At 34.6% G+C, this 121,896-nt stretch overlaps 2 protein-coding genes across 4 annotated transcripts in view; both read left to right on the top strand.

Moving 5' to 3' along the window:
• The first annotated feature begins 2,802 nt into the window (after positions 1 to 2,802).
• Positions 2,803 to 110,257, top strand: LOC110372564 (leucine-rich repeat neuronal protein 2). Of its 3 annotated transcripts, XM_064036216.1 has the most exons (12): positions 2,803 to 3,000; positions 48,731 to 48,778; positions 96,343 to 96,449; positions 101,026 to 101,209; positions 102,342 to 102,510; positions 102,800 to 102,909; positions 103,151 to 103,263; positions 104,059 to 104,195; positions 104,469 to 104,621; positions 104,820 to 105,000; positions 106,346 to 106,485; positions 106,810 to 110,257. In XM_064036216.1, exons 4-12 carry the CDS (start codon positions 101,036 to 101,038, stop codon positions 107,076 to 107,078), a joined length of 1,446 nt encoding a protein of 481 aa, XP_063892286.1. In that variant the 5' UTR covers positions 2,803 to 3,000; positions 48,731 to 48,778; positions 96,343 to 96,449; positions 101,026 to 101,035; the 3' UTR covers positions 107,079 to 110,257. The 3 variants fall into 3 exon arrangements, with proteins under 3 accessions (XP_063892286.1, XP_021185035.3, XP_063892285.1); XM_021329360.3 differs by lacking the exons at positions 2,803 to 3,000; positions 48,731 to 48,778 and adding an exon at positions 84,335 to 84,742; XM_064036215.1 differs by lacking the exons at positions 2,803 to 3,000; positions 48,731 to 48,778 and adding an exon at positions 89,223 to 89,362.
• Positions 110,258 to 121,577: 11,320 nt separating this feature from the next.
• The window catches only part of LOC110372611 (uncharacterized), a 5,165-nt gene continuing 4,846 nt past the window's right edge, over positions 121,578 to 121,896 (top strand). The window contains exon 1 of the mRNA XM_021329450.3: positions 121,578 to 121,681. Within this exon, the coding sequence (XP_021185125.3) occupies positions 121,611 to 121,681 (71 nt within the window). The 5' untranslated portion in view covers positions 121,578 to 121,610. The remainder of the gene's footprint in view (positions 121,682 to 121,896) is intronic.

Genomic DNA, 121,896 nt, shown 5'->3' with positions numbered 1-121,896 from the left:
CATACGAGAGTTTCAGCTACATTTTTATCGTAAAGACTTTACAGACTAGATAACTTTCGCCTTGTACTGAGTCTTCTTGACTGCCTAGATAACCATGGCTACACGTTTGTAATACAAAGAAGTGCTTAGTGGCCTTAAGCTATCAAATACTACACATTTTCGCGTATGCTCAGATTACGCGAAAGTTTCAAGGCTTTAGAGTACCTTCAGAAATAAATTGGATACAAAATAAAATTTTATGAATCATAAATAGTTTTGTATAGGTAGTTCATAACAGAAATGAATAACATCGTATAGTCTTATATTGTACCCACTTATTTGTTTCATAAAGTAATAGCAAAATACATAAATAATCAGATGTAAACTCATTTGCCAAACCGATAAAAATGAACAACATCATACTAAAAGTACAAGCTATAAAACGAAAGTAAGCTTGTAAACGAAGCTCTAAAAAGCTCCATAAAGCTCCAGTAGATAACCAGAACTACCCAGTGTCCTATTGGAGGAGACAACTTTAATTATATTGCACTTTTCATTATGAAGATCATGGCTAATCTTTAAACTATAATAGTATTTGTATACTTATTTTAAAAGCTTTTTTGTTAAGTCTTTTGTTTCGGTCGTGCCACAATTTACTTTGACATTTTTTATTGTTTTAAAATTAATTTTAATCGAAGTAATTAAATTCTTAATCAAAAACAATATAAGATTCATTTTTAATTTATTTTTAGTGTCCCTTTTATGAATATGAAGTTTTTTTTTGTAGATTTGAAATTTTTCGTCTGCTAAAAATGTTCCAACACTACGCCATTCCAAGATATATTTTCTTTTGTTTACATTAAATGTGTAAAATTAAACTAGTATTTTAAAGAAGGTTGTACTAGAAGCTATGAAATGATAAGCTCAGTTGCATGCTAAGTCTAGCCTCGATCTAAATACATGTAATTTTGTAACAAGGGCGCGTTCACTGGTATCCAATATCCTTGAATATTATCCAACTGTTTTGAATTTTATGTACTTACCACTAGTGTCGATCTTATTCCTACATAATATCATTTTTTAACCGACTTCCCAAAAAGGAGAAGGTTCTCAATTCGGTTCGATTTAAGCTCTTGTTACAAATATTATAAATGTGAAATTTTGTTTCTTTGTGCCTGAAGAAAATGAGCTTTTTGGTTCGCATATACATAGATTGCAATCCAATTTACCTAAAGGACTTTTTGTCTGACTTGTGACTTAGTTTCCTCGTAAAGCGGGTGAAACCACGGACGGAAGCCTGTTAAACATATATCAGGAATCTTATGTTCTCAGAAAGGGTTAGGGCAGAGATGTACCATATATTAACCCTCATTTCGTCAATAATATAACAGGGTGTGCCCTTATGGTGCACATAGGGATGGTCACTGAGAAATCAAATTTGGGGCTTTACAATTTTATACGCCTTTCACAAAATTAAAAAGAAATACATAGCAACTATGGATTTTAAAACTGAATCCTTTACAAAGACTTCTTTAAACGCCAAGTCAGAACTTAGAACAATTCTTTATTTCCTAACTTAACCCATAATTCATGTCAGACGGTTGGCAGAACTTGAGATTGCGTCAAACGTTCATTCAAACTTATAGTCTTGATACGAAGAAACGTCTGAGCGCTCGTAAACTTTCATAGACATTTACGAATTTACGGACCTTGTCAGACCGGGAAGATTGAGGAATTTGCTCCCGTTTAATGACGAAGGACTAATAATTAAGTTAAGATTAATTATTTACTGACCTAGTTCCCCTTGTATTGACTCAGTCACGGTGTTCCTTTATTTTGAATGAATGGCGGATGACTGTTACATGTCGTGTTAACTAAACGCTTTTGATATTAGTATTTAGAGTAATTGAATATTATTTTTGATAAGAGGACCTTCACTGTCAAAATCCTGCCTTTCAAATACCATTTATGGGACACTTTTTTTATATAAATTACAGTAAATATTTATATTTATGTAGAACGTATCTGAAAGTCTTTGTAAGATTACCAGATTTAACCTGTAGGAATTCTTTCCTTTCTTACCTAAAAGACTTCTGTCTTTCGTCTAAAAATAGCCCCAAAACTGAATCAAAGGTAAACTTAGTCCGAAGAAGTAGAAAGACAAGTAAAGTAAAAAACAAAAGTAAAGCCACTTTCCACCCAATCCGATTGCCAGCACATAGTTTATCAAGTCGGTATATCCTAGCAATTCGATACCGATGGATGTCGGAAGACATCGTTTTCTAGTAAGTGCTATAAGTTGAACTTTGAAAAGGTTCGTTTGTGCACAATGGTTTTAAGTGTCACAAAGGGCGCGAATACTAAACGAATGGAGGCTTCACGGCTTCGGCAGCCGCGGGGCGGGAGGGGCGCGGTGAGGGACGCGCGCCGCCCAATGGGGATGCCAGGGCGGAAATTTTGGTACAATTTGTAATATTTGGGGAAAGCTTGGGCTGTTTTTTTATTTCTTGAAATCTTAATAAAACTTAGGTCCAGGTTAGTTGTCATTTTCATTCAGACGCATATTATATCTTAGAATCTTTAATTTTTGTTTATGTAAAAATTACGAAAATATATAAATGTTTAAATATAAAATTATATTAAAATAAATAACATGTAGAAGCAGGCGCATTTTAAAATTGCAAAACAACTGAGGCAAAACGGTTACATTAAATGTATGATCGACAAATTCATTAAAAAAAATACCGCTCAACTAAATAATTTCCACTAAAAAACCAACAATTTCCACAAAAAACCGCTTCCCATACATGGCAACCCCACCGGTAGGGCAGACTCGAGCGCGCGATAGCGGCGGCCGAACGCCGCGTCAGCCTCCGCGAGCCGCGCGCCTTAACACAAAACAACTGAACAGTGATATCTTGTGTGAAAATATGCCTATTCATTAGTTCTGTGGACCTCACCTAGCCTGTTGCACGAACTCACGAATCTTCCCGGGCCTTGAGCACCTGCGGGATTTTTTTCGTAAGTACATCTTTCTTTTGTTGTAACAAGTTCCGTTAAGTAGCTTTAAAATGCTATTTTGTTTGGCGCTTTGTGTTTTAAGGGGAGATTTGGGTAGAATATGCTTGGGTGGTTTTTTAAATTAACGCTCGCGTCGCTTGGCGCCTATTGCTAACTGATTTAACGTGCCTAGATGAGGGTAAGCTTTTAAAGATAGAAAGCTGTTTTTATGACATAGAGGGGCAGAAAAAATAATAATTTTACAAAAATAACAATTTATTGAAGCATTTTTTAACACTATTTCAGTTATTTTTTACCTGTAAGAGTTATATTTTTATTATCTCAAATTACATAATTAATTGCCGGATCCTAAATAATGAATCGGTCTTTAACAAAGTCATCAATATACCCTCTTTATATACAATTCTTTGTCTCCAAAATTTCGAAGTCTTCCATTCACTCAATAATTATAATAAAGGTCTAATTTTCACATGAATGGGTCTAAAATTGTCCGGTATATTGAATGAACATGAAATAACTCCGGTATTAGGAAGCGGTCTGCCATGAAAGTTTCACACAGTTTCCGCTGCCCGTCCGGCTGTTTCCATGTATGACACATTGGTTTCCTGAGAGAACATAATTTTGAAATTGTATTAGTTTTAATGGATTTCGTTAGGGGGACATTTTGAGGTGACACTTTTTGTGGAGAATATTCTAGTTATTGTTAGGCTGTACTAATGGATTGTTCTCTGGTATAATATTTGAATCGATTTAATTTTCTTTAAACCTCGATTTTAGTATGAATCTGATGTCTCAAATTTTTGAGCAAAAGATTCACATAGAAACCTGTCATTAAGTCCGGATTCAAAATGAATTCCAATTTTAAAGCATACCTTAATGCTCCATCTTCAAAACAGACTTATACTAGTAAACCATGACCACTGTCCTTCATCTCGTTAAAACTTTGTAACACACACACACACACACACACACAAACCAAATAAACCAGGGAACAAAGAACATTCCTGCAAAGGGATAATTTATTCTAATGGCACGTCAGAACCCGTAATCTGGCAGGAGATAAGCAGATATTCGGAAAACCCGAAACATTCCCGATGTATTGAACATACAGACGGACTAATGACCGTGTATGATGGTGTCCGGTTTCTCAATTAGACCTCTTTGGTATTTCGTGTGGCGGCCATGTTGGACTTGCAGAAATTGTTGTTACTACTTCCAGATTAGGTGTTCCAGACCTTAGGAAAAATACTGTAACTGAGTAGGTACTGCTTGGAGTACATAACAATATACATTTAAATTACAATACCTACATACATTCAAAAATGCTTCTTCACATTTTTATTAATGAATGTAGAACAAGTATTTTTCATGGTGTAGCATTTTTGCAGTTCAAATAACCTGTAAATCAAATTCATGAAAAAGAAATAGTTTTTTAATAAAAACATATTATTGAGTTAAGTACTTACTCATATTCTGTAATGGTGTGATCGTTTATTTTGCTTCCCGACTGTATACATTTCTGTCAGTAGATTAAGTTTCACAATTAATAACAAATAACTATTTTATGGGTTCATGGGAAATGTGGCTTAAATCTATCGGTAAACGGATTTTCTTTGGACAGTTGACATGGCTAATATATACTGAATAAAGTGTTGAATACTTTTTAAACCTAAAATCACCTGAAAATGTTAATTCAAATAAAATTTGTAACAAGACTATAAGGACATAGCTCACTTTAGGCTTTTTTTCACATTACTCTTCTACTACACAAGTGCAAGTATTATGTTGCACAAAGTGATACTATTCAAATAGGGGCTTTGAAGTTTTGCTCTTTAAAAAATTTCTATATCAGCGTTATGGTACTCTGGCAGCAGTAACTTCGCTGATAGTGAGCTGTGTACCTACTAATTTAGGCTACAAATGTTAAGTATATCTAAATAACAATATAATTATACTTACAGCCCATATTTGAATTATATTGTTTTTGGCCTTAACCACCAATTTTTGCAACTCATGAATTCACGATTTATTTTATCTGCTGACATTAATAAAAACAAATGAATATTAAATTGAGCTCTATTTGTTCATTATTCGAATTTAGTTCAAACAACTAGTCCATCAAATAAATACCTTTTTGCGGTTAGGTAAGCGTACCGGACGCAGAGAGCAAATTAATATATTAAAATTGTAAATGTGAATTAATAAATGCAATTTTTTGAGAGAGTTAATATTAATTTTGCGGCTTGCTGCACGAAAAATTAAAATCCAAATTCAGTGGTTATTTTAAATAGCGTGTTGATAATTAACTGTGCTTTTTGGCCTTTTAAATCCTGAAAGTGGTTCATAGCATTTTAATAACTGACTTCATGTTATCTTTTCGACAAGTTAATTTAAAATGTTTCGTTCACGGTTTCTGAAATGAAATAATTATTTATTTCAATAGTACTTTTCGAAATAAGTAAATAGTTTTGACATCAAAAATTTTAATTACAAGCACAAAAATATTTCTCTTTCATTAATATATTTGTCTTCATTAAATGTATTATGAAAAAACATAAATATGCTTGGAAAATAAATCTGACATGAAAAACCACGGGAAAACACCTTATATTTTCCTCGAAGGTTTTTGTTTTTTTTCCTTAAGTAATAGGATAAAGACTACGTTTATGTAAAAGGCTCTTTTGAGTTATATTAATTAATTACTGCCTTTATTACGAAGGTATGTGCAAAGGTATCAATGGAGACCCTACCATACATATATCAGTACTAATAATAAAATGTGAAAGTAACTCTGTCTGTCTGTTACGCTTTCACGTCTAAACCACTGAACTCATTTTAGTAAAATTTGGTACAGAGATAGGGTTCAGTAGAACATAGGATAGTTTTTATCTCGGACTTTTGAAGAATTATCTTGGAAACGCGGTATAACCGAATTCAACGCGGGTGAAGCCTCGGGCGGAATATACATATACATACATAGCTTTTTATTTACAAGATCGAATCGTAAAAGACCAAAGGAAATAAACACAAAGCTATTCTGACTTTAACTATTAACAGTTTATGCCTACTTGGGATTATGTACAGTTTTTTTAGGAGAATAATAAAAAACCCTATTTAATGACTCATGTGAATCAAGAGTTCATTTAGTATCAGGTAGGGCGAGTGAACTATGTATACCATAGGTTGAATGAGAAATATAGTAACAGCGATACAAAAGGTTTTTAGATGTTGTTGTTTTTTTAATTAGACATTTAGTTTAATTGTCAGTAAATTCATTGGTTAAACAGATTGACCTTCTTGCCAGTTCGTCCCCATGATACCCACTATTTGAACGCGTATAAATATTAATATTATATACGAGCTTTTTCAAATACATATGTACATTGTTTGACTTTGCCTAAGTTGTAAGAGTACTGACGTCTATGAGATCAGGTTACACTCCATATGAACTTTAATCTCCTCTTCAGAAATAGAATTACATTTCTATTGAAAACTCTTCAAACGTTAATCCATGCAATGCTGCACACTTTAACCATTTGTCGCAAGATGCAAGCAGTCGTCAATCCATCGCAAATTGACGCATAGCATGCAAGACAAGACACAGAACCTTAATGACCGACTAACGTGCTTCTACGTCACTCTGCTCAGTCAGCGGTTGTCGTCACTGTTCAGTTATCGTTATTCAATTTTCATTAATGGATCATTAATGACTGTAGGTGCGGTGACCCTTTTAATCACTTTGTTCAATTAATGATCAATTACTTTAGCGTAACTGGTAGGCTGGAGGGCTAGACTGTAGTTGTTAGGCTGTTAGGCTTAAGGTGAGCTTCTTGAAGAAGGAATTTGTTTTTGAAGGTCAGGAGGTATTGTTCTCTGACTATGCGATGTAAAAATTCTTGATTTGTATCGTTCAGATTCCTCACTAATTTAGGAATCTAAAAAGATTTAAAGTAAATTATTCAAACGCATGTTATTTATGTTAGGTAGCTATACATTTATCTCAATATTTAGAGCAAGATGGTGCGTTGATAGGCAATTTGTCTTCGAAACTAGGACTAGTGATTTTTTAGTGAAGCTGTTGCGTCACAAGCCTAACTATTACAATATATTATGTACATGCTCCTACGTGACACCTAATCGACACGTACCTAAAAGCATATCAAATTCGAGCAAATTTAGCCGTAACAGCACCTAGTCTTACACAGCTGCCCGTTGGCTAATTGGCAGTAGAAAGTACATTGTTGTTTTACTGAATAATGTTTACATTCTACGTGAGGAGCGCAGCCCAGTGGAGCGTGAAATAGGTAATTTCCCTCGACCATTAAGGGTAAGAGTACCAACGTACCTTTCAGCATAACACGTTCGAACGTAAAAAGTCAATTTTTTAACTGAAACGATTGCGCTGTGTCGTTGCAGTAAAGCGAGTTATGTCATCGCTGAGTTTTTATTGGATCACGTTTGTCTGCAGTCCGTGTGTTATTCTGTTTTTAAATATGTTTGTGGAAATGAAAACATATGTAGGAATGAGAGAATGAATAAGCGTAGCTCGTTGGTCCAGTCGCAATAGAGCTTATGTACTGAATAAATTAAACGTGCTTATGTAATTCTATATGTAGATATATTCGCAGCAGCTAATTATAGAATCACCTTTACATGCTTAACTTAAACAACATCTAAGTAAATGTAGTCCAGGACTTTGCAAACTTAGTGTAGAACACCCTCTGGCAAGACAGAGTGATGGTCTACCATCTACCAAAAGCTTCAGGCAAAATTCAGTAGGTAGGTACGTGAAAACGTGAAATGTCTATATGTTATAAGTATGTATGTATAAGGCGCAATGATATTGAAAATTAAAAATATTTTTGACACGTGGATGCATATACGATCACTCATTAATTATGGGAATAATTATTTATGTGTGCAAAGAAAATAAATGTAATATTTAATTAAAAACATAAATACAAAGGTAAATGACTACAGTACATTAGTTGTTTATACCTACGTGGGTGGTAGAATGGATTGGACAGATGTGCTCCAATTGACATTTATCAGGTTAGGCGGTAACGAATGTCCCTGCCCACTGCCAGTGTGCCAAATATTCGGACCGTGGTAGAAAATAACCTTTTAATTGTATTATACCGAGTTTGAATGTATGTACAACTGATTTTGTTGTATTTCACTGGTAACATAACAATTATGAGCTTTGTTTCCGTGCGCATTTTTCGTAAAATAAAAATACTGACCTAGGTAATAAATTCCTTAGTACATATATAGAAAAATATTAAATAAAAATTAGCAGTATCTTTGTTCTATTTTATGTTATTTCTTTTTCTTCTACCATGTGATTACTGTGAACATAAATCTGTTAAATTGTATTCATTGGCATAATTTTGTAAAAAAACTCTCCATAACAAAGCTTTTTCTAATTTTAATCCGTTTCCCAGAACTATACAGAATACCAATCAGAATATTCTTAATGCAATTCAAACACGAGGTGAAAAAAAAGTCCCATTACTAATTGTAATGGGACTTTTTTTTCACCTCGTGTCCAGCATTAGACTGAGTAAATTACTGACCTCTGTCCATATTAAGTATTCCAGTCAGTTTTGTGTGGAACCGACAGTAAATTAGCTATTTCCCGTCTCTCTGATATCCTAGTTAATCAAGCAGTGAATAAATTATTTTTACGTACCCACGGGTATGAGGGCGTTTAGTTTGGCTGTTAATGAATAATCGTACTTCTTTTGTTTTATCAAAATTCTAACCCATCCGTGTATTTAAATGCTTGATAACATTTACTTTGGATTGATTAGTTCTTAGCTGGCACACGAAAGCCACGTTGTATTTTTAAATGCTTGAAAAAGAAGAAGAAAATTATGTTACGCTGGACAAGCAGCCTTCTACGTATCTATGATGAATTGATGACAGTATTTTGTTCTGAATCAGTAGGAAATCTATTATATTAACTCCTTATTTATGTTCCACAGTTTAGTGCACTCCTTAAATTATTCCGAGAATTTACATTAAAAATAACCTCTCGATACCTAGCAACAACTTTTATTTAACCCGAATTCTAAATCCGTCCCAAAATACACATGATACCTCGTTAAAGTTAAAACAAATTATGGTTTATTTCAGGAATTTCAGGAATTATATGCTTTGTTAGAAGAGAAAACTCATTCAAATTGTGGAGCTAATTTCTGCTCGTTTATTTGGTAAGCAACAGAAAGGTTCTAGAAGTTTCGAAATAAATCAGGGCCGGGATGTTACCGTTTCAGTATGCTAATACGGTTAAGTACGCCGAGGGAACCTGAACGCGTGTTTAATGACTCGACTAGTTATGGAAATTAGAATTGTTGTTACTTCAGATCATGTAGAAAGAAGATTTACGAAAAATCTTCTTCTGTTTTTGTTAATAAGGTACATTATGGTCTGACGATTTTTTTTGGTGCAGTTTTCAATTCTGTCAGACAGTACAAAAATTGCAATTTTTTCTTGAAAATTGACAGCTGCACAAAATATTCGGTGCTTTTGGAGGTTCTAATACACTTGTGAATAAAGAAAAGGTAACCTATAATTCTCTCTTTTTTGCTGTGGAATAATTACGTTAACATTTATTAACGAACAGACATACCTCTAAATATAAAACAAAAATCGTTTGGCACAAACTTTAATTTATACCTCAAATAATTCATTCAAAACTTCCTCCAGTATTCCGTATTTAACATTTAAGAGCAACACGTAGGTACTTCGCCTTAAGCAATAAAACTACGATCGTAATATGAAGCACGAATGCTTTATCTAGGGGAGAAATCTATTTATTTATGCAAAGTGAGCATAAACCCCTCACTTTTGTATTCATCGGAAAAACTAGTTTTGTTCTGTGTCCATTGAGAATTAAATAACAACTTAAACAGTCGGCAGGGAAAGAGAAAAATAAATGAAATCTTCAGAGTTTGAATAAGATCGGAGTGCTATTGTTTTTCTTTTTCTATCACTTGTACGCATAACCAGGCATAACCATATGAGGAGGGTAGAGTCAAATCACACGTATGTTTTTTATAACTGTTGTTTTCACGAACATGCAATGTGTATGTTTGGCACAGGATTCCAAAGGGTATTCTATACCCGAGAGATTAGGCTGCGCAGGTACTTTCTATTCAGGCTCCACGTGTTGCACTCCCTGCGTGAAACCGCGTGGACAATTTCTTACCTAAAATGAATAAGATTTCGAACCATACTTAAACAGGGTAACTTTAATATTTATTACACTTGGTATTTAAAACCACAGACGAAAAATACGTTTTATCACTTTTGAAAATCCTAAATCTTAGCTCAGTTTCTTCTTACAAAAAGTTGCAAAAAAGCCGAGGCAAGTAATAATATCGTCGGTCGAGTTTTTGTTACCGAAATCTGGGTTAGACAGATGATGGATTGAATTGTATAGGAAACATTACAATTTCTACCAAAAAATACACAATTTCCCATCGTTTCTGTTTGACGTGACATATTATTACGAGATTTGACCGATGCGATATGGCAGAAGGAAAAAACTACTATAAATTTATTTATCAGGACAACGATTAAAAACTTTTTGGAGAACTTAGAATTACCTAATAAAAACTTTGTACAATTAGTTTAATGTGCTTTATGATTAAACTTCTATACAATTATAAAACTTTTCATTACAAAAGATAGCTGATAGTTCATATTTAATTATTAACGTTATGAAGGGACGAATGAAATTGCAAAACTTAATTAATTGCAACTTACAACGATAATTTTGTTTGAAATTTTAATTTATTTTTGGTGACGATGACCGCATTTCATTTGGCAGTCAGAATTATTTGTTGACGAAATTATTACGAAGCACTTGATGATTACGATTTTAGCAATTTACCAAATCGACTATTTGTTTTGTTTCCTTCACCTGGTTGAATCCGTAGACACCTAAATTACTATAGGAATTCATCTATCTATAAAGCCATGGATATACAAATACATGTAACTAACTCACATTACAATCCCCTGCCAATGCTTGATGTATATTACAACATTCTCAAACTTCTTGCACTGTCACTTGTTATCAACTTATCAGTACGAGTTTACCCGCTAAAACTTCCTAGTTACGGCCCCAGAGACACAACTTAGTAGCAACTTTGTAAAAACTCCGGTTATTCACTCCTGGCAACACTGCAGTGGCAACATTAAACTTTGGACTTGTTACAACTTCTAATCTGGAGAAGTGTTTAGGGATTAAGGTATTCCAGAGAGAAAATTTAGAGAAAATATCATAACTTTTAATGTATTTTAAACGAAAATATTGTGCGTTCTAACAAAAATGTCTGCTATCTCTTCCCCGTGTTAGAATCACAGGGATAATTTATGTAAAACATACGATATACTTGAAACATCTTGTAACGAGGAAGACGTACAAGGAAAGCTTACAATTTCAACATGTCTGATATAATATACTACGTTATCTTCTGTCATAAATCAGCGTTGTACAAAATATCACAGACGCGTCAAGCTAAATTCTGAAACCTCGGCATCTCTGTATGTGGGAACAAAAGATGGCACCAAATTCTTGCGTAAAAATGAGGGAAAACCTTGTAGAAGTCTTTATATATTTTTTCTGATTATATTTGCTTATGTTTAGAGATATTTTTTTCTTGGAGGAGTGAGGCTTTCGTTACTAGTAAAGGAGGGTAAAGTAAAATAGCTCGAGTTAGCTCCATGGTCCGGTAGTTTGGGTTCCCCGCGGGCTTATAAACTAAGCTTGCGTTATCTTCGGCTGGCCCGCCCAAATCCCTGTTTGGGGAGAACTCACCACAAAGGTTTTCATTATCAGTAGTTTCATATGTATGTGTTGAATTTCTTAGACGAAAAACTGCGTATCGTTTAATCTAATCACTACTCAGAGAGGTTCGTACGAAAGTAGGTGTTGTTTGTGTTATTTTTCCTTCAGAACGAATTTAGGTCACGGCCAGTGGCGGATTAAGAGTATCCGAGGCCCTAAGCACAGAGCCTGTGTAGACCCCCTATAACTTAAATGGAAATAGAAGGTTGAAGAAATTGACCGAGCGAAGCGAGCGTGATGCACATGTAGTTTCAAATGCGCGAGCGAAGCGAGCGCGAAATTTTTTTCGGACTCGTACGGAGGTAAAATTTATCCCAAACGTACTTAATTTTTTGTTTGTTGACAAATGCAAAAACGAAGGAACATAGTTTCTGAATACGCGAGCGAAGCGAGCGCGAAATTTTAATTATTTTTATTATAGACTCAGAACCAAAATTACGTACAATGTAGCCCAAACGTACTTAACTTTGAATTTGTTGACAAATGTAAAAACGAGGACATATAGTTTTTGAAAACGCGAGCGAAGCGAGCCGGAAGTCTTGATTATGTTTTAAGACTCAAAACTAAAATTTCGTAAAAGGGCTACATTTCAAACCTTCATTTCTTTCTGTTGGACAAGTAAGATGGATAACGTAAGATCGATAACAACGTCCGCGGACTTAACCGGTGGTCCGCAGACCACTTGGAATGCCTCCAGGCACCACCAGCCCACCACCACCAGGACCACTGATCTGAAGCATCCAAAATTTTCGGATATGTTTGTTATATTGCACTCGTAGTTACAGCGTGAGCTTCCCAACGACTGTACGATAGCGACTTCGGAACGCTATCGTTGCCTATTAATTCTTTGCCCAACGATGAGTAGAAGCCGAAAAAAAATTGTATAACAACTGCACAATTGAAAAAAAAAATCACTGCGATCGTACAACAATCAACAGCACTGCGACCAATCAAGTTTAGAGGCGGGGGTGTATGAAGGGTCACTCCCGAACTGCTCGCGCCTTGTGATTTCGGATATATTGTGGATGAATCTCGATAAAATGTAGGTATAAAATGAAACGCCAGCAGAGGATGGAGGCCCCTGGAGAACAGGGGCCCCAAGCACGTGCTTGTTGTGCTTATAGGGTTAATCCGCCACTGGTCACGGCGTTCGTTATTCGTGGATATATCTTCTGCGCAGGACACATAAATATTGAAGTGGGCAGGTGCATATTGTGAACGGGACGTAAGGAACTGTCTGCCACTCAGGATATCTTACTTCTTTTTTTTTTTAAATAAGTAGAAAAGTAAATCTTGAAGTTCAGTGAAAAACATGAGCAAACCTTTCTATACAATTCATACAGCATAAAGTTCACCTTTCCGAACGGTACTTTCCGTTTCTACTTTCAATTGAAATATTGCTTCTTTCATAACCAGTCGTTAGGTTTACTTAAAGGAATTAAAAACCTTGTAAATCGATAGTCCATTTTTCACTTTTCCCTTGTCGAACATTTCGTCGCCTTAAAAGCCTTATGATCGATAAAGTTCAGGTAATTTTGCGAAGCCCCGACCTTTCGTGATCAGGAAAGTAGATAGGTACTCGATTTAATTGATTCCTGAATTCGATTATAATAAATTGTTTTAACAGTCATTCGTTTGAACGCTGACTTTGTATTGAAAGTGAAAAAAAAAGATAAAAATAGAACTAATTGATGTTACGCCTACATCTCTCAAGGGGATAGGCAGAAGTTCAGATTAAGTTGTATTTATTTTCTTGTTATACCTACTAGTACTTTTGCTATACGAAAGTTTTCTTGGCAGTAGGGTAAAAAGCAAGCCAGGGATCTTGCAGTTTTAGATTTCGGTCCCTTCACGTATCTAATAAAAGGATTTATACATATTTAGAAAGTGAAATCTATTCACAAAATATTTATATTAATTGAAAATAAAATAAACTTATATATATATACAACTTAAAACTAATATAGGGCATCAAAAAATTGCTCCTCATCGCTGTCACTGGGTAATGTACCCAAAAGACTGGCAGCATTGCCACGTTGGATGGCAATGCTCAACCTCTGTGCGAAATAAAAGCCAGCCTTTGGGTTTTATTTCAATACAAATTTAGAAAGTTGCAGTCATGCCCCACATCGTTCAAAATACAGGTCTTTATTGAAAACCATTATTTTAAAATTATTTGGCCTGGTACACTATATAGATGCTATGTAGTGTACCAGGCCAAATAATTTTAAATCTATATTATAGATACTCGTACTAGTCGTAAAAGTTCTACTAAGAACGGATTATGTAAATAAAGACCAATAGCACTACAGAGTCAGCAAAAGCTTGCAATTGGATAATCCCTCAATTAACCATTAATTTGAATGCAAACCTTTCGATCAATACAGCCGCTGAATAATTGACTGAAAACTGTTGCTTTATTTAAATAGCGATTAATATTTTAACTGAAACATCAGTTTTTTGAGGCACTGTATGCTGTGAATTGCGTTTGTTGCAATTCGAGATGGATCGTTAAACTACCAGAGATAGAGATCATAAGAGCATCTGTGGTGGTGGCCTAGTGGGTAAAGGACCAACCTCTCAAGTATGAGGGCGCGGGCTCGATCCCAGGTCAGGCAAGTACCAATGCAACTTTTCGAAAGTTTGTATGTACTTTCTAAGTATATCTTAGACACCATTGACTGTGTTTCGGATGGCACGTTAAACTGTAGGTCCCGGCTGTCATTGAACATCCTTGGCAGTCGTTACGGGTAGTCAGAAACCAGTAAGTCTGACACCAGTCTAACCAAGGGGTATCGGGTTGCCCGGGTAACTGGGTTGAGGAGGTCAGATAGGCAGTCGCTTCTTGTAAAGCACTGGTACTCAGCTGAATCCGGTTAGACTGGAAGCCGACCCCAACATGATTGGGAAAAAGGCTCGGAGGATGTATGATTTGTAAGAGCAAAAGCTTGTGTCCATTTTCTTGCCCTAGTGGGACCACAAAAAAAGCTGATGATCACAAAGATACATGTATGAAATAGAGGTACAAATAACTCTTGTCACACAAAATATTTATCATTTTCACGGATTTCTTGATAAAGGAACTCAGAACTCGGCATAAGTCCATATGTCATGGTCTGGCTTCACCATGTCAGGACCTTATAAATTACCTTCCCTGAAATCTTCCGTGATGTAAGAAAATCCTACACGACAGAGGCAGTGATTTTGTATGATAGATTGGTTATGATTTTAAGTGAACGTAGGCATATTGTAAAATGAGTTTATTAAAATAACACTATGTAGTGTATAATGAAAAATGATATATTTTTCAGTAAACAACAAGCTACATGAGCCACTTCAGTATGAAAGAATATTAGTAGGTATTGAAATTTGAGCAAAAAAAAAAAACGTGTTACAGTTTTATTAAAAAAGTAGGTCCATCCCATTCATTCATTTTTTTTACTAAGTATATTTTACAAAACGAAAATCCGTTTTTCCCAAATAATTTTATAGTTCTCGAAAAAGTTCTATCTCAAAAAGATTGACATGTCACGTCGTATAGGTACGTAAAGCCATAACCATTTTGATGGAGAGCAATAAATAAAAGAAGGTCGGATATAAAAATAACACTAAATCCGTGTATACCGGGTATACCGGGTATTGTCAAAGCTACCCGCGGTATTTACGATAACATTCGCGGTATTCACGCTTGACCACTTCCACATATTTTGGATTGTACGAATGTTTTATGTATTTCGTTTTGATGAAAAATGCGTTTTTGCTGTCGTTAACGCTCTGTTTGAAAAGTGATTGCATAGCTATGAGTGGCGTTTTTTAGCTATACCTAGTATATGCATCGTAACATATATTGTGTACCTAAAAAAGTTAAAATACAAATTAAAAAACCCATAAAAAAATAAGTATAGCATTTCCATAAGCTCTGTAATAAGTAGGTAAGTAGCAGTTATGAAAAATTTTGCACATAAAAACAAAGTTTTTTATCCAATAAATTAATGGGACCCGACATCATGACGTTTGGTTTGGATAAGATTCAAAAAGCCATGGTGCGGATTAAGGTTATGATCCCCTTCCCTTTTTCATCCCTTAGAGGTTAACGAGTGAGCGACGCACCCCTACTTACGAGCTTTGCTTGACGGAACGAAGAATTTTAACGCATTATTAACCCACTTCAAAAAAAGGAGATCATCATTTAGACGTGCATATGACGTCGTCAGATTTGTTACCATCATTGAACTTTTCGCTATATTGTATTATTTATAGTATTCTAACTTGCGTCAGCGGATTCACCCTCTTCCTGAGAAAAATACTTCCCGTACATGGGTAAAAAGAACCGCAACATACATACAAAAAGACAGAGCTTTTGCATTGACTAGGTAGACCAGAAAAACTCACCCAAATATTTACCTATTTTTGCATTGTCTATGTACCTACCTATATTAATAAGTATTGTTTTTGAAAACTAAAACTAAAATTAGATGAAAAACACAAAAGTAATGGATATCATTACATGCTAGTTCTAGCATAGCAAACCTTTATAGCTTTTGTTTTATAGCTACCTTGAAACAAAAACAAAACCCAATGGAGTTTATTTGACTTATAGAAGCTAATAAGCTACATATTGTGTTATTCTAGTTTTGATATTGTAGACTATTTCTATGTATTGATTTTCACATGTGTACTAAGAGAATGACACTTTGCATCCCAATATCGCCTACTTTATGAAGTTAGGCTCTGAGTTGATCAACCTGTCTGTCATTCAGAGCCAATGAATACAATGATGTATTTGAAAATCTCTTGCATTTCAAAATAAACTCTACGATAGCTAGTTAAATCGAAGCGGAATTTCTTTTGGCGAAACATCGAAAAAAATCCTTTTAAAAATTTTATAACGGATAAAATTGAAAAATGGCGCAATATCTGTATACGAAAATATCTTGAAACAATACACAGATCTTTCATGAATAAATTGCATGACAGCATTTAGGTTTTCAAGTCAATTGTTATATTTGGATATAGACTCGTTTTCAAGAATTTTCTACATATATAAATTCAAATTTTTGGGTACTTAGAATCGCCAATTATTCATTGTCATTATTAGAGAATAAAAAAACTACAAAACGTGTAGTATCACCATAACTACACCACATTTTATATAAAAGCTATTTGTGAAGATGCTAAGCTATAGCTTTATCAATAAAGATTCAAGAACAAAAAGTTTACACACATACTAAAAGAGTACTTGTGCAGATAAAACTGTATTCCATAGAGAGTGAACTATAAAATTCTTGATCTTTGTTCGAAAAACTCCGAATATTTTCCCATAAATTCCCGTTTTCAACATTATGTACGTTGTTGTAAGTATTTTTTAGTTTTTGATGTTGCAATAGAATCTCAGGGAAGCAATTTTATTTTTACGGGATCTTTTACGAACTTTATTGGATTAAAATGTCTGTTCTATGTAACTTTGGACTTAACGGACAGTTTCAATTTGCTGTATGTTCTGAAAGTGGCTCCACTTTAATGATTTTGCCGTAAATATCGGGTTTATTGCTGGATAAATTGTTGGGTTACTGTAAATAATTTATAAATCAATGTTTTTTTATTAAGGAAAGTTGCTAGACCGATTATTTCAGATGTAAGATTAAATCATGTTCTGATTTTATTTTATTCAGGTATAAATAATCAACAATATGTATAAAAGGATACAAGTTGACTTATTGTCTTTAGAAATATAACATTCACCCATTATGATAAACAAAACATGACAAAACACCAATCAACACTAGATCTATTTTAAGAAGAAATAGAACCTTCGAAAAGTTTATTTTTAAAACAAAACTAGAGTGAAAGACTAGCCCAAAATACGGCCGACCTATTTCGCACGGTGGTGGGCCGATACGGAAATATTATGCAAAACAACCGTACGTAAAAGATTGACGGGGAATCCAATCGAACCTTTTGCTGATAAATTTATTTCTCCAGCCTTTATTTCGTGGATTTATTGCGGCACAATAGAGTATAGAAAAATATACAATACAGGAATTGCAATGTAAGCATTTCCTCAATAGATATTTACTGTTTCGATTTCTTATGTAGCATCTTTTTGTAATTGTAAGAAACTTCGTGGATTTTATCGCTCTGCCAGTTCATTTCATAACTTCTTTAATGAAAAATACTTTAACTAATGCTGATTGCACTTTTGATATTAACGTTAGGAGTTAAGAAGAAACGCCTTGCGTGCAGTTTTCGAATCGAAGTAATTTTCTATTTGCTCAGTGCAACAACCAATACAGATATTTGAGATTTTCTTGGAATATTATTGAAGACCCATTTTGCCCGTACCCTCCTATTAGCACTTCCCACAATATTCCCATTCGATTACATCAGCAACTACGATTACACACCATGAAGGTGACATGAATAATCGAGATTGCTTGTTAGAGGTGTGCTAAGCACCGTCGTGCTGACCCGGCCAACTGTGAAATCCTGTAAGCTTCAAACGCAGTAGGCTAATTGAATCATAATTGTGCGAATCAGAGATAAGGGCTGCTGATCTTGTCTTGTATTGATCTGTAATGGATATCGAACGTGCTAATGGTGGAAACTGATTAACCCGTTGTATGTCGGAGTGCAGATACCAGAGACCCCATCGATTTTCTATTGTTTTTATAATTAGCGACATATTAGAGGTTAAACAATGATTGTGATAAGCATTTGTTCTTCTGTTATATCGATTGGTTGCAAATAAAATGTTGCTTAGTAGATTACAGTCAGAAATACAGGCTCTTATCGATATCTATAGACACGCAGTGCACACAACACTTATATGTATGTATGTAGTTACCGTGTGTAATAGTGTCGTCAACATTTTAGGTTCATTATAAAAGTTAACGTCCAATACAAAATAATCTTTACTTTTATTAAATCCTTTTCTTTTTATAAGTTAGCCTTTGTTCTTTAATGACAAAGGAATGAACTTAAGCGCAGTGACGCGAAACATTATACTGAGTCCACAATTTTATATCTTTAGCTCGTGGATGGCAGCAGAATTTAAAACTAGCAGATGTTTAAAAGATTGTTCGTAGGAGGAAAGATTACATTGTGGATGTGCTGCAAATGTGACCCGAGTTCTGTGATGAATTATGTTGTGTGAGAGTGATAAATAATAAGGGGTGTATGTAATTTTATGTAGATAGGGGCAAAGTTGATTTTTAGCACGTAGGTTAATTTTTGATAAGGATTTTTATTTAGGTATAAGAAATAATTTTTTTTTTTAGAATTACCTATACATGAAAGCTTACGATATAAATAATGTTGAACACAAATACTATACTTTCGGTGTTATAAAAAAACTAATTTAACGAAACGAACGAATCCCCAACATTCGAGTAAAGTTAAATTGATACAAGAAATGTGTGTGTCTTGCACAATATTCTTAATTTTTCTTTGTTACATTGTCCTCATATAATCAGGGATGTGCAACACTGAAAATGTTATTAAGAAAATAAGAAAACAACGCTACATTTTAAATATTATAAAACTGTAATTCCTTTGTCCGAGATCGTGGCTAAGCTCTCCAGCAACAGCGGGGGTCGTGCAAAGTCAACGAGTTGCTCCATTTAACATTTACGAGTCGCATTCTAACTTTATATTGGAGGCAAGTGGATTGCACCGAGTTGGGTCAATTTTCGTGACAGGGCGAGAAAAATAACAACGAAGGGAAGAAAGGATGTGTTAAATGAGATTAACAATATTGAGTCTAGTTTTAGAGACTTGAAACTGGTATTTAGCTTTACTGTTACATTTGGAGCGATAAATGTAATCGACAATAATGCCGTCGACAGTAAATTTATCAAGTTTGGTTGTGATTATTCGAAAGAGTGTCAGCCGTAAGAACATGTGTAAAACCAGTACAATGTAGTTTTATATATAATGAAATATTGATTGGAAACTGTCTATGTACTACCCGTGCAACATAATTATTTCTATCAATTTTATAGCCCGGTAAAGTTGTACAGGACGTTTCACATTTTCAAGTAACTAAGTTACCGTTATCAGACCGAGCGTTCGAAGTGCATTACAACAACAGCACTAAATAACTTAGTTTCATACAGTTGACAATTACGTCATCGGCCATTGCTGCCCACTGCGGAAGCGGAAACTTAAACAATTAACCATGTTGGTCCGCTGGTTATCAAATTAGTACCCGGTCATTCAACATTTACGAAGTTAGCCATTGATTTTAACGAAACAGCAAACATTTAGAGTGCATACTGCGAAGTTTTAGTCGGCAGATGGTTTGTTCTAGCTCTTAAATTGATATGAAGATGAATGGCAAGTACGCACATTAGAAAGATATTTAGCCGGTATCAGACTGAAAACAAACTGACTGAAAACTTTGATTGAAATCAAGTTTTTTCATAAAAGAAAATATTGACAAACGTCAACATCTGTTGAGTCTGCACTGAGAGTGTACTAAAATAATGTTAAAAGTACTCTTAACGTTATTCCAAGCGGGGCTGCAAAGTTTGCCGATGTGTTCGATGCGGAATCTATTAATAGAGCGAGTACCATCAGTGTTTATGAGACGTAAATGTATGACGTAACTATTATTTATGACGCCGTAACGTTTCTATACGACGACGTCCTGACGAGCAATGATCGTGAATGGATTTCATACTGCTTCTGATAAATAACTTCACGGTCGACTTCATAATGTTATGTCTAAAGAGGTTTGGCTGTTAACAAGTTAGTTAAATATTTAGCCTTTTGTGTACACAGGCCCAGCTGGCTAACGCTGAAAGGCGGAATGGTTTGAATATTAATGTAATTTTGTCACAGATTCGCACTCCGTTGTTGCCAATTTAATTAAGTTTATGTTTTGTCTGACAGAAAATTAATTGGAAGCTCTTTTCTATTGTGATATAATAAAGTAATGTTAAGGGAGGGCCGTAAAAGCGTGGCATGGGGTCGCGTCGCTTATTAAAATTGATATCCATAAAGCGAATGATGGGAGAAGCCAGCGGACACACAATGTTATTAGGAAACTCGAACAATGTTATACTTTATGAGGAAGTTACCTATTTATTTATTTAAGGCTTTCATATACTTTCAGTAAGGGACTTCATGACTAAGCGTTTTCTTGTAATGGACAGGAATGATGACCAAACTGTAATATTTATTTGTAGCTATACCCACATTCAAACATAGAAGTTAGCTCTTTAATTAATAAATAGCACCTGAGTCTTATAAACTTTTACGTATACATAATTTTATGAGAACCAACGAAGTCAGTTCTTTCTGAAGATTGTGTGGAAATGTGGCATGGTAGGAAAAAAAAATACTTGATGAGTAACAAAATTATTAACATTATTTTTGCGTACTTCACTAGATACACAAATAGATACGTAATATCCAACTCAATTGGTATGTTCTCATTGTCTTACCTATATGATTGTGTTGACATTTCCAAGGCAATCATGTCTAGTGAGAACGGAACCAAATGTCGCACGGAATCAATTAATTAAACCAATTATTGCCTAAGATAATGTTATGCAAATCGAGTGTTGGTGCATGGTTACTGGTGTTGTATGGTATTATTGTGGATTAGAATATTGTTATCCTTGCTTAATATTTATATTATTACACCTTGCTTAATAATACAAATACGATAAAAGCGAAATTTTGTCTGTCTGTCGCTGACGTGATTTCACGTCAAAACTGACGACCAATTTGACAGATACTTGGCACAGACATAGACTAGAGTCTAAGAAAGGTCATAAGGTTTAATACTATCCGGTGGCGGGAAGTAGTTCCCTCGAGACGCGTCAAAAATAACTCAAAATGAAGCGGACAAGAGATTTTATGCGTCTTTTCAAGTAAAAGTGTCGGACGTCAAGACGAAAGAATATACTTACAAGCATATACATTCAGTTCACTAGGCACTGTATCTAATTTTATGTGGTTTGATAACTAAAACTGTGCGAATAATTTTAGTCTATAGAGTTCACAGTCCATGTTTGATTCTCATACCAGCAAATTATTTATCATCGCATCGATATCTGCACCCATACATTTATTACCAACCTATGCTGCGTTACACCGAGCAATGCCATGCATAAAACAAAATGTACTATAGAATTCAACAGGGCTGCTATTCATAGTTGTGTGATTGTCTACAGGAAAAAGAACCTTATGGTCGTTGAAACTTACGACTTTATTTTGGTTTAATCTAAGTAAACTAGTCCAGTTTATATTTCGAAACGACGTAAGCGCCAGTGATCATAAGGTTCCTTTTCTAATGGACGGTCCATTACGTAGATACTCAAAGTACGACTTGTTAGAACATAGAACATTCGAAATTCCAGTCCTCTACTGTTTGAATTCCATTTTTAAACTTGCATATTTCAGACACAGTTATGTTTTAGTCCATCCATCGAAAAATGTTCGGAATACGAGTAAAAAATAATTTCAATTCACATTCTTTTAGCTTTTTATTTTTGTTTCTGTATTCAAATTGATATTTTTATTGTTCTCTTTTTAAACGGGGTCATATTTTTGACGATATCGTGTTTTATCGTTGGCAGTAATAAAATATAATAATTTAACGTTTCATTTTACATAGTAACATTTTTATCGAAATAAAGCTACAGGTTCATTTGTTTTTGTAACTACATGTTATACGTTATTTTTTGCTTTCAGTTTTGCACTACCAAAAATTTATAATTTCCTTTTCGTAGATGACGTAAAATATTGAAATGCATGTTATTATTAAGCTGGATTTTGTACGCATATAAAATCGCACAGCCTACAATGTATTGATATGTCCAAGCCTCGTTGGTACCCAATAGGGAAATCGTGCTCAAACATCTGTCCGAGAGCATTGGAGGACATTTGTCCCCCAGAGAGTTCAAATTCAGTCAACAAATACTTTAACCTTGATCTATTGTTATTTAATGTTATTTCTACTGGGATTTCGCTGCATTGCTAGGTAATGAAAATAAAGTCTACTATGCAACTTGCATGCATGCAATTTGGAGCTGGCACCTTGAAGTTAATGTCTTTGCAAGATACCCTGATTATCTTTTCTAGGTGTTTGTTCAGTTAGACAAAAAAAAAAAACATGGAAGCAACACGTGGAAAATAACGGTGAAATAAAAACTCTCTGAGAAGAAAATCTGAGATTTTCAATCTGCCTTGAACAAGCCAAGTGATCGATGATCGCACCTTTTCTTAAAGAAAAGAGGTTCGTACCCAGCACCATAGACTAATAGGCTGCTTATATTGATGACGTAACAAAAGCTGCATAAAGTTGTCACCTAAAAACCAGCCTATTAATGAAAACTTTTATCAAAATATCGTCAGCAATACGGAATGATTTGTGGCCAAACAAAACGTCTGTTTTGGACGTGTGTACCGACAATTGTACCTGTCACACAGTTTTGCGGGAATTGTATGTATTTATTGCTGATACTGAGTTTGTCCGTATAACTTCGCAATGATCGATGGGTGTTTGTTTGCGCAAATAAGTCAGTGGTGTTAAAAAATAAGGGTTTAAATGTGGCGAAACCTGCTCAGCCTTTTCTCCACTCATGAAAATTGAAGCCTACGATTCGGACAGAAGTCAGTTTCTACAATGCCACTCTTCAAATTAGTGTAGTTTAGAAGGGAAAGAGTTTGCTTGCTTGACTACCATAGTCTCTGAAATTACTACTCGGATTTCAAAAATTATGTGGGTATTATCTAGCCCATTTATTAAGGGATGCTATAAGCTACTTTTTATGAAGAAATTTGCAATAGTTGGAAAGAAATTTAAGCTATAAATCGAGGTTAGTTTCAGTAAATGTTCAGTAAACCTTATAAAGAACCGCTGACGGACTACGATTCATTTTCATGAAGGCCACGATTCACCAAACATGTTTGTTTGTTTATGTACTATTATTAATGAGTTCTCCACAATAAGTAATTATTATAATTATATTTAAGTTATGATGGTATGTTACACGCATGACACGCAAGTTCCTATATTTTTTGACCAATTTGTCAACAGGTGACAGAGAAAAATGAAAGATTGTTTTTAATTTGATTACGGTGTTTTGTTTTCTGTAGAACTGCCTCGTTGGTCTAGTTGTCGCAAGTGTGGCTGCTGAGCACGAGGTCTCGGGTTCGATTCCCGAGTCGGGCCGAAATCGCTTTGTGGGTTTTAGAAGACTTTCACAAAGCAGCCCGGAGCCTGGAAGTTGGTGATTGATACACCCGTGCATTGGAGAGCACGTAAATGTCGGTGCTGCGCCTGATCTCTCTCCGGTCGTGTCGGATTGCCGTCCCATCGGGCTATGAGAGTGAAGGAATAGGGAGTGCACCTGTGTCTGCGCAAATGCTTGTGCACTATAATTATGTCCTGCGCAGTTGGCTAATCTCCTTACATGAGAACAGCCGCCGTAGCCGATAATCGGCTAGAAGGACATCTTTATGTAGAACTAGCTTTCGCCCGCGGTTTCACCCGCGTCCCGTAGCCGGATGGTGACAAAAACTAAAACCTTCTCCCGGGTCTAAGTTACCTCCCATCTAATTTTCAGCCAAATCGGTAAAGCCGTTTTCATGTTATGTCGTGACAACGGAAAGCGGGTTTCATTTTTATATAGGTATATACATAGATGGAAGAGAGGGCAAAATAGTACCTGTGTGTGTTCAGAAACATTATGTAGGTATATGTTCTAGCACCACTTACAGCTGTGGTCATAGTGTGACTGACCTAGGTCACAGAGTACTCTGTAACCCTATTTTTATAGCGTTTTAAGAAAATGCTAATTAGTACTTATGGTAGTAATATACAGTGGAAAATATTACTAGCACGTCAGGCAATTGTTTGTACACTAACACCTTTTAATAGGTATTAGTGTATTAAGGTCATAAATATAATTGTATATTATTAATAGTATTTTAAAGAGGCTCAGGCAAATTATACTGAAGGAAAAAAAGTATTTAGGTACTGTTAATTGGAATAAAGAGCGGAAGAGAGATCGGGCACAAGTTTCACCAAGTTTTACATTATTTTATGTCCATCATAGAGACCACGTTTATTTGACTTCCACTTCTTAAACTCCAAGCTTTACCTACACCTAACTCCATCGAACGTGCCGTTCAGTTACAGAAAAAGCCGTGTAAATTGATAAAGCAACCTTTAATCGAGGTCCACTTGGTACAGGTTAATTGTAGGGCGGGTTTATTGGGACAACCGAAGGGCGAGCGACGCTAAGTGATCAGAAATTAGGTCGGAGGGTTACTTTTGTAAAAATGTGATCGGACCCAATGCGCAGTTTTAGAGGGGTGAAAATTTTATTGATTTACAGGTAGGTATGGTACTTCTTTTCCGGTTGGTATTTACTTTTAAGGAGTGTCACAAAAGAGGGGTGTTATAAGTTTGTTCGTGCCTGTCTGTTTGTGCGATTTTGATGCGGTTTCATCTCTTTTTGGAGTTTTCACATTTCCTTGAGATAAAATTTTTTTATTGAGCGTTAGCCTTGAGAATTTACTGTATAGGTATATAACGTGTACATCCGTAGTTTTTGACATAAACAAAAATAGAGATTGAGGGCGATCAAGTTTCTGCATCAATTTATATAGAATTTCTTGTGATGCACTTCACCGTCAGTTATTCTTTCCTAACATAAGTGTATAGGTTTATGACAATCTTCAAAAACTTGAAAATTTTATATCCTTTAAGTACATGAGAAAATGTTTGTAGGTATATAATAAGTAGATGGTCTAACATTTTGTTTACGGGAAGCTATATTAAAATAGCATGATACCTCACACCGCACGTACTCACGTAGCATGCAGAGTTTTGAAGTTTAAATTGTTGTATAATTTTGAGCAAAGTTTTAACACGAAACCTGAGCCACAAAGGGAAACGGCTGAAGTAACAATTTATGATAAAAGTTTATGCGTACCGATTCTACATTCGTCATAATTACCTTCTCTGACGACTTGATAACAATTAATAACAATCTCGAAAGTTACTCGTGGGGAACGGAACGTCGTGGACGCCATGTTTTGCGTTCCTTACTTTTATAGGCTGTATTTTTGGGCCATTAGGAAAATTATGAATTATAGCTCATTATGTTAAGTGTGATAGGTACCTAGGTATTATTTAATAAACGATTTTTGTTTCGAAAGAAAGTTACGCGACTATAAAACCATGATTCTTGTAGTGTAACCATAACCAAGATAACCGAGATTTAAATTCAGAACACGACATTACAAATTCCGATTTGAATTTCGAATAAAACCTCATTTTTAAAGAAATCTTAGAAATAACCGTTCCAAACGCGAAAGATATTCCTTCTACTTATAACAACAAGAACCATCCGTGCGTTCTACTTAACATTTCAATTGTACCGAATAGTGTTGCTAAGCAACTGGTATCTGTTCCTATAGTTATTCCACCTTCACCTGGGAAACTCGGGGCCCCACGGAAACGTATACAGTTAATTGCTAGGGTCGATGCTAATTAGTTTCGCCGCGGAGCGGACGCGCCATCGGAACGGTTCCCCGTTCCGTTCACTGTTACCTCGGAACGGTGTATTTATTTTGCGGATTTCTGGAACGTTCGTGATTTGAATCTGTGGTACATGGACTGGAATGTTGGATTGGTTTAGCACGTGTTTATATTTGGGTGATTAGTGATTTTGTGATTGCAGTTTAGGGTAGAAGTTTAATGATGATTCGAAAATTGGTTAAGTAACGAGTTTGAGTGCCTTTTTACCACCAAAATGTGAAAGTATCTTGTAACAACGCAACTGGGTTTCAAGGCATAGGTACATCGAAAAGAGGAAGGAAAGAATAGATTAGCTTCTTTTGGCGAGAAGTCCTTTCATTACATTAGCCTGAAACTACTTAGACTAAAGAGACAACGATGCAACTTGTTCGTTGGAGCCTTTGCAAACTTTGTGACAGTGCTCCAAACTTACAGAATACAGATGCTTTTAAATTCATCCGGACGCCTCTACGTTTGCAAAACGAGAACAAGCGAGCAACCGAGGCGGGGGCACCTCTAATTGAGGCTCAATTTAAAAATGCTTTTTACAGGGCGCATCAGAAGGCACTGGGAAATGGCATCATTATTCTACTCTCCGGTGCAACAAACGCCGGGACGGATCTAAAAACAATCTCTCATACCTTCTTCTATTTTTTTCATATTGTAATTCTCTGGCGGCACTATAATGTGCTTAGAGTGTTGATCTGTTAAGCTTCTATTTAAAGAATAACTCTTAGATTAATCTATCATATTCCGTGAGGTAGGAGAATTACCCGAGTCTCGTGTTATTTCACACAACATGTAAACACAACATGCTGCTGAAATTAAGCTGACGAAGCACTTTACTAAAATATGCATAAGAATTTAAAGGGATTTGTCATCATGTCGCTCTCTAAGCGGTTCAAAGAATTACCTTGTTTCCCAAAACTAAAAGGTTTGAGTTCACCTTCGCAAAGAGTTCCAGTGGCCGCTGTTTTCACAAAGCTTTCTAGGAAATCCGCGACAATTTGCATTAACGACGAAAATTCATTCTAGAGAAAGGAGTTTAGCGAAACTAGACGCAAATTTGAACTGGAGCAGTGTGAATTTTGCAGTGGCTCGTTAAATGCGCCTGTGAGTGGGTGTGGATTGTAGTGTCGACGGAGAGCTGGCTGCCACTAGGGGTGACCAAAACACGGTGAGTTCCCCCGAAAATTCTTGGTCAAAGTGTTTTCCGCACTAACATACAGCCACGTAGTGATCGACACACATGGAAGGAATCAATTTGACTGTTGCTTAAAATAGAAAAAAAAAATAGTTGCGTGGCAGGTCGCCAACCCTGTTAGCGACGGGTGCGAGGTGCAGGCAGCCAGGCGTACAGGGTTGCTCCCACATCCGTCGACGTTCAATTTAGTCGTTGCCACACACCCGTCGAATCTCATGTGCTTGACAATTTTTCTCCGTCGGCTTCGATGAATGCCCAGCCGGCGAAAACTTTGTCTTTGTTATTTCGAATTGTGTGCAACATAAATATTTTAGCGTTGGACGCTTTATTCTGGCTCCGAGTGTAATTTTTCTTTCATCTGTTCTTCGCTGCAGTTTGTTTTATGAAACTGAAGTGCTATTTGTTTTAGTTAGATGAAATAGGAGACAAAGGATTAAAAGTTTCGTGCAATTTGTTTAACTTCTTTTGCTACTGTACTATGTAAGAGTTCTCCTGGTGCTTGTAAGCTTCTCTTAAGAACTTTTGCATTAAGAAGTAACAAAGATTGTGTTTGTTTATTCTTTGATGCTATTCAAATCTTGATATTTATATTGAGTTGCAATGTAGTTGCGTAACGTAAACGACAGGGTGCTTCTGAAAAAAAAAAACACTCAGTATGAATTGAATAATATGTTTTTATTGCTTTCCAGTTTTTGCAGGTAATATTATTCACAAAAAAAAAATTTCAACAGACGTAAAACACCGCCTCTAGACTAAAATACCTCCACAGCTAGTTCTCACTTTTACGGCAGATCTTACGCTGAAGTAAGCGCATTTCCCCGACTCGTACGTTAAAAGTAATAGGTAATTCCGCGCACTTCTGCCGTCTAATGAGTCGCGGTAACATGTTCTCTTGCGTTGATTACACGATTAAGGGTCTGCGCAGACCCAAGACAGTCGACTTTTTGTCGCGGTGTCTTATTCCTATCTAGGCCTAGTGAAAGATACTGGCCAAAAATTTTTTTTGTTGTTTATCAGGAATTATAAATTAAAGTAAAAATAATAATTACAGAACAGCATAAATAGCAAAAATTGTGTAATGTGGAGAAAATGTAAACATAAAGACAATGCCTCATAACCCATTTATAAGCTTTGAAACCTAATAAGAACTTTCAGTAAATATTAAACACTATCAGTATCTAAAAGCACTACAATTAAGTTGACTACGTGATCATTAAAACAACTACCACTAATTAACTTTAGCTTTTAGGAGTTTAATCGTCACATCTGTGTGAAACCTAAGCGTTTCAGTAACGATTGTCACAATTTTACGATTCGATCGTAACTTTTAGATAGAACGGTTTAGATTCTGTGTTAGTGGGTGAATAGGTATGTTGAAAGGAGTGCCTTTTTATTGGGAGATTAACATAAATTAAATGTTTTGACGTTGCATTACTATCCAAGTCGTCAGAAAGGAAGATTAAATTTTCAACTGCGCCAAATAAACAACTTCCTATGTACCTAATAAAATCAAATAATGGCTAAAAATAATGTCTTTTTTATATGCTTTAAAAAATAAACGCTTGAAAACGAGCTTTCAATCGCCATCAAATTACAATAGGAATTTAAACTTAGGCTTACTGAAAAACGCATGTGAAATATTGCAATAGCAATTTGCCCCGCTTTTAAATCAAAGATGGAATACTAAATATATATAATAATAAATACCTAAATATTACACATATAGCAACTATGTATTTTAATATGTAGAATATTCTAGAAAGCTAGAAAATTCTTCGTCACGTTGCTCTTCTATTCACGTTATATTTACTAGTTCTTTATACAGTTCGTCACAACATTCGCGGAGGACTAATGTATTAGCTTTCCCACATTATTACTTCCTTACGTCGGCCTGGCTTATGTCTTTGTTTCGCGTTATTAACTAAATGAGAATTTGGTGAGGATGAGCTGAGAACTATGTGTGTATGTCGAGTGGTTCGGCTTATTAGACTTTGTGGAAGTAGGGTTATGGTTGATGTGAGTAGGTATATGATGTTTTTTATTACCCTTATGCAAAGGTATGTGTCGAAATACTATGCCCTTTATTGTATTAGGTACTGTCATTTTTCTGTATGTTTCGTACCTGTGACTAAGATAAATAATTCTTACATTTTGGTAGAAACTTGGAACTTGAAACCAGCTTGGTAGAAACGCTCACTGTTAACATAATCAAGTTTTAGCGTTTGATGCGATCACTATTTATATTGCTATTTATACTTTGCATAAAGCAAAGACCAAAGTGTACAAGATCTGTACACTGGTTCAAGATTAAACCAACTACACCCGAGAGCCAAAAATTCTGACCACCAAAGAAAAAACACAACATAATTAAAAAGGATCCCAAAATAAATGTGCTTAATCTCATAAATTAATCTTAATTACCTCGGCTACAATTTTGTTCATGAAAATTGCAGCTTACTTAGGCCAGTTTCTAATTTTATACTCGTACTTAAGTCTGGGTTTAAGTTACGAATAGCTTAATTATTACTTACCACAACGCCTACATAATCACTTATTTTGACCATGGCGTGGTGTGTACCTCGTTTGTTACTTTCTAGGTGTACGATACAAATTACTAGCTAATTTATAGGGTGTTTCATCAATTTGTTCTGTTAGCAAATTCTTTAAGTGTGTGGACTTGTAGAATAAAATAACTTAATTATAATACCTACTGAAGCGAACATAGAAAATGGTAATTATGTAAATACATAATTTATTGCCGAAATTTTGACGAAACCATAATAGAAGCCATTTACAATTCTTTTTTCAAAAAGAGATTATATTATAAATTCATTTTTCCTTTGTTCCTAAAAAAGGTAATGTCCAGTTCTGAAAATCCTGATACCTAAACTATTCAGATGTCTTATTACGATATTTTAGTAAAAAAGGAAGAAAAAACTTAGATTGGATCAATTCAACTTACAATAGAACTCGGATTAGGGTCATGAATAACTTAAGTTAAGCGTAAAACCTTGGGTAGGTAGGATAAAAAATGTTGCCTTTTTTACCTGAAAAAATGTAAGGAAAGTAAGGATCTAAAGCTTCCGTTTGACTGAGCTTAACATCAATATCTATGTAATTCAGCGAAATCTCTTTGTACGGCCTACGTTTTTTAATTCCATTGTTTGAAACCTACTTTTATTCTTTACAGTTAGGAAAGATGAAACGACAACGAAGTATAAAACAAAAGATTTTGAGAAGATCAACGCTTGCTTGTACAAGTGCGTTATGAAATTCTTTTGTTTTTTAAAACTTAAGCATACTAAAACAGGTCAAAATCAAAACATTTGACAGTCTCTGTCGGCTTTTGTACATTCCAAATAATGTGTACAAACAACAATACATTGATAATCAAAAAGCAATCTGTAGAGGTAACTTTGTCAGTAAAATCTTATTTCTTATAAGAAAGACGAAAAGCTTCCCTAATCTTGTTTCATCATAAATCAATGTGGAAAATATATTCGTAAGATATTCACGAGTATCTACACTAGAGAAATCATAGTACCGCAATATAAGTGGAATTATGTAGGTACCTATCCATTGTTATTTTTGTCATAGCATAATAATTATTCAAGGAAAATCAGATATATATATACGAAAATAATACTGTAAGTTATTCTTAGAAATAACAAACTATGTTTTTGACATAATACCTTTTTATTTTTGCCTCAAAAATGTCATTGTCAAAATTGAAGCAGGCTGTTGTTAACATAGATGTAATATAGTTTTTAATTTGTTGTGTCAATCAAGAGAAAAGAGATCAATTGGTATTTTGATCATATTCCAAATTCAAAAGAGTATCAAAAATAGCGTACTGAAAATAAAACCTTTTTAATATTCTAGCACCGTTCCAATATTGGCAATACCTTTCGTCTTTGAAACCGATACAGCGACCACATATAGGTACTCAATATAGCTTTTATCTTGTCTCAGTCTAGACAGCCTGTGAGTGAAACTAGAACGACATTGAATACTATACTACTATTCTATTATAGTTGCAAATGTGTAAAAATCAAGATACCTCAACCTAAACGAGCATTTGAAATTCGAATTAAGAGAAGTATTCGTTTTAAAATTCATAAAAATAATGACGAAACGTTTCACTGCCCGTAGCAGTGGCAACAAAACTTTTTTGTGGACTGCAACAATATTTCTCAATTGTTAACACTTTCTTGGTAACAAAAACAAGTTGGTAACATAAAACAAATGAATCGCCTGCAATATGGTTTCCATTCCTTGCAGAAGTTCACTTAAAATTCGTTCTTTCTGGTGCAAATTCCAAGAAAACTAGAGAAGATTTGCTTTTTAAAAGAGTAAAACTTTAGTGGGATTCGAGGTGGCAAGCTAACATTTCTTGGAGTAATCTCGTGGCATTTTAGTGCAGTTTGGTGAGCTCCGTTTGTTAGTGCGGGTAATGAGTTGCCAACTCAGCAAATAATGCTTTGAAGTTTACGTCCAGCGCAGGTTCTCACGTTAATTTGTTTGCCGTGATTAATTTGAATAAGCATCCAGAAGTTTGGTTTAAGTCCTTGTAGCCTGTTTATAATAATGAAGTAACAGAGTTTCTTGAATGATGATTTTTGATGTAGAAACAATTTTGGACCCAAACTAAAACTGTGACATTTTAGAAAAACAGGAAAATATTTTCAGATACCTTACTGACATCAGTCGGTAGAAACTGCTATTTGTTTACATTCGTAGTTTGTGTGTGTTTCAGAATTTGTTAACTGGCCCAGATTCACAGCTCTCAAGTGTAAACTCACTTTTTGAAAACTGTCAAAATAATAACAATAGTTTAGAAACATCGATTTAATTTGCCCCAGGCCTGCTATTGCTTAGAGTACCAAAGGGAGTAATTTAAAATAAATCGTTAGCCATTTATTCAAATTGTGTGCCATTTATTTAACTTTTGCTTAAATAAATGGGTCACCCAATAAAGAAGAATTACGGGATACTGCGCATTTTAGCGTTTTATGTCCAAAAAGGTTTCACGTTTTCAGTTAATTTATGTGACGTCACCGTGTAGTTTTGAAAGGATATAATAATTTAGAGCATTAGCTAGAATAAGTTACGGTTTTATTTATTTAGGTACTGAAAACATTTCCGCATTGAAAATTCTATCTGAGTAGATATATTTCAAGATCTTACCCTGGCTTTAATCCATTTAATTTAGCGTTTTATTCATTAGCGCATTAAAGATTTATATAGTGTATCTATATGTCTCTTGTTTTATATGTTTTATAAAAGTAGTCGAAACGATAATGCTGCGAAAAATGTTATAGCCAATTTAATATATGGAACCTAAATAACCACCACCTAAGTTAAATCGGTTTCTCAATAACACCACCTATCCACCATTACTCTTCATAAAAGATAACTCCCATAAAAAACACCCTAATTTCCGAAAATTCATCACGAAAATTATAACACGAACCTTACTGCGCACACCTTAGCTATCATCCAAGGTCAGGTCGTTCTAACACCATAATCAGTTTACATAATCAGAAGATTAAGTAATAATGGGTCCAGTACCCTCGAAAACAGATTAGCATCAGGCCGGCACGCGAAGGTTTGAAAGCTATCGGCCATCATTTTTGTAAGGCAACTCAGCAACTTTTAGTTTTTAGGGTGACGGGGCTAGCAATCTTTTAAGGATCCACTTGGGTTATGCTGAGTAAGAAGGATACTTTGGACTATCTGTTTAAGGTATCTAAGTTTATGACATGTTCATAGGTACTTAATGCACAATTTTTACAGTTAAAGTAACTTATTATCATTATTTTTTTCCACGGTTTCATAAACATCTAATAGCAGATTATCGAACATCACAAAAGTTAACTTAGCAATAGTTAAGAAATGATTAACTAAAATAATTTTCCGTCTACATTTCAAGTCCCTTTAATAACTTTACGCTATTTTTGTAAACCATATTTCGACAAAAGTATACCTTTATTATTAACACGACTAAATGAACCATTTATGCACCCGCTTAAGCATACAAATGTCCTCGTTAACATCTGTTTAAGTATGTATAATGTTGTCGACGCAACATGTGACCGCCCAGATTGTCACAGAGCGAGAGTGATTGATCACCTGATTCCCGGAGGCTGTGTGTTACAGCCTGTAATCTCAGCCAGCTCTTTGATTGATGTGCCCCAACCTTGCAAATAGGGTCTTCATCTGAACTCATGGACGTGACTGTCTTGAAATTTGTTTTGTTTTAAAGGTCATGAGACTGCGTACGTATAGGTACTACCGACTTATATTTAGTACAGACAAAATTAAAGACTTAGGTACTTATTGAACTTTTCTTCGTATTATAATAAGTTTCGTAAAACATCTGTGAATAACAAGAGTTCATAATTTACGCTAAAATGTTATCCTATTTAAAACACGTTTTAAGCCTATCCTCCAGTATCTTTCTTCCTATCTTAAAACCTACATTTAGAAAAGAAAAAGTTCGACACAATTTATCGTCCCTACCATCTATTTTATACAGACGAAGGGATCAAGGCCCGACGTGTTTTATAGACGAATTGAAGGCTTCCGGAACGATAACCCGCGCAGAACATGTTCTAACAGAAAACAGACTAGCAAACGCCGCCGTCAAAAACCCATAAAATTCCTTGTATCCCCCAAAAAGGCTGGAGCTAAGGAACAAATTGTATTCACAAAGAATAATGTTTTTTTGGCGGATAATACGTGACTTCCCCATCCTCATATTCATCGCAAAGAAATTTTAGACGGACGCGAACTTGGAGCCCCCGTCACAGTTTGTTTAAGAATCGCTCTTTAATGCCGAACACGTTTTCCCTCGCAAAACTAATGGCTTATTACGAACTTTTTTGAGGAAATGAGAGAAAATATTTGTGTCATTTATTTTTTTATTGTTACAGAGGATTGTTTTGCGTTGGTGGGTCGTGAATTTTTATGGTGCTGGTGTCATTCTTGGCTCGTTCTAACGAAGTGTTATTCTAGATGAGATTGGTTTTGGAGAGTGGATTTTGTTCCTTTTTAAATGAAAAAATGAAACGGCGAGAGATTTACTCATTAAACATAAGTAGAGGTAATGCAATTTAGAAGTTTCCATGTCTTGTATTACCTATGTAGGACGGAACATTTTTTTCTTCTTGCTTGTATCTGTTTTCCATCATGAAGACACAAGTTTAGTAGGTATATCCTTAACATCGTGTGCTCTGCCACATAAAACGATATACCGTAACACCCTAATGTACTCAGCCAGTAAAAATACTCTTCTATAACCCACTAGAAAAGAAGCAGGTGTACCAAAGACAAAAGCTAGCACATCTAAGGAAGATCGATGTTGTTACGTCAGTTCTCCAGTACAATAATCTGGACAGTGATTCACGACAGCACGGCACTGCGACGGCTAACGAACGGTAATCTTTACGAATCGTTCCGGCTTGCTCTGCTTCCTATAAATTAAATTCTTTGGTTTTATTTCTTGGGACATACTGGTTTAGATCTCTATTGCGATGCAGCAGGATTTTTGTGATGGAGCTGGGGGTTTAATTTGGATTTTTCCTTTGTAATAAACCAGTTTTTCGTTTTAATTTCATTTTTGTTACAAAATATAAATCGATTCATCAGTTCGGGAGGTATGATGCCACAGACACACGTACAAACAGACACGTCAAACTCAAACTCCAAACACCTCATCATTTTGCATCGGGGAACCTAAAAATAAGAAAACGGTACTCTGAAGATTATCAAAAATGAATAGATAGACAACTCATAGAACAATATGTACAGTCATGGACACATAATTAAAGACACCCCCCGACTCGAAGTGAAATAAATAGTTATGGTACTGACATGAGCTTAAGCACGGTATAAACTGTAGTGTAATAATTATTAAAATAAACATTACATTGTGTTCTTTAAATTAAGGACAAAAAATATTTTCTTTTTTTAATACTTTAGATATAAAGCTCTATGGGAAATGAACACTAACTTTTGTAGCTGATACTTGGCTGGTCAGCTAATTAAAGACAGTTAAAGCCCAGTTAAGAAAAAAAACGAAAGATACAAATAGTTGCCATACTCTTTTTTAAAAGTGAGTAAAATACTTATGAAAACTCGAATTAGGTAATAATTTAGGTTTATTTCATTAAAAATTTTCATTTTAGTCCTATCAAATAAGACTAGAACAAAAATTCTGGTAAGTAAAATGTTTTAGGCTTTTTAATATTATATTTTGACATACGGATTTATTCATACCACTTGATCTATAGTAAGGACATGGTAATAAATTTATTATTAAAGATTTCTTATCAATGGCACTAAAAAGGCATGGTTTGAGAACGACTCAAAACCGACCCCAAGGAAAACTTGTCCGCAAACAGACTTTAAGGCGGTGCTATAGGCAAATAGTGAACCATTTACATGATTCGGTACTGGTTTTTTTGGGAGTCATCTGATGCTAAAAAGACGACAATTGTGTCTGCAGAACTTTGAGACTACAACCGGGTCGGGAAAAGCTGTAAGGCATGGGTATCGGAAGATGTTGCTTTTGGAAAAGCACCGCGTGTCCATACTGTAGTTGGCTATTTCTGTCAAATGTGAAAGGTGCAGTTAACAAGTGTTCAAAAATATATTTTTTTTCTCAATAACAAAGGGATACGAATAATTCTAAAATAATGTATCGAAATTAGTCGCCTCCAAAACATGAGATGGAACCAAAATACACTAAGAAAGTTCTCAAACATAGGAGGCGAAAAAGTAATAGTGTGGGGCTTCTCTCCACTACTTGGTGTGGTGATCTTTTAGAAAGATATTATTAAAAATAGGCGAATTCAAGTACTATAATATTTTAGAAATAGTGTTTTGTTATATGCTAAGCATAATTTACCGGTCCTTAGCGCTTTCCAAATTAGAAAAGTTCTGAAAAACACTGTAAGAGTAGTAAAAAGGATCTCTTTGATCGAGCAACTTATGACGGTTTTGGTTTGGCCCATCGCAAATTTAATAGAAAAAAAACTGGTGATCGGCCAGAAAACACAATGACGATAAGTCATACACGAAACATTGATCAATTTTACACAGATTTTTATGAAGCATGGAAGAAAATTCCCGTAGCGACTTAAAACAAAACTGACCGCTTGCACGCTTAGGGATGTCGTGCTGTCATTGAGGTAAAAGGAAATAAACCAAATATTAGTACTCATTAGTATGCTTAGTTACAGTGTAGGGAATGTTGTTATAGAAAAGTACCATCAATAATATTAATAATTTGCATTTCTTCCTCTGAGCAAATGGAGTGTCTTTAATTATATGGCCAGGCCACGTTATGGTTCATACCGCTCGAAATTCGGATAAAGCGAAAAAAAACTTGTCGCGAAGGATCACTGAAGATAGTCTTTAGTTTTAATATTTCACAATGCCCTCTTAAATATTTTAAAATAGAAAATAAAGTTCCAGTAGCAATCAGAAAAAAGAAATACAGATTGTCCAAAAAAGAAAAACAGTGTCTTTAATTATGTGTCCATGACTGTATCTACGAGTATGTACGAGTATGTAATATGTATGTACCTACTATCGGTATTTGATTATTCATTCATCACATTAATATCGCTTCAGAGTATTGACTTGGATATTTTTAGAATCAGAAACGCTTCGGCAAAGAAAAGCTTTTTACTTAACAAACTACATTTGACAAGTTATTTGTACAAACACGAATGTTCGGCGACTACTTTGAGATTAGATTTCAGAAAATTCTATATTGAAGTTTTCATTGGACTAAGGGCTCTTTCAGAAAAAAAATCCCTAGTACTCTTACAGGATTAAATACTGAGTAGTTATATGAAATTTGATCCTACATTTTCGTATATCTTTCTCCAGGATGTTAGCATAAAGTTAAGACCTCCTTAGTAAGTTGAAATCCAAGCTGAGTGAACTACTTGGATAACACAAAACCATAACTTAGATATTCCTTATGAAAGTTCTTATGTAAACACCCATATTTAAAGCGTATATTCTAATTTGTAAAAGGTGTGTTTACTGAAATGTTCACAAAATAACTTTAAAGGCACTCTTTGTTTGGAGTAAGTATATTTACATTTCACCTAATTACTTTTCACCAAGGACGACCGCAGCTGACACTATTAATTCCTCAAGGGGATCACAGGTGTCAACAAATAAACAACACCACTTGAGGAAAAGCCTACATACTTATTTACTGTTGCTATAGGAAAAGCAAACATTACACTTATGTACCTACGTAAAACTAGACCAGTAAAAATAATGGGTTGTTCATTTAGTGGTTTAGTGAACAAACTATGGGTTGACAAGAACTGAAACATCATAAATAAATTATTGTATTTTATTTTTATGATGTGCTTTATTCTGATAAGGTCAGCGGGGTTCTTCTAATAAAAATCGATGTTGATCTTTTAGGTTTTTTAAGACTGTAAAATCTCTGGGGCAAGATAAATATACTTTTCACTAAACACATTTCGTGTATTACGTACGAGTATTTCGTGCAGCATTCATTAAAATAGTTCCAAAAACAAAGCACCGTACTCATGTCGATCAAAACCCTTGTTTAATTCCAACAACAGCGAACATTTAGCCCCTAATGTTCCGAACAGGAATAACAAAGTTAAATCCCGTGACAGGTGTTAGCCATCCATCATGAGAGCTCCGGGGAGATCAGGTGATGTCCCGAAGATTAAACTGGCCTCACTACGACCTACTAATATGACGAATTCAACACGTGTACAGAACAACAAATAAAAGAGGAAGCTTTTGACGGTTCCGTAATTGAGAATTCTTTGAAGGAATTTTACTCATTTGAATCGTACGCTTGCCTTTCAAAACAAATTACCCACCATCGTGATTGTATGTCATTTGATACTGCAATTACAGTACACGAAGTTTTCACGATACTTTTGCGAAATATCATTATCGAAAGTAAAGAAAGCATTGCCATTACTGTTCACGACTTGAAGTCGTTTCCTGGATATAGAACAGTCCAATTTCCATCAATGGCATTGGTGTAAGTAGCCGAGACACGTTACGGCTTATTGGCTGCTAATAAAATGGTTCCGAGCGCGTCTGAAAGGCTTTCACATGCTCGCATGAACATTCCGCTTCGTGACGGCATTCAGGGAAAATATTGCTGCAGCGAATGCGTCAATTGTACGGTAGTCAGAGATTCACCCGGAACTATACCACTTGAGATTCAGTTGAGCGTCCATCTTCGTGTCGAGCGGAACGTGCCCCGGTGCGTACCAAGATGCTCTTTTAATTTCAAAGATACGATTTTAATATCATTCCAAGTTTTCTCGTCACGTTGCCGCTACAGAAGTAAAATACGGTTTGTTTATTACTCGCTGTTCATCTCAAGGGGATGATATTTCGTCTTGCAAGTTGTGCAAACTGCGATTCCACTTTGATGTACCAGCTGAGTTGGCTGCAACTTACGGTACGTGTTATGTTCGTACATTTCGCGAGGCGGCAACCGTTCTGCACCTTGCGGAGGAATACAAATGTACTGTTTACGAGTTCATGCAGTTAACTCAAAGTTTGTTACCAAGATTTGATATCGCTTTGAATTACATCCGTGGCATGTAGGAGGTTCTATTGTAAGTTATTTTTATCTAGGACGGATATAAATACGTTAGTATAAGAACAAGTTATGTGATAGTGGAAAAACCTTCACAGCGTCGCAACTTCAGTTTCTGCTCAAAGTATTATCGGAATTTACGAAGCTCCGACGAACTTAGTTTCTCGTACAATATTACATGGAAGCACCTTTTTGAATACGAACTAAAATAATCCCCTTAGTTAATCTGATCGGCCAACCGACGTTCAAAAACAAATCTCACTGTCAAGTAATTAATTAAATCGCAGAGCATCTTTCCTACGGCATAGCTCTTTGCATAATTGGATGACCCTAGAGAATAGAATATTTTCTCATTCTCGTAGACGGCCACCATTTGTTGGTTTTATGTGCGAAAAAAAGTGGAAAAAATACCTTTCTTTGATAAATTATCTAGTCAGTTCTTAGAAAATGTCGGAATAATTTGCAGTGGCCAGACTAGCAATTTAGATGTTTTTTTCAGGGAAAAGTATAAAAGTTAAAAGTTGTTCGCGTTTAAAAGCAGACTAACGACATAGGCGGTAATAAGCAGTCTTTAGCCGTTGCTTGGAAGTAGGTTAGAAGGCAGGGTAATTGGGGTGCCAACCTCCCCTACTTTATGCAAACGCAGATCCATTCGCTTATTAGTTGTAATGAGTGCTTGGCTAATGTTGTTTTAAGTACACACTATATGACCTTAAGCACTTTTATGACCTACACGACCAATATTTGTTTAGCTAAGAAAACAAAACGTTCCTATGGTATATTTTTTTCCTTTTTATTCTTTTAGATGGTTTCGTAAGATTTCCTTTTCTCTCTCAAAACAAAGGATAAAAATCTTGCAATACATAAGAAGATTAAAAAAACATCGGGCAACCAGTAATAATGTCGGGACGGGCTTTAAATTTTGAAGCAGACTTGAAAAATTCAGCAGAACAATAGAGCATTTTATCTCCTGAAATAAAAAGAACATAAATTGAACGTAAAAAGGCGACTTCTCGTTACAACAGTGAAAATAAAAAGGTTCGGCCACCTCGCGTTTTATCGTTTTATGCAAATCAGTTTTTGAGCATTCCATATTTTAGTTGATAATGTATGTTGTAACGTCACACCTGGTTATTAGTTTTTATGATGTTCATAAATAATTCGCATTATTATGGCAAGTACATTTTTTTTTGCATTTTAAATTACTGTTTTGCTTTAGATACTAATAATAATTATCCAATTTATTTCGTCAATAAACAAAACAAAGCTTGGTATCTTATCGACAATGATACGTATCCCTCTAAATCTTGGGCTCACCTCTTCAATAGAGTTTATCTGTCGATTTTAGCACGATATCGACTATCGATTGCGTCTAAATTGGCTCGTGGAGTTGGCGGGATCCGAAAGGATTACGTAAACTCAAGAAAAACACGTTGGAGTATGGAAGTGAAGGAAAATGTAGTACAGGTGACGGTAGACTTCAAATGACATGCTTTTAAGTGCTTCTGGCGGGGAACTGAAAAGTGCTACTACAGCGCCGTAATTATCTGTCTACCTAAGTTTTTTGTTTATAAAAAACTAGCTGGTGCCCGCGACTTCGTCTGCGCAGGTTTAGTATTTCGAACAATATGTTTACAAATTGTAGCCTATGTGTTATTCTGATGTATAAGCTATATTATTGCAAAGTTTCATTATACTCCATTCAGTAGTTTTTGCGTGAAAGAGTAACAAACATCCATACATCCATACATACAAACTTTCGCGTTTATAATATTAGTAGGATGTAAAGGAAAATGTTCCTCATATTTTAGTAGGTAGGTATTGCATTTCACAAAATAAAATCCTCATGTACCGACGCTCCAAAACTCATGTCCGAACACAATATTTTAAATCAAGAACAAAGGTAGATAATTATCCTTTTTCCTCAATTCAGGACCCGATACGATAATAAGTCCGCTTCAATTCGAACATAAATATTTTATTTGTATTCCACAATGAAGGTTTTAACGATCGGTATGTCTACCGTCGAAATATCAAAGGTAACATCGTTTGTCATGCCGCTGACAAAATATTTTTCTACAATCCAATTTGATTTTCTCGTATCGAGTTTTTATGTAAATTCAATAATAAAATTGATTTTGCTTTTAACATGTGAAGCGGGAAGAAGCTGAGCTTTTTATTATAGATAAAAGCTTGCTAATGGCTACTTCCTTTTCCTGTAATTTTCGTGGAATACTTAATGACTTATGCGGTGTTAGCTATTTTATGCATAATATCTAGTGTTTCTAGCAGTCTATTATTATAAGAGTAGTTTCTTACGTAATTGTTCAGTTTTCCTTGATCGCTGCTTTAAGACATAAAACTTAATATCTGAATATTCTTTTTTTCATGTCTTACTTGTTTTTGTGCAAAGTCATTTGACGTAATTTCATAGTTGAACGAAAGTACAGGTGTTCTGAGATCGTGTACACTTAAACAATTCCATCTAGAAACGCTTCGACTAGATTTCTGGATTAAATTATTCAAACAAAGAACGCTTTCTGAGGCCCAAACCAATTCTGAGATAGGAACGAATAAATCTCATCATTCAAATAGACCAGGAGTATGGCATGAGATAGGTACGCAAAAGCATTGTTTGCCAGCCCACCTGAATGTTTTATCTCGCCTACAAACAACGGGTAACTTGATCGTCCGGACCGAACAACTTGCTGCTGTGGATTTATCTCGAAAACTAATCACTAGGGCAAACATTGTTCCTCTCCCGTTGACATGATTCTCTTAAACAGATACATTTTCCGATGGACTGGTTAATGTTTTAGTTGATGTTTATTCGGTATTGTGATTGTTTGGATTTAGAGCAAAATGTTTGTGTAGGATGGTGTTTGTAGTAGATCTGCTCTTCAAAGTTTTACGCTGATTAAGGGGCTTCCTATAATATTGCGGTTACTGATAGATGATCGATGGCTGATTCTGAAATGTTCAATGTTCATATCGTTAATAAAAGTGCGACTTTGTGAAACTTGTCTGGAGCAGTAGTTGAAAAGAGTAGTGAGACCTGATGAGGTTCTTTGTGAAACTTCTTAATTGCAGCTTAATTTAGTTTAATGTACAGTTGATGGTTAAAACACGAATTTTTTAAGTTCTTCGAAATTACCGTATTTTAAAGATGGCATTTCTACCTAACCTTTTGATGAAATCAGTTGCGATGCTCTGTTGCAGATCTAGAACGTTCGACGCTGCTCGTATATAAATTGCTGACGTACAGCCGTCGCGATTCCGTTGCAATAACACGGTTCGTGGGTATTTTGATTATATAGCTACATGTAGTATAGCTACATCAATCAAGTCCTACCTGTGTATAAATATCTTCTTATATTAACATGCTCGAACTCATATTTGCTTGGTCTTGAAGTTAAATGAAATTATGCCTTTTGTGACTTGTATGTCAACGGCAGTAATTGAGATGAATTGCCAAATTGGAAGGTATTATTGACAAGCTTTTTTAGTAAATTGATAAATCTAAATTTAGCTAACACACGTGCTTTGTATAATATACCTAACTACGAAGTATGAGCCGAGCTCTAACCTAATTAGACTCATCATAAAACTTTTTGCACGTTCTGGCGCGGTGCCAAATTCCGAGGAAGATGAAACCATTCGATTTTCACTGTCATTTTGTGTGTTCACTATTATACGTATCGGTTTTGCTTTTATAATGCACAATGCAAATGCAAAAATACGTTTTTTAAAAAAGGTTCGAGTGATAGGTTCATTTTTAAAATACACACTCATTTAACTAATTACTTCAAAGAAATAGTCAGTTTTTTATTCATGTTATACTAGCTTCCGCCAGCGGCTTCGCCAACGTGATGTGTTCATAAAAAGTAGCCTATGTGTTAATCCAGGGTATCACCTATCTACATACCAAATTTAAACCAAATCGGTCCAGCCGTTTTTGTGTGAAATAATAACAAACATACATCCATACATTCTCACAAACTTTCACAATTATAATATTAATAGTAGGATTAAGCGCCCAATGTGGCTTCTCACCACAAAGCAAAGAAGAAGCATGTCACAGTCGGAATAGAATCTTTTTGCTTATCCAAAGAGGATTGCTTCTTAAGCAGTTTGAGTGTTATTCAGATAATTAAACCCAAGTCAGGTGCAAGACGTTCTTCTAGCACGAATGTTGGTTCTGTGCCAATTTCTGGTGATCAATGCTAGGATTCTGCTAGCTTGCACTGCTCTCAGATTTAAGGTCGTTAAGAAGACACTTACAGAAAAATATGGCCGCTAAGCTTTGAATTTACTTTAAGAGCTTAGAACGTTTGGGATTTAGAACCGTTTTTATTCACTGTACCTGCTCTTGTTTTAGTATTCTTGTCTGAAAACTGCCGTAACTAATGGCTTGGAATGGGTTAACACTTCTTGAAATTATCCAAGACAGCAGTATTTCTGCCACATTTGTATTTTGCTATTATTTTTTTTGAAAACTGACGCTCATCAGACTTCGAACCTCTCAAATTCATAGGTCGTTTTGCCTCCTGGGTCCAACGGAGAAGTGGGTCCACAGCAATGAAAAAGTATTTCACCTCCAGTAATTTTTGACCCTCATCATTATTCATGGCCCTATACAGAAGATACCTAGTTGCAGCCAAAAATTAAACAGCAATTGTATATAAATTGTGGATGATTTACAACAGATCAGATTTCAAAGTACTACGTTTATTCCGAACACGTATCGCTTTATCTGATCTCGACTGCAATCAGCGTCAGTTTCACCAATATCATTTTGCCGTTCAGAATAATAAATCTAGGAATGTTAAATCAGTCGAATTAACTAATTGGTCTTTATTTTTGGAAATTGTTTTTGTTTAAATTGGTGTATCTAGTCTACAATTATTTGAGCTTCACCAATCAGAATGGATTACAGGTAGTCTGATTAACAAGCTTGTTGCTCATGAAGAAGAATATGCAAATAAGGAGACAGAAGGAAGAATGTTTGTTGTCTTAGTTTCACCCGACTTTCCAAAAATAAAGGTTCTCAATTCAGTTGTTTCAGTAGACCTAAGTAACCCTTTTCACTCTGCCTTTGTATATTTTATTGTATATTTATAGGCTTTTACAATATACAAATTGTAGGTATACATACTACATATACGTACATGCCACAGTTATTTAATTGGTGTGTTTGCAAGTCATCGGGAAACGTTGATTGATTCTGCAAATGTTTGGTTTGCTTCCCTGCAATAATTTAACAATTTCCCAGAAACGTTTCAGTCAAAGCGTTTAACTGCGTTCAACACCAATTCCAAAGTTAACCAAACAATTCAATTAGCTTGAAATAAAGTTGTTAATAACGTACAGCCATAATTCCTTGATGATAGAACCGCTTTGTTTGCATAACGGAAAGTTCTTTCAATATCGTTAGTCTAAAATACTATTAGAGTAACTAGTCGGCCGATAGTTTTTTTTTTTGGCTCATTAATCAGCCTAAAGATGAATGGTACTCACAAAACAAAGATCAGGCATTTAGACTGACTGAAAACTTTGATTGGAATCAAGATTTCCATTTTTTTTATACCAAACATCGGGTCAATTGTCGTCAGACTCTTTCGTCTACAGTGTGCGGGCATTCTAGCGGAAAACTTTTAATATCGTGAGACTAATATACTATTAGAATTTAGAATGTATAGGGCAAAGGGCAAATGAACGATCATGATGGAATTTATTCAGTGAAGCGCCCTTTTTCAATAAAGGTACGCGGACAAACATTTGTAGTGCTGTGAATGGCTACAATTGGTTAGTGTGAGTGCGCTCTAGTTTGGGCGTTCCATTGTTCTTTTTACGTTGTTAGTTCATTGCCTTTTTCAATCGCAACGTAACCTATTTAAAATCGCGCTGTTTTTGTACCTAGCTTTTAAAGGAAAAACAGTTTTTACTACACTATTTTGGATGTTATTTGTCAACGCTTTTATCTTGATAAATAAAATACAAACGCTTTAATAAAATCGAATGACTTGCAGAAAATATACCAATGGATGTTCATATTAAGTCAGAACCCACTCACGACCTTGAACGTTAAAAATGAAATTTCCTTTAACAAAAAGACACAAAAAATAACCTAATTTATTACTGTACAAAACACAGGATCCAATTAATTTAGAATATCTATCCTTGCCGAAGGGATGCAAAGTTCTGTGTGAAATTACATTTGTGCCTTCAAAGTTGTATTAAAGTGAACGTTTTCTGTAAGTCCTGGCTTCGGGCACTTTGCAACTGTCCAAGTACCTTTGTATTGTACCCCACTTAATACTCCCTGTTCACAGTTTAAGGCCCTATCTTGTGTTACGTATGTTTCTCTTTTGTTCATGACTTTATGTTTTATGTTTATTGTTCCCTTATATGTATTTGAATATTATGTTCTCGCTTATTCCGAGTTCTTTTGGAATTTACAAAGATTTATGTGTGTGATGTCTTGTCATACCTCAGGACTCGAGTGAAACCATTTAAAACAAACAGTTACCATTAGAGTACCATGCTGCAGACTTTTAGATTTTTGGATATACATTTTAAAATACTTCTTTGATACGGAATGAACATATGTACTTTTTTAAAACTAATGAATACAATAATATTCATATTTAACTAAATATAATAAAACATCACATAGATTTGGTTTAGAATCAAACCCGATTTGGGTACATGTATTCCCTACGTCATTAAAAGTAAAGTCCAAGTTGGAGAGGGATTCCGATTCCCCATTGAGTGTTCAAACTTTATTCAAGTAAGTTTACGTGACAGTTCCCCTATACCTATGTTATTGTGTGCTGAGAAGTTTTATATTTCTAAAATATTTGTAGAAACATTTTATTTTGCAAACGGGATAAATTATTATTCAAGGAAAAATGTAATGCCCTGAAGCCTTTAAAGGCGTAACTTAATGTTGATAAAAAAATGGAAACAAGATGCTTCCTTGTGGCATTCCTTGAATTTTTTAAATGGTTATTATATTTTTTGCTCTTAGTTACTTTTTGCTGACTGCAGAAAATACAAATTATGTTGTATATTTAATGTTATTAATGATAATTCCTTGAGAAATATATATTTGAATATTTTGTTTTAGTATACTTGCCTTAGATACATTGTCAAAAGTCTTTAAGGAATCCAAAAGTGTATAACAATGTCGACCATAAAATAAAAATAGGTCATCTATGATATTGTAGCTCGTTAGAGCCTGGGTGTTAACTGTCGATCCAGGGTCTTTAGTATCAACCTTTAACCATTGGACTATAACCGGGAATATTAAGGTTAACTGTAATTGTCGGTCGTGTAGCTCCATCCGTGACATCGTAAAACCTTAGTGGTGGTGTCAATTTGAGTCTTCGCACCGTAACTGGGCCATATGGTCCGGCTCATGCCCCTGGGAACAAAGTATAAAGAATAAAGTTAACTTGACCATTAGTAAGAATTGTAAAGTTTTAATAACTATGTTAAAGTAACTTATTTAAAAGGAGATACGTTTGAAATATTTTGTTACCGTGGGGATTTTAGGTAAACATTGAAAAATGAGGTAGTAGAAGTAATATTGGCAAACAATACGAAATTAGATTACATCGGGTTAGTAGATTCATAATTCTTTAGCGCAATGGGAATGATAGTGTTACCATAAATCTTCATGCATTTGGTTTTATAGTACTTTCATCGCTTATTTCCCTTCCAAACATGTATCCACAAAATCCCATTTATTATGTTTCTAAGCACAAAATCTAAATATATTGCCAAAGATACCATAAATTTTCCAGCATCCATAATCCCCAACCTTCGGGTCATTATTGACTTTTATTATAATAGTCGCGTTAAGCTCGTAATTGCTATGTTAAAAAACTCCGAACATATTACCCGAGCTCGGATGAGAGCTGTAATGGGCTATTTAAAAAGTTTATTGTTTGAGGTACGTGTTGGTAATGACTTGCATGCTTTGCTGGCTCCAATTACTGGCTTGTAGCATTTGTAGCTCTCGCAATCTGAAGCTCGCCCGTTTTCGGATTTTTCATTCCGCTTTCGAATATTTCAACGGTAGCAAGTAATGTTTTTGCGTGCCCATTTACGTAAATATTACCTCATTTACATAATCCTTACTTTGGTAAGAAAGGGAATTGAACGGTTGGAAAGATGGCGGTATTACTTGTTGGGAGTAGAATTAAATGGCGACTGTTTTCAATATTTTTGGTTTGTTTGTTACCAGTTCTAACGTGACCTATTTATTATACTACATTTTTTTAATAATAATCTTGTCATTAATTCATTCGAAACGCGTCACGTGCTGGCTTAATATTAAAAGCAGTTGACTACTCAAAAACATTTTAAATTCCTTCCAAGACTCATTTTTATGCACCCCATAAAAATACCTGATGTTACGTGACTATGAATACATTTTTGGAAAGAATTTTCAAAGAAATTGACATTTTTGGAGCGCATAGGAACCACTTTCTTTTATTTTGCATTTTAAGTTGCAGGTACTTGCATTGAATAGTCTTAGCATACTCCGTCAGCTACTACGAAGAACAGCCCTTAAGTAGCGCTAAGTGTTTCACATTCATGTCGTCGGGAACAACTTGGCCTTTATTTTGAAATTCTTTCTTACTGTTTTTATCCAAGAACGGAACTCAGGCGATGAAACACAAGCGCTAGTTATGTTTCAAATGGATAGTGTTATGAGAATCGCTGGGAGTGTTAGAATATTATCGTGTATGTTACTTTAAGTATCTTATTATGTAGGTATATTACGATTTAGAAATACACCTTAGCAAAGTTGTTTAAAAATCAGTGGAAATCTAGTAAATAGGTACTTATTTTTATTTGTGAGTACGTTTGAGAACACGAAATGTTTATTGTTGTTTTAGGACATTCGTTGAATTTTTATTAACAATAGTCTCTATTGAAGACAATTGAATACCAATTCCTTATTGTTAAAATTATCAATTATCTTGCCTCTTCTACTAAAACTAGAGTGAGGAGGGGTACCAAGAGTATAAAATGATAATATTTTTGAGGTATCTCCTTTAGTTCATTGAGACGTTGGCATTAGGTGTAACGACAGGCTTTAAAGCAATTCACTTAACGTTTTTTTGGTTCACTAATAGTGTAAGTTTTTTTTCCTTGATCACTCGTAGTAATAATACCTACGTCCCTATCGTATCAACCAAACAAAAGTGTTTTCGGCGTTCGTTATAAAATTTTGATCAAATTATCGACAGTTCATTTAAACATTAAAAGGGCCAATCTAAAATATTTATACCTCTAATATTAATTACCTAATTGAGGGGACACCTATTAAACCTTTTACGTTACAATGGGCAAACCCCTGTATAATAGCCGTACGGGCTTGTCCAGTTCATTGGTTAAGTGTCGCTCAAAGGGGAAAATAAGGAACACTTTATCGCTTTATATTCTCAAAAACAATTTTTTTATTCATATCAACCTCTTTTGTTTCAGGACACGAAATAGAAACGAAAAAAGAAAAAAAATATCTGAAGATATAAGGTAAGCCGTCCAAAATTTGTGTTAAAAAATTAGTTATGTGCGTGATAAAAACTCATTTTACCAGGGTTCTGGCTGTTTAGGAAATAAATAACTTGTCTGATAATCTTTGAAGCTTATGTTTTGTTGAGCGCCGGCTCAAGTTTGACGTAATAATTTTTGATAAAGGACTTGAAATGGAGGTGTGTAATTTTGTTGCCAACCAATTATGTAATGTGTGGCGTGTGATAGGTACCAAATGAATTCATATTTAAGTGAGTAATTTGTGAATAATCAAGAAATGATACAAAAATGAAATAGTTAAGCAGCGTAAGAGCGGTCATTCAAGTAACGTACTCTGAATTTGTGTTCCAGTGATTCGACTCATTTTTTTTTCGTGATTTTTTATTTTAAATTCATTATTTTAACAAGTATAACAATGCCTCCGTTCCTGTATCGTTCATAAAAATGCAACTGTTGAAAATTTAAATAAAAAATATTTCACAAAAATATTTTTTTTTTAAAACCCAGCGCGTAAATATATAGGTATTTTATTTTACCATTTTTGGATATTTTTGTTTCTCTTGTAACGAACTTAAAGAAAATATTATGCTATATTTACTGCAAAATACCTACAACAAAATTTTACATTAACTCTTTTACCTATATCATACTCTTATTAAATCGAGTTTTACACACTTACTGCAAACTAAACGTACCCATTTTTTTCACACAGAAGTGTAGTGCACATTTTGCAGAATAATACTGCCGTCCACAGGTCGTAGTAATCATGAAAGTTCCACCCCTCGTTACCGTGTCAAGTGGAATTGTGCATGCTTTTTCATTGTGCATTAACGTACCTTTTTGTAGTCCATCTCACCGTACTTAATTGAAACACAAAGGACCAATATATGTTCAGCTTTTGTTACCTTTTCTGTTGAAGATGTACAAATGATCCTTTACATCATTCGTTGGAATTGAATGGTGGGCTAGGAAAGAGCGAACAAATGGTTTTTGTGAACGGGCTCATGGGTCTTTTGAGCGACGGAAAATTGCTCGAATGTGGATTTCAATGCCGATGTTGTGTTGATTTTTAATGGGCATAATGATGGATGCTAAATTGAGGCTTAGGTTGTAAGTCATTGCAGGAGAAATAAAGAAGACAGAATGTTTGATGTTTATAATTGGCATTAAGATGAAATAGTATATCAAACACCCCCTAATTTAATGGACCCATCAGGAATTCTTGAGTAATTCTAAGCGCATGAAGAACCCCACTTTGTATATGTACGTTACACGTGACTGATAAAACCCCGAAAAACGGCAAAGCAACGGCTTCACTTCAATGAAAGAGATCCACTATGGAACAAAGTAGATAGTAGATGATCTCAGTTCACAATAAGGATGAGATGCCTGAAAAATGAAGGGTTATCACCTGTTGCCGATCCCTGACACCACAAGAACCCTCGTTATCCGCACACTATTGCTATTTGCAACTCAGATGAATATTGATGACTTGGCTCATTGTCAAGAGTCGTTTCTACGTCATCTTACAACATCATAATGTTGTTGCTTCGTGAATGATCGGAAAACTTCGGGAAATCTCGGTTTTGTTTAGTTATTGTGTTTTGATTGGCACAAATATCAGCAGAAGTTGTCTTTATTGAACGAAATCTAAATAATCAAGATTTATTTTTTAATATTAGTTTGCTGCACTTTACATAAGATCAGCAATCAATATATGTATTCTCAAGCTGTAAGAATGAAAACTCCAATTTTTTTCCTTTAGTACATACATAAATTATATGAGCCCCACCGCATATTTACAACTATCGTTTCACAAATAGAGATATGGAGAATATTAGGTTAACGGTGATCATATACTAGACTAAACAAAGGTACCCAGTTATTTACCATAGTGGTCGTATAGCCTCAAACCGGTGCAATATTTATGCTAATACTGCAATCAATCGCAGCGTTTCATATTTACTTTCCAATGTTCGTGCATACTGTAAACCAGATATAAATTATCCTAGTTAACGATTGGAGCTGTTTGTAAATATTGGAGCGAATTGTATTGACATAATTAGTGACAATCTAAATAAGTGTACCTGCATGTTACACATTTTTAGTAGGCCGATTGTTTGGGCCCACAAATCAGTATAAGGATGAATGGTAAAACGCACGTGACAACGATTAAGTATTTGGCCGGTATAAGACCGAAAAAAGTTTTTCTTTAAAAAATATTTTTTACAACTATCGGGATAACTGTCGGCCGGCTATTTAGTCTGCATTACTTCTTTAAATGTTTGTGAATTTGACTAATTGACTCTCTGTTGTAATTTGTATTTTTTTTATTTATTTTTTGTATCGAATTTTTTTGTTATTGTTTTGTTTTGTATTTTTCTCTTTTTTTCCTTGTGTCACTCGCGTGAATAAAACGTTTTTCTTTCTTCTTTCTTTCAATTGAAAAAAATAATATTAATGTAATAATAACGAAGTACATAATATTTTTTCATTTGAATAGTAGTTACTTATTATTCATTCGATTACCATATTCATAGTAGTTGTAAGAATGAACTAAATAAGTTATCGATATTAAATAATTTATTATTTCCGAGAAGGGCTGTTTTATATTCCTACTCTTTTTCCGGGCGCTTAAATAGAATGACTTTTAGTTTTTTCTAGTGGAGTTTTCCTCTATTTTCTATGGTAAGTTGAGTGCACACTGAATATATGTATGAACCAAACTCATAATAACTCAACTACACTATGAATGGAAAATATATTAATATAATTTCATCAGACAGCACGTATTTGCTACGGAAGTTGCTGCGACAATTCTTCTTCCCAGTAAAAACACATATTAAGTGGTGAAGAGAGTGCGTTTTTGGGAGCAGTCTCATGTAATTTTACGTTTGAAAAGTGCCGTTCTTCAGCCTACTTTGAGTATACTCGTATGCTTTTGGTTTTTGATTCATTTATCTTTAAACGTAACAAAACAGCTCAACTGGTTTACATAAGCATAAGTACGAAAGCTATTTGTATAAACCAATATGAATGACATGAAAGCGCTTTTATCCCGACAACAAATTCCCCCTAGGATGCAAGTAAAGCCACTAGAATTACCTAGTTGTTTGTAATTAGGACAGTGATATTGACGGTTTCAGTGTTTATTGTATGTAAATGCGAGTTCCAGCTATAGATATGAAGGTAAACATGAATTGGGAACGTTAAATGTCAACCGATAATTATTGCGTCAATATTTTCGATACTGAATTGAAAGGCTATTAATAATACGAGATGTGGTTAGGGTCAAAACCGATAGTAGACAGATCACTTGTGTTAAAGTTTATCCCATATAACTTGATCGGTTCATTGACATTGGTTGACTTTGAGAAGACTAGGCGGCATTTGACGTTAAACGGCCCCAAGAAATCCATTTCATGAAAAAAGATGAGAAATAAAAACATCAATTATTTATTGGTCTAAAGTCTAATAAAAATTGCAAGATAAGGTTGGGATCATTAGTACGACTACTATTTTACAGTAATTTTGTGATAATCGAGCTTAAAGTACGTTATGAAATAAAGAGAGCTTTCTCACGTCCCTTGCTTACCATCATGCTAACCAGACTTTTACGCTTATAAAAAAGAGTCACTTATTTCAAAAAGTAATGCTAAAACATCTGTTTAACATAAAAACCTTCGCAACTGATGTCTCCCCATCCTATTACAGTCATTACGAGCTATTTTACATTTTATACGCGGAATATGAAATGTTGGTACATTTCGCCGTCCGTATTGTCAAATTGACGCCTCGCTTACCGGACGCGAAATGATAATAATGAACAATGCGGTTTATGGTAATACCGTAAATGTCGTACTTTAATTGCGTTTCTGTGTTGCCAGAGCGAAATATGGACAGAGTTCGACTTTATGGTCTGTGGTAGCTTAGATAATAGTGATTTGTGTGTTTTGGTTGTTTCTTTGAAATTGATTGTGAGGGTTTTTGTTTTCAAAATGTGGGAGATAATTTAAAGTATTATCAAAGTTTTAGGCAAAATTTTTGATTGTGTTATTTACAGGTGTTGTTGTAGGTTTGGATACATTTTATTCGCCCTCATATTAGAATCGTTTGAAGTTAAAATACTTAGGTCTAATAAGAACATACTTATTTCAAAATTAGAGAATTTGCAATTCTCTGACTGACTCAAAATGTGACTGCGATCAGTCCTGCGATTCTATAAAATTCGATCAACAACTCGCATTTCACTTCGATTCGTAATGTCATTTCATACTTTAGGGGAGGTAGGGGAGGGATGGGCACTTTTTCACATTTATTGCATAAAAAATTCAGATTTTACAGATAATCAACTTTTATTGTCATTTCTTATGTTTGGCTAGATAAAATCAAAGAGCTATCCTAAAAATTACAATCAGTTTCAACATTACGAGATATTTAAACGGTTTCAATAAAACCGTCGACACGTCAAAATTTTGTTTAGTCTGACATGCTTTAGTTGGTACTTACGTAGTGTTTAAAGTTACTTTTTGCTTTTTATAGGGTTTATCGTTTATAACATTTTGTCATAATAATTGCGTACTTTTTTGGGTCGGGGTTTTTTTTTAATTTATAATTTTATTTGATTTCATGGTTTTTTAAAGGAGCTCCTTAATTTTTCCTTCTTTTTATGATGGGTTCGCTATATGCGATCTCAGCCAAAGGAAGCTGTTTAACAATCCTCATGACAAACTGGCTCTGGGAGAATTGCACAGATTGAGAAACAATAAAGATGGACCTTTGTTGATCCAGGGTTATATATCATTCTAGGGTTTCATCCGCCACATCCCATTTCCAGCATTAGGTTCTCGTCAATTAGAAACATGAAGAAAACTAGTCAAGACAAATTAAACGAGCCCAAACTCGATGGGTTTACTAAAAGGCAGTTCAGGGTTACGTCTCCTATCTTCGTGTCCTAACAGCAGACCAGCTCAGTGGTTCCAGAAGACATTAGTATTTCAAATTTTAGATCCCACATATGCTTGCAAGTAAACTGAGCGTGTAACATTCCTATCACACCTAACAAACGAGCTGATGACCTTGAAGACCTGAACCGATTTCCACCAAACATAGCTAAGAACACTCCCGAATGACATTCCTTTTAAACAAAAACCGCATTACAATCGGATCATCCGTTTGGGAGCTACGATGCCACATACACACACACACACAGACACGTCAAACTTATAACACCCGTCGTTTTGCGTCGGGGTTAAAAGAATGGTTTGCGACGGGAAATTCTTAAAGATTTAATATAACGAGCAATACAAGAGGTATCAAAAGGTTAAAAAATAAAATGAACAGCTGATAAATATGGAGTCCCTAGATCAAGTTGGCAACGGTACCTGAAACAAGATTCTATAAAGGATTTTTAGCGCAGATTTATAACCTCACAAATTTTCACTGAAGAAGAAGAACAAAAATTTACAAATTATACATTACATGGTATGTCCAAGCCTCCCTACCATAGGGAGCATTGGACACTTTTGACTTAGTTTATAAAAAAAAATCGGTAAAAAAACTTAACTAAAACGGTTTTATCTTGTGTGCACTGAAAACTAGAAAATAAATAAAAAAACCCCCGACCCAAAAAAAGTATGCAGTAATTATGACAAAAGGTTAAAAACGCTAAACCCTATAAAAAGCAAAAAATAACTTTTAACACTACGTAAACTAAATTTTGTCGTGTCGGGGGACCGCTCTAATTCATTACTTTAGATACGTGTTTTTTTTTTAAAACGAATATTGTAATTAGGTAGGTATCATTTGATTTATGTAAGTATTTATGAAGGTTAAAGCGGTCCCCCGACACGTCAAAATTTAGTTTACGTAGTGTTAAAAGTTATTTTTTGCTTTTTATAGGGTTTAGCGTTTTTAACCTTTTGTCATAATTACTGCATACTTTTTTTGGGTCGGGGGTTTTTTTAAATTTATAATTTAATTTTATTTCATGCTTTTTAAAGGAGCTCCTTAATTTTTCCTTCTTTTATTTAATTTATTTTATCTTAAGATGGGGTCGCTATATGCGATCTCGGCCAAAGGAAGCTGTTTAACAATCCTCATGACAAACTGGCTCTGGGAGAATTGCACAGATTGAGAAACAGTAAAGATTAACCGTTGGACATTCTAGATTTTCAGCAAAAATATAAATCGGTTTATCCGTTTCATTCCGGCATTCCAGGGTTTCATCCGCCACATCCCATTTGCAGCATTAGGTTCTCGTCAATCAGAAACATGAAGAGAACTCGTCAAGACAAATTCAACGAGCCCAAACTCGATGGGTTTACTAAAAGGCAGTTCAGGGTTACGTCTCCTACCTTCGTGCCCTAACAGCAGACCAGCTCAGTGGTTCCAAAAGACATTAGTGTTTCAAATTTCAGATCCCACATATACTTGCAAGTAAACTGAGCGTGTAACATTCCTATGACATCTAGCAAACGAGCTGATGACCTTGAAGACCTGAACCGATTTCCACCAAACATAGCTAAGAACACTCCCGACTGACATACCTTTTAAACAAAAAAAACCGCATTACAATCGGATCATCCGTTTGGGAGCTACGATGCCACATACACACACACACACACACACACACACACACACACACACACAGACACGTCAAACTTATAACACCCCGTCGTTTTTGCGTCGGGGGTTAAAAATAGTTACTTACCTGTCAACCTACGGTGGTCCCGGTCATATTAGACTAAAAATTAAATTATAAATTTAAAAAAACCCCCGACCCAAAAAAGTATGCAATAATTATGACAAAAGGTTAAAAACGCTAAACCCTATAAAAAGCAAAAAATAACTTTTAACACTACGTAAACTAAATTTCGTCGTGTCGGGGGACCGCTCTAATTCATTACTTTAGATACGTGTTTTTTTTTAAACGAATGTTGTAATTAGGTAGGTATCATTTTATTTATGTAAGTATTTATGAAGGCAAAGCGGTCCCCCGACACGTCAAAATTTAGTTTACGTAGTGTTAAAAGTTATTTTTTGCTTTTTATAGGGTTTAGCGTTTTTAACCTTTTGTCATAATTATTGCATACTTTTTTGGGTCGGGGGTTTTTTTAAATTTATAATTTAATTTTATTTCATGCTTTTTAAAGGAGCTCCTTAATTTTTCCTTCTTTCATTTAATTTATTTTATCTTAAGATGGGGTCGCTATATGCGATCTAGGCCAAAGGAAGCTGTTTAACAATCCTCATGACAAACTGGCTCTGGGAGAATTGCACAGACTGAGAAACAATAAAGATTAACCTTTGGACATTCTAGATTTTCAGCAAAAATATAAATCGGTTTATCCGTTTCATTCCGGCATTTCAGGGTTTCATCCGCCACATCCCATTTCCAGCATCAGGTTCTCGTCAGTCAGAAACATGAAGAGAACTCGACAAGACAAATTCAACGAGCCCAAACTCGATGGGTTTACTAAAAGGCAGTTCAGGGTTACGTCTCCTACCTTCGTGCCCTAACAGCAGACCAGCTCAGTGGTTCCAAAAGACATTAGTGTTTCAAATTTCAGATCCCACATATACTTGCAAGTAAACAGAGCGTGTAACATTCCTATCACATCTAGCAAACGAGCTGATGACCTTGAAGACCTGAACCGATTTCCACCAAACATAGCTAAGAACACTCCCGACTGACATACCTTTTAAACAAAAAAAACCGCATTACAATCGGATCATCCGTTTGGGAGCTACGATGCCACACACACACACACACACACACACACACACACACACACACACACACACACACACACACACACAGACACGTCAAACTTATAACACCCCGTCGTTTTTGCGTCGGGGGTTAAAAATAAAAACGTGGGGCCCATAAACTATTGCTGTAGTACCTCTTCTAGAGGTATAATAGGTGTGGATTGCATCGACTTACTATAATCGTAACTGGAGATTTTGACAATCAATCATTAATAATAGAAAATACACATACCTTTCATTAGTTTTCTCTTTATAACGATCCGAAACCGCAACAAAATATTTAAGTACTTTTACGAGTGTTTGTTCTTGACAACTCACAGAAATGACAGAAAGTCTATGGATGAACACCGTTACCAGTCGGTAACGTAAACTACCCAATAAAAACTATGATCAAATCAGAATAAAAGGACCCCCTTTATTCTGATTTCATCATGTCTCCCAACTGCCCATCTCTCCCTACCTCCCTATAGATAGACAGATTTTGGCAGATCTGTCAAAATCTCGACTTTAATTTAGTTCAACTTGTCAACACGCTCGATAATGTAGCGCTAGTGTAGTTTGACAATGTCAATCACGAAACTTTAAGGTAGAATTCCGTGGGTCGCGATTGTCGCAGCCGCGCGCGACAAAAGTCAACCTATGAAAATGTATGGCACCGCTGCCGAGGGCCGCGACAGTCGCGCGCGGACGACGAATTTCGTGAGCCGCTCGCGGCCGTACGCTTCTCAACATGGTCTAGCGCTTAATAACATCTATAGAATTTTAGTAAAACCAGAATTAAATTGTTGACAATGCCGCGAGCAGCTTACGAAATTCGTCGGCCGCGCGCGACTGTCACGGGCCTCGGCAACGGTGCCATACATTTTCATAGGTTGACTATTGTCGCGTCCACGGAATTCCACCTTTAGATCGAAGTCGAAGTGAGAGTGATGTCGAAGTGAGTTTTGATATTTTATAGAATCGACATGCAGGACTTGGTGTTCAAAAAACCACTTATTTACTGAGTACTTCTATTCAACATTGCTGGAAAACAGCAACATATTAATATTAACACTGCTAACACAAAACAATTTTATAATTCTCACCACAACCACAAACTAATTTCATAATTGCACAAATTACACCTCATATAAAAACGCTACCACATTTACACCTGTCATGCAGCAAAATTTAAAAATGGAACCATAAAAAAAAGAAAATCTGCCATCCATTTAATGTTACCGGCCATTGTCAGAAGCAGAACATTTGCAGTTGCGATCTCTTTAGAGCAAACCTTACCTGTTGCGCTTGGCTGTCTACAATATCCACTGACATTCACAACAAAAGGCGACAGTGAGACTTGCTTTTTAGTTTTTTTTCCCTCCATTTTAGAGCTGTACAGTGTACAGCTCAAATAGATAAGACCTTTATTGGAGCGTTAGCTTATCCGCCTGTTCTACTTATTTTAAGTCTTTGTGTCTCATACTTGTGGGTTTTAAGTAAGTCTTTTCGTTTCAGAATTTTGATCTGCATTTTAAAATCACCGATGATTTTCTGATAATTTATTTTTAGCGTTATTATGAGCAAGGGATGACTAAGCTAAAAGCAATGCTTTTTTATTATGACATTCATCGACATTAATATCATTTGTGTGGCTTTGACATTATCGAATACCTATAATTATTTTGACCATCATATTTGTTTGAACTCAGTATTCCTACATATGTAACCGTTATTCAAGCCATTTCACCAAAGATTAAGTTGAATGATAGAAGCCACGAAATTGCTAGCTTCCTTCGGTGTTGGCATTTTCAAAGCAAGGCGCTGATTTTCGTCGCTTGCAACACTGAACATAAGGCCACGTAATTACGTCTGTATTAGGTACTAAATATTCAAATGCTCTCAAGCGGAAGGCCGGGTAATGGAATTTGAGATTACGTACGACATGCCAAAATTCGATTTATCTACCGCATGTGGTGACATCTTAGTCTGCGAAATTACAATTACGCTCATTAATCTGTGGTCTTGAAACGCTGGGACTGAGTCGAAAGTGTCTACTGGGATCAAGACGCATCTAGTCCCTGGTTTATTACTTGAAAATAAACTGAAATAAAGACATGAATTTTCCTAACAATGTGTGAAAATGTCTAAATTTTCCTTGCAATGGTCACCATCCACGCAATATCTTGTGTTAGTGTATTCTAGTGACAATGGGGAAGGACTTATTATAATTATTGTGTCAGACATGTAACTTGATTAGCTACTGGCCCTTAATTTCAATTATGTCTTAGTGCTAATTAAATAAACGAATGTTGCTCATACGGAATTATAATGAAGAACTGTTTTGGTACAAATAATTATTTAGATTAATTTCGTTGTGTTATCATTTTTGAAGTAAAACGATGAAGGAATTATTAACTGAAAGCACTGAAATAAGTTTATGTTAGTTAATTTCATGAAAGGATTTCAAAATTACAACCAACCGCTTCAAAACAGCATTTACGACATAAACAAACCCCAACCACATTTCTGATTATTTATGCATCCCTTCAAACTACCACTGTAATCACTATAAATAACTTAACCAACATTAAATATAGCTTCAATTTAAATAGGGCTCGGCTTGTCTCAGTTGGAATGGATATAACAGGGAAGCACAACGAAGTTTGTTACAAATTCATACGATTGTCAAAGTTTTATATGGAAAGCGCAGTAACACAGTCGCACTTCTGTATGGGTATGTGGGCGCAAGTAGTGGGGGGCTTAGCGCGCCAACTTTGTCTTTGCTAACCAAACAGTGCGAAGCGCGGTAGGCTTGCGGTCCCGGGAAAAACGGTTACTGGGACGAGGTTCGTTCAATACGTAGTTGTGGTCGGGATATTTGCTTACTTTCTGCCCGGAATGTTTGGTGGAACTTTTCCAAAGGGAACTTGTTTTTTTTGGCGATTTTTGCCGGTGTTTCTGATGCTCTCTGACAAGCTTTTCGAAAATTCGGAATGTTTGTGTACTTTGTGTTGTTTAGGAAAACAGTTTCTGAAAACAAAATAGCAGCTTCAGTTGAGGTTTTAACGATGATTGTCTGTTGTTTTATGAACAAAAGTAGATTGGCTCGATTCTGACGTAATCGCGTTTTTTCCTAAAGTTCGAGACATCTGAAAGGCTTTTTAGAAAATTGCCTTCTCTCGCAGTGTTTCAGGCGCGTCTCATAAAATACCTATTTAATATCATTCTGAAGGTGTGAGGGCAGAAGGTTTTTAGATGGCTTTCCTATCTCGGATTGGCGTTGAATTTTGGGAATATATAGGATCGTATTTTTTGGTATATATTTCTTTTTCCTTCCTTAAAGCAATATGTTAATGTCTGAAGTCATATTTGTGATATTTTTATAGAAATATATTTTAAAACCTCAGCTATAAATTGAAATAAAACTAATTACAATTGATAACTGATTAAAGTATCCGACTACTAGTATTTTAATGACTGTATAGTAATTAACTGCAAAATTACATCAATTTATAATTTACTCTCTTAATTATTTCAGTTCATCAATTGCATTCACTAATTAAATTTTGAAAAATATACCAGCTAGTTACCGCGGCTTTATACGTGCTAAGGAGAAATTTTATTGACTTTAGGTTTTAAGAACTAATTAATTGAAACATCAATGGCCCATCCTCAACAGAAAAAGTTATCTAAAGTCCATTTTATTACCCACACATTGATTTAATTAAAAAGGTTATTGTACACTTACCTTATACGACTTCAATGATTGTTATCAGATGTAGATATCAAGACTTATTAAAAATTAATTTATACAAGTTAACGTTCAAGCTTCTTGTCTATTTCCATTTTAATATTGTGTAGGTGTGATTGGCCATTGTGAACAAGATGGCCGTAGTTGCCACAGTTCAGTGCGGTAATGTGTCCCATTGTTTCTACAAAGCCGAGCTTACCAAAAGCTTTCCTAGTACTGAAGCTCGTATTGTGGTGTTTATATATGTAAATGAGGACGAATATTGTCGAATAATTTTCGGGTGAATCTTGAATTTGGTGACACAAAATCGATCGGAGAACCTGTCTGTGGTTTTGTATCAAGCTATACCGTGGTATTGGCTTTCATAAAAGGAATTTAACAGATTATTATAGAAATCAAATTGAATAAGATGTTCATTCCCCATTTGAAAAAAGAAAAAGAAAGTACAAAGGTAAATGACCGGACTACTTACACAAAATAGCTCACAGACTAAACACATTTTTTTACACTCACACAATAGTATCCAACTTTAAATAAGCAAACTTTCTCACCGAGATCTGTAGGTACTAACAAATGCACAAGAAGCCAAATTCACGAATATACCCATATTACTGAAAGTAGGTATAACTACCGTAAATGGTATCTACTGAGTTAATACTTTTACTAAATATAACATAACTAATATTAGGCAACATTCAGTGTGTTAAGTCCTAAAATAGTGCACAAATAACTCTTTGAATTTGCACGTATAACACGTTAGTCTTGCTTCATTGTGCTAAATATGTATTTACTACTGAAAATAGAAGCTTCTGCCTGACTGTACCCTAACACTGAAAACTTTTAGTCGGCCGATAGTTGGTTTGGGCTCATAAAATCAGTATGAATGGCAGTACACACATTACCAAGATCAGGTATTAAGCTAATAGCAGACAGATTGAAAACTTTGATAGGGAACAAGATTTATTTGAAAAAAAAATTGGCAGACTGTTTAGTCTGCAGTGTGCCAAAAGCTTGAATGTTAAGCAGTTGAAATTAATTTTTATTTGGCCTTACTACCTCTACATATATTAATAATACATATATAGACCAAACATCAGTGTGCCTACTCTAAAATAAAGCATACTGCACAAAATATAACTCTTTGAATTTCCACACAACATGTTATCCTTCCTCCATTGTGCTAAATATATATTTACAGCAGTCTAATAGTATCTAGTGCTCTTAGTTAATTAATTTCCACTGCGCTTAGTGTATGAGTATATTCTGTGTATGCTCTTATCATCAAAATTGTATATTGAGCCTCAAATAATATTTGGGTTTGATGAAATATTGTTTAGTTAATTTAAGTATTTGCTGTGGTAATTTGGTTTTAGTTTAATTATATTAAAATTATATTTTGGTGTTTACGGAATTTTGGTTTGGTAAATATTTTGTTTGACTGCATTGCATCAACAAAAACAACAAAGTAAACAACTTTATTTTGTGACTGGAACTATACATAAGTATCCATTTCATCCACATGACTTAAATTAAAAGTTTAAAAGAAAAAAGCCCTTTGATTTTGGGTTCGTTTGAAAAATACTAGGATTTTCTCTAGGCACAACCGACCATTCAAAAAAATATCTGACAAAGCCAGCGTTACTCTACACAAGATCGATCTCATCTTAAAGTACCTTATCCTTCAATATTAATATTTATTTAGCGGGCACACGTGTAAGCTGTCGAGCTGGGTAACAGAGCCGAGAGAAGCCATACAAGCCGCCACGCCTTGTAAAGTTCCCAGCTTTAGCGCGGTTGCTGAGAAAAATGCCACGTACAACACATGAGCTGTATCTAAAGTATATGCTGTCAGTATGTAGGTTTAAATTTTCACGGACTTTACTGACATTTTCAGCCCTATTTGTGGTTTTACTCTGTAATTATGTCCAGCATAAAATTGCATACTTTAAGAGCATTTCAATCAAGGAGAAAGCTAGAGTAAAAAAAAATATTTGAATAAATAATTGCATCCTTTCTACTCATAATGTAAAGGATGCAGGAAAGAAAAATGATAAAAAATAGCGGATGATCGAGTTAAAATGATAAAGAATTCTGAGGATAATATCCACGACAGTTAAGATTCTCTAATGGCACGAAACATTCCTAAAAGTACGTACATCCTGTAAATTATAAATAAATGTTTATAAGGGTGTTTCATTTCACCCGGATTATTCTCTGAACACGTTTTACAGTCATTTAGAAATTTAAGCGCACGAAACATGGCGTTTAAAGGGCGAGTTTATGGGAAAATTGGTTTCAGGTGTGGTAAAGAGGTTTCATTTTACAGCTCCGACACCATTATGATACTTTATCCCTCTATTTTCCCATACAAACTTGAGTTGTAAACTTCTGAAACGTTAGTTCTAAAATTATAGTACGAGTTCTTGATAAAGAATACTTACCATAATTTATAAGTTGGCCATATCTTTGTCTAAGAAAATATGAAGTGGAAACTTAGTCTAGACTCCAATAAGTTGTACTCTTATCATTAAGTTATTTCTTGAATAAATGTAAAATTACTTGGAGTTGTAAATAAATGTTGTTTGAGCTAAATGCTTGGAAACGAATAGGGGTCAAATAGGAGTTTTACTGGGCGTGCCGAAGTGCCTGGCGAAGTAGAAGTACTACTCTTGTTGTGACCTTTTCAGCGGTCGGTTTAAATATTATAATTTTCATGTAATACATTTTATAACTTGGTAGCATGGCACCGGGTGTAGTGTCGATATTATTAAATCCTCTTTGCTACCTATATTTTGATTGACTGTAATAAATGATTTGAATAATTTGGAAATAATCAAATGAGCCCTTCTTTTGTGGGTGGATAAAGATTGTTACGGACAAACCAAGCATGTTCCTTGTGTAGCACGTTTTTCAAACAATCCCGTAGCCTTGACAGGCATTGGTCTTAGGATCCCGTCTTATAGCGCAGACATCATTTTAAGGCGCGCGTGTAATATTTTGTCCAAAATTCCCATCTCCCTCTGTCTAATAATACAATTTTGTAGTGCAGTATGTTCTACATATCATAGTTTGAGGACTCAATGTCGGAATTATGATCTCCTACGGTGTTGAGGGTACCTAACAGGTCTTTGAGAGGATTTGAAACTATGTGCTGCCATACCGAGGTTATTGCATCTTAAATCTGTTCTCAAAGCGTAGCTAGATATTAATATTCTACGCAGACATCTAAGATAAATTTATACAACCTGGAACCGTCTAAATGCGCTTTAATATTCTGGTTACCGCAAGAGATACTTGAATGCAGTTCAGATCATTTGAATGAGGTACTTACTATGATCTCGATTACTTGAATTGTAGCGAAATTGATGGTTGCTTATGTGGTTGCTATAAGAAGGTTAGCATTTGCAATTTTCCTCCTTTCTTCTAAAATAATATAGATATTTGAACAATGGAAAGCATTTTTGGTTAGTAATCTAAAATTTTTGAGGTGTGTCAAGGGGACAATTTTTTCTCTGTGAGCTTTAAACGGTTAGCTCAGAATAGCATATTGAAAATGAATTGCAAGAATGTGCAATTGCGTAATTATGGTTACGATTTTCATAAATTAGAGGTAAGTAGGTATAAAAACGAAACACTACAAGCAAGAATGTTACTAAAATTCGTTACACAATTTTAAAGAAGTCAGTTTTGGCAAACAACTGTGTATTCTGTGTAAAGCAAAATCCGGGTTACAGTTTCAATTAGCTAATTCCTAGCAATTTAGTTATTAAACCTAAGTGTTACGACCTAATCCCATTTGATAAAATTACTTGTTTCGGAATGTTCCTTAGTAAATATTTGTATTTACAAGTATTTCGGAGCGAGTAGCTGATTTTATGATTATTACAAAGATAAATTAGGTTAGGAGTGATACTTGAATTTTGTATTTATTGTAGGTAGGTAATATCTCTTAAAATTATATTTTTTATAACATCTTCAAATACGTAAAACATAGAGAAGAATGGATAAAAATATAAAGGTTTGGCAAAGATTTTTTTAAAAGCAAGAGCACATTTTATCTCTGAAAATATATACTTACAATGCTTCGGGGGAATGGGCAAGAAATTGCCAATCACATAAATACATTTGTACATGCAAATTAAATTAAAATATTATCAGATTGACTGGCGGGTTTCAGTGCAGAGCAATATACCACAAGTTATTAATTATTGGGTACAAATAGTCGCGTACAAAAGTTCAACTTTTCCCATTTAATTGATGTTGTATGGATTAACTGGAACGTTCGTTTGTTCGATCAGATATTAACTACCCGGTTTGTAATTCGTTGGAGTTATTTTAACGGAATTAAGCCCGAAATTACTTTTGATTGTTTTTATGTGACGTGGGAGATAAAAGTTTATTTGTTGAATGAGCAGTCGAGATTCGGTTCCGAGGTTTTAAAAATTAATATCTTTCATAAATTACCATTTTATTGGTATTTTATATTGATATAAATCTTTTAAATGAGTGAATCTTTCAAGAAAAGTACCGTTTTTTTTATTAATGGGGAAAATTATAGCTGCCATTTGCATTGTACCCAATACTTAGACTTGATTGTGATAAATAGTGGCAATGTCCAAGCTACCCCCATTTTCGTATTCAAAATTATTTCATACTTTCCCGTGACTTATTTTACGACGGTCCCAGATTCCCAGCCCCAGGGTGTAGTTCCAAAATATGGACACTAGAAACAAAATGGCGGCTTTCAGAATAGAAGTGGACTTGTTGTGTACATTCGGGGAGGTGATAATTTTATTAAGACGGCCATACTTGGTAGTTTCGGGGCATAGAGGTTCCAGGCACGTAACGCCACAAGTTCGTGTCAATGGAGTTAGGATTCGTACCTACGTTTATTTTTGTCTGCTACAAGTTGTAAAAAGGTCAAAGGTCTGAGGACTCGAAAATTTTTGCGGGTTTGCTATTTTATTTCTGTTTTATTTACTGTATTTTTATACATTGATTTTTAAACAAAATTTTTGTAGGTTGTTCATTTGTATAATATCACAGCTGTCTTTGTTCCTAGACCAAGATAAAGATGAGATTCAAATATTTATCGTTTATGTAGTTAGTATGTTTACCTATATATGTATATGCGGGCAGCCCTAGAGTGTGGGCAAGAAGCAAACTTCGTGCTGCTACTGAGCTAAACTTTGTCCGACTTGAAAATTGTATCCAATACTCAGGGGAAGCAATTTTGGCTACAATGCAGTTTGACAATCCAAAATTGAGTTAGTTACTTAACTTATTGGGGATAAACGATTTATATATATACTTGACATACTTGTTATAAAATAAGCTCTCCGACCGTGTCCGTTTGATTGTTCGCGACGAACTGAAAAAACTGCTGAACGGATTCTCATGCGATTTTCACTCATGGCTAGAGTGATTTATTACACGAGAAAATTATAAATACGGGTCGCTTGTAAAGTCATAAATCAATTTGTATGTAAAATAAATTCCTGGCAGAACAAACACAAATGACGTTATCGCATCAATAGAATACAGATAGGTAGGAAGGGTGTATTTTCGTTTTCCATAAAACATAACATGCCGCCGGCGTTTTCCATAGCCACACCCATGTCATATAAAATTCATTTACTCTGCCAGACATGACGGGAATTTAAATTTTAATACAATGTAATCTGGGGGGAGGGGAAAGGGGGGTATTTTTCACTGAACTCTGATTACATCTCTGGTTTTCGCGGAAGACTACTTTAAATAATATAGGTGGTGTTAAAACTTTCAGGAATAAGGCTTCATTACGTGTGAAAATTTTATGTTCTTAATTAAACGTAGTGCTGAAAATATTAATAAGTTTTTTGTATAAGATTTTGATGGATGTGTAATGAGAAAAGGTGTAATGCAGGAGTAAGAAATAGTGGTACTACGAATATTACTTATTCTGGCAAGTTTACTCGCAGGTAGAGCATCAGTCGGATCAGAAAACTAAAAACAAGAACCATACTAGGTACTACAGTTACTTAATTTTACTCCTCAAATGAAATGTCACTGCTGTTAGAACCGTGTAAGTACGCTTGTGGACTAATGTTAGTAGCGTTCTTTAGCACACTATTGCCGTCTAAACTATTTCAACCATTACCCAATTTAATTCCTCACACTACATTTACCCACTGTTACGAGTAGGTACTCCTAACAGTGGCTACGGATAAATGCACTCACTGCACTTAGAGCTAATCTGCTTCACTTCGACAGGTAATACATTTACGTGCAAACAACTTGGCACAGCTAAATTAACTGGTTTAACTTCTCAATTCTCGTGTGGCTCTTTCTCTTAGAATTCTATTTAGAACGTGGCTTCTTTTTGTAGGTAATTTAATTTTAAGGGGAAAATGCAATTTGTTGAGAGGATTCTGGTGTATCGAGCTGGTAAAGTAATGGATGAGTATTAAAAAGATTGATGATAATGACGATGGATGCAGGCGTCTAGGAGTAATAATAATTACCCGTATATAGGATATTGCTTTATGCCCAAAATTATTGTTTAGTAAATAGGTGTACTAAAAGTTATTTAAAATAAAACTTGATGGTAAAGAATGATGAAGATGGATAAATAGTGCGTTGTTTGACAGGTGTTTTACCACCTCCATCCACCTTTTACTTAGGTTTAATACATTTCCAGCCTATTAAAAATTAAACCATATAAAAGTATAACATAGTTCCAAAAACCAGTCTAAATTAACGAAACTTACTAGTTAACATTAAGCCAATCTTAAGAGGCTAAAAGTCTGTACGTAAATAAACAAAGGTAAAAGGCGTTACCTAGCGTCTAGGAAAAAGCCTAGTAAATCACTGGGGAGTAGGGGAGTGGGGGTAGACTAACTATTATAGGATACACCCTCACCGCTACCGTTAATAGCTAGGATTAAAATATAAACTGTGTTAGTGGGAATAAGTGTTTTTCTTCTCGGTACAGAATGAGAAAACATTTTTTAAGAGTATTACTTTTTTATGTTTTAATTAGGAGTTGAAATAGTTTACTTTCGTAACGAGGTTGCTTGTGATTCTAGCTAGCTTATCTTTAGATATTGTATAATATCTGTGTCTAGTTTGACTTTGTTATTTTATTCAGTAAAAGAAAAAAAAAACGAATAAAAGGTCCAAAACGAACAGGAATCAAAATCCATTTTGGCACACTTTAATGCTATTCATTATAACAGCCATTTGTAATACCTTTAAAAAATCGTTGTTTGTTGTAGTTACTATGGTGCTAAGTCACCATAGCAACTACGCCATTACTCTCAAAATCACACTAGTAAACGAGTAACGCTACTAGACACCAGAAAGACAGTACGATATTTTACACAACGAACCGGAGAACATCTAATTACCACTGGCAGCATTGGTTTACATTGTAATCGAAAAAAGGGCTCTCACACACTCTTACCAAGATGTATGTATCTAATTACAGATGGCAGACTTAATTACATGGAACATCATTATACCTTTACGAGGGTACTGAGCCCTTACACAATGGGGAGGACATTTTAAATTCTGTCTGTATACTCAGAGGCATATAGGTATACGTAGTTAGCTTACCCTCGCACACTGTAGAATAAACAGTCGGCCGATTGTAATCCTGTTGGTTGGATTTTTTTAAAGAAAGTCGTGAATTCTGTCGAAGTTTTGAGTTGGTCTGATACCGGACGAATACCTGATTGTTACGTCGTTGTTACAGCCTTTTTATCGACCCACTGCTGGGCACAGGCTTCCTCTCACACGGAGAAGGATTGAGCATTAATCACCACGCTTGCTCAATGCGGGTTGGTGATTTCAGACTTTATAGGTTTCCTCAAGATGTTTGGTTACGTGCGTACTTCCATTCATCTTCATACTGATTTATGAACCATTTCAACTATCGGCCGACTGAAAGTTTGTAGTGTATGGGTACTCTAATAGAACTATCCTACTTAGGAGGTAGGTATGTGAAGCAAACACCCAGTTTTTAATAGGAGTTAATAAGCATTGTGATATATAATTACGTAAGTTGAGACATTCATAATTACGGTATGAATAATTTGTCCCTGAAGTAGGTAATTATCGTGACCTTAATATTATAGTTTTTGTATGTCCGGGGTGGTTAATTTTTAATGATGTGATGTGTTTTTCAAGTTCTGAAATAACGTCTCATTAATTGGAGTTTTAAAGTCAATAAAACACAATATTTTGTGGTTCAATTGTCCATCGAAAATGGTGTTTTTTACCGAACATTTAACACAATAAATGGGAATTACATGTCGCTTGAAAGGCTAATATATTTAAGCGAGCAAATACCATTAAAGTAATTATTATATTAGTATTTGATGAACGGAATTGAACACCAAAATTACGTTAGGACCAACTTAATTTAGTCCCTAATTACCTATTAGAACAATGTATGAACACCTAGTAACGACTGAAATATATTTGTTCTTTTTACAGTTAATGAAATATGAAATATGAAACTTGAAATATGAATTAGTATCAAATTATATGAGCTAATTCTGCTTTGTAATTCAAGATGTCCGATACGAATTTCTTGACTCATTTAATATTTTTTTACCCACGTTATGAGTAGGTTACTTTTGTCAGCGTCTTTTAAGTGATTTAAGTCAACACTTCTATCAATAACGATAGATGTATTATTCCGATAAATGGCCATGTTTGTGTGTGCGTGTCAGGATGACTAGGTGCCGAACAATTCCCTCGGATTCTAGCGTGCGAGTTCAATTCACGTACATTTACCAGATTTTCGATTCGCGTGTCTGAATTTCTGTTACGTGCAAATTATTGTTAGAACATCATTTTGCTTTATTTTTTGGCTAAAACATAGTTTTTTTTCACAGAGATAAGTACTTTATTTCAATGAATGCCTGGTAGAGATTTAGTTTAGAGTGAAAAAAATTCAAATGCTTCGATATTATTCCACAAAAAATCATACAGGTGTCCCATATTTTTAAATGTACTCACAAAAGTAATAAACGAACACTGTAACACAGTGGACGATAATAAATCCAATAGGCGTGCCCACGCTCGCTCCGAGCATATTTAGACAGAAAACAAATAATTGCTTTTCTCTGACACAGGAAATCGAGTTATTTCACCTACGTGCTTAGAATTTTTGCCGCAAATAAACCTGTTTTTATGTTTTACGGCACAAAGTTACCTTGAATTGTTTACTGCCGGGTCTAGTTATTGTTGAAGTGGGTGCGAAACTTCTAAATGAGAAGGATTCTAAAGTACTTTCGACGCCATATTTGCGTTGGTGATGCGAGTTGGTAAAGTACAACAGTGCGGTTCACGAGACTATTGTTTTAATATTAATGTACTCAGTTTTGGGCCGCTGTAATGAGTTAAGCCGCTTGGAAACCTTCGCATGGTAAATTAACACTTTCCAGTAATTGCGGACGTTTGTGGAATTCGGGTTAGAATCGTACAAAGGGTTTGCAGCAATTTGACGGACTGCGAATAGTTATGTAGGTAATTATAATCCCGGGAGAGGCTATATTTATCGAGGATCATAGATAGTTTAGGTATTACTGTTTCCCGGCGGAGTACCGATTTTGATTATCATTAGGTTGCTATTATATTTCGTATTATATTTTAATTTATCACATGTTAAAGTAAGTCCGAGCAAGTATTCCTTTATTATTCATCGTACAGTTAAGGGAGTATAAAGCTTCTCTATTCTTGGACTAGAATCAATCGATCGTAAAATACCAATAAAACTTAGACTTCTTAGGTAAGTACCTAGAGGTACATATATACGACAACTATAAAGTCTTTTCTTTACTGGCAGTATAGAAAAATCTAGATGATACCGAGCGTAACTGTAGTTAGGAGGATTGAGTATTGGTACATTCATATAAGTACAATCAATTGATTCCGATAGGTAAGAAAAACATAAAATTATGTGCTTAATTTCACTAAACTAAACATTGAGGCGCAAGAGAAAAAAACCTTATTACGCTTCCAGTTTTCAAAATCCATAAAACAATAAATATCGTCATCCACAGTGTTCCAAAGCACATAGCACCCTTCTAAAAACATTACTTTCAATTAACCGCGAACGTATTCCTCTCAATTTCGCGAACTAAACGCAAACGTGGGTTACGTGATAACAAAACGCGGTGCCATTTTACGTGCGGGATTACCGCGGTAACCCGCCGAGTGTAATCGTACCAGGTCGGGCATACTAAGCTTTTTTCGATAAATGTTCGATTACTTTAATCCCGGTAACTGTAGAAGGATTTTTGTAACACCAACGTTGAAAGGTTTTAACTTGAGAGCCATTTTTAAAGATTCGTTTGTTCGATTCCAGGTCAGGCAAGTACCAATGCAACTCTTCTGAGTATCTGAATACTTTCTAAGTATATTTTGGACACCAATGACTGTGTTTCGGATGGCACGTTGAACTGTAGGTCCCGGCTGTCATTGAATATCTTTGGCAGTCGTTACGGGTGGTCAAAAGCCAGTAAGTCTGACAGTCTAGTTGCCCGGATAACTGGGTTGAGGAGGTCAGATAGGTAGTCGCTTTTTGTAAAATGCTGGTCACTACTCAGCTGCATCCGGTTAGACGGGAAACCGACCCCAACTTAGTTAAAAAAGGCTAGGCAGATGATGTTGTGACTTGGGTGAATTGGTTCACATATAACGTAAAAAGAAAATATTACCCACTAAGATATTTTTTTTTTCATGCCATTGAACTTATTCGGTTGTAAAGTTTTTAACTTTCTCAGGTTTATGTTAGTGAAAAGCTAATCTGGATTATACTCATAAACAAAGAAACATAAAATATGTTTTAAAAGTGGCTGTTCAAATAACTATAAACTTTTTATTATGTTGGCATTTAATCGTAGTTAAAGTTAACACTAGTTCCAGTAGTTTATTTATAGGTAACTTGAAATAAACACGGAGAACTATATATTAAACAAAAATGACGTTTACGTCTAATTACATAAAGTAAAAAAATATCCAAATCGTGTGTAGGTTGTTTTCTTAGACTTTGCATGTGGTTTAATGCCTCGTTAATAAACTGGGTCATGGAGCCACCTTAGTACAGTCAACTTCAGATCAGTGGTAACAGTTTTATAGGAAAATCGTACTTATTGCTATTGAGTTAAGGTGCATGACAGTTACCACTGATGTGCGGTCTACCGTACTACGGTTAGAACATTATGTACTACCTGTAACATTCATTTAATCACCATAAAAACTTTGATTTGTTACTGGTATTTTGAATAACATACGTTAAAAATAGAATTTTAATTCCCAACTACATGGTTCAACCATTTAACGAGGTATAACAATAGCCAAACTAAAACCAGAAAAAATGTCGCCCATTGTACAAATCGGCGATTTCACAACTGAAATGGATTTGCCATTTCAGTTGTCGATATAGTTAAAAAGTACAATTTACCGTAAGTGTACCGTAAGTCTAATTAGTTTGCATGATCAATATGATCAGCGTAGATATTTTTACCTATTGATCCAATAATTTGCGGAAGAACAGTATTGAAAATTATTATGATGCAATTAGATGTGATATTTTCAGACGTTACTTGCATTGTTAGTTGTTACTAAGTCAAGTGATAATTAAAATTATTTTTGGTCAAGAAATATACCTACGAGGAAGTAAGGAAGTATACATTATTAAAAAAACACCCTGAGGACGTAAAATATCCTTCCGCAAGTTCTCCAAAATTATAAGAAATTAAAACAAACCTTTGCATTTGTTTGCAAAAGACATTTGAAATTCAAAACTAAAACCCCGTAAAGATCCCGTATTGCATATTTAATATGACGCCGAAAATTTCACCGAAACGAGTCTCTCATTAAAAGTTGGGCTGTAACGTTTAATTTAATAACCCGGCTTCGCTTGCCACTGTAGGTGTGAAAACAATTTTTTTTCTTATGTTTGAATTATGCTGCTGGTATATTGAAACGAGGCTTTATAGTAACTAATAAGGTTGAATGTAATTATATTGGTATGGTTTTTACTTAGTTTATATAGTACTTTAAAGATAACAGGTCTTAAAGATATAGTTATGTAAGTCGAAAAAAGTCCATGAAACAGTCGCACATTGAACCTTGAAATTAAATAGTTCACTCACTGTTTAAGAAAGGTTTATTTAATCATTCCTTAATTGGAGTTTGTGTTAGTCAGTAAACTTAAATCTATTCAAAATCTTGACATAAATTTCTTAGGCAATTAAAATCTTAATTAGCAAAACTTTTATTGTTCAAATAATTAAAGTAGGTAAATTAAAAACACAATCTTGAATCCGCAATATTTTTTCAACTTCGAGTGCCAGACAGGCGTAGTAAATAGCGTGTAATATTACACCACAACCAACATTTATAAAGAAAAAGTGTCAGACACAATGATTTATAGTTTCATTAAATTTATTCTTACTTTTTATATTAGATTATTTTCTCACATATTACAAAAAAAACACACGAAGATTTAAAGATTTTTTTACATTATACCAGTCAAAAGGGCTACAATATCTATTATCCGGGACAATGAAGGAAAAGGGCGGGTTGATTTATAACCCCTATATAGTTTGTATATTTATACTGACGGCAGTATGAAGGTCTCGTACTATATTTGAGCCCAGTGACAGCAGCTGTGCATGACTAATGCACACCACTTTATTATCTGTGCACACGCGACCCGCGAGCATTGTCGAAAGAAAGAGGTTAGGTCGTGGAGAACCAAATGACGAGCGGAGATGTCATAACGGAAAATCTTCTGAAATACTAGCGCGCAAAAATGCGAGTGTTCTTCTATAGAACTCGCCTATTATTTTCAAAATAAAATCACCAAGCAATTAAGACCAATCTTTAACAGAGTGCATTTGATTTGACAAGAAACGCAAATGCCTCAAAAATTTTTGTAACTGTTCAAGCCTTCCGTACGTTGCCTGACCTACAAGAAGGCGCCTGACCTACCTTCCTTATGGCATCTTCGCTATCTTTCATTCCTCCGTGGGTTAGATACAGGCCACTCAGAGCACAATGGAATCAGAGATGAACTTTATGCTTTGATTGTCAAAAAGAATTTTGATTACAACTGCAAATACGCTTTTTCCAAAAAATTGTAAATTGAACGGTAGAATTTTCGTTTCAGTTTTGGTCCAAAGGTAGGCACAATAATTGGATGTATCAAATTCGGAGCTTGCATGGAACATGTAGGTATAGGTGCCTATGCAGTCATTTCGATTCTTTGAAAATAGCTAGGTTTTTGAACTCAATATTTTACATTGAATCAAAGCACGATGAATACTGTCTATTTCTAGTTTTTATTGAAAATTTCACTTTAAAACGGTTTTCAAGCAAAATACGGAAAGAATAAAATCCTGTATTGCGTGTTGCGTTCATACAATTTCTTTTATAATCTGTTATCCGTTTTGTGGTTTTCCAATACTTACTTGTTTTTTATTTATTTGATGCAGCTTACGTGCAGTTGGACAGCCACGTCGACCGACCGAAGTCAGACGTTGGTACAATTAGATTCTATTTAGTTATAACTTCGACTTTTAGCTTTCATTTTTGTGATAGATTTTTCATGAAATTACAATATCAGATTAAAAGTTTTATTACATTAAGAATAGTTTTAAAGATATTTAAAAAAATGAGTTGTTTATTATTTTACTTTCCACACAGTTTCAGTCCATAATTTGCGCAGATTACGCTGCTATTTATTCGTAGTATCAACAAACATTTTTGCGTATTTAAATTAATAACTCAAATTAAATTTGCAAACAGTCTCTTTTACCGGCTTAAAAGGGTAAATTAAAAATGAAATATTATTACAGCGAAAACGTACAGTTAGGTACTAATTTGTTTTTATAAAATTATGTTTTACGTGTTATCCTTCGGTTACAAAGAAAAATTCTACGATACAGAAGTTTTACGCTACGTTGCGTGCCCACAAAAGGTGGAAAAAGTACTCATTTTTAATACTGTGTGTATTTTACTGCTTAATTAAGCTGTGTTGGTGTTTGTGGTGTTAGGTAACAGTAACACCAGTATTTTATGAAACACCCACCGCCCGTAATAAAACCTAAAAGAAATGTTTGCTTTCGCAAGTTTGTTGTGTGGCAACCCTGAGTGGCTTTACGAATTTATGCGAAAATGAAGTCCATATTTTTTATGAGGATGCGGCAACACTAAAAATTTTCGGTCATTCTCTATGCTTATGAAGTTTTCAGTAGGTATAAGGTCGTTTTTATTTTACGGTAGCTTTTCATATAGTTATTATGCAGATAAGGAATACGAATTGAAAAAAGAACAGCCACATTAATGAGGTTCATGATTCCCACTAGGAAACTTTTTATTATTATTTGTTATTTCATTGCTTATTTCTGAACGTACAATATTGTTCAGAATCTCCATACAATAAATACAATGGAGCATCTTTTTATTTATTTTTTAAAGTCTGCTCAACCAGCGAACACTACAGATTCTAATGAATACTACCTTTTATACTTATTTCTTCAGCAAAAAGCAAGCTTTTTAATTAGATAGTTTATTAATATTCCTAGTTTTTCATTCAAGAATACAAACGAGTATTTATTCTATTACTAAGAAAAAGTCGTGGTAATAAAAAAATAATACCCAGAGGCGTCATAAAGTTAGATAAAAAATTAACAACGACAATAAAAAAGGAAATATTGACTCAGTTTTCTTGCAAGTTATATCAGGTTGCCTTTCAGAGGGGAAAAATTTTACCCCTTTCTCATTTCGCAGACTTGCTTCTGCACTTTATTAAGCAACTGACGTTAAAGTTTTTAAACTTGAGATAGCAAGTTTTTTATTTCTTTTTACTGAAGAAAGTTAGTTATTCTGAGAACTTGCAATATTAGCTATAACTTCTAACTAGCTATTAATAGGAATTTTGCAAGGAATCGAATTGCAAGATTCGCGTTTGCAATTCTCCAAGAAATCGCTTGTCAGTCTGTAATTATGGACTTCAAAGATTTTCTATGGCGTTTTCCTAGTATATCGACAAATGGTAATCAATTTCTATGAAGATGCCAACCTACTTGATTATATAATAGGACCTACTTGATGAGATTTCTTGGTAGGTAGTAAGGTTGATGGTTAGCGTTTAATATAGTGACCTTATTATTTTCAAAGAAAATAAAATTATCTTTTTATTTTTATTGAACTACGTGTAGTGGATAACTTTCCAAAAAACGTCAAAATAATATCGAAGTTAAAATATAAAAACATAAACATCGGAATTGAGACCTCCTTTTTAGGAAGTCGGTTAAAAACAAATCCTGTTATTCTACATTTCCTCATGAAACAGCGACACATTTCTTTACTTACTAAACATATGTCAAGATAATTGAATTCACCTGTTTTGACATAGCCCGCTTTGCTCATACAAATAATACAGACACAAGAAAACATAGTGCTAAGATGGCTAAACCTCGCGAGAAACGCTTACTAGGATCATAAGGACGTAAGCGACACATAAATCGTTTTACCGGGATTTCTAGAAAACCTATTGAAGACGAGTTGTTGAGTTTCTTCGTTCCATTTCAATTTTATTGATCTGTTGTTGAGGTGTAAGAAAACAACAGCTTTGTTGTTGTTTGTATGTTTTATTCATTGTTGTTTTATTTACGGTGGCGTGTGCTTCGATAATGTATTGTTACGGTGTTTGTGTAGACTTAGGATAATAATGCAAGCTATTGTGTTTGTTTTTAAAGTTAATAACAAAAAAAAATCTAAAGTTGTTTTCTATCTACTTTTCTAAGTAGCCAAAAACTTTTCTAAATAAAGAAATGAAACAAAAGACAGACGATAATAATCTTCATTTGTTTCGAAGACAATATAATTTATGTGCTTCTCCTATATTAAGACTTGCAAAGACATTATTTATTTAGACTGTTTATTTATGACTTAATTCGCGCAACATCACCTTGGAACGATATAAAATAATATCGTGCTAAATTGCTCGTAAAAGCATTTTCCTTGAAATCAACGATGTTATACCACAATAAAGTCCATCTGTGAGGTTTTCAGACCTTGTTATATAGAACGTTCTCAATCACGGAGCAAGGAAAGATGAGTGGAGATGCCATATTCCAGGTAGGTCAGGCTTCTAGGTCAAATACGTTTACGATGGGCATGACCAAAACGATCAGTTACGAGTGTACTAACGAGGCGTTTGGGTTCTTTAAGACATCTTCCAACGATTTTTGGTATAACAAAAAATGATCCAGTCCAAGGAAGGTGTATAAGAGCGAAGGTAGTAACGTTCCTCGTCCCCCATATAACCACAACTTGGCGCGCTACTTTTTTAGGAGATTTTCCGTTATGGCACCTCCGCTAGTCATTTTATTTTCCATGTTCTCAATTTTCTCAGAAAATGCGCAATAAACGCCTCACTCTGATGAGCTGTAAAAGGAATTTTCAGAACAGTTTCTTTATGGTCTGAAACTTTGTGGTTTTGGTATACCAATTTTGTCTATGAAAGTTTTGGAGGCTAAAATAACAAAGGAACGTTTTAGCAAGTCTGTTACCTAGGTACCCTATTTAATTGGGGCACCGTTCATATCGAACGAAATAGGTTATAGCATATTAAAAAAATATCTGTATTTCGTAGAACTTATGACTTTACCTATAGCAAAATACAGGCATCATTTACCAACTTATAGCCAACGTAGGTATGTTTATAGTTTATTAGACTAATTAAAGAAGTCAAAGTATATCGGAATAGCACACATTCTGGTATTTCAGTAGAAAAATAAATAAATTATGAATCCAAAGTTCTAAACAAGCTATTAAGCGAAATAGAAAACGTGGAGGAAAAATTATATTCTATTAAAATAAAGTTAAAGTCGACTTTTAGTGTAATTTGTGTATTTTGAAAGATGTCTGGAGCAGATATTTTTGGAACAAGATTTATCTTTTGAGGGAAGAAAACAGCTGAATAAGTAATAGAATTAAGGCATCCGTTGGTTTCGGAACGCTAAAACTAATTTTAAAAAGAGTTTCTCAAAACATACTGAAAGCGCTTTTTCATTAGCGATTTTTGTGGCACGTAGCAAAAACGAGCGATTATGACGCGTTCTAGGCGGTATATTTGTACTGGTAGTTGTCAATTGTTTACGGTCATATTATACATGCGACATTACCTCTACGAAATAACCGTTGTTGCTTGGAAGAAACCGAGCGGAATATCCGCTAGTCTGAAAACGCTGTTAAGTATAATTTCTCGCTTTTAAGCGATCTGCATCTGTTTTTATTTTAGAAAATATTTAATGGCTCAAAATGGGCTACATATTTAAACTCTACGGTGAATTTAGAGTTGGCATTCGTTTTCTGCTCTCAACATTTTAACAGGTCTAATTTATTTACTTCGAAATAGCATTGGATTTACTTCTAAACATATTTATTACGTAGGTATGCAGCCATGTTAATTTAGCGTCGCTTATTTAAAATAAGTTCTCTTTAGAAAGAAATATGGCACAGTTAAGCTTAACATTTTATTGTATCTGATTTGGCTGTCAAAAGTATTGCTTAATTTTTGTTTTTGTTAGGTGTTATTCTTTCATTCAAAACCTAGATACTTACCGAACAGATTTTGATCTAGTTTACAAATGGGACAAAATATGGATATTTTCCAAACGAGGTCATAATTAAAATCATCAACTTATAATTGGTACGTTTTGTTCACAAAATAATAAGCTTTACCCTACCGCCAAAACAATAAGTTTGGTGGATACTAACACAAATACACATCCTTTCATGTTATCCATAGCAACCCGTTTCCCTGCCCCATAACCCGGAAACAGGGGCACTATAGCATAACTCAGAATGAAAACGTTGTAACCGCCATGGCCACAATTCAGTGGTCGGTCATGGGAACCTATAAATTAACCGAATTACCAAATGGTAGCTGTGGTCTATAGTCCAAAGTGATCCGGAATGTTTCTATGACATTTACAAGATATTTTAGACTGGTTTTATTTGGAGAAATAATCCCTGCAAATAAATTTTAGTTTGCTAGGTCAATTACGAAATATTTCGGTTACTCCAGTTTTTTTAATGACAAAAGGCGCAAATTTAAATAAAAGTTCACCTGAAAAAATACGACATATAAATTGAGAAATCAAAGTTAAACATATACCTTAATAGTCTTTATTATACATATACCAGGATGTTCGTACTTCGCATACATACATATTAAAGCAAGCTAATAATACACATCTATGAGCTTCCATGAAATTCATGTTTCACATTTCGCTCCCGGCCAAAGGAAATTGTCGCAAGTTTCAGAGTATGCACCGAACTGCATAATTACTGTGTCATAGCGAAACCAAATATAGAACGTCATTCAAAGCTGGTCTATTGCTACTTTATGTAGTTACGTACCTATATTTAGTTTGTAGAGTTTAGAGACCACGTGTCTGAGCGGCTTCGAAACTTGACTTTCACATACCTATGGTTACCTGTATTGTCAATATTCATCATGCTTAGGTACTAATATTATTAATGCGAAAAAAAGTCTGTATGTCCATCGCATTTTTGGGACAAGCTGCCGAATTGATTTTAATGAAAGATGCACAGAGCCAGTTTAAAACCTGAGAAAAGTCATAGTCTAAACTCCAGTGAAATCCCGCCCTTAGATAAAGTCCTTTAAAATAATCAATTTTGTTAAATCACATCAATAAAACTATTTTTAACCTCTGAAGCCAGCCACTAAAAATGTTTATAAATAAATTATTTCACTCCTCATTTTGTTCACGAATTTAATACATTTCCAAATTTTACGTGAATCTGTAATTGGATTGTGTTTTATCTGACCCAGTTTTCATGGTTTCAAATTATTTTAAGCTCATGCGAACTATGATCAACGCCTTTTCTTCCTTCCTTTGCTTCCATCCGCGGTTTCACCCGCGTCCCGAGATAACTGATTCCTGTAGCCGGCAAGTGACAAAAAATAATCCTATGTACTTCTCCCGGGTTTAAGTTACCTCCCCTCTATCTTTCAGCTTAAATGGTCCAGCCATTCACGTGTGATGGTGTGACCAAGGGATATAATGATTAATTTTCATATACATAGATATGGAATTACACGTGTCAGTCACTTTGTTCACTTTATCGTCTATTTTCAGAACATAATGGTCACCAGGAAAACGTTTATAAACGTCCAAAATACTTCTCCTGAATACGGATATTTCCAGACTTATTTGAAGTTATAGGCTTTTTTCCTCTTTAATAATTTTATATGAGTATGAGGAAAGAAAGTCATGATTTCGCACAAAGTTCTTAGGTACTAGTTTTTTGTAAAAATTGGGTGGTTGAATCGGTTAGACATAGGTATTGAGTCTATAAATAACTTTCCCTAACTTTTAGAATAATTGACGTTCTCAGTTGTTTCATTAAACTTGACAAATTAGATTAAGCTAAACATGGAATTAATGGAATCTATTTCTAAAAATGTCTGACCTTTTCAGGAAAATGCCAGTGCGCTGCAGTTTGATCCGTACCTATAAAGATAGGGTTACTAAGAATTTGTAATTTATCTCATTCCTGTAAGACTTTAACGAGGTAGCTTATTTCTACGAACTCTCGTTAGATACCTGACAGGTACTTACTTTATATTAACATCGATATAGCCATTTAAAAAGCTTCAGTAAACTTTCAATCAATCTGAATGAATAAATTAATTAAAATCGTTTGACTCTTAAGGTAATTATTTACATAGTACAGAAAACAATCTTTATTTTTTTTTCATTAGTGTTAGTACGAGCTGTATCGCTTGGAAAAGCCGAGGGGAAAATTTACTGGTGTGATAACACTGTGAGAGGATCTATACCTAACAGCGTTAAAAATAAAGTCATTTACTTAAATGCGGCTGAAAATATAACCACTTTTCGAAGGACAAGTTTATAAGTCCCCCATACGCCCGCCCTATAACCCTACTCCCCCAAACACCACTTCTCATGTGTTTTTGCTGGGAAGAAGAAATGGTGGAACAAACTCTTCAGCAGTTTTCACACCAGCGACTAAGTCCGAATATAGTAAGCTTCCGACTTCGACTTTCGTAGCTCGCAGCTACAATACGTGAACTCGATATATGTAAATTCGAATCTCTGTTGCATAGCATTGCATGGTTTTCATCGGTGCATCGGAGAATCAAGTTATGTTATCCCTACAGACCTAAGTTTGAGCATTCTGTTTCATTGTACTGTATGTTTATATTGTTAGCTATGGAGGCAAGTTAGTGTAGTTTGCTACTTGATTTAGTTCAAATTTTGTATTTCTTTATCTATATATAGTATTTGTCTGATATCGCTAATCCGCATTGAGCAAGCTAGGTGATTAACGCTCATTCCTTCCTTGAATGCAAAGAGGGATGTGCCTAGTAAAAATGGATTGTGAAAAATCACGATTCACATTTTGTTCTTAGAATTGCTTCTTATATTTTTCCAATAAAATAAACTATGACTGTCAGAAGATTGATCAATAAAACAATTCTAGGTATATGACAACACACAGTTTAGAAAGCAAAATTTAGTTTTCTGATAAAATTAATTTTACTTTTTTAAGTACCACTTTCTGATCTATCAAATATTCATTCCATCAGAGTAACCTTTCATTACAAAAAATACTTACTTAATTAAACAATTTGAAACCGAAAGAATTTTAAACTAGTTTTCTGAATAACCGACCTGTCTTTTATGTCTACTATTGATTTATTTCAGTCTGGCCTTGACAAACCACTAACGATTCAAATAAAATAGAAACTAAATCAATTTAAAATAAGTACCCAAAACTTTCCAGCCAAGCTCATAACATTTTCTCCGAAAAAATCTTTGAAAAAAATAAGGCCGATGTTACATTAAAAAAATTCGTTGTTCTTACAAAAAAATGTAGCTCAAATCTGCAATAGAGGCGTCCCATTCTTAGTTTGTATTATGTCGACATCTTTATTACGTAGAGAGGTTCAAGGTAAGAATACAACGTTCCGGCGTGTCGAGCCCAACGTTACCTCGCGATCGATACAGCCCGACCTCCGTTCTACATCTCTAAAATTATCCAATACTACTTACCCGCCAACGTTGCTAAGCTTCGCCTGAAACGAACAACTTTACGTTTATTTTTAAAGAACAATCGTTATTTTTTCAGGTGTTTTTAAGGTAGGAATTTGCTTAATTATATTATTTTAGGTAATGGAGGGCACTACTGTCAGTAGTGACTAAGTATATAATGGAATTTAGAAAGACTTTTTCATATTTTAGTTGGTATTTAACTCTATTGTTTTTGGGATAAAGTTGATAAAATAATTTCTTTAGTTTCTACCTATATGATGCTAGACTTATCAAAAACCCTTTCTAACTTGGTTTACTTATATTGTGAGTTTGAGGCTTAAAGTAAAATAAAGAAAATCCAAACAAAATATACAGAGAAGTGTTCGTAAGTAGTGTTGTTACAAAGTAGTTTCTCGGGGTAAATCCCTAGTGGTATTATCTGAAAAATGTTTGTTTTATGACGATTTGACTTGTTGAATACTATTGTCAATATTCGAAAAACTATTTGTTGACTACTTGACAGGAGCAATCTTTTTACAATTTGTCTTACGTTTAATAATGTTTACGAATATACTTCAATAATAGAACATCCTTGGCAGTCGTTACGGGTAGTCAGAAGCCAGTAACTCTGACACCAGTCTAACCAAGGGGTATCGGGTTGCCCGGGTAACTGGGTTGAGGAGGTCAGATAGGCAGTCGCTTCTTGTAAAGCACTGGTACTCAGCTGAATCCGGTGAGACTGGAAGCCGACCCCAACATAGTTTGGGAAAAGGCTCGGAGGATGATGATAATAGAACGTAATTTTGATCGTAAATACGTTTTGTTACATTTGATTAGACGTTGAAGCGACAATGAAGCAATTTCTATATTGTAGGTGATAGGCGGCAGTAATTAATAATAAAATATGAAAATCCCTGTGAATAATATACTAATTCGTATATAAGAATAGGAATCCACCCAAGTGTAGGTAATAATCGAAGTCAGAAATCCGTACGCTAAATCGGATAGATTTGTTATGTACATATTAATCCTGGATATTACTGAGCTTTTAATATGAAAGACAGTTGACGGTTTCAGCCTTGGGTAATATAAGAGATTTATGTCAATATCAAAGAAAATGTCTATTGTATTGTTATTATAAACATTCGTTTTACTTCTTATTTAAAATACTTTACTAGATAAGTACTCAAAAATGTCGTAGTTTCTTAGCTAAATGGAGAAAAAGCACAAAGGCTTGTTCATGAGTTTTTTTTTTTTTCAAATCAAATGGTTTATTTGTGAAACACGGGTATGGTACAAAGATCTTAAAAAAATATATACAATTGTTCATGCCGTGATCTGCCACATGGGGCATACAAATATGATACTTACTAGCTAACTATAATTGTATAGATTTATCCAAATTACATTTTAATTTATACAAATTGAGACTGTTACTTTTTAATTTCTGTATGTTCAGCACTTAGATAATCTTGTAGCCGATTGATACATTTTGTATAAATGTAGGAACACTTTGTAGAAATACAAGCGTCACGCCACATATTCTAAGAAATATTTACCAAGTAAAATAGTGTGCTTTGTAAGTTACCAGCTTTGTTACGAAGCTATTAAAGAGTTTGCGTAAACTTTGCTCTGCACAGGAGTACGTGGGAAATTGTACAAAGTTGTACAATTTGCTCATTATTGTTCGTTATATGGATGTCTTTGTGTAATAAAATGTATTATAGTGGTTGTTACTTGTAGGTATGAAAGCTGCTACTTAAAATAATTTTGTCCTTACTATTGTGATACTTTTGAGCTGAACAATAATTAGTAATAACCTGGAAGTCTTCAATTCTAGAGTGAATAAGTTACTACTAGGCAAGCGTGCTCCATCTTTGACCACATCGTCGCTTACCACAGTTGAGATAGTGGTCAAACGCGAGTACCTATATAAAAGAAATAAGCTGTTTTAATTGTTAAAATGTATTAAACCGACTAGGCGATACACAGACACTGGTACGTTCTATTCAGTATTCGTTCGTTGACAGTCACAAAGAGAAATTGGCTGATGACTGATACTCAAGTTTAATTCAATAGTACTACACCATGTCATTCCATTAACAAAAAAACATCTCAAAAATCCCTTAAAAATAAACAAAAAATGTTTAAAAAATCGTTCGTTGAATTTTGTCACTCAATTTCGCTGATAAAAGTTCGCGTTTTCGCTACGCAGCGTAGCTCTAGTTAATTACAATGATTGCAGAATGCACACAAGCGTGCTATTTGTGTTCAAACATTTGTGATCATGATACGTTACGTGATCCAATTCAGCACATGTGCGGATTGCACACAGATTGCTTCGTACTGACTACGCAATGGATGTGTGGCGTGGCAATTTTGGTGTTGTTTTTATTAGAAACTGTAAGAGGAAGTTATAAGTGAAAAGGTTAAGACGTGACTGGTTATTTAATTATGATGGAGATTTTTCGCGGCCGCAAGCGCTATGTGCTAAAATGGCATGAAGCAGGTGTCGGTTGGAAAATATGGTGTTGTATTTTTTTAAGACTTAAAGTAGTTTATGACAGTTAAATAGCTACCCTATTTCGCCTATATTTACCCTATTTTATATCCGCAATATTTTACAGGATTTGAGCTAAATAGACATGTGTGCCATTACTCGGAATGGGTGCTACTTTACGCTAATACAATCCTCCAGCCCTTGTCGCAATTTTATTCGGAGTCCATATTATTTTACGAGACGTCATCTGTCAAGTAACATTATTTCCAGCGATATCGTCTTCCTTCACAGTCTATACAATGTACATCGTTTCTATATAGTTAAGATTTCCTTTTATTCATCATTCACTTCAATTCAATTGTTTAGCTTGATTAAATCCGCATTATGCCGAGTTCACCGACTCACTCACTGAATGGACATGATGCCCCGCCGACACGTGAATCGAGTTATCAACGACGAAACGATCCGACACTTCCTCGCACTGAGACTCGCTCCTAAACGGAGGTGGCCTATCAAATGATAATAGAATATGAACAACCGAAGGGGCCTGCCCAGTCGCGCCACGATCTGCGCAGATAAATTCGACATCCAAAAAAAAACTTCAAAACTCTTTGTGTTTCCGCGATACGAGAGTGCATTTCGCTATAAAATATAATGGTTGATTTTTCCGCTGTTCGTAAAAGTGCTTTTAGAGAGAGTGTTACGTAATAATGTATGGTATGATATGATAGGTGTAAGTGACGGAAACCGTTTGACAGTGCTATTGGGCGTGTATAGTGAACTTAACTGGTAATTGTGGCAGTGCGTTTCAGTGAGATTGTGTCATTATAAACGGACTGTGGTTTTCGTTCGTCACGCTTCAGGTAATTAGTTTTTACTGTCATTTGCATAATTAACATGGGAAGTAATTTATTGTGTCAGGCTGTTGACATCATTTAATTAACAAAAACAATCTCTACGTAATTTTAATGGAACTTTTAAACGAAGAGCACATTTTGTGGGAAATATACATAAGTAGGTAATATAGTACAAAACATAGACGCTTTTACAAGATGTATGTAGATATGCCTACGTATATTCTACGTACGTACTTTGTATAATGCTTAGTGGTTAAGAATAAGTAATGTCGACAGATTCATCCTCAATTGAAACAATGAAGTAGGGTCCGGCGTGCCAAAATTATTTAATGACAGCTTCAACTCAAGGGCACTTTATGAAAGACTTTGGTACTAAAGTAGAAGTTTAAAGGTTACAATCCAAACTAATATTATAAATGCGAAAGTAACTCTGTCTGTCTGTCTGTCTGTCTGTCTGTCTGTCTGTCTGTCTTTCTGTCTGTCTGTCTGTCTTTCTGTCTGTCTGTCTGTCTTTTCTTCACGCCTAAACTACTGAACCGATTTGTGTGAAATTTGGTATAGACATAGTTTGAAACTTGAGAAAGGACATAGGATAGTTTTTATTACAAAGAAATATAAAATTAAAAATAAAATTCATTCCGGACATATAGCGCCATCTATTGGTCAAACCAAAAATCTGCCGGAAGTCACTGTTCCACGCGAACGAAGTCGCGGGCAAAAGCTAGTATAATATATATGTTAAAGATAAATCATAGGTATTTTACATTAATTCTTATCAATGTTCAAGTTTAGATTGTCACTATTCTTCGCATAAACTACAAAACATAAATTGAGCTGAAAAAAGGTTTACAATTTATGAAACCTAAGCTTCCGTGTTTTAACAACAATTATTACATTTTGTAATAAACTTACACAATTCTTACGTTCTCATTATGATGAACATGATTTGTATACTAAATGATTGAATATGCATGAACATTTACAATATTTAGTCAAAATCCATTGCCGCAAATATAAATTATACTTAGGGAGATTTTCGACATTTTGGTTTACCTTAATTTGTCTTAGTAATCCGTTAAGTAATACATCTTAGTGTTGACAGAATATTTGTTTGAAGGCTTTCAAATTATTGTGATTTAAGCTTTTTATATGCCTTCTTACTTTTGGTACTTATGAGATGATGGCTGACAGAAGAGTATGGAAGAAGAAAACATGCTGCGTCGACCCCAAGTACCTAAAAATTGGGATAAGGGCAGGAGGATGATGAGTTGATAACTATGCCTTCTTAAAATAACCTGATTTATGTACCTACCTCAGTACTTCAAAACCAAAACCAAATCCTTTGCTGATATACATTTTTCATTTCATAACAAAAAGCTTTACATTTTCAGTTGTTAAAATGGTTTTAAATATCTTTTGAAATATATAACATTTATTTCAAGTTTTGTACTGAGTTATAATTGCTAGATTTCCATAATTCTCGTAAAACAGACGATATGAAACATGATATTATAAAACAAAAGATTTCAGTGAATAATGCGATGTTGGTTATATAAAAGTTTTATTCATTCATGCATTCGGAATGTGACGTGAATTCTGTGCTCAATCATATTTATTTAAATGATTACCAAATGTATGAATTATTACGCTCCAGTTATTTTGCAGTGGATTATTATGAAAATAAAATATGAATTTTCACACGACAATTGTGGGCGGGGTGGTTTTGATTCATTTATAATTTTGACGGAATTCTATTGAAATTACCAATATTTAACGACATTTTATACTTTATTTATAAAACACTAGTCGTTTTAGGCGGTTTTGCTCGCATCCTCAAAATTTTAATATAGCCTTTGTTGCTCGGGAAAAGTCACTTTCCATACGGTGAAAGAATTTTTCAAATCGATTCAGCAGTTTTGGAGCCTTTACACACAAACAAAAAATATTTACTTTTTATCATATTCGTATAGATTAAGTATATGCTGAAAGTGGTTTTAACAGAGATAATTGTCATTGCATAATATTACATAGGATTAACATGTTATAGTCAATAAACCACGATTTTTTAAGCACCATCTTAAGAAAGTACAACAAAACACAGTTACATGTTTCAAACACATTTTATACAGATATATAGGTATAATGATGCAACTAGTTACACAATACTAGCCACAGTTTATGAGCCATGGTTTCATGTAACTGCTCTATAAACAAAACTAAGGGTATGGTGCCCTGATTGGCAATGAACATGAATAAACCCCATGCGTGTTCTGTTCATAACTTCAATACCCTTCTGGTGAGTTAGTTTCTATATGCCAAGTTAGTTTATATATATGTAATTATATAGTTATTAGAGGTAAGGGTTGGTGTTAGTAATAGTAAGTTTATATATGTATTGTCTGACATAACATCATTATTACAGTCATATAAGGTTATAAATACGAAAGGGAATGTGTTTGTCATGCTAAACGGATGAGATTGAAATTAGTCACGGATATATGTCGTGGAAAAAGAGTTTTTTTTTATTAGGATGTAGATTCCTTGATATTAAAAAGTGTTCAAAACTATTGCAGGTCCATATTTTGAAAATTATGTTTAAGTCGCTCAATATTGCACTACTATAGTCGTCAACAAAGAACATAAATAAAAAAGTTGTAGTATGTGGTGACTTTAATATAGATATGTTAAAAAAGAACAAAAATACGTCTGAATTGAACACATTGAACACTTGATCTATGGTTTCAAACTAAAACAGGCAATTAAAGAACCTACGCGGCCAAGTAGTGGCTCTTGCATCTATAACATTTTTGACAATATTCGTGGTGCTAGCATAATAAAACAGTGGAGTAATTTATAACTTCATACCTACGTATTTACGTACATACCAAGGAATACCTAGTGATTCTTCCTTCATATGTAGTACCTACATAGGTACTAGATATTCTATTTCATACCGTGCTGCTGATCGTATCAAATATGGTTTCTATCGATTTGATTTCGGCTGCTAACTGCGCACTAACTCACTACACGTCTGCAAAGTTTTCTGTTGCAGTTCTGATCGTAATAGAGGCACACTTGTTTTGTATCAAGCACAATTGGCAATCTTTTGTGTAATGTTTGAGTCAAAATTACTACATTAAAAAAAAATTGACACAAACATTACCTCCTTGCCACAAAATTTTCTTTACATACCTATTCTATACCAACTTTCTGTTCAAGTTTCTGGGTGAACCACAACAAGCTTAAAAGCTAATGTCCTTTCTTCTTAGGCTCTAGATTTTACTCTGTTCCAAACATTTTAATTGGTTCAGTATTTGGGGGGTGAATTCGTATTTATAATATAAGCAAAGATTTCCGTACCTACTAATTATGTAGTTTTAGTACACAGTAACACCAAAAATACATAGGTACTCGAACATTCCTCCAAAGATCACACACGATAAAGACACATACATAGATGTACAAATGTACAGACACACTCATAAAGTTCGGAGTGCGACAGAAAGGGCCGTAGCCTTTGTTTTCCACGTTAATTAACATTATTATTTCGCCGGTCGTTTGTCCAATTTGGGCCCAAATTGGAACAGTTTCCAAGGAATAAAACCTCGTAGACGTTTGAGGTTAGCTCGCTTAATTGACCGAAGCTGAATTATGTTCTTTTCTATACGATAAAGAAGTCTTTGAAAGGAGTTTGATGTTTTTTTAGTGAGGTATTTTTGTTAATCTGTTAATAGGCTATTTGTACTGATGTATGTACATGTGTATCTTTTAAAATATAGTATTCATCATTTTTTTTCCGCTTTTCACATTCTACACGGCGAAAATTGTGGATTAAATCGGCGATCAAATCATGGGAATTAATGAATTAACAATACATAATATTACGCTTAATTCCACCGTATTCTAGTTAGTCTCCGTTTATTATATCTGCGGCTTCACTCGAGTCTCGAGTAAGCATACAAGTGGTTCGAGGTATTAATCACTTAAGTTGGCACTTCTGGCGTTGGTATGTAATGTAGTACATACATACTTTTGTGACATGTATGAAAATGTAGTATATTGTTATAGACGTAAAACACATGCACAGAGCTGTATTTTGATGAGTCCTTGGGCTTAAAAATATATATTCCAAATCGATCCAATGAGTGATATTACAGTAAAATGTGTATTTCAGAAAAATACTCTGAAATACTTGCGTTTGATGTAGGTATGTGAAAAAAGTTAGAGCATGTGGTTAGAAAAAAAATTAACACTTAGAAAGATCTTACTAATATTTTTCTATTCTAAAGTCTTCAAAATGTTCTAGACAGTTCAAGAATGCAATTTTTATAAAGCAAAAATAATTTAGATTCTTGGGCAATAACATTGGCGCTATTTGAATCATTCATGCAATAAGGAAATAAAGTACCCCCTTCATCAATATTCAGACTGTGTATTTCTCACAATAGTTTTCCTTACAACAGCATATATTACAGAAAATGTATTCATTGTTAGCACATCTTAATGGGGCATAGGTGCGACAAGAGTTAAGCTTGTAAGCAGTAAATAAAATAACTTCGGTCCTAAACAAACCTACACCGTGTTTTATCCTCCTTTGTGAAGTGTAGAACGTGTACATACGTATATGTAAGTATGTATGGGTACTTGTGTATGTGTGTGTATAGATCATGGAAAACAAAATGACGAGCGGAGGTGCCATAATGGAAAATTCCTAAGAAAGTGGCGTCGCCAAAACGTGTGTATTCGGGATACGCGGAACGTTACCGTCTCCGCCCTTTCTTGTAGAACGCGAGCATCTAAAACAAAACAAAAATCGTTGACAGATTTCTCAAGAAATCCATACGCCTGGTTATTTCACTCGTATCTGATCGATTTGATTACGCTCACCGTACATAAATATTTGACCTAGAAGAAGGTGCCTGACCTACCTTTCTATTGGCATCTCCGCTATCGTTCCTTCCTCCGTGGTATAGATTTACATTCAGATTTCCCGAATGGAAGGAAAATACTGAAAGTGTGTGCTTTTCATTTCGATGTATTGAGACTGTTTGGAGATAGGAGCAAGCAAAACGAAGTAACATTCGTTTATTTTTAGTAGGTAGGTTTATAGGTTTCATGGATTTCTGTCTGTTTATAGCAATTCGTGTTTGGCTTTGTAATAAAAGGATGTCGTCGTTCTTATTTTGGCTGATAGAAGTAAGCCTCTTTTTAGGGTAACTTTGGGTTGTATTCATTGAAATAGAATAAAACTGGGTTAACGTTCACTTTTCAAAACGAATGAATAAAATATATTTGCTGTCATAAATTGTCCAAAAACAGTTCTAAAGCTATTTTAATTAAAGCTCGTCGACAGTTTGTGTTTCAAAAATATAAAATGCACCACTTTAGAGAGATAAAAGGTTTTTATAACTGATCCAATTTGCCCGGAATAGTTGCTGGTTAATGTGAAAAAATCCGGAAAAAATCTCAGTGAATTACGTATCAAAGTTAAAAACATAGAAAGCTTTTATTCAAACTGCACGTGAGCAATTATAACGATCCATATTCTGTATAATTGTCGCCTAGTTTCCAAGTCCTTGACTTTGTGACCTTCACAATACAACATTATATTCCCTACTTTATGGTAGTTTATTATTTAATGACTTAATGACGGACTGAAATCTGTTTTATTACAACCAGGGTTTTATGGTAGGAGGTTAAATCAAAGTTTTATAATATGCCCCTTAGGAAGGGCGGGCTTTGTGTAGCTTTGTATGAAAGTAGGCTTTCTTATTGTGCCTCACAGAACAATTGTGTAGGAGTTTTGGAATTATTAAGGCGTGACAAAGGATTGATGATCGGGCGAATGAATCTTTTTTATTAGGTCATTACTCGACTGTTTATTGTAAGAAAACTGATTTTGTGTATAGTTGAATATTTTTCACGGGATATTGATTTAGATTTCTGGTATTTTCAGGACTTTTGGTGGTCTCTTTTTCTGTGCCAACGAAATTAGTAATTGTGCAAAGATTGGATACAATATATTCAATGTTGCAGAATGCTCAATTTTTTTTAGGTAAAACTGATTTTATTTTGACTGCACCACTGAATGGAAGAAAAGCCAGGAAAAATAAGTTACGTATTTACATACAGTTTACGTATTTCATATAAATTGTGATAGATATGTGTGGGTTCTGTAAGAACACGCTTTCGATTCCCACGCGAAGCAAATATTTGCATACCGACATAATGCTCGCAGGTTTTTCAGATGTGGGCGGTTTTCTAAGTGGAATCTGTGTTTGTTCAGAAAATTCCTTGAGTAAGGATTTTTTTTTATAAGTAAATAGTAGGGGAATGTTAAAAGTTTTAGTCTGTAGAGAGGTCCGCATTATTAAGAAACGAAAATATTATAACGTTCATCTTATGCCGTGTAGTGTTAAAAGCAGTTTTATATAATTTTGGTTCAACTCAATATGGGATAAAACTTGATAGACCACGATTCTTGTATTACGTACTCTTCTTCTTCTTCTTCTTAGCGTTTATCCCGTCTTGTGACGGGGTCCGCTTTCCGTATCTTCTTCTTCCACTTCGCTCTATCCTGGACATCTTCCTCTTTGAGTTCGCAGATTTCCATGTCTTTCTTTACGACACTCAACCACCGCAGTTTTGGCCTGCCTCTGCGCCTTTGACCGGGTATATCGAGATTGAGTGTCGCATTGCCGATGTACTCAGGTGGTCTCCTTTTAACATGTCCGTACCATCGCAGCCGTTATTCTTGCATTTTGTCAGCGACATCGACATTTGATTCTTGTATTACGTACATACTGAAAAAAAAACCTATGAACTTGTTTATAAGCTTCTAGACTATTAGTTAAATAGCTTTAAAATCAAAATCCTGATACTCACGATTTCCGAGCCATCCAGAACCCAGAGTTAAAAGCATACTAAAATACATAAATTTACGAGTACGTTTGTGAGATGAAAAAAATCAACAGTAAAAGCTTTTGTGTGTTCACGAAGGCTGCGCTCAAACGATCAAGTTATGTCGATACATTTCTGTTATACGTGCAAAACGTTTTCCTTCTTGGCATCAGAAAACTACATGCAGTATTTGTAAATATGGATATTTAGTTAGTACTAATCGATTATTAAAAGACCATCACTCTCTCCTGAACAGTGAAGAGCTAAACGTATCATTTGATAAAGTAGACATAAGTGTCATAATCACCAACCCGCATTGAGCAAGCGTGGTGATTAATGCTCAATCCTTCTCTATATGAGAGGATGATGCCCAGCAGCCCAGCAGTGGGACGATAAAAAGGCTGATGATGATGATGAAAAGAAACATTGCTATAAGGGCATCGGCATGCCAACTGTACCTCTCATATTACCCACAAAAATATCAAATTTTCAAACTACCTATGTTAAAACCCTAGTGTTACCCTCCCGGCTACTTTGTTAAGTCTAAACCAACAAAATAGTTCGCGGCTCACTAAGCCCTTGTTGGCTCGACACTGTTTTGAATAATAGCTTTGACGCTGCATTTTCCAACATTTTCGAAGTACAGTTTACCCTGATTGGCTAGGACGTGGTCAAACCTCATCGAATATGCCTGGGAGAAGCCCTATTCGGTAATTTTTGGACGAAAATCATGCTGCCTCTTAATAGCTTCTGGCAGTATTGCAGTCTTTTGTAGAATAGTTGCGCTTATTGTGATTGCGATAGAGTCTATTTTAGTGTGTAGGGTATGAAACGGAATTGGCAAATTAGTACTGTCGTATCAGATGGGCTAGTGTAAAGGACCTAGAATGGATGGCAAGGTTGAACTTTTGACTACAGATGTCTGTGTGTTGTTTGTGTACGTAAAGGGATGGTCTTCGGAGCTCATTGGAGAAGGTTTACGTTCATCAATAGAAGGAAATAAGTACAAACTGTGTTTAAACTCTGTAGTAGAAAATATTCGAGTACGTTAACGTCACGGCAGCCATCACGTTACCGTGAACGATTACTGCGATACATCAAGTTCGAATAGCCGCTACAACTAAAATTGTGTATAACCATTTCTAATTTATTAATGGTAGCTTTAATCATTAGTATATAAATTAAAGTATGTAATACAGAGCGTGGTTAAATTAAAATTAGTATTGTAAACAAATCGTAAATCTCTCATAATTGATGATTACTCATAACAACATACTGATAACCTCTATCTGTAGGTAGGTGCCGACTTTCATGTTGGTTAGATAAATCAGAAATATTTCACCTACCTACATGTACTGTTATTTCGTAAAAATACTAATAATAACCATTGTAGCCTACTTTAACGTTACTTACTCTAACATTACATGACATAAACCTATTTTACTTCGTATTTTACCAAAGACCAAAAGAATTTTACCGAAGGTCAATTCCATCCAAAGAAAAGGACACACTAAGTGGTCATACTCGTTTATAAGAAAAAATACAAGAGAAATAAAACACGATATTAAGGCCGGGACGGCTAAGGACAGGTGTCCGACCTCTGACGAGACGTTTTGCCATTCATCCCGTCTGCGACAAATTAGTATTCTTTGTCCATTCACGGACCAATGGGTGTGCCGTGTTGTAAAAATGTTGGTGTATTGAGGTAGATGTGTCACTTCTTTGACCCAAGTCGTTTGTAGAGCGTTGACGCTGGATGCGAGTTTTATTTTGTTATTTTATTTCTATTGGTGGGAGCTTTATCTGAACGTAGAAAGTTCTCGATATAAGTATGTGCTGTAGGAATTCGATGATGGAAAATGTAATGCTGTAATATTAGTGCGGCATATTTATTTGTATTTAGCTTTCAGTTGCCATAGTCGTAGAGACAACTACATTAATGACTACAATTTAATATACAACATAATATAGCGTGTTCAGATTACCTACACAGTCCAAAATCTCCTCTAAAACTGTATTTAGAAGGTCTAAAATGTTATTTTCAAAAAGATTGATTGCACAAAACTCCGGGGCGACACAAAACATGGCGATAACGAGCACCCGTGCAAAGGAACGTTGGTTCAACAACTGTCAGCTGTGACGTTCGTTAAAAGTTCACTTTAACCTTCTTTAACTAGGGATTTGGTTACCGTTTTGTGGGTATACCTAATACTACATTTTAAATGGGAATTTATAATAAAATACTAATAGAAAAGAAACAATTTCTTCTTTTGTTTGCTTGAACAGGTTTATCTCAACAACTGCTAGTCCGAATTTCAGGAATAGTTGCAGTGTTAGACAATAAATGAATGCTATAGGTCAGTTTTTATTTCATTTTATTCATTTTCACGGGCGAAGTAGTCCACATAAATTGTTCGCAGAAGTTAGTTTGAGCTATAAAATATTGATATTTAACATTTGATTGATGATTAAGAACGTACCATATTTAAAGTAGAGAATTCTCCGTTTAATCATAAGTTAGCTAAAATAACCTAACTTTTTGTTGGTTTATAGATACTAATATTATATTCAATTCAACTTTTGCAATATCTTCATTGCCATTCTTAGCATTGGAAAGGATGCTCCAAATAGGCCATGCGCGACAAAGATAATCGAATCAGAGCATTTTGAATTTCCCAAAGGGAGGAGCCTCTCTTGATTTAATTTTATTTCAAACAAAAGGCCTCTTAGCTTTTCCGAATTAAATGTTCAGGAGTCGTTTTGATTTCGACTATTTCCATAAAAGTCAATACAATTATTTCGTTATATAATCTATGCCATCTAATTTAGTCCTTTGTTACGTTTCACTGTAAAACGTCTGAACCGATTGAGATGAAAAGTGTAAACAAAATGGTGAAAAGAATACACTTAGGTTAAGTTTTACGTCTATTACTGAGAAGCTACTTTTCCAGGACAAGCTTCCACGGCTACGCCCTGGATTAATTTTACTTATGAATCATAAAAAGAACATGTTGATATTTTGTAGTGATACGGATGTGATAGCGCTAAGAATATGATGTGCATTACATAATCCTACAAACTAGGGTCAAGGTAGTGCCATTTTATATTCCCGAACCGAATACGAGTACATTTGTGTTCTAGGTCATATTTTATGAGGTTATTTGTCAATGGCAAGGAGATACCTTCCTGTTTTTTACCCAAGTAGATCGTTTCTCTCGCAAGTCTTTATAGAGATTTTCAATTATTTTTTTTGATGTGGGAAAGTATCAGATGACCTCCCGCTGTAGTTGCACTGAAAAGGAGTGTCAGACTTATGTTCCTTCCCAAAACCCACTTATTTTGCTTCAGTAGCCATTTGTGAATGAGGGCCGCAACCGATTTCTTTAATCAATCCGGAAGTGAACCATCTGTGCAGCCTTAAAACTTGATTGACACGTTATTTTAAATAAACAAATACAAAACTTAATAAACAGCATTTCGTTCTCATTGTCCCCACACTTTTCACGTTCAAAATAGGTCAGTAAATATCACATTTACCGCTGAAATAAGCTTCGGTTTTAATGTAGGCTTTTAGTGTTCTACCTTGAAATTATGTAAGCCAATATGGCGGATAACGGGCCATCGTTCAATTATATCGGAAACCGATCTTACATGAACGTGTTGCCATATTGTGTTAAAGCTCTTATGCGGTGATTATTAATATCAATTAGTTTTACACTAGCTCTTAAAACGTTCAAGAGAAAGCAGTTTTTCTAAATTAGTCTTTTGAGTACGGACGATTAATATTAGGATAATTTATTAAATGTGTTTCTCTGGCCGTTTTTCCGTGGTTTCACTTGCATCGCATGGTGACAACTGTCCGCATCGGGATAAAATATAGCCTAAGTTACTCGGGGATAATGTAGCTTTCCACCAGTGAAAGAATTTTTCAAACCTATAGTTTCGGAGACTGTAGGTTACAAACAAAAAAAGTTTTTCCTCTTTATTATTTTACTGTAAATTAATTTTATTACTCCAATATATTTCAATTAATAATTACGCGTTAGTTCAAGAACACTCGTTTGCTGTGAACCAATTAAAAAACACTCCATAGGTACATAATATTTATGCTATTAGTAAGTTCAAAGTTAATTACAATAATTATAGAGCTCATTAGGTAATTTGTTTAATGAATATTATAATTACATTAACATAATATAATTGATGTCAGATTACATTGTAATTATTGTCTGTTATTAATTAATTACGTTCGCGTTCTGTATACATTTTCTCTTTTGCTTGTTTAATGTGTATTTCATTCGTTATTTTTCATGTTTCTTTTTTTAAATCAATAGTATATTCCTTAATGTGATGAGGTTTTCTTTATGATGGGTATATATATGAAGGGATTTAAAACGATATTAATAACGCTGTGTCCAACTGCTTACATATTTATTTCCTGTATGTAGTTTTTTTCTGAATACAGACACCAATTTATATAAAAAGAAAAAATCTAGAAGTGTATAACGAGAAATAGTACCTAATTCTATTCTCTGTGTCACAGTAAATCAACAGACTTCACAACAATCACAGTATGTTAACAAATTAGTCCCGTCATAGTGAAGAGACCAAACACAGCCAGTTCCGCCACTATTCATACAGGCCGAACGCCGAAAGCCGAATGTTTGACGTCATCCCAAGTACTAAATTGATCTAATCTCCGGCAGGGACGGGCCGACGACTCCGGTGAACATGACCTAGTGCCGAATGACATCGGCACACCCCTCGCCCCGCCATAATAGCTCGCCGACCTGACACGCACACAGACGCACAAGTAAGTTATGTATGTGTATGTAATCGTGTAAAGGAAATGATGTTTTGTTGGAAGTGGTTTTCGGTTAATTGTCGTTGTTAGAGTAATGTGGTGTTCGGATTTAATTAAAAGTTTTGTATATATTTTGAGAATGGGGTACTAATTATTCCTTTAAGGTTATATTTTTGAACGATCGATATAGTGAGGAGAAGTTAGTCTTCTTGATAATTTTATCATTATGTTAACAAAAGGCGTATTTTACGATTCGTTAGCGCCTGATAAAATTGCTATCGCAAAGTTAGATGATGGCAAAATATCAAAGAACTATTCGGTTGTTACTTTTACATGCATGGATTCAATATATAACTAAAGAGAAATATTGGACTTTTATGACTAAAATAATTAAATAACAAAAAACATATTCAAATATTGGTATGTGAAAATAAATAAAATCCCCCGAGTATGTTAAGTAAGTAATTATGTTGAATTGAATTAAGTGCAGCGAAGCACGAAGAAATACCTAACTTTGTTAATAAGATTCCGTCTAAGCAAGAGTTTTATAATATCAACGAAGTTCTTGTTTGTAACGAAACCAACCATGACGAGGAAAAGGAAGACAACAAAATTCATGCATTATACTCAGTATTATCTACACTAATAAAATAAAGATAAAAAATTTGTTTGTTCGTTTGTACCCTAATCGCTCCGAAACTACTCTTCGTTTATATTTTATCTTGGCAGAGTAGTTCCCACGGGTGAAACTGCTTGAAAACGGCTAGTCTATACTAATATTATAAAAGTTGAAGGGTTTGTTTATTTGAAAGTGCTAATCCCTGGAAGTACTAGGCCAACTTGAGGAGGACTTACGGAGGCTAAAGACTACTTGGCGGGTGAAACTAAAGCTAGTATTTATATATCTATATTAAGTAATTAGAATTATGAAAACATAGGCTAAGAACACAGATTAACTTGATAAACTACTTTTATATGTATTTTCAGAATAAAGTCAGCCATAGCAATTTTCCTTCATAATGATAGGTATAGGTATGGTCTCACATTAGTCATAATTAGGGAATATGGTGGACATAAATAAACTAACTCAACTGTAGCTGTCAGCAGAACATTAATTTTGTGGGACATAATGGGTTAACAATACACAAGGGTGAAACTAGTAGTTAGTATTTCTGGTCAAAAATAATTTGTTACTGTCTGGCACTAATTATTGTAGGTACTTCATAAAAAAAGACATTTTAAAGATGCCTTTTTTATTTAGGTATAACTTTACACAATAAATAAATACTTCTTTAAAGATATCATTCGAATGCTGTAAAAATGCTAATCGAACTCAAATAAAATAATGTGGATATTCAAATGTACATATGTTGTAAAAAGTTTGACAAACTAAATATTTATATAGGCACTTTTTGTAGCACAAACCACTTAAACAATAACCAAAGGTTGACAGCCCTTTACTGGCAGCATTGAAAGGCCACGGCTCTCCAATAACGAAAAAAAAAACAATTTGAACGTAGCTTGTGGCCAGCGACAGGGGTGTTAAACAATTTGTGAACAAACCTTCAGGGTACCGGGGTACCCTTGATTAGTATTCGTAACCCGTACACCGCCGATAGAATATTCAGCTCGCCAATATGTACCGAACGTACTTCAATCTAAATGTATACGAACATTATTTTTTGATACGTGCCCCTGCGGTAATAAAGGGCTGCAGATTTATGAACATTGAAATAGAAACATTTGGCTGGATTAATCTTTTTACAAGAAATAGTTTTATCGACTGGAACTAGACTAATATATTGGATCACAAATAGGAATTTTACATCATAATTTCATCCTTATGTCAGAATTGTCAAGAAAAGAACAAATGACGCATGATCATAATAGTCTTAAGTGTTCTCATAATAATAAACAGGAAAAAATAAACATAAAGTAAAGAAAAAATATATTAAGTACAAGAACAGGTGCTGAAAGTGATACTTAAGAACAAGTATTAAAAAAACCTGTAAACAAGAATCATAAAACCAAGTAGGTGCACGAGGAAGAAAATAATTCAGCATCTTTACACAGGAATTCCTTTAAGGAAACATTTTCATGAATATTTTCTATCTCGAGCAAAAATATTTTAAAACAAAAAATGTAAATGTAAAATTGCTACATCCTTGTACCTGCAAAGCGAAGCCTCATTTTAAAGTCTGAGGAACTTGAGACAAGAGAAGACTTGAGATTTTTCTCCTGTTTCAAATTTACAATCGGAATGTACCAGAAATTTTCAACTATAAAAATGCTATCTCAGGAAGAGAAATCTAAGTTACATGTGTTAACAATAGACTAGAAAACTGTCGCTGTCTTAGTGGCGATTTTTTGGTCAAATGTATTTGGCTTAACAGAAAATTCACACTGATAAATAAAATCTATTCTGTTAACATTTAATAAGTGTTTCTTTATCATTCATTGGTACAAACACATCGACGTAATTCGCACTTTTCAACACGAACCATGTGTGTCATTATGATTGACGGCTGCAAAACCCCGCCGCGTCCACCTCACGTAAACCTGTCAGCTGTAACTGTCATAAAAACCACTCTGACAGTCGTCAGAGCAGTCAGAGACTCTAAAACACGTCAGAATGGGTCTCACCGGTATTTGTCACCTGTTGGGTTCTGGAGGTCATGTGTCAGTCATTGTGAGTGAAATAGTAAGCCTTCTGTTTAGACGAAATAGCGTATGATAATGGTAGTGCGTATGTGTGAGTAAAAAGGTCGCTTTCCCATTGTTGTGATGGTGATTTATTGTTGGGGGTTACCCTATGGTGGACTGTTTGTTGTTCCCATTGTATCTGTCTTGTATCTTCCCATGCTGTTTTCTTGCCTCAATCTGTGGCCGTGGAGGAATAATCGTTTCGTTTCGTCTGGTATTCCACCCTCTAGCGTAAATGAGGGCTGCAACTATTAATTATTTTGAGCTATAATACTCGCACTATTTGTAAAAATATATTTATTTGAATAATATAGATTAAAGACATTGTTCCAGTTCAGTATTCATGATTTGAAACACTTTTCAGTACTTAGGACAATATGGAAATGCGTATACTAAGCTCGATAATAAAATCAAAACATTTCGACTTCCAAAAATCAGACTAGTCTACTAATCGTTTAATGAAAGTTAAAACTTGGTATCTAAGTTCACTTATGCTGAACTCGCTTTGTAAAGGTTAAGGCTGATACTAATGAAAGTAAAGTTTAGGTTAAGTTATGTCTGTGAAATAGTATCTAATTTATATTAATGGTTTAAGTTGGTGAGCCTTTCATTAGTTTAGGATTTAAGCTCTGAAGTGCGTAAGCATTTATAGCTGTGCGGTTTGTCATTTACGTTTGTAATAAATGTTTTGCTCTGTTTTAATACTATGATTTATTTTATTTGTAACCAAATATGTCTAAGTGAGGCTTTACGTTCCATTATATATTTAGAAGAGCTGACCACCTTAGCTCTTCTGTTAACAATAACTAAAAGCAGTCACCATAGCCGAAATCGGCAGGGAAGTATATATATATTTTGACCAAAATCATGACCATGTTGACTAACAAGGTTGTACAGTTCTTTAACCGCGTGCCAAGAAAGGTTTTGAAAATTTATTTGAATTCGCAAAATTACTTTACTGTAAAGCTAGATAAGCTTTCCAGTGCGATGGCTCGCACAAGCCTCTATTTTTATTTCTATAACAACCATTAATGATACTTCAACTATCCTTTTCACCAATATTCGAAATCGTATTTCTTGTTACCACAAAATATTGCCAGTTGCAGAATTGTTCTCTTAACGAGGTACCTTAGATCAGATACCGGAGTACTTAGCAATTATGAGCCTTTAGAAACATAATTTCTTTCCTTTGTTATATTGTGGAGATAGTGGGTAATGAATTAGTGGAGCTTTGAATTTCAGGTTGGCAACACTATTATGTGAATGCTCTCCGTAATAGTTTCAGCTTACGTCAGCTTACGTCGACTCGCTGTGGGAGTATTTTCAGGAATACTACTCTTAGTCTTACTGTTCATTTCATTTTGAGTAGGTTGTCGTTTAATATGCACTGTTACTTGGTATTCTCTTTTTCTCTTGGAGCCTTCAGTATGCCTAAATATAGATAAGATTGTCACTAGGAAGTTTCTCACCCAACTAAAAAGATTTTGTCGTCACGACGTAGAGCCCTAATGATTAGACGATCACTTCTGGAGATTCTAAGTGTATGATGTTATGGCCATTTTTGGTAATTCGTAAAGCCTCAAATAAACCCTTAGGAAAGAGTTACTGTAATATAACCAAATAAACTAACTAACTGAATAAATAGTGCCAACAGTATCGACCTTTTTACTAACACGCTTATATTACCTTCACTTGTAACTACGTATGTAAGAAGATATTGGAATCTCAATTTTAGCCACTTCCCGATTTTCGATGAGGATGAAATTTTGCACACGCTCTGAGTTCTGATTACAATATATGACTAGCGTATTTTTTAGTTTTTTCATTTAATTCCAGCTGTTACTCTAATAAGCCCCAAATTAATATCACAATTTCTACCCAGGTTATAAGAAATGGTGGCGCGCTGGTTGGTGGTATGCTGCGTGGTGCTGTGCGCTCGACCGGCGCACCCGCAGGGAGCGCAGCAGTGTCCCGCGCCGAACACCATCACGCCTTGCAGCTGCACCGTCAAGAAGAATGGCCTCGACATCCTCTGCGAGTTTACTGAACAACAGCATATACAGAAGGTAAACATGAAAATAATTTGAAAAGCAAAAACACAAAAGAATAAAAACGACTTCAATAAAAAACCTATAACTTTAACTTAAGTCTGACAAATAATATACTAAAAACCGTTCAGAATTAGTGCAGCCCAGTGTGAGATAATCGTGCACAAACATACATATATACTATGTTCAAACGTTCAGGTCAAACTTAGAAACACATTTTTGTTAGGACACATTTTTGGACACATAAAATTGTGTCTTTTTTATAAAAAAAAAACATGATAACTTTTATGTACAACAAAATGAACACGAAAAAAGCCACCACAATTTTGGGTTGTATTTAACTTAAAGTCTTTGAAGTCATTTGCAATTCAGAAATGCATCGCCAACATTGTGTTGCAATTATTCAATCAAAAATTGTAATCTGCTCTGACTGGCGGTATATTTCAAAGTTTACAAAAATTATCTGGTACCCAATTACATTGTCTCTAATATAGTATTTTTCAGAGAATGTTTTCAGTATTTAATGTGACAGGTTCTCGCTCATTTATTATTTTTGGCTCAAAAGACTCGCAACAACATATTCTACATACAAGAATATATCATATTAATGTATATTTGGTTCACTTAAAATTCTAGTCACATAACTGAATAATGTTTTGATCAAAGTAGAAAATGTTTGGAAGCGTGCCATTTTTCCCCTGTTTTAAGTTCACGTGATGTATGAACTTTATGATAAGAACTTGTGTCGTAGGAATTTTGTTAATATTCGTAGTATGAATGAACATAATCATAAGGGTACGTTTTGAATGCCAACTGAGGACCGCTCATAGTAGTAAAAACGTAGCTTAACTATGAATGAGCTACGCGATATAAGAAGAACTGACTTTGGTTACAAGTTACAACAAGATCAGAGATTTATTTAATTTACCAAGGCGAATTTGTCTCTAGCAGCCTTTAAAAAAAGATTATATAGCAATTTTGAGCTCGTGAAATATTATCAGCTTAAATTACGAGCTTTATAAGAACTACTAAACGCTAGCTAAAGTTTATAGTACAACCTATGTAAACTGATCCTATGTCTTACAATCAACTACTACTTAAAATTACGTAATCATGAAGTCAATATTAACCTCTTTCATTTGTTTCACAGGCAATGAACACACTTCGTTCCAAACCGATGATAATCTTCTACCTGAAGCTCAGACATAACAACCTGGCTAAACTGCCCTCGTACATATTCCTGGGACTGGATATCCGTCACCTGACTGTCCATAACAGCAGTCTAGCTGTCATTGAAGACTCTTCACTAAGTTCTATTGGTAAGTTTGAAGTTATATTTTTAATATACTTATATTTTTTTAATAAACACGGACGTTTTTGCTCTGAAGCTACAAACATGTTAAGTATCTTATTCTAACTTCAATGTGATAAATTCAAGTTCAAAAGAAAGTTATGACGAATCAGTACCTGCCCTATTATTTACCATGTATATTTTATTCACCTTACAAAGCTTCGACGTTTTAAGAATACCCAAAGCCACTGACTTCTCAGGTAAAACATGACTTATGATAAAATTGCTCCAATACTCAATAAAACCATTGTTTTCAGGTAATAAGTTGACGCAGCTTGATGTCTCGCAGAACAGTTTGGCGACGATACCGACCTCCTCATTCACGCATCTCAACCATCTGCTCATACTTAATATGAATCATAATAAGGTGAGAAATCAACATCATCTTTCTTTTTAAAAATTAATCTTGTGCCAAAAATTCCTTACGAATATACTAATAATTCTCTTCTTTCACAATTTTTTTATTTTATTTTAAAACTTGATTACTCCTAATGGTTCGAAAAAACTTCAAATAGTTTTGTCGACACCAAAAATACTATCTCCTTTTCCCTACTTTTGATCTCAATCAAAAAGCAAAAACGTGTAAGTGAAAACGCGTATGTTCGTAGGTGACTGCGGTACACAACAGGGCTTTTATGGGCCTGGACACATTGGAGATACTAACGTTGTATGAAAACCGGATATCTGTGGTTGACGGAGAGGCTTTCAAAGGACTTGAAAAGTAAGTTGCTATATGGAATTTCTACATTTAAAATAGTTCGTGGAAGCGGGTACTTTGAGGGGTAAGGGATGGAAAGTTCCTGAATCAATTGTTATTTTAGGATGGGTAGATAAGATTTTATTCATTGGTAAAGAGGGAAAGTTTTGGAAGATAATTAAACACATTTATGAAAATTGCTATAATCAATTAAGTAAAAAATTTGTTCATTGGAGATATGAGTGCAGACATTCTTGCACCATTTAACTATAACGATAATAGAACCATTTTCAGTTGTCAGAATGCCGATTTGACCGATGCGATGGACGATATCATACAAATCATACGGCTGGTTATGGTTTTGTTATAGTTAAACGGTGTAACTGGGGACCAATGTTTTTTACATTTGTACAATTTTAACATAATTACCAGCTCTTTGATTTAAACGGATGTATTGCTTAATAACGCGTTATTTATTACACTCATATAATTAAACATTGTGGTGACAGTGTGTGTGATTTAAATATTGCAATCATTACCAAAAGTAAATGGAAATTGCTAATGTAATTTGCCAATTTTAAATTGATGAATGCATATAACATTTGTTTGTGGTTACAATTAATTAACGTATTAGTACCTAATCAAATATATTTTGTAACGTGAATTTTATATTCAATGAAAATTTAAAAAATAATTGATAATTGTTTCATATTTTGAGTAAAAAAAAGATAGGTACGGAACAAACTATTGGCTCAATAAACTAAAATAAAACAAATAGTTCGAATAGACAGGAATATAGCACACACGTCTTTGTTCTAGGAAGCTGAAAAGGCTAAATCTTGGCGGTAACGACTTGACAGCGGTGCCACAAAAAGCTCTCGCTTTGCTTGAGAATTTGAAAAAACTTGAAATGCAAGAAAACCGCATCGCTACTATTACTGAAGGAGATTTTGCAGGTACTGTTTTCTTCTATTCTTTGTTTATTCAACACATGTTTATTCACATACATACATACCAACATACCAATGTTTTTATTTCTGTATTCGTTGGAAGTTGTCTGTCTTTTCACAAAGAATCCTGACTCGTGACGTCCCACGGGACTCATATGAAACATCTTTGGGATTACACAGAGGGTTGGGCCACATCGCTCACTCTTGATTATGGTTAGCCGCCCTTAAATGAAGGAGCCTTTGACAAGAATAAGGATAAAGTCCCTTTTATTTTTACAGGTCTACGGAGCCTAGATTCTCTAGGTTTGGCTCATAATCAGCTACGTGAAGTACCTGCCCAGGTATTTTCGCATCTGACGTTTTTGAACTCCCTGGAGCTGGAAGGCAATTTAATCCAAAGGATTGATGAGAAAGCCTTCGCTGGACTTGAAGGTAAACTTTGAAATTTATCATCGTCTTTGTAGCAACAAATGGAAGTAGAATTATTGGAGAGAACGAAAGATTAATCACTGTTTCTGAAGCTTAATGTTCCTATTTAACTTTAAAGCTTGTTGCACTTCTCTTGTTATTAATTCCATCTTTATGTCCTTCATCATAAAGCACATTTTCAAGTGACTTATTCCTTTGTAGAAAACCTGCAATATCTTCGGCTTGGAGACAACCGTCTGCATGAGATACCCTCAGAAGCTCTTCGTCCGTTGCATCGTCTGCGCCACTTGGATCTTCGCTCCAACAACATTACGTACATCAGTGAGGATGCTTTCACTGGCTATGGAGACTCCATCACCTTCTTGAATCTGCAGAAGAACATGTAAGAATATTTTATTAGTTTCATTATTTATTCAGACTAGTATTCCTCATCATCGTCAGTCTTTTTATCGTCCCACTGCAGGGTGCTTGCTCAATGCAGGTTGGTTATAGGTAGTAATATTATAAAGGGATAAAATTTGTGGGTTTGGGATATTGTAGAAAGGGTTATTTTCTTAGAATTTTCATAGTATCGACATTAAAAGTCCTTTGACTAATAATAAGCCACGAAAGTTTCATAAATTATATTTTACCTAACCTCGGACAGGAGTTAAACTATTACGTTAAAAACCATTAAACGATTTAGATACTAAAGCAAAACAATAGAAAAATGAAACAAAAATAAAATGAAATCCAGCATTTAAGTTTTTTTGCGGTCTACATGATAAAATAGATTATCTCTAAACCTTTTTATTGTTGAATATAAGCATTGTTATAGATTCATGAATCCTGGTATATGTTTTATAGCCTATTCGCCTCAAATCCCTAGTCAATAACATTTGCCTTTACCCTTTTATATAACGCGTATTAAATACTGAAATCTGTATTTGTAGTAACTTAATATTCTATACCTCAGATATACCTCTATATTGTATTGAAGGGAAATATTCCAGGTTTGTTTATTTATTTGAAAGCGCTAATTTCCAAATGTAACAGTCCGATTTAAAAAATCTCAGTGTTGAACAACTAATTTATCGAGAATGGCTATAGGATACTTTTATTCACACGAGACGCGGGTGAAGCCGCTGGCAGAAACTAATTAAATAAAAGGGCTTTATTTCATGACATTAAATTCCTACCGTGGCATAAGTCCCCAAAAATTATTATTAATTCAATTCACTTATATCAATGGAGGAAATAATGGTGTCTAATTCACTATAATTACCAAGGATACTTTTATTTTATTACTAAAACAATTTGTCTAGATGTCTGTTTTATTGTGCCTATTTTAGGTACTTATTATTTAATTAAATTGCCAGCGTTTGTTATTGTTATAATATTGTCAAGTCCATCTGGGCTTAGCAAAACGCCTCAGGGCAAGATGAAAACTAAGATTTATCTTATTTAATTGGATTTCTAGTAAAATTTACTTCTGCAAAAAACAGAAAACTGGTAGTTTCACTGGAACCAAGAATATTTGAATAAACGAGACTGTTTATTTTAGTTAGGTGTTGCAAATTCTCTGGGGATATCACTGGCCATGTATTACGTCCGCGTCACAGATAACGTAGTAGTTAGTACTTAACTGCTTTCTATATTACATGTAACCAAGTCTAAGTTTGACCATAAGTAGTCAAAGTTAACCTTACTGGTAACTTTAGGGTTAATTCTTAACTTTGTCGTAACAGGATCCACCAGCTGCCAACTATGGGTTTCGACAATCTGAACAGTTTGGAGACTTTAAATCTGCAGAACAATAAGTTGCAGCACATTCCTGAGGAAATCATGGAGCCAATTTTGGATACTCTACGAGTAGTTGATATTATGGGTAAGTTTTAAGAAAACTGCCGAAAGTTATTTATTTATGTCCTCTATATATTTTTTTGGACACCAACTATAATAAGAAAAACAATCAGAATTATAAAATAATATTTTAAAGCAGAAAATGAATAAGAATTCTCTTTTATTTATAAATCCCACTCACAATATTTCCGACAAATAAATCGTCGTCCGTTCATTTGCAAACAGATCGTTTGCTGCATTAAAATCCTAGAGGAGAGGTAATAAAATGCAAAGAATTGCGGACATATCACATAGTGGAAAGTCCCCAAAATGAGCTATACCAAGTATTTAATGTTGTCCTTTCTATCAGATAACCCGCTGATATGTGACTGCGAGCTGGCATGGTACGAGGCCTGGCTCGCCGGCTTACGGGACAGAGACGACGAAATGATGCAGAAGAAGAGAACCGTCTGCACCATGGTCAACGAGCACCGAGAGTACAGCGTCGCCAAGATGCCTCTCGAGAAAATGAACTGCAAAAGGAAACCCGCGTATGGACGCACTTCGAGTGCACCATCCCGCCATGACATCTGCCTCGCTACCAACGTACTCTTCGTGGTAGCAACCAGGTGGCTTTAGAATAACCATAATCATAACATTCCTTATAAGTTAATCCTAATTTAATTTCTCGCGAAGCGTCACCCTCGGGCCAGCTGTGGCCGGATGACCCGATGCGTACCTCTTCGCAACGTTCGTATTTTCTGTTCAAAACTTGTGACGTGATGAATTTGTGCAATAAACTACGATACATATCAATTTTGGGCTGATAAACAAAATTTAGTAATATATACGGAGCGGTAGCTTGGTAAGTGAAGATGGTCGTTTTTCAAGAGCGGTAAGTTAGTGGTACAGTATTTTTACAATGTAGTAGAACCTCTTACGGTATGCCTTACTAATAGTAATGTACCAGAATGTAAGTAACTGCAAGTTCTAACACCAGGCATTCTAGTATTAGTAGGTATCACTGAAGGTGTGTTTCATATCTTTATGGTCGTAGCATGCTCTTAGCATGAAGGAAACTTAAATAAAATTTTCAAAAATGTGATTTCACAATGAGCTAGAACTTTTACACAATCTTTAGCAATGAACAATTTGATTTGAAAATTTACAATTCCCTATGAATTTGAATGAGAATTTCTAATATTTTTTATCGTTTACCCCTGCCTTACGATAAAATACCTATTAAGCTTTTACGTATTTACAATGTTGACTATTACGATATAATTACTGTACGGTACGTGTAAGAGGGCTCGCAGTACGAGTGTTTTACCTCACATTACGTACATTTATACTTCTCTAATTATATAGCAAAGGGAAATGATTGCCGGTTCTCTCTATACCTACATGTATGCCGTATCGTTTACAGGCAGTTACGTTAGCTTTCGAAACGTACGAATATGTTATCTTGATTATTATATTACATAGTTAGAGCCCATAAAATAAATGTTCTATTTGATGTAGAATTAGTATTAAGTAGATAAATAAGTGTTAGATGAGATTCAGTAAAATCAACGCTGTTTATATTTTGGGAGTTCGTAGCATTTAATCGATATGATTAGTTCACGTAACGAGAATTATTTTAGATAGGTTTTATTTAGTTTAGTTTAAGTTCACTAAATTAAAATACAATTTTAAATATTGTACACTAAGTTGATAGAATTTATCACGTTTTTTTATTCTTATAGCTTTAAATGATTTGATGATGAGATAATACTTGATGTTAAAGTTTATCGTTAGGTTAGTGGAGTAATAAATGTGACTCTGAACATATTTACCTTTGCTTTGTAGTCACCTACCCTGGTTATTAGAAGAACCTCGTAAGTGACATTAAAAAAGATAATGTTCTGAGCCCAATGATTCATGTACATCACGTATATAAATCATTATCAAGTGATAAAAATGTAACCAAAAACATATCCTTTAGTCTGAGTAAATTAATTATAAGATTGTTCATAATATACAATGTTTAAATTGAATATATTTGAATAAGTAGAAGGTTAACCTAAAATTTTGATCAGCAGAAGTTGGGGAATTATGTGGGTTTGAAGTTTCTGCGAAAATATGAAAGGCGAAGTTTTTAGATCTTGCTTTTCGTGGTTGTAGTACTACTGGGTATTAAAATTTAAAGTGTGCTTCGTGTTTCGTACTTTTGTAGTAGGTTTGTAAGGCGAAGAGTTTTGGAAATATTTTGGGAAGGAAATGTAGAAGGACGAAATAATTGTTGCAATATTCTTAGAAAATGTACTTTCAAATTTTATTAGTCACGATTGAAAATATATTAGCTGTATTCAAAATTAGCTCAGAAATAAAAATTTAATTACTTGCAAATATATAAAATTATAAATTGAAATTTGAAAACATGAAAGTCAGATGTGATACAATCCAGGGGTTCGAAACATCTTTGGATGACCAAATATATTAATTTACATCGTAGATTGATTTTACCATTTACCATTGATTTTTATGACCATTATAATATACACTTAATAAGTTATAATTATAAAAAATGTGTTAACATATGTAAGGCGCGAGGTTGGGTACTTTTTGTACCCAATTTACATATTGGCACATTTTAGTGGAAATGCATTTTTATATAGTAGTGTTGATGTTAAAGCTTGAATGTTTATCGTCATTATCACTGTTCACGTATATAGCGGTTTATGCACATTATACATATACAAATATTGCACTTATAATATACACTATGTATTGATCAGAGTCGAGGCAACCTGATTAGGTATATATTAAGGAATTTCATGAACCGTCTCATGTTTATTCGATATATTTATGTCATTGTATACATTTTTCGATGTTATATGTCGTGTTGCATACTATTCAGATTTTCTATATTGTCTTTTTACGCTTTCTCTGAGATCCGACGCAAGTTAATATTAAGAATCGCTCGTTGTAAACTTTGAGACACTTTTGTATGTAAAAAAAATCGTAACATCTTGGCATTCTGTATCAACCATCTTGGTAAGCAACTGACGAATTTATCGAACAGAAGAGTGAATCTTCAAGAGTGACTCAAAGGTTACCATTCCCATATTCTAATTCTATTATATCATAATCATAGTATTACTCACGTATATAATTTTAATCTTCTATGTGTATAATCATATTAAATATAAAATTGCAATTTATCGAATCAATACTTCGTCAGCGATCACGTCTCAAATTCATTTGGCTAAATGCTTCTGTCAATCTGTGTATTCATTCTAAATTTAAAATTGTTATATAAACTCATAAACTACATTTATATCTGATGGATTTTAGAATAAAAAAGAACCAGCAAAAAACATATCGTGGAAGTGGAAGCCATATTATACTCCAAGTTAGGCCCCACTGACCTTGCATATCAATATAGGAATAAGTCAACGTAATTTTAATATATATCCACTGTTATATACTATATGTGTGTTGTTTATATAAACGTATATTCATTGTTAATCTTTCACTGTTGTATGGATGGATGTCGCTTGTAAAATATTCAATGTACACGTAAGATGGATTTTACCTTTAATATACATAATATAATGGTTGGTTATTTTCAGCAATAATCTACATATATAACATTATTTACTCAATCAGTGTTTATATTGTTGGAACCCATGTTAATCCTGTTTGTAACGCAATCGTTTATAGTCACATTTATTATTTAATATTAATATAAATGTAGGTAATTTAAATCTAATATTGAAAATTTGCTGTAAAGGTGTATTTATTTAATTTCGGTTTAAATAAAAATTTAACTATGATTTCTTGTTTTTTATTTAACATCTGTAAAAGAGGTCTGTCCATCAAAAAATCACATGAGATAAAAATATATATTTCAATGATTCATCACGCATTATTTGAAACCATTTATGGGTTGTGGAAATGTCGAGTGGAGAATTTTTTGTGGACCGATTGATCGGACTGGTTCTATAGACATGTATGATGTATGGTAAGTAGTGCACACATTACAACAATCCGGTATAGGCCGATTAAAAGTATCATAGTATTCACGCTTACATTCCAACAGAAAAAAGTTTGAAAGCTCTTAAAATAATTATCTCTTCACTCAGAAACAAACACACCCTGTATTTTTATATAAATATTTCATCAATGACCCTAAATCCCCGATCTAAACCAAACAGTTTAAATAAAGAACGTTAAGTACATCAAATTTCACGTTCAAGAGAGTATTTTCCACATTTTCCGTGAAAAGGGACGCAAGTAGCCCAATGAATTAATGGGGGAATTTTCTTTCAGCGTTTGGTCGAATAAACAGAAAAACAGTAATCGGATAATTCAATGAAGTAGCTCCAGTTAGATTGGATTTTGTTATACTTGTAATGTAATTGAATTTGGAAACCAGGAAGAAGTAATCTGTTTAAGGAAAATAAAAATACCACGTTACTTGATTTTAGAAGGATAAGAGAAAAACTTCGTAAGTACAATTTTGTTTTTGGTGTGGTGGTCTTAGTGGTATTCTTGCTTTAGTGACAAATACTTGATACGGTACTCAAACAAGATTACACTTATATATTTACTGCAAAATTAGTACTTTATGAGAACCTACCTAATTCTATGGTCCAATGAGGATAATTAGGCAGGTATTTCAAGAAATATAAAAATTATATAGAGAAAATTAATATACACATTTTTCCTTATATTTATGCTACGTGGGTGAGTAACAGAATTAAATAATATTAAATAATCAAGCGAGTAAAATTAACTTATTTTAATAAGCTTCTTTCTGTAAGGAATAATGGTTTGTGTATCCCTAAGGCGATATAAATAAACATTCAAGAAAAACTACCACTTCTTATTATTTTAGTAAATTCTACTTTGTAAAATAAAAATGTTACTATAGACTATACATTGCTCTACTAATTAAAGAAAACAGAATACTGTTAAGTACGTACAATAATATTTTCCCAAAGTATCAAGTTCAAAGATGGCGGGATGACCTGGATGCTTACAACCCTGATTGATGGAAGGTTTCAAAAGATCGAGAGGTGTGGAGGCAAAATGGGGAGGCCTTTGCCCAGCAGTGGGACAGTACGGGCTAAGAAAAAAAAAATACAAGTTCTACAATGAAAGGCACTTAGAAGCCAGTAATATTTCAACACATACCTACCAAACATCTCAATTGAGAACTTAAACAACTGAAACTAACACAGATTTTGTTAAAAAATACCCAAAATCTAAACGACATTTAGTAGGTCAAAAGCGCTTAGTTTTCCAACAATTTGGTCTCTTATCAGTTCAAGTGGCGGCTAATGTCCGATATTATTAAGTTTAAATATTAATCAACGTAACCGCGAGCATTAGCCGGGTCGATAGTCCATTAGTATAGCTTTACGGAAACATGACGATGTGACGATATCAAAATGGAGGTTTTAATGCATGCCCAGTGTGGTTTATGAGGACCAACACCATGTTGTAGACAATGAACTAAATGATTTGATTTGATTTGATTTGATTTGAATGATTAAATAGTTTGGTGTCGACCCTAGTTCGCAAACTTCTTTCTCAATAAATAAAAATGCTGTTTGATTTTTTTTAAATTACCTACTTACATAGCTCAATAAAACAAACTTTTATGCAATTGAGATACATTAAAGGAAGATCATCATCATCACAGCCGTTTTTTATCATCCCACTGCTGGGCACAGTTCTCCTCTCATATAGAGAAGGATTGAGCGTTAAGCACCACGCAAAAGATGAAGTTCCTTTGTTCCGTTAACATCTAGGAATATTACGTAATTTATGGAGGTCAATAGAATCCGATTTAATATAGTTATTCGATTAACATTTTAATATCTTACCCTTTGAAATCTACACTTGTCAAACAAATATTGAGAACCACAGCAGAAGTTAGAAATAATACCTATTGCATACCGTCATAACACCGATGTTGCCACATTAGAAATAGCAATTAACTAAGCAAAACTGTGCATAATTTATGGCAACTCCGCCTGCGATGTCGCTTTTGTTTGAGCTGTTATTAAATTCGTGACGGGCGGTCCGAGCAAACTGCAATTTATAGAATAATATCATGTTATCAAGTTCCCTTTTATATTTTTTTAAGGTTCCATAGGTACTTTAAAAAGGGTTAAATGTGACCATACTAATGAGACTTCGGTGTCCGTTTATCGTTGGTCAACGGGCTGTATCTCATAAACTGTGATATGTGATAGAGAGATAAGACAATTGAAATCTATACTAATATTATAAAGCTGAAGAGTTTGTTTGTTTGTTTGTTTGAACGCGCTAATCTCAGGAACTACTGGTCCGATTTGAAAATTTCTTTCAGTGTTAGATAGCCCATTTATCGAAGAAGGCTATAGGGTACTTTTTATCCCGCTACGGGAAGTAGTTCCCACGGGATGCGGGTGAAACCGCTGGCAGAAGCTAGTCTTAGCTATAAACTTAAAATTAGAGTTCAATAATATTTAAAGAAGCCATACAACAAATGCGATGTTTTATAAGAAGTTGTACGGGACCCTTTGTGTTAGTCCGATTCGTACTTTACCGTTTTAAGTGAGGCATGTTCAAAATGAAAATATAACGATTGTGTTGGCAATAAAAAACTATGGAATTTTTATTTGCTTTTGTCTGCATCGTTACAAAACGTACTCGAATTGGCAATTGATTGGCACAACATAACTGATCCGATGTTAGCCGAGCGCTTTTGTTTTATTGTTCAACTATGCAAAAATAATGTCAATACTGTTCAAATGTATTGCTATTTTTGCTGTAAATTCTGTAGGCAGATATTATGTTAAAGGTTTTCTTCGAAACCTAAAAATAAGATCTCAAAAGGATAGAAATAGACAGATGTTCGAAGATTAACAAAACTTTGTAAGATCAAGGTTAGAGAATTTACGTGCTTTCATTGTCATATTTAGAGAAAAAAAAAATATTTTTAAAAGCTTTTATTTAACTTGCAATGTATGTTGTTTGTGATTGAATGGATAAATCGAAAACTACTGGACCGATTTTAAAAATTCTTTCACTGTTGGAAAGCTACACTCTTCTTGAGTAACATAAGCTATATTTTATCCCGGTACGGGCAGTACCTAGTATTCACGGGTCTCTGGTAAAACAGCGGAAAATCGGGTAGTTTATGAATAATACGAGTATTATAACTCAAAAATACATACGTGTGGTACAGCTACGGTATAATTTGAATAAACAATTAGATTTATTGATTAATCGAAATTTTGAAGGACGAGGTCGTTGACAACCAATCCTATCAATTATTTATTAATTTTATGACCAGTAACTTACCTACCTACATTTATCAACCGGATCTAATGATGATTGATTTTATTTACCATTGAAATTGCTTCAATTTCATTTATCATATTTATTTTTCACAAAAAAGTAACCCTTAGCTGAAGTTTGAAGTGAATTTGTCTGTTTGCTTGAACGCGCTAATCTTAGGTCCGATTTGAACAAATCGTTCAATGTTAGATACTTAGCCCATTTATCGCGGAAGGCTATAAGTTAATTTTTATATGGCCTAGTGGCGAAGTTCCTATGGGAGGCGGGTGAAACCACTGGCAGAAGCTAGTTTCAACATAATTATTAGGTACAAAACCTGAATAAAGTTTATTTGATACTAAAATAATAGGACTGACCCATTTCCACTGCGCTCATGTGTAATTAGGAGCTACTCAGGTACAAGTTGAGTAAACTAAACTTATAATAACTAAAAGCACTAGAGCTAACTTTAGACTTTAACTGTAAAGTAAGTAGATGTAGGTAATTGTAGCCGCTGAGATCTGAGCATTTGTATTCAAGTAGAAAAGTGAATTAGATACCTATAGTTTGTCTTTAGTGAAAGTTAAAATAAGAGTCATAATCAGCCATTTTGTTTTTTTTTGTGGTTTCTGGCTGTCATTAATTTGTACATCGCACCGTAGGTAGTTTTTAAGGGTCAAAAATTCAAACAGCCAGTCTTACTTCTTGAACTGATAACTTGGTTACCCAGGTAACGAGACTGAGAAAGTCGCTCGCGAAGTTATCAATAGTCAAAAAAATATTCTACGAATTTCATGCCTTCAGAGTGTTATTTCAGTATAATTTGTATTATCAATATTTTATATAAAAGCCTCCTCTAATTGCCTCATTTCATAGTAATTAAGACTTTCCGCTCTAATAGACAGTTAATAAATAATAAAATAAAGCATAAATTCAGATAGTTAGCGTCCATTTTGGCAACCAAATTGCCTTATTATATTTTTAGACTAATAAAGTGACATTCAATACCTACCTCTGAGCCAATTAAAATCTAGCTCAATTTTTGTGGGTCCCAACATAATTACAATATTTTGTATGAAAATAAGTTAATGTTAATGTTTTAATTAGGCTCACTGTAATACAATGAAGATTTAATTAAGTACGTCGTCAACAATTATTTCCTTTCAAATGGTTTTATAAAGTTGGGATTCTCCACCCACCTAGTTTTTTCCTTTATATTTCGCTGTATGTTATTTGTTATTTTCTTTTATTTTATCGGCAATTATAACTAAATAAAACAGGAAAAATATTAAAACAACCAAGTAGATTTATTTCGCGGTCTGTTTTCGTGAAAGCCTGTCAGACTGTTTGTACCCTAAAGACACTGAAACTACGAAACCGACTTGTCTTTTTTTTTATATCTAAATTATTTTATTCCGGAACGGGCAATAGTTCCCACGGGAGGCGGGTAAAACGGCTACCCCCTAATAAGTATTAGTTAGGATTATTACCTATCAAAATCAATAACATAAAATATTACCACTAACCGGTAGTTATCAATACATTGTAGCGTTTACGAATAGAGCTATAAACCGATGCTAAGCTAGCGAGCAATATCTCTCACTGACAGATAATATATTGCATTTCCTTAACCGGGGTGACACTGGTTAAGATGGACATAGCCTCTTAGTGGGTAGCGTAATCTGTACCTATGAAATACTGGCTTTTGTTTACAAGGATAATTGAAGATGAAATAAAAATTACAAAATTGAGAGGATTCTGTTACTTTTCTGAAAATATGTTGTAAGATAGCTACGTTTTCAAAGTTGGATATTTTGTACAAATGAAAATGAATAATGAAAATCATCATTATCAACGAAATAAACTTTATTTATTATTATTGTAAGCCTTCCACTAGTTTGTAAACTTTAGGTAGGCAGCCCCTGGAAACATTAAATATCATCGCCGTCAATATTAGTAATGCCTATTTGTATTTGAACCCTCAATTAAATTGGGACATGTGAAATATAATATCGCATACATAGATTTACATACCCACTATATCGTATCCCGTCAAATTGAATTTACGCCGATATTCCGCACTTTCCGCCTATATGTTACACCATATAACGTAGCTAGGTAGGTATCTATAGTAAGGGGAAAAGGCGAAAAGGCGACAAGGCGACTAAACTTAGCAACATAAAATATGACCTCATAGCTTCGAGCCGCAGTCGGGGCAATTGAAAAATAAAGTAAAAAAAACTGGCTAAGTGCGAGTCGGACTCGCGCACGAAGGGTTCCGTACCATTGTTTAGAAAATGAGCAAAAAACACGTTTGTTGTAAAGGATCCCCCAAAATATTTATTTTATTCCAGTTTTCAGTATTTTTTGTTATAGCCGCAACAGAAAAACATCATCTGTGAAAATTTCAACTCTCTAGCTATCACGGTTTACGAGATACAGCCTGATGACAGACGGACGGACAGACAGAAGAGCGAAAACAATAGGGTCCCGGTTTACCCTTTGGGTACGGATCCCTAAAAAAGTAAAAAAAAAATACCACAACCAGGAACATATTTTTCATCAGAAGCGGAGGCGCGTGACGGTGGCCGGACAGAATATATTGCAATCACGGTTTCCCGTCTCCCAGTTGGTATTTCCAACATTTTCACGAATAACTAACCGCAGTTTTGTGACGGAATTTTGTACTGAGAGTTCAACGATTTAATTTCCGTGTTAACGCGTAACTTTGCACTTTGGAGTGGTTGTTTTAAATGCACCTCGTTCAAAGAAGCCAGCTTGTATGAAAGCTGATTTGCATATAAATAGTTTCGCTGAAAACAATTTGCGCCTTTCGTTTCGAGCTTTTTAGGGGATCAAAGAAAATGTGGTTATAATGTATTGTTTTTGTCACATCAAAACGTGTTGACATAACGTGTCTCTTTTGTCTTAAATACTCACCACTAACTTAAAACTTTTAGTGATCCTCCGCAGATTGCAAACTTTAGTCCGCTAACAGTTTGGTCAAGCTCTGAATCAGTATGAAGATGTCCCGAACGAACGATGTCGATGACACATGATTTTAGCATAGTTTTTGTGTAAAAATAAATGACTTGAAAAATAATCTTATTCCTATATAATCGTGATTGAACCTTGTTATTGTTACTTACAGTTGAAAGCAATTTGAATGTAAGTAGACTAATGGTTATTTCTTCCTAGTAATGGCCTTGGTGCCTGTTATAAAACAAAGAAATCAACTTGTACTACAAGAAAAACTCCAACTAGTTTGACGTTTCGTGATATAAAGTAAGTAAAAGCCTATTTAAAATGAAATTAGTCAAGAAAATGAAAAAAGGTTAAAATGATCAAACATAAAGGATTATAGTACTTCAGCCTGGAAACGGGACAATACCATGTTACATTAGGTATAAAATAATGCATGAAAGATATCTCTCTGAACTCTTAACCTAGGAGTTTGGTTGTTTATGCCCAACACTACGACCTCAACCTTATTATATCTCTAAAGGCTCTTAACATGATCACCAAACAATTTCTCCAAGAAAGAAAATGGTGATAACTTTTTCTAGAAAGGACCAAAAATGTCTCTTTGCGTTATAAGTAATGGCTTGTACATTTTTCACTGGCTGTGATATGAAATACTTTTCTTCTTTATTTAAGGTTTTTCGCTCAGTTCTCGACACTGATTTAATGTCGCACAAGACTGATACGATTTGTTAATAATTTATTCAAAATTTTGTCTCGACGACGTCTTTTTGTATGTAATTAGGTACATAAGCTGCTTTGCATAATATACAAGCTAGCATGAGTTACTTTGTTTACTGAGGGGATTCTAGATATGTCTTACACTTATTTAAGCTTATTTTATTGATTTCTTTATGGAGCAAGAAGAAGCTGATTTTCAAGTATGTGAAAGGTATATTATACCTTACCTTATACTCAGAAAAATAAATTGAAATAAAAGAACCATATCATGACATGTTATGGATTTTTTATGAAAAATATTGTAATAACGTTATTCATTATTTCGAAAATTTACCTCCTCTAACTCACCAACAACGAAACTCCAAGCTATACTTACATCCCAACTTACCGTATCCCCGTTACATAACACCAACGTTGGTCCACCACCGTTGTTTACCCAACCGAGACAAAGGGTAACTTTGGACATCGCAAGTTTTGATCAGCGATACCAACTTAGAACTCCTGTCTGGCCAATTAATGCCAGTGGAACTGACAGCTGTGTAATTAAACTTTGGCATCTTGGACGTAAGATAGTGGGGTTCCAATGAAGTTACTGTTGGTTTGAAACGATTGTGTGGGTCAGTAGGAAATGTTATAAGTTTTTGGTGCAACTAAGTCTTGTACTGAAGAAAATTTCATGCATAATGGTGTTATTACCAAAAATATTAACCACCTTGTGACGTATGTTATGTTGTAATAACACCATTAATTTAAATTAAACAGATGATCAGAGCTGCATGTTATTCCATGAATCCATTATTATGAAATCTATTTCAGTTGATAATCATGAATTGGACAAATATTATCAGTTTCAAGATTACTCGCTTGAAAAAAAGAGCTTATCTCTTAACTCAGTACTGATACAAAATATTTAGTATACAACTATTCGGCATACACATACGACGGTATCCATTTTTCCTCCAAAATAACAACATCAGAAAGTATAAATAGAACAATAAGCAACAAAAACAGTATTGAAAAACCGAAAGCAGAACTCCAGGAACCCATTGGGAAATTCTAGATTAACGAGTGAAATAAAACTGAGAATATAGAAATATAAACGCGGTCTGTTCTGTTACGATGCTATTTGTATGCTCCGGAGCACACCAATCGCTTTGCTGGACGACTGGTTTCCTAGAAATATGACCTGTTTCTAGCACATAGGTAGCTTGTCTATAAGTTCTGTGTTCATGAATGTGGAGATGAAAAATAACTGGGAGGTGTGAATTTGTGTGTTTTTTTTAATAGGTTCTTAGGAACCGTGCAACTAGTTCGACGTTTCGAAAAAGCTTTCATAGGCCTATTAGAAAAAAAATGTCTTCAAAAATGTTGTCAATAGAATAAATCATGCGGAATGCAGTTTAAATAGTTAGTTATTGATCAGGTTTAAACAGGCCCTATGTCAGAACTGCATTAAATCTACCTTACAGCATGGAAGTGGTACCTAAATATGATTGCAAATTGATACCGAGTAATCATCGGAGACACTTAAGATTTCGAATCAATTAGTAACATTTTTATTATAATATTAATTTCATTATGATACTGGACTTATGAGCCAAATGGTTGGTCCTGCTATAACGAAGTACTTTTGGGTGACCGTAGACTATTGAAACAAATTCTAACATGACTTGTAACACAGTCAGTTTTAAGCAATCACAACACAAGGAAAAAAGCTGCACTTCCAATTATTAATACATCCAATTACACAAACTCTTATCTAACAATATCAGTTATAATATCTTGTATAAAAGCCACAACGGAATTGGACGCGACCGATCGGAAATATCAACGATAATTATGACGCATGCACAATGCTCCGAGCTATGGCGGGCGTACCATAGGGATATACAGATTATTGTCATATTTTGTGGCTGAAAATGGATAGTATGGTAAGTGGAAAGTATGATGATTTTTTGCTATAGGTATTTTTAACAAGTGACTGTTTTAAAGATGTTTTAGTGTGATGATTTGAAATTACGTTAGTGATAAAATGGTAAATATTTTGAAGGAGTTTTCAAGTGTTAAAGAGACGACTTGAAGTACCCGTATTCAACATGAATCCATTGCCTATATTCTGTCGTTGGGGGAGGCCTATGTTCAACTGAGGATGGGAATTGGCCGATATGATGATGATGAACTGCCTATCTGCCTTGATGTATCCTAGTACCGAAGTTACCCGATATCCTTGTTGGCACGACCACTTTTCAGGCTTTGTGATCTACAGCTATCGGTAGACGTGTGCTCGTCAAAGCTTGACGTGCCGTCCTTCAAATCTGTTATCAAAGTTTGATGTGTTTTCTGAGAAACTGCAATACAGATAAATGGGTGGTCATCTATCTAGATACCGAAAGTTTTAAGCTTTGACTATATCCAGTGGTGCAACTATAGTAAAAGCTTTCCTACTTTCATCAACATCATCATCGTTCTGGCATTTTTGGACGCAGCATGCTTTTTCTTTAAATACTCTTTCTTCTATCTGCTGTCATGTCACAAGAACAAGTACTAAGAAGTTTCCTTCATCCTAAGAACAGAATTAAAAATTCTCCAAAATTACCTTTCGATTATTGCAGTTGCGCCACTATGAGGAAAGACAGTTCGTTTGTGAATAATACGCCAATATTACTATTACGGGTGAGGGTTTGTATGTACTTAAATCGTATATCTGCCGATTCTCCCAATTTGTGATAGTGTGTCGTTTCCTTGTTGTTATTACGTCAGCTTTGTTCTGATTTGTTTTCGAAATTCATGTTCATTCATGCTTTGTAGAACACTTTAAAAAAAGTATTTTCAATTTTTTTCGAGAAGTTATTTTTTTTTTATTCCTGTAATTATTAAAGCATAGGTTCGGCAGCCGGATACTCTGCGCCTTAAGGTTTACCATGGCTTGTATTACAGAATACAAGCCATGTTGTGATTTTTAAATAATTCTAAAAAAAAAATTCATTCAGTCAAGTAACTAAAAGTACATAAAAGTTTTGTCCCCATAGCTTCAACAATGTATTGCTAAGATCGCGTGAGAAGTTAATCGGCTTACAGACTTTAATGCAAGTCCGTTGGTACCAAACATAGCGTGTTGTACCAACATTTTTTACACTTTTTACTCATAATCCACAGCATACAATTATTATAAAGTTTTAATGGGAAATTGTTATTTATTATTTGTTTTAGAGAAGTTGCAACAGTGAAAGATAAGATTCATTAGTCCTTTTAAGTTTAGTGTAAGTTAATGTTATTTCAATTTTATCTCGGTATTTTTATCTTAACAAACGTGCGCTTTTAATAAGCCCATGCAATATTACTCGAAACTACTCAACAGCTTCCAATAACACATTAACAGAATTCAAAATTACGCAGACTCAATCGCAAGGCTCGATATTTCAAGCGAATCATAAATATCTGCCCAAATTTTCGCAGTTTCCCCTGCACCTACGCATATGCAAAATTCACGTTTCCCAAATCGTTTTGCCAACTAAGCTCATCAATCAATCCAGTTCAGTTAATAGGCAATAACGCCCTTGCCCATGAAATTGGTCCGTTCGATCACTTTTGTGTTTACAAAGTTTATCAGTGAAATCGTTAATGGCCCGATAGAATATCATTGTAATATTTATCGAGATACGGATTAGAGTGCGCGCAGACTATCAAGTTTTAGTCGGCCGATAGTTGGTTTGGGTTCATAAGTTAGTATGACGATGAATGGAAGCGCACATGTAACAAAGCCTGCCGGTGCTGCGGGATTGTTCGAAAGAGTTACCGCGGCCCTGGAACAGAAAGGGCTTAAGACGGAACTTGACGGGTTTTAGTCGGTAAGAGTCTTACACTACCTCACGCTGCTAACCCACAGACTTGGGGTCATATGACGACTTTAAAAAAAAAGTACGTACGTAACAATCAAGGTTTTTGTCCGGTAACATACCGATTAAAAGCTTTGATTAAATTCATGATTAAAAAAAAAAATCTTTTTGTGGGAACTGCCGGGACCAACAGTCGGGCGATTGTTTCGTCTGCAGTGTGCACAGGCTTAGCTATCGATGGATTATATCCGCAGGTTAAGTTAGTAAAGTTAGTTTGTCAGTAACTGCTAAGCGGGATGTGTTTGACATTTCACAAATGCGGGGTATGCAATTGATTCGGCCCGGGTCGTTGGCTAAGTCTTCCAATATAATCACTTCGGCGGCAAAGTAAGTTATTTATTTAAGTTATGTGTAAAGATGTTTGTTTTGTGGGTTATTTATTTATGTCTGCAGATGCTGTTTGCTGTTTTTTTTTAGTATTGCGTCAGCTATTTCATTGGAAAACAATTATTGTCCTACGTATTCTTTTCTTAACACATTCACTGCGTTACGGCAAGTATTTGGCCGTATTTGACTCTCAGCCAGTGCGGTAGCTCGTTGTC

This window comes from Helicoverpa armigera, chromosome 9 (genome assembly GCF_030705265.1).
Source record: "Helicoverpa armigera isolate CAAS_96S chromosome 9, ASM3070526v1, whole genome shotgun sequence".
NCBI lineage: Eukaryota > Metazoa > Arthropoda > Insecta > Lepidoptera > Noctuidae > Helicoverpa > Helicoverpa armigera.
The sequence above is the reverse complement of the archived record's forward strand: the minus strand, read 5'-3'. Positions and strand labels throughout refer to the sequence as shown.

What these genes read in the sequence shown, in the direction of transcription:
- LOC110372564 (XM_064036216.1), top strand. Translation starts at nt 101,036, where the DNA reads ATGGTGGCGCGCTGGTTGGTGGTATGCTGCGTGGTGCTGTGCGCTCGA. An exon ending in AACAACAGCATATACAGAAG is followed by an intron (nt 101,210 to 102,341) that starts GTAAACATGAAA and finishes TTTGTTTCACAG; the next exon opens with GCAATGAACACACTTCGTTC. An exon ending in TACTGAAGGAGATTTTGCAG is followed by an intron (nt 104,196 to 104,468) that starts GTACTGTTTTCT and finishes TTATTTTTACAG; the next exon opens with GTCTACGGAGCCTAGATTCT.